This window comes from Arvicola amphibius, chromosome 8 (genome assembly GCF_903992535.2).
Source record: "Arvicola amphibius chromosome 8, mArvAmp1.2, whole genome shotgun sequence".
In the NCBI taxonomy this organism is placed as follows: domain Eukaryota; kingdom Metazoa; phylum Chordata; class Mammalia; order Rodentia; family Cricetidae; genus Arvicola; species Arvicola amphibius.
In genome coordinates this window covers 32,578,429-32,702,043 of record NC_052054.1, presented here as the reverse complement: position 1 = coordinate 32,702,043, position 123,615 = coordinate 32,578,429, and the positions used below count along the sequence as shown (strand labels likewise).

General features: G+C 41.3%; 1 protein-coding gene across 1 annotated transcript; it reads left to right on the top strand.

Annotated features, from left to right (window-relative positions):
* Nucleotides 1-2,342: 2,342 nt before the first annotated feature.
* Enpp3 (ectonucleotide pyrophosphatase/phosphodiesterase 3) lies at nt 2,343-75,931 on the top strand. The gene is made up of 25 exons (XM_038339614.2): nt 2,343-2,548; nt 6,866-6,941; nt 15,386-15,508; nt 16,920-17,045; nt 21,150-21,210; nt 25,813-25,910; nt 33,669-33,748; nt 35,739-35,858; nt 36,353-36,462; nt 38,503-38,568; nt 40,116-40,188; nt 48,162-48,270; nt 49,334-49,462; nt 49,824-49,855; nt 52,577-52,704; nt 55,466-55,532; nt 56,582-56,669; nt 60,769-60,947; nt 62,667-62,718; nt 64,138-64,292; nt 69,591-69,726; nt 70,535-70,612; nt 71,605-71,737; nt 73,892-74,048; nt 75,679-75,931. The coding sequence occupies exons 1-25, from the start codon at nt 2,471-2,473 to the stop codon at nt 75,847-75,849; spliced, it is 2,625 nt and encodes an 874-aa protein (XP_038195542.1). The 5' UTR covers nt 2,343-2,470; the 3' UTR covers nt 75,850-75,931.
* Nucleotides 75,932-123,615: the final 47,684 nt, after the last annotated feature.

Genomic DNA, 123,615 nt, shown 5'->3' with positions numbered 1-123,615 from the left:
ATTCATGGAAGACAGGTTGGGTACAATACAACTTATGGCCCAGAGGTCCCAAATTTACAGTCCCCTCAGGACTGAAGATGCTTATGAGTTAACTGTCAGGAACCCATGATTGCGTTCACTATAGTTACTAGAACAAGGGGGAATGAAGGACCAAAGTTCCTCCATTTTGTCCTTTGCCTCCGTCTTGTGTCTTGTGTAAGCTATTTTCTGTAAAACACTCCAGTCCTCAGAAATGGCTAGGGGCAAAAGTAACAGGGTAGCCATCTAGAAAGTACAGACAACCGTAGAATAGGAAAGTACAGATAACTGTAGAATGTCCCCACCCGAAGGTCAGCCCATAAGAAAACTTGACAAGCAACAGGTGAGGGTGATGTTCAAAAATAAAAAAAAAAAAAATTGTGAAAAGTCCCTAGGCATGAGTCAATCAGGATTGAACCCGTCAGCCCAAACCCTGCTAATGTTACTTTCCTGGTTTTTGCCTTTAAATAATGCTCTCTAGAAGGGTGGGGCATCTCCTCTTGCTGCTGAGCTGACAAGGTCCCTATCGGTTTGCACGATAATAAACCTTGCTTTTGCATTTTGGTGAGTGGGTCTCCCTGGTGGTCTTTTGGGGTCATCACGGACTGGGCACACAGCTTATAGTTTCAGAGATTAGTCCATTATCATCATGGCAGGGAGCATGGTAGCTGGCAGGCAGACAGTACAGGAGAAGTAGCTGAGAATTCTACATTCTGATCCTTAGGCAGAGAAAAAGAAAGAGACTGAAACAGAGACTGGGCCTGGCATGGGCTTTTGAAACCTCAAAACCCAGTGCCAGGGAAACTTCCTTCAACAAGGCTACATCCCCTAATACTGCTAATCCTGTCAAATAGCATCAATCCTTCAATCCATGGTGACTATGATTCAAATATATGAGCCTATGGGAGCCATTCTTATTCAAATCACCACATGTACTATTTTGTGTTTGCTTTAAAATGATTCTTTTTTTTTTCTTTTCTTTTTTCCTTTTTTGGTTTTTCAAGACAGGGTTTCGCTGTAGCTTTGAGGCCTGTCCCGGAACTAACTCTTGTAGACCAGGCTGGCCTCGAACTCACAGAGATCCACCTGCCTCTGCCTCCCAAGTGCTGGGATTAAAGGCGTGGGCCACCACCGCCCAGCCTAAAATAATTCTTAATTGTCGACATTATAAAATGTAAAGCACAATCTTCACAGAATGAACAGACTTTATGGTTGTTTCAGGTTTCCATTATAGCTAAACATGTTTCTATTTTATTTTAGTCAATTTATTTACTTAATTACATATAGGGAGGGTTGTTATGTGTTCATGAGTGCAGGTGCCCTTGGAGGTCAAAGGCTAAGAACCCTCCAGAAGGTGGAGTTATAGACAGTTGTGAGCCTCCTGATGCAGGAATTTCATGCTGGAAGTTCAGATGAGTCCTTTGCCAAAGCAGTATACACTCCTAATTGCTGAATCCTTGCTTTAATCCCTATATTTTTTAAGTAGTTATTTTATTTGTGTGTATGTGTGTGATGGTGTTCTTGGAGCACTGTTGTTTACGTCTGTGCGGATGTGTGTGTGTGCTAATACTCTTGGAGCCAGAGGAGGGCATCATATCCCCTGGAGCTGGAATTACCGGCATTTGGGTGCAGCCGGATATGAGTGCTGGGAACTAAAACTCTTTCTCTGCAGGAGCAGAATGTGCTCATAGTTGCACACCATCTCTTCTGCTCCCCAACGCTTTATTAAATGCACTCATTTTCCACCGTAACTTGAAGTCTATATAAATATTCCAACTTCCTGTCACAAGGCTTCTTGTTTGAGGTTACTTTCAAGGAAAATAAATGATCAGTTTCTCATGTCTCTAATGTCAGCACTGGAGAGACTGAGAGAGGAGAGCTTGGAAAACGTGAGGGCCAGGCTACTGCCTAGGATCCTGCTTCAAAAGAAAAGCTAAATCAAAATGCAGAAAAGCAATGGAGCTGGGAGTGGAGCTCATTTGGTAGAGTGTTTGGTAGCTGGCATGCAATCCCGGGTTCAATTCCCAGCACTTGGCAAATTGAGCGTGGTGGCTTTTGCTGTATAATGCTAGTACTCGGGACGTAGTGGGGGATGTGAGATCCTGTCACACGCAAACAAACAAAACCAAAACAAATATTAGGTTTTAAAAACATTGATCAATGTATTATTCATGCTATCTACATATCCTGTGTGCTGTAGACTATAATATCTCAGGCTAAAGAACAGTTGTCCACAATTGCCCGAGAAACGGACTTTACTCTGTGGGCAACACTCTTCCACCACGGCTTCCCTGTCTCAGATTACCCAATCACTCCAGAGCGCTGCTCTTCTCTGGTATTTAAAAGGCAGTCACAGCGGTGGCACTTAGGACAGTTTCTTTTTTCCCTGACTGGAGAGAGGAAAGAGCATTATTGTCTTCTTGCTAAACAGGTTTGCAGGGCCCTTGGAACAATGGACTCCAGGCTAACCTTAGCCACAGAGGAGCCCGTTAAGAAAGACAGTCTCAGGAAATACAAAATCCTTTGTGTGGTGAGTACAGTTGTTGATTTTAGTCTTACAAGCTTGGTGGCAGATGTGAGGTGCATGCTTCTCCGTTTGTGTTTGCTTGTGTTGCTATTTAGGTTAAAATGTTGAGGGACTGTGTCCAGCTTTGTCCTTTCTGACTGCAAAGCAAGTTAGCGTTATTAATTACATTCTGCCAGAACTTTGAATTATAATCGGTGAGTATTCTGCTAAAAGACAGAAAACTAGAACACTTTGCACTGATTTTTTCCACATGTTTATAGTTAGAGTTCAAGCCATTTTTGAATGGTATGAATATTGCAAGAGCAAACATTTAGTGAATTAAATCATTACCAGATATGTTTTGGGGAACTTGATTTTATCAGTATTTTATTTCTACTTAACTTCCATGTAGAGATAGGGTTTTTTTTTTGTTGTTGTTGTTTCCTTTCTTGCTTTCATCTTTACATTGTCTATCTACTATCTACCCTGTCCCAAAATATAATGTTAAAAAACTCTTTGGTTTTATTAGTCTGCTTTTGCCCTTCATCATAGAACTTTGGGAGAAGTGGGGAACTCTGTCCAGCACCCTAATTTTTCATGGCTCATTCTAGTGTCTGCTCTGTCTCCCCCCACCCCAACTCCGCGCCATCTCCACTTCCAATTTGAATGGCCCTGGCTCTAATAACAATGCATGGATGCATGGATGTTGTTGAAGCTTACATTCTCTCGCCTTGCCTCCTTGACAATATTGAAATGCTCATCTTTAAGACTTGCTTGTTTTTTTGTTTTTTTGTTTTTTTGTTTTTTGGTTTTTTTTTTTTTGGCTGATCTACCTTTATCTTCACTGAATGTTTCCCCTCATCTTATATGATTTTTTTCCTTTTTTCTTCTAGCAATCTCTGTGTTCTCTTTCTGCTGTCAACCCAAGACTTCCTACTAAGCCACAGTCTCTGACTTCTTGCCAGGTCTTGCTCCCTTACCTTGCTCCTGTCCTGCACCATGTCTGTCTTACTGTGGCTTTCCTCTGACTCCTCTAGGCTAGCACAAGCCACCATTCCTTTCTCTAGTGTAAGTGAGAGAAGGCAGGGGCAATGAGCCCAGTGATAATGATAATCTAAACCCTCAATCAATTCTCAGTGTTTATCTTTCCAGGAATTACCAAGCCCTCCTTGCAGCTTGTATGCTATTATCTTTATCTCATTCTTGTCAACTCAAGGAAACAAAATCCCTTGGGAGCAAAACTTGTGTGCTCTGTGGTGGTGCACGCCTTTAATCCCAGCAGAGGCAGGTGGATCTCTTTGAGATCAAAGCCAGCCTGGTCTACAAGAGCTAGTTTACAGGACAGGCTCCAAAGCTACAGAGAAACCCTGTCTTTTCTTGCCGAGGCACCCATGGGCACGCACACAAGCCTGGGTTTCACCTTTTCTTTCTTTTTGAGACAGGGTGTTTCTCTGAGACCTGAGGCTTCCTGATTAGGAGACACTGGGCTGGCCTTGGAGCCACAGGGATGTTCCTGTGTCTTCCCCCCAGCAGAACATGCCACCAGGCCACACTCTTTTGTGATCTGGGTTCTGGATACTGAACAAATACTGTGTATTTGTTTATAAGGTACACTCTGTACTAACTAAATTATCTCTCTAACCTGGAGATTTCTTTTTAAATCTTTCTGGCATATTTTTTTCTTCCCTATATATTAGGAAGTTCATTATGTTAAAATCATACCTTAAAAGAGATTCTAATGGTTCTCTCTCTCTTTCTCTTAAGGTTTCAGTGAGTATGGTGGTACATGCCTGTAATCATAACACTTAGATGGTAGAGGCAGAAGAATTAGGTGTTCAAGGTCTTCCTCAGTTTTATACAAAGTTTGAGGCTGGCTGGTCTGATCTCCATGAGACCCCATCTCAAAAACAAAACAATGAAAGTAAACTAAAAAAAAAAAACACATTTCAAGATTTCTATACATTCTTCTTTTATTCAGCCACGCTGAAGCTGAATGTTGAGTTCTCAGTAAGTTTTGGAATCCAGAATCTTTTTCCTACTTGGTGCTCAGCATAAGGCAGCTTAAGATGCACATGTACTCCAGTGTTCAGAAGATTTAAATAAATTACACATTAAAAGTGAGCGTGAATCTTTGGCTGCCAGGAACTTACAGAATAAGAAAAAGAAAGGAAACCGTAAATACATGGAGTAAATACAAAATCATGAAAAATGTAAATTTTAGCATTACAAAATTTTAAAGCATAGGAGGGATAGCCAGATGCTTTTTTGTTTTGCTTTGCTTTTTTTTTTTTTTTTTTTTTGCAAGTTTAAGTGGAGAAGACACAAGAGAAAAGATGTAGGACAAAGAATATTAATCTGTAAATCTGCAACATGTTAGGTTTACCATGAATAGTTGATCAAAGTTGGCCTAAGGCTTTCTAATAATTCTAGTAGGGGACAACTGTGGTTCCTAGGCACTGTGACTAGGGGTTAACTACTTACTAATTTTTCTTTTTTTCCTTTTTTGGGGTGTGTGTGTGTTTCCAGATAGAGTTTCCAGGTATAGCCCTGGCTATCCTGGAACTCACTTTGTAGACCAGCCTGGTTTTGAAATCAGAGATCTGCCTGTCCCCACATCCTGAGTGCTGGGATCAAGGGCGTGCTCCATTGGCACCCACTAATATTGTTCTTAAGTAGTATTTACATTCACTGCCTCTCATTGAGCAAATGCACATTCAAATCTGATACTCCGGTACAATTAGAGACCTCTGGGAAAATTGTTTTAATATTATATTAATGTGTCTTTTTGGCCGCTGTGTTTACTTTTATGGTAAAAGTTAATGTGTTAACTTTTTAGTTGATTTTCTAAACACAAACTCCTTGAAGTCAACAGTTTGTGTCGTTCTTTATTATATAAACAGTTTTGATACTACATTTGTTCCCTTATTTTTTTTCTTTTGGTTTTTCAAGACAGGGTTTCTCTGTAGCTTTGGAGCCTGTCCTGTAAACTAGCTCTTGTAGACCAGGCTGGCCTTGATCTCAAAGAGATCCACCTGCCTCTGCTGGGCTTAAAGGCGTGCACCACCACCGCCCAGCTACTATATTTGTTCTTTTGCAAGGTCTACTCTTTGCTTTTAAATTAGAATCAAATTATTTTATTTTCAAAAGTAGTTTGAACTTATGTCTGTTACCACTGTTTTAAGTTTTTTTTTTTTTTAAATTACAGTTATTGAGGGGTCACACACATACAATAGCACATAGGCAGAAGTCTAAAAGCAGCACACTTTGGGGGTTTGTTTTCTCCTTCTGCTCTGTGGGATCCAGGGATCAAACTCAGGCCATCACCTTTACCCACTGAGGCATTCACTGGACCCTGTTACTGTTTTTTTTTTTGTGGCCACGTCCAGCACATCCAGCCCTACCAGCCGTTACTCTTATCACCCAAAGTCCTGGTTTAGGTAAAAGTATCTAATCACATCACCATTTAATCTGATGGAAGCAGGGAGTCTCCAATACTGTCTCACTTTGTCGGCAGTGCTTATCACAATGACTTAAATGGTCCCTGGTCAAGAGGCTTGCAAATCACACAAAGCAGGCCCTTCCAGTTAATCACTTGCATACTGATTGTTAACATACATTAATTATTTCCCTGGTCCTCTGATGGACTGCACAAAAACAATAGACGTGGCTAATGAGCAAGAGGCCCTTCAGGATTTCAAAGTTCTACTGGATGCCAGAATCATTTCCTACAACAAGGAAAAGCCTAGTCAAAAACAAAGCGCACAAAAAAATAAAACAACAACAACAACAAAACCTGGGAAAGAGGATAGTAAATACCTCCCGTTTCATTCAATATGGAGTTAAACATACATTTGAATTACTAAAAGTGTTTGAACTTTGGACATGTATAATAAATGGTGTACAAAACATTTTCTCATGGAATTAGGATGTATCTTAGTCACTAGAGTACTGGTTTAGCATCAATCCTGGGATTGATCTCCAGCACTGTGTTAGGCAGGCATGGTGGTGCAAACCTGAAGTCCCACAAGTAGGGTGCAGGGTGGTCAGTTTAAGGTCATCCTTGGCTACACAGTGAGCCTAGGCTACAGAAGAACTTCTTTCAAAAGCAGATACAAACAAAAATAAGCAATTTTTTTCCAGATCTCTTTTTATCAGATACTGAATAAAATAACATGCTTTGGTCATTGTTGCATCTGGTATCTTTTGTAATCAGAGAGCGAATTTTGTCATTTTGTAAGCTGCTTGTACTTAGTATTGACCGATGAAGGAAAAATGCTTCTCTGTCATTTTGTCTATATTTAAAAAAAACATAGAGATGACTTCTCCTTCTTTTTGTAATAGGTTCTTCTTGCTTTGTTGGTGATTGTGTCGCTTGGATTAGGCCTGGGACTTGGGCTCAGGAAACCTGAACAGCAAGGTATATCCCCCAGCATTTTTGCCAAAAATAATCAAAAATCAAAATCAAACAAACAAAATAAACAGTCTCTTCATTCTTCTGGCTTTAATTCATTCAAACTTGTTTTTCGCCAGGTCTGCTTGCCCCACCTCCACCCCACACTATTTGCCTCCTAATCAGCTTTACTCTTTGTTCTTTCTGGACTGTACTCTTTCCCCCTCACGTGCAAAATGCAAAGCAAAGTAAAAAGAACTCTGGTAACTAGCCGGCATTCTGCCTCAGTTCCCACTGTAACTATAACTATCCGATGACTCTGTTCAGCCTCTGGACCTCTGTTGTGGCATCCTCTTAACGTCACTAAGTCCAATCCCTTGACCTCTGCTTTCTCCAGCCTTTAGACTTTCGCTGTATCAGCCTCTTGAGCTCCCAAAGTCTTCGCTGCTCTGCCTACCTCCTCTGTGCCCTGAGAGCGTGTTAATATCGCCGCATCTTTCACATCCCGCTATGGTTAATCTATACCAAATTCTTAAAATGTAGAACATCATAAAAGCTTCATTTTTTCCTTATAAAAAGTAAAGAAAAATAGGAGATACATGCCTCTAACTATAAAAGCATATTCCCTTTGTTTGTATCCTACTTGTGTGAATATCAAGTATACCATTTATAAGTAATAATAGCATTTTCTGTATTATAAAACATTTATTTAGTATCATGCAAATGTGCATGATATTTATGCATGTGGTGTGTGTGTGTGTGTGTGTGTGTGTGTGTGTGTGTATGTGCGCACCACATGTGTAGAGACCAGAAGACAATTATCTGGGAAGTTTGTTCTCTCACTTTTTCTGGGGTTCTCAAGACTGAACTCAGGTTGTCAGGCTTGTACGAGAAGTTCCCTTAACTTTCTGAGCCATCTTATTGGCTGGTCTTCTATAATTCTTAGTAGATTGTGTTGGCGTTTTTACTAAGATAGACTATAAGGCTGTTTTTAACTCATCGGATATCACTTTCTATGTTCATTTGGCTCCATCGAGAACAATCTTAGCATCTCTTTATTAGGGAGGCTCTTGGGAGAAGCTGGCTGACAGTTCTCCAGCCATACTGTCATTTAAGAATTTACACACAGTTCTTCCATGCAACACAGAAACATGGCAAATTTTTTTTTAAGTGAATACTAGCTAGAAAATTCCCGCCATCTTGTGGTCACTGGACTGCTGTGTCTCAGGAGCGTGCTGCTGTACCTGGCTGGAATGATCCTTAGCCAGCTGCTTCAGTGGCATTCTTCATACAAATGGGCATCGTTTCTTGACTGTTTTATCCTCCAAATTGCACAAGTTGACTGCAAAAGGCATATGCTAATCTCTGAACAATATCCCCTATTGTCTCAATTCCTTACTTCCTTATACGTACTGGCTGGCTTCCCAGGTGGTTCTCCTTTCTCCTCTCCTCTTTGTCTCAGGTTCTGAGCCCTTCTGCCAGCGTCTCAGTCTTCTTCCTCTCCCACTCAGGACCCCTTCCACTTGTTCATCCTCTTCAATATTTCTTGGCATTTAGCACAGTCGACTCAATTATTCTTTATTCATCCGTGGGTCTAATCCCTTCAGCCCAAATGTGAAACAATTTTTAACCATTCTCCACTCCATGTATCCCTCATTTGCAAGGTAAATTGTTCCTTGTATGGATTTTAAAAAGTGTGTGTATTCTTACACACTTATTGCCATGCGTGTACATATCTTTTACTTAGTCACTAAAACTTGAACGTTGTTTGTGTTCTATGATTTTCTAATTAGGATATAGTGAAGACAACAGACTAAAGTCCTTTCAAGAATGTACATTTCTAGACTGAAGATGGAGCCCTGTTAATACAGTTGGTTTAGTACTTGCCCAGCACATGTGAAGACCAGGGTTTGGTACTCAGGACTACATAGACTGCATGGGGTGCACACTATGGTCCCAGCACTGGGAGGAAAGTAGGCAGGGAGATCAGAAGTTGAAGGTCATCTTCAGCCGCATAGCTTGGAGGAGGAGTGTGGGTGGGTGTTGGGGTGTGGGTGTTTCCAGGGAATGAGGAGTGAAACCCAAGCCAAGAATATGAAACATTAAGTCAGGCTGGTGTGTGGAAATGGATGTGGATATGAAGGAACTTTTGAATTATGAGCTCATGGAAGTAAAGAAGTGGAGATACTTTCCAAGGAAGAATGTGTGTGGGGGGATCCTCTTTCCCTCTTAGTCTGTCAGCTGTCAGTCCGAGAGGGGAGAAAGGCAGAAGGGCAGACAGAAAGCTTTGTACACGGTTTGTGAGCACAAACAGAGGCCTCTGGAGACAGACATTGGTGAATGAGCTCCATATATATAGGACTCGGGAGTCTGGGAACAAAGCCCAATTTTCAGTAAGTGGCATGCTCTTTTCACAGGCCTTGGTATGTGGCAGTGGAGTCCTATAGCAGCGCCCCTAGCACAACTCTTAGCAGGGATCTGTGCGAAGGGTCAAGCTAAAGATGAATCAGTCATCTGGTTAAGAGACAACTTTTAGATAAGGTCAGTCCTCCAGGCCCAGGAGCATTCTCCAGATAAGGGCAGGTAGAGAGCAGGAAGCCTTGCTGGGGACAGAGGGATTTTCCATATTGCCAAGCTTAGAGAAAGCTATCAGGGTATGGCAGACTGTGACCTCTACCCAGCCAGCAATGTATTCCAACAGAAGAACATTCTAGGTAGCTAGAAACAGCAAATGCAAATGCCTAATCCAGGAGAATTCCTGGCGTATTCCACTGAAGGGATAACTGGGAGATCACAAGCCAGACTTAATTGAACCAGAGGGAGGTAGTCCCACGCGGGGTTCAGCCAGGTAGAGGGGAGAACCCGTAGGGGTTGGTATATCAAAGTTTGGTCTTGGATTATGAATATAATGGAAACTGACTAGAGGGTTTGAGCTGAGGAATGAAGTAATCTGGTTTGTTTCCAACTGTTGCATGAGCTGACTATTACTGTGTTCCTAACACGGAAGAGTGAGAAAAGCAGTAGAGAGGGTAGTTAAGGAGCTAGGACAGTTACCTGCATAAGCAGGCAATACATATTTGGATTCTGGAAACGTTTGTATGGGTTAGAGCCCAAATCCTAACAAACTGGTTATAAAGAGAAAATGAGATGACTCAAGAATGAGCCAATGAGGGTTTTTTGTTTTTTATTTTATTTTATTTTGTTTTTTGTTTTTTGTTTTTTTTTTTTTGCATGAATATCTGAAATGCAAAGCTTCCATACTTGGTATGAGCAGCACTAGTTTAGATAAAAAGACCCAGTTGCTCAATTTTGAACATGTTGAAATTGAAATGTCATTTAGGTGTTCAAGTTGCAAAGTCAAGAAGAAAGCTGATATGTGAGATTAGCTGAGGGGAAAAGTTTTGCCTGGATACACACTGTGGTAATTGGTTATCAAGTATCCTATGGGGGTTTCCAAGTCATGGGACTGAAGTAAATGAACTTTAAACTATTGGGAGATGTAGGAAAATCCAGAAGTCTAGGGAGGAGCAGGCATTATTGTGGGAGAAAATACCTGTGTCCTGGACAACTAGAGCACTGTATGAGTACAGGATGTGTTTGTGTGTGTGTGTGTGTGTGTGTGTGCATGTATGTATATTAATACTGCTTGCTTTCCTGTTTTCCTTCAAACCAAGTTTTTCAGTCTCTCTCTCTGTTTCAGCCTTAGCCTTTGCCTCTCCCGTCCCATGGCACCATGTCTCCCGTGATTGGTGACCATGCGTTCATATTGTAGTTTACCGCTGTTTATTTTCCCGTTAGCTATTTTCTGTGTTGTCCCTCCAGGGATAGTCACTGCTCCTGAGTTCCTTCAGTCTGAGCCCTGGAGTCTGGAGTAGGCGGTAGAGTAGAAAGTCCTTGGTTTTTACCCAATCTCCCATGTTTAGCCTTGTTCCTCCCACCCTACCCTCACTTGGTAATGCTTGGCCGTCCATCGTAGATGCCTCTGTTTTTAGGGTTCCGGGGCAGAACCTTTGTCTTTTCCTAGATGCCCTCCCATTTTGTGCAATTGTAATTCCTTCTTTCTGTTAATTCTTTTTCTAGTTTTTCTATTGTTTCTGTTTTATAACTTTTGGAGTTTGGAAAAAGTGATCCTCATTATTTTTGTAAAATTTGGGGGTTTGAAAAGTTAAGATTGAAATGCAAGTCAAATATAAATGAGAAAACTGTATTATTTATGTTTCTTTTCTTGAATGATAGTGTAAGTATTTCTCAAAGTCGTTAAAGCTATGATTCTCAACCTGTGGGCCTCGACCTCTTTGGAGTTGCATATCAAGTATTTACATTATGATTCAGAACTGTAGCACAATTACAGTTATGAAGTAGCAAAGAAATAATTTTATTGTCTGAGGGGTTCATCACAGCATGAGGAACTGTATTAAACGATTGCAGCATTAGGAAGGTTGAGAACCAGTGCATTAAAGTCATAAATATTAGAATATTAAAAGAACTCTTGGTATCCAGAGTACTTGGGATGTTTTTATAGAGATATATAAAAATCCATAATAACTTGAACCTTCTATTTTTATTGCACCGTGAATTTTTCTTGCTCCCTATTTCATTCTACCCTCTTCAGTGACCTCCATGTTTCCAGTTTACTCAGGAGATCTTATCCTTTCCTCCTTCCTATGTAGGCCCATTGATGTCTCTCTTACTGTCCTCTTTGTTGCCTAGGTTCTCTGTGGTTGTGAACTATAGGCTAGTTTTCATTCTTTATGTCTAAAAGCCACTTATGAGTGAGTATATATTATATTTGTCTTTCTGGGTCTGAGTTACCTCACTCAATGAGATGTTTTCTAGATCCATCCATTTGCCTGCAAATTTCAAGATGTCATTATTTTTTACAGCTGAGTAGTACTCCATTGTGTAAAGGTATCACATTTTCTCTATCCATTCTTTGGTTGAGGTCATCTAGGTTGTTTCCAGGTTTTGGCTATTACAAATAATGTTGCTATGAACATAATTGAGCACATGTCTTTGTGGTATGATTGAGCATCCTTTGAGTATATACCCAAAAGTGGCATTGCTGGATCTTGAGGTAGATTGTTAAAGAAGTTGGTGAGAATGTAAATTTGAACCTTCTAATGTATATTGACATTATTTTACTTTAAGAAGATTTTTGCAGCTGGGCATGGTGGTACACACCTTTACTCTCAGAACTTGGATGGTAGAAGCAGGTGTCTCCATGAATTTGAGGCCATCCTAGCCTAGATAGAGAGTTCCAAGGTAGTCAAAGACACATAGAGAGATCCCATATCAAAAAATAATAATAATAATTCTTGCAATTACAGACAACACCTGGGAGAACTTTTATGAGTCTGTATAGGCATAGTTCTCTGGAATAGAATAAGAAGTGAAATCACTGAGATTAAAGCAAGAAAGCATAAGAATTGATATAAATTTTAAACATATGCAAAAGTATAAATTCAAATTTAAAATATCTATGTAATATCACCCACTAACAATTCATGAGCAATCTCGCTTTAATTTTACATTTATCTATTGTTTTTCCTCAATATTATCTTAAAACAAAAGCCTGACATAATTTTATTTTCAAAATATTTCAAAGTATATTTCTAAAAGATATAAGAAGCTGGGTGGTGGTGGCACACACCTTTAATTTCAGTACTCAGGGAGTCAGAGGCAGGCGGATCTCTCTGAGTTTGAGGTCAGCCTGGTCTACACAGTGAGTTTCAGGACAGTCAGAGATACAGAAATTTTAGATATAAACATTGTAAAACAGAAAACTGTCCCTTTTTATTGGGCTTAAAAGTCATTGCTTTGACTTGACTGGATAATAAAATCCCATAATTTATTCACAATGATTTATTCTGCCATCCTGCACAGTTATAATGTTTCCTCCTCCGAGGTGATTACAGTTATATTCTTGTAGGAATTTTATGTAGATATATTATTTTAATATGTATAAATGATATATATGAAACAATATAATTATGTTAATTATATAATAACATGCTAATGTTATATATTTCTCACACTCAGACACCCTTCTTTCTCTTCCCTTTCTTTTTCTTTCCTTCTCCTGCCTTTTTAAAATCAACGCTTGAGCCCTTTGTCTCACACTCTCATATAACTTTTCCAGCTGTTTTATCTCTTTATACCAACGACAATATAGCCTATGGACTATGCAAACATTCCACCATATTTTTCATTTGTTTACAAATCTTTTGTAATAGTACTTTGAAAATAATCTGAATGCTGTTTCATACATTTTGGGGTTAAATAGAGTAGGCTGAGTTTGAGAGGTTTACCACTTTGAGGAATATTCATTTCCATGCCTTTCCCCACTGTCTTCATCTTGCCTTTTTACTCTCTTTCCTTTTTTTTAACTTTTTTTGGTACATTTTGAAATGAGTGGTCTAGAATACTCTTCTTGACTTCCAAGACACTTATAGTTTGTTTGGCCTCTACAGTTGCCAATCTTTGTAAATGCGGCAAGAATATTAGGAGACTCCACCTTGCCCTTTGCAACTGATCAGTTGTCCTAGTATAATGAAACTCACTATTACCTTGATAACATGATTTGTTTGAAAAGTCTTTTATTAATGCAAAGTCTCTATGTCTATGTCCTTGTTTCCCCAGCCCTTCACTCTGATACTCATCGCATGGTTCGAAATATAACAATGCTAAAACAGCACTTTTGTGTTCTGGCTGCAATATGTAGATTACTTGCCTACCATGCTTAAGGACATAGCGTTCAGTCCTCAGCACCTTGTACTGCGGGTGTGGTGGCATGTGTCTCTTATCCCAGTGGTCAGGAAGATGAGTCAAAAGGACCAGGAGTTCAAAGTTACCTTGGGTTATTTAGAGTTTGTCATCAGTCTGGACCACATGATGCCTTGTCTGAAAAATATAATTTTGAATGGAAAATAAATAAATAAACTTAAAAATATATAGTGGTTTCTAAGGAATGGCGATAATGCTGGCAGAACTAAATTCCCCTAAATATACTACTGTGTAGTCTTTGCCTTCAAGTGACTCTCTAGGAATACAAAGAAGAAAGCAAATATCATAAGGAAATTGTACATAGTATGTTTTTAGTTAGTTCTCATTCGATTCATAGAAAAGATAACTAACATTTAGCAAGGCACATACTTGGCTCATGGAACATCAAGGAAGAGTGACAAAAATGTCCTAAATACCAGAGGTCGGAGAGGACTGTGGTAAAACTGTCTCTGGACATGACAGGACTGACGTGAGCAGGAACCCACAGTGGCTATGGCTGCCTATACAAGATCTAAACAAGATCATGCCTGTCAACAGGCCAGCATGGATGTTGGTAGGGAGATATGATTCCCCACTCCTGGTTGAGAAGTTATTCACAACTGATGGTTGCTAGAAAGAAGAATCAGTTTTCTTTAAGCTTTTGGCCCCTGGAAGAATGACCATGATCCAGTACATGGCGTTGTGTGTGTGTGTGTGTGTGTGTGTGTGTGTGTGTGTATAACATGAATTTGATTCTGTGGACTATAAAATTAATAATAATAAAAAGGACAGAAAGTTGGGGGTAGGGTAGGAGATGAATCTGAATCTGGAGGTAGTCAGGGAAAAGACATGAGGTTAATATGATCAAAATATATCATGTGCACATGTGAAATTCTCAAGTAAACCCTTACAAAATACATTAAACTAACCAACATTCTTCTTGTTTAGCCACGGATATGCTGGTGATTCCAAAACCAACATCATTAGTTTATCTCTCAGACTCCCTAGTTCGTATCTATTTGCTCAAATACACAGAAGCACTGAGCTTATGTTGTTTGAAACTCTCGCCCTGCTTGTCAGGAGTCCTTAACTTATTCCTCGTTTTATTCTGCATATAAAGCTTCTCTCAAATGCACTTTCCTTTTCCTAGATCACCTTTGTGTCTTCTTCTTTGTGTACACTGCTGTTACTTTCCTTTAGAGACTCATCTTTCTGTTTGTTAGTTTGGGTCAAAATCCCCTAGTGGGGTTGAGAGTTTCTATCCTCTCGCTCCCTGTCACTTGCTTTCTAAAATGCAGATCTGAGTTGCTCTTTTTTTGCTCACTCTTTAGCGATTTCCCCTCATCACAGTTTGTCCTCATGCTTCTTAGCCTGGCGTAAGCAGCTTTCTTCTCCCTGCACCAGTCTGTCTATGTGTTTGAACTCTGTTAGCCATTCCAAACTACTCATTGGCCTTCTTGGCTTTGCTAATTTGCAAAAGCCCCCCCCCCAAGCCTGAGTGGAGTCATCCTGCCCCTTGCTAGTTTTGATCCTACCCTCTATGTAATACCATGCATAACTTGTATATACCTTTTTTCTACTGAGCACAGCGTCATCACACTGAACTCTAGTCTCAGTCTGGGCTAAGTACGTCTACGTGTTCTCACCGTCTAGGGATGAAACCCCAGCCGACTTCTAAATGTTGCTGTTCTTTGCCTTTTGTTTGACAGGCAGCTGCAGGAAAAAATGCTTTGACTCTTCGCATAGAGGACTGGAGGGCTGCCGATGTGACTCAGACTGCACAGGCCGAGGGGACTGCTGCTGGGACTTTGAAGACACCTGTGTGAAGTCAAGTGCGGGCTTTAGCAGTCTGTCCACTAACTTATTAGCTGTACTGCCATCGTCCTGGCATCTCCACCCTCCACCATGTGTTTGTTTCCAGGGCTACCATAGCTAAGTACTATAGTCTAGGTAGCTTAAAAAACTGCACTCCTTTCTCTTGAGTCTGGAGGCAAGAAATCCAAGATCTAGATGTGAATAGCGTTGTCTGTGAGGGAGAAGAGTTTTGTGCCTTTTTTCTGGAGTCTGGTTGGTCATTGGCAAGCTTTGACATTCATTGACTGGCAATACCCGAGCTTCAAGCTCTGCTGTCCCTGTCACGTGGTCTATGACTCATCACATAGCCTTCCTCTGTGTGCCCCTGTTTCCCACCCCCCCCCCTTTTTTTTTGGTTTTTCGAGACAGGGTTTCCCTGTAATTTCTAGAGCCTGTCCTGGAACTAGCTCTTGTAGACCAGGCTGGCCTCGAACTCAGAGATCTGCCTGCCTCTGCCTCCCGAGTGCTGGGATTAAAGGCGTGTGCCACCATCGCCCGGCTGCACTTTCCCCTTTTTATAAGTAAACCAAATCAGGGCATAGTGGTCCATACTTGTAATCTCCATACTCAGGAGGCCAAGCAAGAGGGGTTTCTGTGAAGATGAGGCCAAACTGGTATCTATAGTGAAGGTTTATCAAAAGGAAACAGCACCAAATCAGAGAGAGAAGAGGAGAGAAAAGGAAGGAAAAAAAAGGTCAGCCATTGCATTGAGGATTGCCATACCGACTTCGCTTTCCTTGATGCTTTGACAATTATTTTTACGTATTTGCAAGTAGGGTTGTATTCACATATAATGGGGAGTAGGCCTTCATTATCTCTTAAGACTGCACAATTCAACCCACAGCATCTTCTCTGGATGTCGGCACAGGCTAATTATCGTAATTTCCCCCTTCTCAGTACAAAACACAGAAGCCCACACTTTGACTGCAGATGAGATATAACTGCACAGAAAGGGAAATGGGCCATCACGACCTGGGTTTTCATTGAACTCTAGGATGCTCCTATTACTTCTGTCACCAATTTCCTGTCTTTATTGGCTGTCCTTAGACAAGGCTGGGCAAAGCTTCTCTTAGACATATTCATATTGTATCAGTGCTCTTGATGCTTCACCATGTGGAATTCCTACACTTGAGTGGGAATAGGACCAGGGTCCTGAACATCTGCAAACTCAGAGCACAGGTTCAACTTATGAAGCCTCATATCTCTCTGTTACCCAAGCAAGGAAAGTGGAGTCATGGTTCTTCTTTGTTTTGTATGATGTATTATTTATTGAAGCAGCTAAATCAAGAGTTCGACTGTATTGTAATGACAGAGGGGGGAACGCATGGCATTTGCAGTCTTTGTTTTGTTCACGTTAAGTGCTCAGGACTGACCTGCATGCTTTTCCAGCTCAAATATGGACATGCAATTCGTTCCGCTGTGGGGAGAGCAGACTGGAGTCGAGCCTCTGCTCCTGCGCAGATGACTGCTTGGAGAGGAAGGACTGTTGTGCCGACTACAAGACTGTGTGCCTCGGTAAGCAGAGGGTGTTGGCGAGCTGGCCTCTCTCACTGCACGCACATGCGTGCATGAGAGAGAGAGAGAGAGAGAGAGAGAGAGAGAGAGAGAGAGAGAGAGAGAGAGAGAGAGAGAGAGAGAGAGAGAGAGAGAGAGAGAGAAAATTTAGCTATTACTCCATATAGAAGAAAAGATGGAATATGTTAACTCTGAGGTAGAAGTCTATCTCACAGATGGATTAAAGAGCCTGGAGTCTTGTCATCAGGTAGACAGCAAGGTGTCTACAGTCCAGTGACCATACCACGTATACTTGAGGCTTGAGATACTAGATGACAAATTCTAAGAATAAAGTGTGCGGCAATGGTTACATAACATAGCTATCAACCGTATGTTGAACAATCTGTGTCCTGAGTGATCTAAGGACTAAGAGCCCTTAGGGATTTATTGCCAATGCAAGGTCCCAAAGCAAGTATGTGACTCCTGGCCATGCCAGCTTGCTTCTTAGAGATTAGAAATTGTTGGAACCTCATTAATGCTTCAGAACACCTAATGAGCTATGAAAATTATATATTACAATATTACACAGATATTAAACTTCTTCACACTAAAGACCCTGTTCCTGTGACTCTACACTCCATTGAGTTAATGTTTTTAAATAGAGAAATCAAGTTGAATTCTAAGTTTTGAAGCAAGAGGCAGAAATTAGAGTGTAAATGTTGCTAGAGCCGGGACAACTCTTCACCTTAGATAAGGTAGATTCTAGAAATGGTGGAAAGGGACTATGGTGGTTTGAATAAGAAATGTCTCCCACAGTCTCAGGATTATAGACGCTTGGTTCCCCCAGTTGGTGCTGCTATTTGGGGATGTTCAGGAGGACATGTGTCACTGTGGATGACTTTTCAGAGCTAAAGTCCCCTACCACTTTCAGTTGGCTCTCTCTGCTTTGTATCTTGGTTAAGGATGTGAGATCTCAGGTTTTTTCTCTGGCTGCTATGTCACTTGGGTTTATGCTTCCCTGCCACAACAAATTAATATTCCTTTAGAACTTTAAGTTCAAATAAACACTTTCTTCTATAAATTGTCATGGTCATGATGTTTGACCACAGCAACAGACAGAGAAACTAACACACAAGCCCAGACTAAGAGACTTAAGGCAAGGCTTCTTTGCTTTTTAAATTAAGACAATTATTCAACTTAGGTAAAGTACATAGTTCTGACAAATTGCGAGACAGAGGAAGCATGGTTACCGCAGAAGTTCCCATCTATACCTTTTGTGTAGATAAGGAGTTTCAACGGGTAGAATGTCCAGTCCCTACTGGTCCACGGCTGAGCTTATTGGTCAGCATTGACTATTGGGGCAAGGAAAGGTTCAAGAGAAATAGTGTGCTTCTACATGAGGAGGATGCATTTGCAAGTGCTGTGTTTTTAACACAGGAGATGGGGGCATGCTCGGGCCCTTAGTAATTCCTTATTCATGACTTTTCTGTGACAAAACAGGTGTGAGCCTGGGGAACCTCCCTCCCCCAGCACATTATCATTTTATCCTTCATTTGGGTGACTCCTAACTGTCTTAGAAATATAACTTGCTATAGTCAGGAGTAGAAAGGATATTTTGTATTGATGTATGAGCCATCTTATATGAAAAAGAATCAAAAATAATAAAAAGCAGGCTTACTGGAAAATAGCCTAAAATGGTAACAATTTCCAAATGCTTAGTAGTGAATATTGAGTCATACATTTTTTTTCTGAGTATTTGGAAAGGCAAGTATGGTTTCTGGTTGGCTTAGCTTTCTAATTTCACTGACCGTAATTTTTCTTGTCCTTACAATCCTCCCTTCTCTTGTCCTAGTTTTGCAACTTTAAAATATCTGAAGGCTTGTGCTGAGATCATGTACAATTTCTTCTGAATTCCCTGCTTGACTTTTACAGGAGATGAGGTTGTTATAAACAGCGCGGGAGTGGGGCTAATCACCTGTTTATTTTCAAATTAAATTTAGTTCTTTTCTCACTCTAAAGACATATTTACCTCTTTAGATTTAAACGAACAGCTTCAGAGAGTAGTGTGAAGATAATTAGAATCATTTGGGAGCAAGAACTCGCTCAAGGCTTTTATATCTTGGCAAATTTAGAAAACTTTGAACACTGTGATTAATGTTCACATGCAGAGGTTGAGAGAGCCATCTGATGTGTTCCTCATGTCAGTCCACACCTATGTTCGGCCCTTATCATGCCATGGCCAATCCCATCTTATACTGACAAAGCATAATTTTTATAAAGGTGGCGTGACTTTCCGATAAAGGCAAAGTGAGCAAGGCAAAGGTTTCCTGACTCAGCAAGATAAGCAACTGGATGGTAAATCTGCTTCAGAGAGAAGCGTGTGTTAAGGATAGAAAGATCACTGAAATAAAATCACTGAAATTATAGCCTGGGGGTTGAAATTGTTTATCCTTTTACATAGCAATTTGGTATTTATTTACTATTATGCAAGAATTCATCACTGTATATTTTTGCTTGTTCTCTACTAGTTATATGTTACCGTGAGTTGTAAAAGGAATAACCAGATAGACTCACATTTATCTAGGTAAATGAGTGCTATTTAGACTGTGGACTTTTAGGTAATTCCCAGTGTGAGACTAACACGGAGTCTAGGACCGTGATGTGCATATCTCCAAATCTTGTATTTCCTTTTCTTTTGCTTTCTAAAATAGTTTTATGTGTATGAGTGTTTACCTCATGTATGTCTGTATACCATGTCTGTGCCTGTTTTCTGTGGAGTCCAGAAAAAGGTGTCAGATCTTCTGAGACTAAAGTTAAAGATGGTGTGAGCCTCCATGTGGGTCTGGAAATTTAAGTCTGGTCTTCTGCAAGAGCAGCTAGTGCTCTTAACTGCTGAGCCATCTCTCTAGCCTTGTAATTTTCTTTATTTTCTTTTTTTATAACAAAAATATACACATCACTGTCTTCCCTTCTCCTTTCTGTCTCTGCCTCTTTTTTTCTCTCTGCCTTTGTCTCTCTCTGTTTCTGTTTCTCCCTCAAAAGTTCAGATTATTACCAAGATGGCATTAGCATCACTTCTCTGGAATATTTTCAGTATGTCTCTAAGAAAGATAAAAATTTATTAACATTATAATTCTACCTATAAATATAATTACTTCTATTCATCAAATATCTAATCTATACTCAAAATTTGCTCTTTGTTTTATAATAGCTTTTTTAAAAGATGTAAGCAAGAATCAAATAGGTGCTTGCTATTGCAAGGGACTGATATATTTCAAGTTTTGTAAAAACAAACAAAGGAGCCATGCTTCCCCTCTTTGTGCCTCTGACATTTTATATGTCAGAGAAATGAGGTCATTTGTCCTAGAGAGTTTCCTAGTCTAGGTTTTGCTGATTGAATGCCTTGTGATTTAAATAATTTATCATTCCATAAATTCCAGAAATGTAGTAATTAGAGCCAGAGCACCATTGAAACTCTGGTATGTATTGTTTTATTGTAAACTATATTTTGTAAGGAATAGTGTTGCCTCCATCCTGATGCATATTATGTCTGCTGTATCTTCTGTGGGAGGTGTCATGAGAAGTTGCACAGAGACACATGGATCTTCTGTCATTTCTACTTTGTTAGTTAGCTGGAATGCTCTATAAAGAGAAACATTCATACAACAAACTTTTGTTGCTATGATTTCTCAGTATTTTCTATCGGATAGCAACCATCTCAGTTAGCTATTTCTTTCATTCATGGTTTTCTTCTTCTCTTCTTTAGGTTTTGGGTCAGTATTTGTTAAATCTATTCTATTATAGCCATTGTGCAAATATCTTTCATGTGGGGTGTAAGAAAAACAGACCCATTAATGAAGAAATATTCTTTCCACTGAAGGACTCTACTTTGTTTTTGCGGATGGGGTGGCTTCCCTTCCTGGCACTCAGCAGTGTAGATAGCTGGTCTCACGTCTTTAGAGGCCACTCCCCTTGTCACTACATGACATTGAGCATATTGTATTCTGGAAGAAGTTAGTCATCCGAGTGATGGCAGTTAAGCAGTTAGAGAAGATACACCAGCAAATCCCTTCTTTCTGTTTGTGTGTAATGAAGCTGTCCTAAACCATGCAATCTGCTTTGCAGGAGAAGCCTCGTGGGTGGCAGAAGCCTGCACCACATCCCAGGAGCCCCAGTGTCCAGAAGGGTAAGCAGTAATCGCACAGGACTTTAACTTCCTTTAGGCATCTGATGCTTTAGGGAGAGGCCAAGTAGAATTTCCACACTCTCCTCTCCAAATATAAATGTTAGCACAAGTTTGGGCTCCTAGTGGGTTCACACTTAACACACATTTATTTGCTTTGCTGTTGACAAATCACTTTCGTGTTTTATTTCATTATGTTCATGCCCCACAATAACTAAACATATTTGTTGCCATATGCCCACATTCCCAGGGTCCTATGGGTAAGATTGGAATTCAGGCTAAATTTATTCCTGCCGGGAGTAATTTCAGTCAATTAACATCCTCACAATAGAAATATCTTCCAAATGAGGGAAGGAAAGGGATTTATGGATAGAAAGGCTCACGATGACAGGAAGACCTTTGCCAAGTCATGTCCATCCACCATGCCTCTCCTCCCACATATATGACTATTGCCCCTGGGACCTTAGTGATGCCTAGAGCCATGTCCCTTGTCACCTCCCCATCAGGGTGAACTCCCTTTTCCTCCTTTGTCCCCTGCCCTTACTTTTCTAGGCCCAGCAGTTAGGGATGACAGTGGGGTGGCAAACGATGAAAGGAATAGCTGGCTTTATGAAGAATCAGTGTTTTAAAATAGTACCATTTTATTTTATTTTATTTTTTAAAATGTATGTATGGAGCCTGACATGGCGGTATGCCAGCATAAGGAACCCCAGCTACTTGAGAAACTGAGCCATAAGGATCACTTGAGCCAAGGAGTTGGAAACCAGTTGGAGCAACAAAGAGAGGTGATAAGTTTCTTTAAAAAAAAAAAAAAAGAACATATCATCTGGGCAGTGGTGGCGCACGCCTTTAATCCCAGCACTCGGGAGGCAGAGGCAGGCGGATCTCTGTGAGTTTTAGGCCAGCTTGGGTGGAAGAGCTAGTTCCAGGACAGGCTCCATAGCTATAGAGAAACCCTGTCTTAAAAACCAAAAAAAGGTATTGTATTAAATCACAGCTCTCGAAACAGAGATCTTGGAAATAGAGTGTCTGAGTTGATAGATACTAGCCTGAAAAGACCAGGTTCTTGGATAAGAACCCACAACATTTTATTTTATTTTATTTTTAAAGAACAATCTTTTTTATTTTACATACCAATGAATCCCAGTTCCTCCTCCCTTCCACTCCCCATCTTCTCCCCATCTCATCCCCCATTCACTCCTCAGAGAGGGTAAGTCCTCCCATGAGGAGTAAACAAAGTCTGTCATATCACTTTGAGGCAGGACCAAGGCCCTTGTCTAGATTGAGCAAGGTGTCCCTCCATAGGGAATAGGCTCCAAAGAGTCAGTTTATGCACTAGGCAGAAATCCTGATCCCACCGCCAGTGGACCCCCAAATTGCCCAAGCCACATGACTGTCACCTGGATTCAGAAGGCTCAATTTAGTCCTATGCAGATTTCCCAGCTATCAGTCCAGAGTCCACGACCTCCCACTAGCGTGGGTCAGCTGTTTCCGTGAGTTTCCCCATCGTGGTCTTGACCCCTTTGCTCGTATTATTGTTCTTCCCTCTCTTTGACTGGACTCTTGAGAGCTTGGCCCAGTGCTTAGCTGTGGATCTCTGTGTTTGCTTCCATCAGTTACAAGATGAAGGAAAAACCCACAACTTTAAGCACAAAAATTAGGTAGAAGTTTGAAAGGCTTCACTGGCCCAGGGAAGAGAGCAGAGTATTTTAAATTTATTTTATAATTAATATGCACATAAACAACACAGAAATATGGAGCAGTTAAGGATAATATCTGAGTTAAGCTTATAAAATGTTTATTAAGTATATTATCTATAACAATAGTTTCCGCTTTGAAATTTTCATACATGTACATAATATATTTGGGTTGTGTTCTGTTAGGGGCACAAAGGTTGTGCCCACAGATCACTAGTGAACCCAGGAATTTTAAATCCAAAGGGGCTTCTATCTCTTATTAGCTCCCAGTTAATACAGCCCTTAGGAAAGATGTAACATATGTACTTTATGATCTGCTAGACGCTAGGTCTTTTAGCTGTAGAGCCCCCTCATGATGGCAAGTATTTTATGAGAGAGATTGTGAATACTCACACCGTAAGCTTTACTGTGTAGGTGGACCTGGAATGTCTGTTCCCTGGAAACCCTTTCCCAAATTATACTGTGTTTTGAATATGCTGACAATGAGCATCCTGGCGTTAGACTCCCAAAATCTGAGACAGACTGACCAAGTCAATCTGAATGAAGTTTTCATTCTCACCTCCTTGAGGTTTACTTCCCCGCCTGGACATCTGCAGGTCCGTGCACTTTACTGCATGGCCACAAAAGCCCGAGGACGACACTGGATTTCCTGCAGTCATAATTGCTTGTAAATTGACGTGGATGCTGGGGAACTGAATTCAGACCCTCTAAAGAGTAGAATACACTCTGTCTAGCCCCTATTTTTGCTTGTTGGTTTGTTTTTCGAGATAGGGTTTCTCTGTGTAGCCCTGGCTCTCCTGGAGCTAACTCTATAGACCCGACTGGCCTCAAACTCAGAGATCTGCCTACCTGTAAAAAATATGTCAAAAAAAAAAAAAAAACCGGGGGAGGTTTGATGGTTCACATATTTTTTATATATTGTAGTTCAAATGGTCCAGGTTTTTCATTTTTATTCATAAATCAAAATATACTTCCTATATCCTCCTATTTTCAACATATGATACAGTAAAACTTGGCCACAAACCTCAATAACTAGCAGTGAGAACAGATAAGATACAGAATATTTTCACTCAATTAGATGCCTTGTGTCCCTCCCCAGCCTCTGCTCCCTAAAGGTTTCTGAGCTTCTTTCCCACTGAGCCCTGATTCGGACTTTCCCATCAATGGAATCATGCCATATATCCTCTCATGTTTGGCTCCTCTGGCTTAGCACAGTATTTCTGAGACTCAAGCATGCATTGATATCAGCTCTCTCTGGGCATCTGTGCAGGACACTGCCCAACACTGCCCTATTTGGACATTAGTCCCGTAATCTTGTTGTGTGATTGCTATTGATCACTTAGCAGTCACACCTTCTACAAAGCCTGTTCCCACCTCATCGAGACTAAATCTGGCTTCCTTCTGTGCACTTGACACTGTACAGAGATTCAGCTATTGACCTTTGCCAGCTGCCTCTGATTTCATTTCCTGTATCTCCTTTACACCTTTAGACTCAGCGTCTAGCACAATGCCTTACTTGAAACTCTGTTAATTACTCTGCAATAAATAAATCTTCTCTGCAACCACACAAGCTGGTTTTCTGCTTCCCCTTTATGGTTTCTTCTACAACGTGAAAGCAATGGCAGTATTAGTAATTTTTTAAACGTTACTCAGTATAGTGAGGAAGTGGAAGCCATTTTGCCATTTTACCTAGCACCAACATTCAGATTTGCTTTCAGTCATTTTTTTTGGTAGTTTATTATAATTTCAAGGATTAACTCTAACCAAATTTCTTTAAAAATATGTTTTTGTTAAGAAGCCGTGGGATAGATAACTGCTTGAGCACAGAGGTGAAAATTGCTTTGCCATACCCCCCTCCCCCCTCCTCTCTCTTTCTTTTCGGTTTGTTTTTTGAGACAGGGTTTCTCTTCTATAGCCTTGACTGTCCTGGAACTCACTTCGTAGGCTGGCGTCAAACTCAGAGATCCCCCTGCTTCTGTCTCCCAAGTGCTGGGATTAAAGGCATGTACCACCATGCATGGCATCATATCCATTTTTCAGGCACTATAATGAAAAACAAATCTACTGTGTCCATAGTTGCTATTCGTGAGACAGCCACATTGGAAAACACCCAAATGCCTGTCAACAGAGGAAGGAATGGGGGAATGAGTTGTGATTCATTCATGCTTTGGAAACTAAACAAATGTTACAAGTAATGGTTTATAATTTTAAACCTCAAGATAGATTAATTTCAAATATGATAAATGTCAAACAAAAGGTAGTGTAGCCCATATAATATATACTGTGTGATTCAATTTATGTATAAATTCAGTATCAAGGTAAGAGCAATTGTTCCTAAAAGTCGAGCTACTTACTGCTCATCCTGGTTGGAGACGGTGTTTGCCAAGGTGAGTAATAGGGAAAGGAATCTGGGAAACTTCTGGGGGTATTGTTCACGTTCTGTTTCTTGATCTCAGTGATGGCTACATGTCAGAGTTTGGCAAGTCAAAAAATTATGAAGGTATGTGTCGATCACATATGAACGTGTCTATCATTTAAGCAAAAGTCAAAAGGTAAAGATAAACAACAAATTTTAAAAGATACCGCTCATGACTCTAAGTTCAAAACTGCTATTGAACAATTTATATTAAAAACTGGTCGAGAAGAGCTTTAAAGTATGTGGATGTGTGTTAGCACGCCAAGATGTGAGCACAGAGTCAAAGAACGAACGAAGCTTTAGCGTGAGAAACACATCAGGAAACAGTTACCACATTTATGTCCCAGGAACATCCAAAAGGCGGTTGAAATTCAACGACTGTCGTTTGACCCGGAACCGTTTTTCTGAGTGTATCTTCTAAGTGTTTTCTAATGTGGAAAATGATAAGCAGTACCAAGAGTGCAGATGAAGTTTCTGATTTTTCATGTTCAGGTTTGATCTGCCACCGGTTATCTTGTTTTCCATGGATGGCTTCCGAGCTGAGTATTTGCAGACCTGGAGCACTCTGGTGCCGAACATCAACAAACTGAGTAAGTCCTGACAGGTGACAGAGCGGCCACCATGAAGACACCCACTCCTCTTGTCTCTTCCCCTTCGGCAGCGTCTGTGCTTTGTCTTAGCCGGGGGGCCTCTCCAGATCTCAATGATTGACCCCGGTGCTCTATATATTTTCACTAGGGAAAGGTTTTCCTACATTTGGTTCCCCTTGCCTTTTTCTTAAGTAGCATGCTCATCGTTTTGTTTATTTTGCTATGTCCCATGTTTGAAGGTAGCTTCTGAACTATGGAACTCCATTATGTATACCAAGTCAAATGTGGCATTTGTCGGAACTGGGTTCCGAAACTCAGCAAGGTGGCTGTGACTCGGGGAGACAAGGGCTTGAAGGAGCTTGGGTTGTCGGGTCAACCTGGCATTACCAACAGTCCACTAAAGCCTCCGATGTTCAAGATCCATCTCCACTCCCGGTATCAGATTGCATAGAAAGCAGGTCGGTCCACCACTCACAGCTGGGAGATGTCTGTCAGGCAGTTTCTCCTCTGTCAGGCAGTTTCTCCTCTCCCTCGCAGCGCTAGCTTGTCTCGAAGATGGTCATTTCCTAGCAGGCAGGACTGCCGTCAGCTGACTGCAGGGCTTTAAGTTATGATCCATACGGTCCTTATTGTCACACTGCTATGCTTCTGAGCTAGGGCACTTAGCCCTCATGAAAATCAACACAATAGTAAATAAAAGTTGAGTGCCCGAGGTCTCGGTCTGAGTTTAAACCCCTGGGCTCATAGCATCCACTGCCCTACAATTCCTGTCTTTCATTTCTTTTCCCCCAGACTTTCTTTTATCTCCCGAATTCTCAAATACAGTCACAATTTTATTGATTTCTTATTTTGATTTTACCCCAGACTATTGCAAAGTGACTTTGTAAGTCTGAGTAAGATTGAATTTTCTGAGTCTCAGTTTTCTTACTGGTAAAAAGAAACGGCCAGAACTGATTTCCATGCCAAGATGACACAGAGAGGCAGCCTGTTTCTCTCTGCAGCACAGCTGCCCCCTCATTCAGACAGATCTTTGGCAAAGGGACTGAGAATTTTCCAAGTGCAAAGCTTGCCACTCTCTGCTGAACTACTTGGGTCAGGAAAGTTAACCAAACCTCTCATTATATAAATTTATTTGGTAACGTGGATCTGAAATCCTGTTGTCAAAAAGGAATTTGATGGAAGGTTGAACTGAACCTGTTTTCAAGTGGAGTTAGTTGATTTTCTCATCCCACTGATAATTGGAAATGACATTAACAAATATTTCAACCAGAACTTTCTGGTTTTTGCTTTAAATACATTTAGTCATGTATTTAGTTCATCTTGTTAGCCAATGTGTCAAGACCTCCAATGCAACTACTTCCTTGTCAGTTTCTAGGGAACTGGAGTATTATTGTTTGGATCTGAAATGCCCCTCCCCCACAGGCTGTGCTTTGAATACTTAGGTCTCAGCAGTTGGCTTTATTGCAAGATGTTTGGAAATTTTTGCAGAAAGTTTAGAGCCTAACTGGAAGAAGTCAGTCAGCAGGTCCTTGGAGTATTGTTTCTGGCTTCTTCTTGCCTCTCCTTTGCCACTTCCTGCCTAACAGGAGAAAGAGAATTTCCTCAATATACATTCTTGTGTGTTCTGCTCAACTCACAAAACCCAGGAGCCAAGGACTGAATGCTGAATCCTCCGAAAACATAAGCCAGACTGAATCCTGCTTTTCTAGTTGTTCATCCAGGTTTTGGTCACATGGACAGAGAGTTAACTAATCTATGCATTAAGAGCAGGTATTAGGAAATAGAGTTAACATCATGGTAGCCTTGCGGTGAAATAGGCATCGCTCTTAAGGAAGTCCAAGTGCCTCGCTTCAGCATCCCATCGAGATGCTGAACTACTATGCTTGTAGAAACTTAGCATGGACTCAGACCACACAGCAGTGAGTCATATCAGCAACTTCTTTTTTTTTCTCATTTTTTTTATTAAAAATTTCCATCTCCTCCCCTCCTCCTCCCCCTTCCCTCCCTTCCCTTCCACCCATACCCCCACTCCGCCCTTTTCCAAGCCAAAGAGCCATCAGGGTTCCCTTCACTATGTTAAGTCCAAGGTCCTCCAAGCTCCCCCTAAGTCCAGGAAGGTGAGCAACCCAACTGACAAGGCTCACGGTGAGCCCATCCGTGCTGTAGAGTTCATGCTCATCGCCGTTGTTCTTGGTGGAGGAGGACTGAGAAATCAGCAACTTCTAAGTGGATGAGGATACGGCTCCCAGACTCATACTGTAATGGGCTTATGACATTATTGCATATTAGTGTGAAAGACTGTAGACAGAGGGTGGCTAGAGGCAAGATCCGGAACCTTTCCAGTAATATGGGATGGATCTGACTTGGGTTGGAAGCTGCCTTCCCGCTGAGGCTAAAGTAAGACTGCAAGTATCTAGTGGAGAGTGGAAGATTCATCAGGTTTCTTTTGTTGGAGTTCTTGGAGATTCAAGTTGGCAAGGCTGGCATTTACAGACAGTAGGCCTCTACAGTCTCTGTACCAGGCCATTGCTTCCTGCCTTCTACTGTATTTTAATAGGAACGCTTGACTCAAAATCTACTACGGTAAGTGTATGGGACAGTGTTGTCTGTAAGCACAGTGGTTACAGAGGGCCTCTAAAATGCCATCGTTGTACACAACAGATTTATATATACTGGGTCACAGTTTGGTAGCTTTTCCCATACTCTCTGTGCTTTTGAATCAAACTGAGTTTCATAGTTAACATACACTTTAAAAAATTATATAGTTAGCCACTCCCCATCTTTTATGGGTGCATGCATTTTACATAATTACTGATATGGACAGATTCCTTGTTTCCATTTTACACAAGATTTTCTGCCTGACATTAGTTCTTCTGTTCCTTTCCCCCCTTTTTGTTGTCTTTTCTGCCTAATTTTTAAAATATGCTTTGATTTTTTTATTTTGTTTTGTATAATTTCTGTAGATATTTTCTTTGTATAAATTACCATGGCAATTTATACATTTTCATCATATTATAAGACCTACTTTACAGTAGGAAATTTGTGCACACAATGCCACACTTTTCCCTCAACATACAATTTCAGCTACAATTTATGCCTATGTATATTATATATTCATCAGCTTATCATTTAGCTACAGTTATTTCAATATTTTATTTTTTATCTTTTAGATTGGCATTAGATGTGATTTACCTTCTTCTTATGCAGAATTAAGAATTTCTGTATTTGTCCGTATGTTTGCTTCTGCCCATGCTTTCTTGTCTTCTCATGTGATTTCATCTCAGCATTCTTTTCAAGGCAAGACGAGGGCTAACGAACTCAGTTTTGTCTGGAAACCTGTTTCTCTCTCTCTCTCTCTCTCTCTCTCTCTCTCTCTCTCTCTCTCTCTCTCTCTCTCTCTTCCTCTCTCTCTCTCTCTCTCTCTCTCTCTTTCTTTCTTTTCTTCTTTCTCCCACTTCCTCCTTTCTTTATCTTTTCATGGAGATCTTGGATAAAGTGTTCTTCTTTATAGGTTTTTACTTTTTCTAGTTTAGCATTTTGACTTCATTATTCCTCTCACTTCTGATTTTCTTCTGAAAAAATATTTACTTATACATTTACAGAGGCTCCCCGGGAGTGCTAAGTCACTTTTCCTCTGATGATTTCAATGTGTTTATCTTTTGATAATTTTATTGTGATGTCTTTTAGGCTCCTGTCTTCTGGGTTTCTGTAGGTGTTCTGGGGTTATATATATATATCCTCTTTCCCAGATCTGGGTGTGCCAGCCTTTATTTCCTTTGAATAGACTTTTCAGCTCTTTCTCTTTCTCCTTCTCTTCTGAAAATCCCAAGGTGTTTATATTGGTCCCCTTGAGGCTGTATTGGAAGACATTTCCCTTTTTCTTTTTGTCATTATTTTTAAATTTTGTTCTTCTGTAGGAGAAATTATTTCCAGTGAACGAATTTTTCTGGCCTTTCTTCTTGGTCTAGTCTGAATTTGTAGTTCTCTAGTGAAATTCTCAGTGAAGTGATTACATTCTTGGGTTCTACGATTTCTGTTTGGTAAATCTGAATATCTGTCTATGTCTTTTATGAAATTCTCTTCTTGAACATGAATCAATAATGAACATCTTTGCACCATATGTTTATAACTATCTGCTAGCTAAATCGTGCTTTGTTGCTTCATTAAGATCAACTTCTGGATATTTGTTTTCCTTGTGATAATGGAGAGGCTGTTAGCTAATTAGTGTTCTAGGTACAGTCATTATCTTTGATCTCACTGGCTTCCAGAAAACTAGACTGGTTCCTGTTAGTGCCCCAAGGAAGGTTTGATGATTAATGTCAGTTGTCATCTTGATGAGACTCAGAGCCATCTGGGAGATGGGTCTTTGAGCGTACTTGTGGGGATTTTCTTGATCAGGTTAACTGAGGTGGGAAGACCTACACAAAGGGGTTGTACCATTCTCTGAGGTTGAATCCTGGACTACAGCATGAAGAGACAAAACAAACAAACAAACAAAAAACCATGCCAAACACAAGTAGTCACTGTTCTCTTTCCTAACTTTCAATACAATGAGACCAACTACCTCAAGCTCTCTGCTCTGAATTCCCCTAAAACAAAGGACTGTGAGTAAGAGCAAACCCCCTTTCCCTTAAGCTGTTCTTGTCGGTTATTCTATTTCAGTGCCAGGAGAAGCAAACAAGACACTGGGCAAAGCAGAAGCCATTCCTTTGAGGAAGCCCTGAAAGAGATATACAATTAGACATAACCCAGGGGGAAGCTCTGAACTAGGGTGCACACCTTACTCACTCTGGGCTAAGGCAGAGTGAGGAACTGAGGTGAATGAGCCCATGTGGGCTCAATCCTTCTTGTTCTATTCAGTCCCTGAAGAATTAGTATGGGCTGGGTCATCCCGGTTCTTTAAGGCGGGTGAGATAGAAACTTACACTTGGGTTTTAACTAGGAGGTTTGTCCATTATGTGTAGTCTAATTTTCTTCCTCCCTGGAGGGAAGTTGGGACCTCCCTGGAGGGAAGAGGTCCCTAGCGGCTCCTACGGTACATGATACTGTGCTGAGTGACAGAAAGTTACAGAAGTTGCCAAGTGGCTGTGCTCACCATTGTCCTCCTGCCCTTCAAGAGCCTCTGAAGAGGGTTCTGGAGTTCTCACACAGGGGATTGATTCAGTTGCTGCTGAATGACTGTGCCTGTGGTGTGACGAAGAGGAACAGGGCTTCCTACCCTTTCAAAAAGTTTCCAACATTGCTCCCTCTTTAATCTTTCCTTCTCCCTGTGCTGTGGGCTTAGACACATACTTGCAAACAATGGGAGACCAGCACCCTACAGAACTTACAGAGTCCACTGGGTTCTGAATGGGACCTAGGTTAGTCCATTTGACTAGTCTAGGGGTACAAGATATATGAAAAATGGAAGACACATGTATCGAGTCTGTGAATATTGCTGAGCTGTTTGTATGTCATCAGTTTGTGTGTGTGTGTGTGTGTGTGTGTGTGTGTGCATGTGTGTGCATGTGTGTGTATGGCACAAAAATAATTCACATTTTATCAAGATTGCTTTAAAGCTCCAATCTGCATGTTCCTCAACTTGGTCTGATCCTCACTGAGTTTTCTGTTTTCCTTGCAGTCTTAAAGACTGTAAACCTGGTTATAGGGAATGATCCTGTTCACATTTTTGGGTTGTTTTTTATTTAGAGTTTTCTTTCTTCTCTTGTGTGTGGTGTATGCGCTTGTGTGTTTGTATATTCCCATGCATAATGTGTGCTTGTGTATGTAGAAGCCAGAAGTTGATATCAGGTGTCTTCCTCAAACAAATTCTGTCTTTATTTCTGAGAGAGGGTCTCTAGTTGAACTTGGAGCATGTCAGTTTGCCAAGGCTAGGTGACCTGCGACTTCCAGGATCTACCCGTCTCTGCCTTCCCAGACTTGGGGTTAATGGTGCCCATGGCCATACCTGGCTTTTTATGTGGGTGGTGGAGGTCCAGACTCAGTTCCTCGTGTTCCTGCAGCTAACTGAACCATCTCCCTGTCCCTAAAATTTTGTTTCTCTAAAAGTGTTTTTTATAAATAAATTATGTGAACAATTAATATTTTTAAGTAATATTGAAAAGTACATAGTCAAAGCAGAGCCTTTCTCTGAGGACCTTTCTTTCCCCCATGGAAGCAACACATCACACCCTTTTCAAAGCATTCTATTGGATCATAATTGAGATTCAGGATACACTCTGCTGGGAGGCTGTGCTTCCTACCCTGTCCTCTAGCATCCTGGTTCTAAATCATGGCATAAAACAGTAGCCTGAGTCTGAAGGTAGTCACAGATGTGTCCTGTTTGCCACAGTATAACCAGGGTGGTGGCTATTTAATTACGGTTCATTTATAGCCAGTATCTATAAGTCTTTAGAAACTTGAGTTGCTCCACCCATGTTCCAAGGAAATCAAAACAGGAACTGATTCTACATATCTGGTCATTGTATAATTTTTTTCTCTCATGTCATTATTTTAATGATGAAAGTAAATTAGATTTCATTTTGTCATAGAACTTCATGAGCATCCAACATATAACGACCTAAGGAGGCGACCCCTCCACCTCTCATCTTCCCATTAGGGGTCCTACACTGTGGGTTCAATATGGGTGGGTTCCCAGGAGATTCTGAATGGGGAAACTTCTGGATCCTATTTTAAAAAACCACCAAACAAAGGCTAGGAAGTAGACCAAGCTCACGTCTGTTTGGATGGACATTGTTTCTCAGCTGCAGAGCATGTGACATTTTGGCCATCAACCAAGTTCACTTTGTGTTTTAGCTTAAATAGGATCTATTAAGGGAAAGCTGGCTTTTCGAAGGAGAGGTCACGGCACTGGGGATGGAAACACTGCATGGGTTTCACGGCTGCCAAGGAAATAGCAATGTGCTCTAGTGGGGCTGACCTCCTTCCATGGGGCTGCTGCTCACACTGGAAATGGAAGAACAATGGGAGCACAATTAATGCCATATTCTGTGAAAAACAGCTTGCAGGAAACGTCATAGATCAGTGGAAACCGAACCCAAAATAACAAGCTGTAGAGTGAACTCATTTTGCAGATGTTGCTTGGTGGCCGGGGCTCGTGCAACTGTATACTGCAAATGCCTTTTCGGGTGGGTAGGCAGGTCTGAAGAGCTTTGTTATTCTGCGTATGTAAAATCTAGAAACTGCCAGCTGAGAGATAAATGCTGTGCAGAAGTTGTTACAGTAATGACCAGATGCATAAAGAGAGGAATCCAATGAAAAGGATGGCGGCAGTGTGTAGTTCAGGGTACTTTTAGCTGAAGGGGCAGCAGGCTCCAGCTTTGTTTCATCTGATCTAACACATGCTAAGAATGGAGAGCTTTAATTTTTAAATGATTCAAAAGAGAAGAAGAAAATATTGCAGCATATAAAATTATATGAGATTCAAATTTAATGTCCACTTATAACATTTACTGTACCTCGGCCGCACTCACTTGTGTATGGATTACCTGTGGTGTCAAAAACAGTTGAGCTGCTGCAGCAGAAAACACATGGCCTTGAAAAACCTCTTGGCTCTTCCCAGAAAATAACCCACTTGTCTCTTAAAAATAAACATTTTTTAAAAGTAATGGACAAAGTATAGAGGTCAGAATTCCAACCTCTTTCCATCTTAACCCACCTTTCAGTTTTCTGGCTTTATAGGAAGCATGCTGATATTTGCTTATCCAAGATATTGCTGAGAAAGAAATGACTCTAGTCTCTTACTATATTTTCTTGCAGAAACATGTGGAATTCACTCAAAATACATGAGAGCAATGTATCCTACCAAAACCTTCCCAAATCACTATACTATTGTTACGGTAAGTGTTTGACCCTGATGAAAAGCTGATTCCATAGACAGGAAACTGACTATATTACATAGAAATATCGAGCAAGAACTGGCAAGCTTGTGCCACATACTTCCTAAGTACATGTGTAATGGTACTTCGGTTGGAAAGGCACGGCTCATTGTGAGGCCAATAGAGTGCCACGAGACATTCATTAGCCACAAACGCCCCTAGCATTAGGCTAACTCACCACTATGAGGCCATGGCCACCTCCATCATGTGAGAAATAACATTCTCCTGGACTTTTTGATTGCCCTTTACTTAACTAATGGTCAGCTGGGTAGGCAGTGTATAAGGACAGACACTTCTATGTGGAAAATTTTAGTCTCTTCTAGTTTTTTAATGATTTTTACTTGACGGAATTTTGTTTCATAAAAGGACTCATTCTGGTGACATTTTAAAAAGATTAGACAACTAAAGCTAATGAATTCGTCTCAGTAAATGAAAAAAATATATATAGGTAACAAAGAGTGCCTAAGCACACAGAGTTGGCTTAGCTACTCTGTTCATTGCTATGCGAAAACACCCGAGGCAATTGAAGCAAGCAAGAAAAGGCTTATTCTGAAGCACAGTTTGAGGGGCTACATTCCGTCATAGTAGAAGGCATGGTGGCAGGAGCCGGAGGCTAGTTGGTCATGGTCATGACTAGTTGGGAAGTGGAGAAAGAGGGTGGGGGAGAGCAGGAAGTAGGGCAGGGCTACAAGGCCTGGTGAGATGGCTCTGAGGGTAAAGGTGCTTGTCACCAAGCCTGACAGCTTGAGCTCTGTGCTCAGGGTCCACCCAGTGAAAGGAGAGAACTTGACTCTTGAAAATTGCTCTCTCACCTCTTCATGCTTGCTGTAGCATGCTTATACCGCCCACAATGCACACACATCCATGCACAGATAATAAATATATAAACACACACCTGTACCCAGTGAGCCACTTCCCACTCCTTCCATCAAGACTTTACCTTTTAAAGGTTCCACAGCTTTCCAGAATAGCACTATCAAACAGGAACCAAGTGTTAAAACAACCGAGCCCCTGTGGGACATTTAACAGTGAAAGCTCCATGGACATCAATGTAAACCATTTGCCTGATGCCATTCATTTGCTGCGGAAGCCAAGAAATGGGCGTGTAGGGTAGAGAGCTGCACATCTTCCTGATACTTAGGTCTGTGGCTAGACTTTCACAGTGAGAGATATGGGGTTGGAGATGTAGCTCAGTGGGAGAGCGTTTGCCGACCATGTGTGAGGTTCAATCCCTAATATGTCATAAATATATGACAAATCAGACTTTGGCAGGGTGGGGGTGGTGCATGTCTTTAGTCTCAACATTTAAAAGTCAGAGGCAGGCAGATCTCCGTGAGTTCTAGGCCAACCTGAAAGTGAGTTCCAGGAAATCAGGACTGTTACACAGAGAAATTCTGTTGCAGCACGAATAATAAAAACCCAGTGACAGAAAAATTGGGGTTCAACGCGAAAATCAGAAAAGCAAAGCAGCCAAGCCACTAGAGAAGTCTTAATCTCTACCAAGGCTGGGCTAACACAGACTAAGCAGACTAAGCTTCTCTGTCCTCCTATTTTATATTCCCTCTGGTTCTGGGATTAAATCCTGTGACTCCCTAGGACTGGGATTAAAGGTGTGAGTCACCACCACTTGGATTTGTTTCTGCATTGATCTTGATCAAACCCAGGGTGGCCTTGAACTCTCAGAGATCCACCTGCCTCTGTCTCCCAAATCCTGGGATTAAAGGTGTGTGTCACCATTGCCTGACCTTTAGTGGCTTTAGCTTTGCCTTTGGCCTTCAGGCAAGATTTGTTTTCAAAGCACAAATAATATACCACTATACCCTGTCTCGAAAACAAACAAAAGGATGACGTCCTTCCTAGGTATGAGTACGGATCTGTTGCTATTGCGACATGCCTGCATTTTACTAAAGTATTCTTCTTTATGAACTTATTTTTGTAACAAAAATTATAGGGCTTGTATCCAGAATCTCATGGCATCGTTGACAATAACATGTATGATGTGCACTTCAACAAGAATTTTTCCCTTTCTTCAGTGGAGAAAAATAATCCTGCCTGGTGGGGTGGGCAGCCGGTATGTACCATTCTGCTCCTAGCCTTCAAGCCTCTCTTTCAGTGTGCCAATGGCTCAGGCTTCTCATTTTACCCCGAGTTCCTCATCACCCATGTAGTTTCTAATGGCTGAAGATGGGAAGGTTTTACTACTATTTATTATTATCATTTGAATTAAAAAACAGTTATTATTATTTATGTTGAAATTTGGGTATTGTATCATCAATGTACCAACCCTCAGCTTTCTCAGAAAGATAACTATTTTCCCCCCACACTGTTTTGCAATTTCTTCAAAGGTGAAGAACTATGCAATGTTATCAGTGTGAAAGAAATAATGAACCGCTCCTACGTTACTACATGTTTCATTTTTGAGGCAGATTGACTGACTATAAATTTTAAGTTACTGTAAAAACAACCGTGAATGATCGTGAGCAAACTGTCAGTCAAAAGAGTTGTTAGCAATAAGCCACAGTGTTTGTACCTAACAGTTATCCTATTGACTTTCACTCTCTATAGATTTGGCTAACGGCAATATATCAAGGTTTAAAAGCTGCTGCCTACTACTGGCCAGGATCAGACGTGGCTGTCAACGGCTCCTTCCCTACCATATACAAGAATTACAGCAAGTACTGAGATAAGACTCTCTCTAGGCGGAGATCTATAGGATTGATTTTCTTGTTTATTTATTTGCCTTAAAGACTTTTTCCATTTGTTTGTTTGGTGTGTGTGTGTGTGTGTGTGTGTGTGTGTGTGTGTGTGTGTGTGTGTGTGTGTGTACTGCACTCAAATGTGCCATGGAGTATATGTACAAGTCAGAGGCCTCATTTCGAGAGTCAGTTCTCTTCTTTTCTCATAGGGGTTTGAGACTGAACCCAGGTTACCTAGCTCAGCGGCAGGCACCTTATCTGTTGTAGCTTCTTTTTGTTGCTCTTTTGTTGCTTACCCTGACACAGAGCAACTTATGGGAGGAAGGGATTTATTTAAGCTCACATTGTCAGGTTAGAATCTGTCACTGAGGGATGCCAAAGAGGCTGGAGCACGGGACAACTGGTAACATCATATCCATAGTCAAGACTTGGGAGGGAATGGGTGCACGCATGCTCACCTGCCTGCTTGTGCTGAGCTTTGTTTTTCTCCATCCTTACAGAGTTCGGAAGCCCCTGCCTAGGGACTGGTGCTAACCACATTGGACTGGGTTTCCCCATCAATTAATTTAATTAAGACATACCCTGAGGCCAACCCAATGCAGTCAATCCTTCATTAATATTCTCTTTCCTGGTGGCTCTAGGTTGAAAATTAAAAGTAATGATCATAGCCTCTGGGCCACCACACTGCCATCTTTCTTTTTCTTTTCATTGTTAATAGCTGAACCCTGGGTCACATGCTTGGTAGCCTACACCTCACCACCGCGCTCCACTCGAGCCCCATTTTGTCTAATTTTGATCACAATTCTATCTTTCAGTTGTTGAGGCCCAAGATCTTAGAGTTGTTGCTTCTGTTCTCATATCCCTTGTCCAGTCTGTCAGTCCATGCTTTGGACTCCACAGATGATGCAATCCAAGAATCTTCTGTTACCTCTGTGTTATACTTCCACCCCCTTGCCTGTAACCCGGGAGGCCCTCTGTTGAAACCCCTCTGCTTCTTATCCCGTCTGATCTATTCTCGTTCATCAGTCAAAAGGGTTTCTTTTAAGTACAAGTCCGATGACGGCACTGGTTTGCACCCAAGATTTTAATGGCTTTCAATATCCAACTCTGTAAATGTGTGTAGTTCTAAGGGAACATACAAGGGCAGCTCTGAAAGGGTTGTAGCCAGAAAGCCAGTAATGTGACATTCGTAGAAAGAACATTTGGATCTTTTGACTAGTCAGACCCTTCTTTCTAAGCACACTTTGTTTATTGTTTCTAGTGTGCTACTCTGTTCTAGGAAATCTGGTAAGAGCAGTATCTAAAAGACGTAACTGCAGACACTGTTTTAAGTCAGTTTCGATGGATTCCTATGTGTTCTAGTTTCTTTTCTGCTACTGTGACCAACACTATGACCAAAGACAGCCTACAGGATGGAAAGATGTATTTTGTTTACATTTCTAGGTCATAGTCCACCATTGAAGTCAGGGCAGGCACTCAAATAAGATCTTTGAAGCAGAAACAATGGCCGGATGCTGTTTGCTGTGTATTCACAGGCTCTTGCTTAGCTCACTTTCTTATTCATCTGCCTCGGGATTGTACCACCTACAGCATCTGGGCCCTCAATTCATAATCAAAACAATGTCCTACAGATATAACTACAGGCCAACTTGATATAGACAATTCCCTCACTGAGATCCTATTCAAGTGATTCTAAGTGGCAAGCTGACATAGAAAACCAACCATCACACTATGCCAGCCAGAGAGAAAGTCTTTGAGTCCCCTCACTCACTGATTTAATTCTTTTTCAAATACATAAATACTGTCTGCCAATAGCGTGAATGTATAAATGAATAAAAGGGAATAGAATGAATCATTGATAATGGATGGTTTTCATTTTAGCTGTGGAAAATTAAAGGAGAAATGAGTAAGAAGGAAAGAAAGAAAGGTCTTGATTAGAAAGTTTGTTAAGTCTTTTTGAAGTGCTGACAACGGGAGAGTATGCCGCATCCCTTTTAATTTCAAAACTTTTCATTCCAGTTCTGTCCCATATGAAACCAGGATCTCTACTCTGTTAAAATGGCTGGATCTGCCCAAAGCTGAAAGGTAACCCGTCTGTTGACGAGTGCTCCATTGCGGTGTACATATGGGTGAAACTGGAATGCTCTGTACCATTGCTGGTGGTTTTTCAAAACCTTGGAATTAATTCCCTATTTGTCCTTCTGTCCTTCTGTCCTTCCTTCCTTCCTTCCTTCCTTCCCTTTCCTTTCCTTTCCTTTCTTTGTTTTTTCCCCATTCTTCCTTCTTTCTTTGCCTGTCTGTCTTTTTCCCTCTTCCTCCTCCTGCCTCCTCCTCCTCACAACCCTTTCTGGTATTTTGAGAGGTTTAGTCATATGCTAGCCTGAAACTCACTGTATAGACCAGGCTGCCTTGAACTTCTTGCCATACTCCTGCCTCTCCCTGCTGAGTGCTGAGATCACACCCTTTCCAAATGAAACCTTTTCCAAGCTGGTTAACTGATTAGCACTTCAATGGTTATGAAGGTTTGGAACTGTCTAGAACCACATTATAGTTTATTTTAAGCCATACGTAGCCTTACAAATAGCCACTCCTTGCCCATCTCTATGCCAGACCTAACATCCTGTGACTAACATGTAAAAAACACCTTTTGGAATAGACGGACTTAACAAGACCCTAATTTCCACCAGTGAAGGGCTAAGTATGTGATCAGTAGCTTCTAGGGCTAACAGCAGAGTTGTCTCTATTTTTGCTGCAGTGCTCCTCTCTAACACCCTCACCAATGCATTTGAAAGTGTCTTAATCTATGGTTTTCTCTACTTTGTTATACAAATTTCATGAAACTCCTTCTGTGTTGGACTATATAATTTGGGGTAAACTAAGTCTGTGCTGGGGTCATGGTCACTCATATTTGGCTCCTTAATAAACACTCTTGTCCTCTTTGAGGTGAGAGATGTGTTTTGAGTTGACACAGGCCTGTGTCACTTACACTAGCTATTAGCATTGCTTTTTAATGAGCTCTTTTCAAGAAGTATTCCTGCGGAAAGGTGCTTTGGTGAGGGGGTTTGTTGACATTAACAACTGAGGTAGCATCAGTCCCCAAGAGGGGAGGCAGATAGCACAAAAATATAGAACTGAGGCAGACATGGCAGAGGCTCTTGCACTTGTTTCCTTGGCTAGACTCCAGGAGCTGGAAGGGCTGTTGCAAAGCCAGAACCACAGACCAGAATCAGAGGCTATTGAAAGAAAACACCAGGTAAACAGAAACCAGCACATCAGAAACCAGCTGCTGGCAAAGGAACTAGGCAGAGAGCACAGAGTCAGCCAAAGGCCAGACAGCAGGAAGTAGAAAGGGCTGGGCGCATTTGAGAGAGGTCTTACCGCAAGAGCAAAAGGGATGCTTTCACAAATGAGCCACAATAGTGTCCGTTCTGGGAAAGTATTATTTACTTCCCATTAGGAGACTCAACTCCACTCAAGCCAAGAGCATCCACTGGCCTGGGTGGGGGCCTTAAAGAGAGAAAGAGGCAGGAACAGCAGAATATGCTCAAGACTCTTAAGACCCTCAAATCTATCTGTGTGGTTGTCCCAAATTGTTAATATCATGTCTTCTTTTGTTTCAATTTTGTGCCTAGACCCAGTTTTTATACCTTATATGTAGAAGAACCCGATTCCGCAGGGCATAGCAATGGACCAGTCAGTGCTGGGGTAAGTTCCTTTTGTTGTTTGCATGTTTGTTTCCAAAAAAATGGAGAATCTTCCAGCCCTAACCTACAAAATAAGGTCAGAATCTTAAAATTTCCACCGAATACTCACACTTAAGACATACTTGAGATCAAGCAACCAAAAGTCTAAAATCAACATTTTAGTTTAATAGTTTAACTGGGAAATTGTTAAAAGTTCTGGGAAGGATAACTGCCTAATTAACTATAAATCTTTTCTATTGTTTTTATTGCGCTCTGCATTTTTCTTTGCTCCCCTCCCTTCCTCCCATTTCCCCTTCTTTTCTCTCCCTTGACCCCTACCCTCCCAATTTGCTCAGGAGATATTGTCTTTTTCTCCATCCTATTGAGATCTATGTATGTCTCTCCTAGGGTCCTCTTTGTTGTACATATTTTATTTGCCTTTCTGGGTCTGGGTTACCCCACTCAATATGACATTTTCTCGATCTATCCATTTGCCCACAAATTTCAAGGTGTCATTTTTCACTGCTGAATAGTACTCCATTGTGTAAATGTACCACATTTTCTTTATCTATTCTTCAGTTGAGGGTCATCTAGCTTGTTTTCAGGTTCTGGCTATAATGAATAATGCTGCTATGAACATAATTGAGCACATGCCCTTACGGTATGAATGAGATTCCTTTGGGTATATACCCAAAAGGGTTATTGCTGGATCTTGAGGTAGATTGTTTCCTAATTTTCTGAGAATTCACCATACTGATATCCAAAGCGGCTGTACAAGTTTGCACTCCCACCGGCAATGAAGGAGTGCTCCCCTTAGCCCACATTCTCTCCAGCATAAGCTGTCATCAGTGTGTTTGATCTTGGCCATTCTGACAGGTGTAAGACAGAGTCTCAGAATTGATTTGATTTGCATTTTTTTCTGATGGCTAAGGATGTTGAGCATTTCCTTAGGTGTCTTTCAGTCATTTGAGATTCGTCTGTTGAGAGGTCTCTATTTAGGTCTGTACTCCATTTTTTAAACTGGGTTATTTTTTTTTGTTTGTTTTTTGTTTTGTGTTTTTTTTCGAGACAGGGTTTCTCTGCAGCTTTAGAGCCTGTCCTGGAGCTAGCTCTTGTAGACCAGGCTGGTCTCGAACTCACAGAGACCCGCCTACCTCTGCCTCCCGAGTGCTGGGATTAAAGGTGTGCGCCACCACCGCCCGGCCTAAACTGGGTTATTTTTTAACCATAAATTTTAGTTCTTTTGATTGGCAATCTGATGAAGACTTTGATGTGGACCTCTTAATTCACATACTGAGAACTCAGGCCAGATACCGCATGAGCACTCAACAGTGTAGTGTGGACATTTCAAGTGAAGTAACTGCCCGACTCTTGCCGAGTTCTCCACTGTCTACCCTACCCACTGTCCCTCAGAGCTCATCACAAGCACCCCAGGGACTGATTTCTCTCTTTATCACTGGAGTGGCTGCTAAAACCAATTGCTTCATCAGCTAGACCATTCTCAAACAACTTTTTCACGTGGCTATTGTACTTAAATACTATATCCGGCAAACAAAGCCATTCCTTTTTCTAAGCCCCACCGAACCTCCATTGTTTTGTTCAAAATGTGAAGCTTTAAAAGCTCCCAGGGGTAAGATGTCCTATGGAAACTCATTTAACAATTGTGTCCACTGGAAAGTAAACATCTTTGTTTGGGCCGTCTTCCTTTACTAGTTAGCAGTAAAGTCTTTTTTCTTTCTTCCTGCTAAGCAAAAATGGTTCCTAATGCAAGGCCCTGCTCAGTTCTCACCACCCGTGGGCCTCTTCAGTCTTCCGGTACCATTCCGAACCTAATGCAGCATCTCACACTTATTCCAGTGTGTCTGAGAGTGAACCTAATGCAGCATCTCACACTTATTCCAGTGTGTCTGAGAGTGAACTTAATGCAGCATCTCACACTTATTCCCGTGTATCTCAGAGGGAATAAATCACTAACCCCTAAACCCTTCTTCTGCTTATTCTGTTTAGCTGTTATCTATGTGTGTGGCTCCATGTTTGATAAGATTAATCATTTGAGGAGAAGCACCGTCCTGTATTTATCCACCTCTGCATCTAACTGAGATTAGGTGCCATTAAGTTTTTCTTCTCTTTCCTGTGCTCTAGTTTTAAAATAATCTATTCACGTTTTAAGAATAATTATGAAAAGTGCTGCAAATGAAGAAAACTTGAGTGCTCAGAGGTGTCTAGGAAGAGGCCCTGTTCTAGAAGTTGCGGGTGGGATTGTGGGTTGCTGGTAGAGTGCATTAGTCAGGGTTTTCTAGAGAAACAGAACCAAGGTGATAGATGGGGACACACACACACACACACACACACACACACACACACACACGTCCAAAAATAACTTATTAAGTGAGTTTTAAAATGGTAATGACAGCCAGATCACACCAGAGACACCGAGAACTCAGGAATCATTCTGTCCTTGAAGCTGGTGCCTCACTAATTGGAATAGTCCCAGAATGTCTGTCTCTTGGTGGGGAGTCACAACAGTCAGCTACTCAGTCCATCAGGTGAGATGCCTCAGTGTTCTTCGTTTGGCATCGAGAGCCCAGAAAGTCAGAAGCAACAACAGGGCAAATCAGCTTGTAAGAGGGAGAACCAACTGAGCAAACGGTGAGATGATCCTCCTTCCGAAATGCCCTTCCTTTTTTTTTTTTTTCTAAATCTGAATTGCTACCAGAATGTGCTGCCCATTGTCAAGAAAGACCTTTCCACATCAGTCGGACAATTCCTCAGGCGACGCTTCCTATTCAACAGTTCTAATTTGGACCAAGTTGATGTTAAAATCAACCATATTAGTGAGTCTCCCCCTGAGGAACAAAAAGGAAACGGAATTTGCAAATGGCCTGGTAGAAGGTGCTGAGTATGTACTAGAGGACCACACAGAAGGGCCACAGGCAGACCACTGGCCCCTTCCACAAATAGACAGCACCATATGGTGAAGACTCGTGGTAGTAGGTACCGCTATGATGCTTTTCTGCAGTCAGTCCTGTTTGAAGTGAAGCAAGACTAGGACCTCGCATCCCTGACTAGGACACCGGGAATCAGAGGAGGCTATGGAGAAGCCTAGAGGAGGAGGCAAACACCCAGTCATGCAGGACAGAGAACTGTTCAATGAGAAACATTGTGTTATTAGGAGGGGAACGGCCAGTTCCATATGTATTTAGAGATCATTTTTATTGGGCAAGAGCGATGCAAGAGAAGGAGGGAGAAACATGTTAGTCTCTGCAAAGGTCAGGAACAAAGAGGGATTGGACCAGGGAGGAGGCCAACATCAAGGCTGGAAGAAGGCATGGTTGAGATTCAGTTAGAGGATAGATGGAGACACTTGGTGGGAGATGGGTGAGAAATGATGTGTTTCTGCTTTCTGTCATATGCAAACAGGTGAGTGATGGGGGCTCCATTGGCGTTCATAAGCCTACCACAGGGAGATGTTGCGGGGAGATGTTTGCTTATCTAATTGAAGTGACTATGATGTCCAAATGAATGTAAGTTTCCAAGTGGCAATTGAATATGTATTGAAAGCTGAAAGCGGATAAGGAGCTGGGAACTGGTAGTTTATAGCTACGCACAGAAGTGGAAATGTCATAAGGAGGGAGAGACGAGTGGCAACCAAAATGCAGATGAAGACAAAATCTATGTAAGATCACAACAAATGGGGGAAACAGATGGAGGAAGTTTGATAGCTTTGCCATTTTAGTATTACCATCATTATTGCTATCTGTAATCACATTTTAAAGTTCCTAAATCCCGTGAATTAAAAGTGTTCTGCCCCAATCAGCAAGGGCCCCCAAAAGCCAACAAGGAGACCGAGTCCCGTATGTAAAAGCAAAGAGCCTTTATTTTATGCAAGTTTGCAAACTCGGTCTCTCCATGTGTCCAACGTACTGGCATAATCAGAGAGCCCCAAGCTCAGTTAGAGTTGGGTTTTTATAGTAGTAAAGGTGGGGGTGAGGGGTTTCTGAGGTTCAGGACCCCTGATTGGCTGACATTTGTCTAGGGGTGTCCTGGTGAGTGTGTTGGCAGGTGATCCTATCTACAGCTGTTGGAACATTAGGCATTTCCTTTGGATGGTCTGTTCTTGGGTGGTGCTCCGGTAATCTCAGTTTGTGGTTCTTCCTGCAGCCAGGTATTGCTTAAGGGTAAACTACTGAGACTCAGGCCTCCACTTAAATTTATCAATGGCTGAGTCCTACTCTGGCAGGTGATAATGGTTGGAAGTAAAGAACTTCTTTTGGGTGATCTGTTCATATTTAGCTTATCATGGCTGGCTCCTACAAAAAGCACAAAGTTGTTCTATTGTTGTTGTTGTGTTTTTGTTTTTGTTTTTGTTTTTAAGTGTGCTTCAGCCCATGCACTAAGTTGTAAGCTCATTTAAGGATAAGGTAATGCCCTAGTTTACAAAGCCACCTCGAAAGGATAAAGAAAGTAACAAGTTAATACCATGTATTTTTTTTGCTGTTAAAGAAAGCCTTTATCTTTGCTGTTAAAGATATTTTAAATTACTAAAAACTTGATAGCTTAAATGATATGTAATGGGAAGGTCACGCTTGAGAGGGCTTAATGAAATGGTGATTTAGAGGGGGCTGGGATTTTGGTATTGAGGAAGCCATAGGAGTCCAGAAACTTCTTTTCTCTTTCTTCCCTCTTCACCCCTTTCTTCTTTTCCTTCCCTGATCCTGCTCTCCCCTCTGCTCATTCCCTTCCAGCCTTCTATTCTCTTTCCTTTTCTCTTGCTCCCTCCACTCTCCTCCCTCACTCTTCCCTTCTCTTCCTTTTTTCCTCTTCCTCTTCTTCTTTCATCTCCTCCTCTTCTTCCTTTTCCTTCTCATCCCTCTTTCTCTTCCCCTTCCCCTTCCTCCTGCTCCCTCCTCCACCTCTCCCTCTCCCTCTCCCTCTCTCTCTCTCTCTCTCTCTCTGTCTCTCTCTGTGTGTCTCTGTCTGTCTCTGTCTCTGTCTCTGTCTCTCTCTCTCTGTCTGTCTCTGTCTCTCTCTCTGTCTCTCTCTGTCTCTCTCTGTGTGTCTCTGTCTCTGTCTCTGTCTCTGTCTCTGTCTCTCTCTCTGTCTGTCTCTGTCTCTGTCTCTCTCTCTCTCTCTCTCTCTCCTTCCTTCCTTCTTCCCTCTTCCATAGAGTCCTATGTTGTAACTCAGGCTGTCATTGAACTCTCAGTCCTCTTGCCTCAGCCTCCTCAGTGCTGTGCCATTGTCATGGTTGCTTTGTATGGAAGCTGAAACTCAGACTGGTTTTCATGAGTCAGAAAAAGTCACCTGTTACTCATTATTCAGTAAAGAGTCTTTACATCTTTAGTAGGATGAAAAGTTGAGAGGAACGAGTTGTTCCGAAGAGAAAATTAGAGACAGATTAACTTCAATGTTGATAATGTTCACACACAAGGCAGGATTTTAGAGTGCTGGCAAGTGCCCCTGTAGAGGAACATACGGAGAGAGGTTACATCTTTGGAGGATGGTGGGCCTTTGGGAAGGCATGGCTGTGTAGGACTTCCAGCCAGCTGGATCCTCTGCAGCTTTGAATTCAGTTTCACAGAGAAGAAACCGCAGACCGAGAGCACAATTACTCATTCTGGTCTTACCAGTTAACCTGTTATACAAGGGCTTCATGTTCCTTTCCTATGAGTTAACAGACGTGTGATGAGTTAGGGTATATGGATCATGCCTTGCAAGAGCTCATTTTGCCCTTGGGGTGGGTACACACACTAGTGATTTCAAGACTGGGAAGTGCAGTGGCAGCAGTGGCAGCAGTGTGTCAAGAGCTGGGAGAGGACAGAGGGTGAGAACTGGCTCCCGGTGTGCTTGGGAGGTGTGGGTAGAATGATGATGTGGAAAGGGACATTGGCAACTGGGGCAGTGACAGAAAAATTAGACTGAAATATCCTGACACTAAGAGTCAGATGAGCATCTTGGGTTTGGTGATAGTCTAGGGTTGGTTCCAGTCTTTTGTCTCTTAGTAACCGTTGGCAGTGAATATGTTAAGCCTTTACAACAGGACATTCCATATCCATGAGTGCTTTCTGGGAGTATTTTGTGTGAGAATTAGCTAATGTCTTTAGTTTTGTCTGATTTGTAAGATACTGTTTCTAAAGAAGAAACAAAGACAATAGTTGTAATAATAAGAGAGACAAGACCTATTTCCCTGATCCATTACTATGCTACTTCCTTTTCACTAATGAGGGCTGGAATAGGACAGCTTTGACAATTCATTAAACTTTAAGTCAGTTCAATGCACTTTATTCATAAAGAAAAATTGTAAAACACAAAGACTATAAACAGTTAAATGAAAATAAACCCTAAAATTCACTAGAGACAAGCATTGTTTATGTGACTTGGTATATTTCTGTTAGTTTCCTGTCCATATGTTTTTGCATAGAAAGGGTGAAATACTTACATTCAAAACCAGGGTTATGTAACATGAATGGTGGAGTTTATAATCTGATTTCCTTTTGTTAATGTTTAATATAGGGTTGTGAACCTTTTCCTATGCCTTTATTTTCATTAAAAATCTTTCATGGACAGGGAGAATAGTTCAGCTTGCTTCGCATGTTTGTGGCTGTGAACCTGAGCTCCAGCAAAACACACACACACACACACACACACATACACACACATACGTGCACACACACGTGTGTGTGCACACACATGCGTGTACACATACATGTGCTCTCTCACACACACACACGCGCACGCACACACACATGATTTGTAAAGACTATAGCCTATGCATCTTAAAATCTGGGTGTAATTTATTTTTCCTAGAATTAAAATTACAAGTCAATGGCATGGTAGGTGGACTTTTCTGTCTAAACCACTAATCAGTTCTGTCCCACCATTCGCTCCCCCAATAACCACATAGAGACTTAATATTAATTACAATTGCTTGACTGATAGCGTAGGCTTGTTTTCAGCCAGATCTTATAACTTAAACTAACTCATTTCTAATCATCTATATGCTGCCCCAAGACTCGTTCACTTCATGTAGGCAGGTACCTCCCATTCTGCTCACTCTGTAGCTCCTGGTGACTCCTCTCACTCTGCTTTCTTTTTCCCAGTATCCTCTCCATTTGGCTCTCCCGCCTAACCTTATCATGCCTAGCTATAGGCCAGTCAGCTCTTTTATTAAATCAATCACAGTGTAAAGGAATATTCCACATAATATGACAGGTTTCTTTGCATGTAATACATGCCTAGAAATCAAATTATTTGGTTGAAGAAAATATTACTTTTTAGTAGTCTGGTGCCCCATTGTCACATGACCTTTTCAGAATGTATTCAACCCTTTGGCTCTTTTAGAAGGGACCCAGATTCATACCTCTACCATCAAAAATTCTTTTTAAGGTTTTTTTTTTTTTGGTTCTTCGAGACAGGGTTTCTCTGTGACACATTCCTAGATGTCCTGGAACTAGCTCTTGTAGACCAGACTGACCTCAAACTCATAGAGATCCACTTGCCTCTGCCTCCTGAGTGCTGGGTTTAAAGGCGTACACCATCATCGCTCAGCTCCATCAAGCATTCTTTTTTTTTTTTTTTTTGGTTTTTCGAGACAGGGTTTCCCTGTAGTTTCTAGAGCCTGTCCTGGAGCTAGCTCTTGTAGACCAGGCTGGCTTCGAACTCAGAGATCCGCCTGCCTCTGCCTCCCGAGTGCTGGGATTAAAGGCGTGCGCCACCACCGCCCGGCCATCAAGCATTCTTATGAAAATATCTGTAGCCGAATGGTGGTTATTGATATTCAATATTCCTTCATATAGTATAAGCCTTTAGTCAGACTTTATAGAAAATGTGCTTCAACTTTCTTGTTATTTATAGAGAGTGAGAGAATTTATATTTGGTAACTGTGGTGATACAGGTGCTATCTCTGATGCCACATTGAAAATTGCAACAGTTCTAGAGAAGAAAAAAATATGTTTAATCTTAAAAGAGCAACTTGAACTTTGAATTATTTTTCAGGTAATTAAAGCCTTGCAGTTAGTGGATAATGCTTTCGGAATGTTGATGGAAGGTTTGAAACAGAGGAATTTGCACAACTGTGTCAATATAATCCTGCTGGCTGATCACGGTATGGTGTTTTTTTTTAAATCCTATTTTATCATTGACTATATTTTATCCTTCTAAAGATAATAAAAAATAATGGTGATATTTTAAGTCTAAATTTCCAGATGTAGATGCTATTGAAAAAGTAAAGAATGGATTTTGTGATAGACCATGGAGAGATTTCTACCTTAATTATTTAATAGTTCTGCATATTTTCTAACTATAAGCTTTATTTTCTGAGAAGTAGAGTCAAGTAGAGTTACTGGTGTTTACCAGGGATGTTTGCAGTTGTTAAGCAGTCTTCGCAGTCTACGAAGAGCTTCAGGCTGCCTCTTAGCCCTGGTTTCTTTGCAGCAGTTAGCTATACTTTAAAGACTGCTGCACTTCACCGAAGTCTTACCCAGCTTTTGCGTTTCTTAAATTATACGGCAGGTGTGTACTTAAGCATCTTTCTTGTCTACAAAATCCCTGTCTCCTTTTGTTTCTCAGCTCAAGGTTAACTCTGGAGTTTGTTTGTGCTCAGTAGGAAAGGAAGCAGCTCCCCTTTCCTGCACACCAATGCCTGCATTGTTAAGCCTTCTCCCTGCCCCCCAGACTCCCACTGTGATGCACATTTAAAGCTTCTAAAATAGTTTCCTATATCCTTGTGCTATTTTGAAAGTATTGGAAGAACTTTACATGAACATTTTACTAAAGAAAAATGTTGAAATTAAAATTTTAAATTGCAGTCTTAAGAATCTGCCCATTAAAAATAAGTAAACCAATAACAACTGGTTCTGGAGAACATGATGTTTAAATGACTTCAAATGTACCTTCAAAAGCAAATCCTTCGGAATCCTTCAGTTTATCTTTATTAGATTTATAAAATGATTGACTTATTCTTTTCCTACTGAGTCTCACTTTATGGAGATGAGTCTCCTCATCCACTGCCACAGTTTTCAAGTACTGCCATTTACAGAATAATAATTGAATCGATTTTACAAATTCTCACTTCACTTGTGTGTGAAACGTATATTTGACATTACCAAAAACAGACAATTTTTTTTTACCATTTATATACATCCAATGAGTTTTTTATTTTGTTTTAGGAATGGACCAGACCTACTGTGACAAGGTGGAATACATGACAGATTATTTTTCTCAAATAAACTTCTATATTTATCAAGGCCCTGCCCCTCGCATCAGGTCCCGCAATATCCCTCAGGACTTTTTTACCTGTAAGTATGAAGGAAAGGAAGGGAAGCATTGAAAGAGTAACTATAGTTACCAAATTCTGAGAGCCTGTGGCAACCATAAGCTCCTTCAAAGCTTTTGGGAAAACCCCACAGAAGCACGAGGCACCCCCAAGTGTAGTTAGTCTACACAATCCGTGGTACTCCCTCACACTGTTGGGTCAAGACGAATTGTACTCCAGTCTTTAATTCTAAAGTAGTTCTTTGATTTAAGAAATTTTCACAGTTTTTATTTTTTGCTGTCACAGTTATTGATAAATAAATATATATGCCAAATTTGCTGCAGTTGTGTGTATTTTGGCAGTGATTTACATGTAACGTGACTTATCTTTTTGTTTTGAAACAGTTAATTCTGAAGAAATTGTCAGGAACCTCAGTGTAAGTTTCTTTTAGAAATTTTATTATATATTTTTATGCTTAGAATATATTAATGTGTATTATTATTGTTATCATTGTTGTAGTTGTTGCTGTTAAAATACAGCCAACAGATATATTCTTATTGTATGGGTTTTATTAATTTACTACTGTTGTGAATGACAGAAAATTGTTTAAGTATGCATGGCAAGCAGTCAGAACAAAAACAGGAGGATGGAATATGAGCTACTGAGGATAAACACTGAATACACAGTGGTTAACATCACCTGGAACCTCTTGCAAATTCCAAGCCATGCTAGCACAGAAATTCTTCAGAACTGGGATACATGCTGTGCGCATACTGGATGGTCTTAGGCCTCAAAGTTTCTTCTTGCCTCTCTAAATACACTTGCTTTCTTTGCATTTCATCATTTAATGATCTGCATGCTGCAGAAGTTCTGTTGGGGAAAAGGAGCACATCTCTAATGCGTGAGAAGCACCAAGGGTTGAGGAAGGCAGGCTTTGAGGTCCTTTCCCATGGCATCACGCATGCACACTGAGTGTGGAGCTGCACGGGCGGGAAGAACTGGGCTGTGCTTCTCCAAGTGGTTTCTTACTCCTGGGAAAACCTAGTAGGGTGGTCTCAAGTAGACCTGAACTGCAACCTCCACTCTGTGCTAAGGATGATGAGAGACATGCTTTAACCTTAAATCCGATGCCTATGCACCCAGTTCTCAAACACAAAGACTAACCAGGTGCTTCCTCAGAAGCTGGAGTACCAACCTGTCTTCTCTAGACTCACCTCAACTGCACATCCAGAGAAAACCTGTGGCCAGTCCAATTACCTGCTGATCTCAGAGGCGTTCTCTGTTCTCTTGTGGGGAGCTTTACTTAGCATTGCCAGAAAGTGACAAAAAATACAAAAATACTGAGGTAGAAGAAGTCTAGAAAAGATTCTGGAATAGGCAAACAAACAACAGAACAACAACAAACTGGCAGAAGTGTGCAATGAGTACTTCCTTTCTATAAGGCAGCCTCGGAGTTGGTACAGAACACACCCAGACACCAAATTCTTGGCTCCAAGGAGATGTATTGCCCTGGAGGGGCAAGCGGGGGCTGGGGGTGCATCTGCATTGGACAAAGACATCAGGTGTTTCTTAGGGAGTAAAGGAAAAGTCTGCGCTAGGGTAAGATGTTAAGTCTTGATTGGACGGGTCAGCCAGTGTAGCCAAATAGTGGATTTTGGCCACTGGACCTTGGTGTTCAGTCTCAGGTTGAATGGGTGGCAAAAAATGAGAGAATAACCTTTGGGAGCTGGCTTTAGGAATAGGGATGTAATCTAATAGTTTAGCAAGGGAGAGGGCAAAGCCTACCGGTGCCGTGTTTGCCACGCTTGGACCTGTTAAAAAGCCCATCACTTTCCTCTCTCATTTGGTAATTTTCTCTAACTCTCCCACTGCCTGTATCTCTTTTACATTTTGCTTTTATGTCATATCTCCTAGTTCCTCATTTTCTTCTGTAAATTGCCTAAGAGATAGCAGGGACTCAAGCTTGATAACTAAGATGAGATACCATGGTTTAAAATACACAAGAGTAAAGAAGGAAATTTCATTTCCTCATATTCTTACTTGTATGATGATTTTGTCCCATTTTCTTTCTCATGGAGGGTATGAAAGTTTCTTTGTAATTCTATTTCTCATTTCTCCATTTTTACTTTGCATGGATAGACACTAATGTGATTTTCATTTTTAAAGTTTTAAAATAATAATCATCGAACAAGTTTTCAAATAAAATTTTACTAATTTGAAATGAACCAATGAGCTTTTCACAAATATAGTATCTTTCGTTTCAAAAGCTATTTAAAGTGATTTGAAAGCTAAGGAAATAGTTATTTATAAGGTCAGACGAGTCAATTTTGATGGGACTTTTTGTTACAATTAAACTGACTTGTATATTTGTGTCCATATCTGCTAACATATATAATTTAAACTCAAAAGTTGAAGTTGTTATATAAATCTACTTAATTTTCTGTCAAAAAAGGGAAATTTGTGGCAGATTAGATAATACCCAAGCATACAAATTTAAGAAAGACATCAAACATTCAATCAAAATTTAAGTTACAACATAAAGATTGCAGTAATGATAAATATAATATGATTATAAATAATATGACAATAATTATGATTATAATTTTATAATTATAATTTAAATTGGTAATTATGATTATAAAATAAATATAATATTTGGCATTGTGGATAACAGGGTTAATATTCCTAGCTTATTAGCTAATTTTGAAACCACTTACTTAGAAAAGATTTTTTAAAAAAATAATTTATGTCTATGTCTGCCTGAATGGCTTTATGTGCCCATGTGCTTGTAAGATCCTGAGGAAGTCAGAAGGTATGGGGGTTGCTGGAACTGGAGTTATAGGTGATTGGGAGCCACCATGTGGGAGCTGGGAATCTCACATAAACAGGTCTTTGGCAGGCACAGCAAGTGCCCTCACTGATGAGCCATTCCTTCAGCACTAAATCTACTTCTAAAAACTGTTAAAATCTCTTGGTTTAAGGCATTTTCTTTTGTTTGTTGTTTGTTTTGGATAGGGTTTCTCGGTGTAACAGCCCTGCAGACCAGGCTGTCCTCAACTCACAGAGATCTGCCTGCCTCTGCCTCCCAAGTGCTGAGATTAAAGACATGAGCGCCACCGCCGAGTTTTAAAAGTTTAAGCTTATCCTTTCTTTCCAGTGCCGGAAACCCGATCAACATTTCAAACCCTACTTGACTCCCGACTTGCCGAAACGGCTGCACTATGCCAATCATGTCAGAATCGACAAAGTGCATCTCATGGTGGATCGGCAGTGGCTGGCTGCCAGGTTTGTGTCTACTCGGAGCCAGACGTCTTTGTCTGTGTACCCATTTAGCTCTCCCCTCCTACCGTTAGGAGCAAAAGTCTCTGACCACCCACAACGCCTTGGCCTTTTCATACTACCTTGCACTTCCTCTTTGCCGATACTTTTGTTCCATGGTTGCTGTTCGCGTCTTAATTTTCATAATAGATCAAAAGATGGAGGGAGGTTGAAACCGCTTCCAGGTGCTCTGGAGATGTGGGTGACAGCGTATGTCTATCCTGACAGAGTAAAGGATTTGTCATCATCCAGGCTGAGTGACATCGGAATGGTTAGCTAGCTCTTTAAGACTATAATCTCCCTGGCTTCCATAAAATAGTCTTTTAATGGCCAGGGTCACTAATTAGTGGTGACACTTATTTCTGAGTAAAGAAGCCAGAGAACAAATACAGATCTACCTTCTTTTCATAAAGTGATTCTGATATTTTTTCTTTGTTTTATTTTTTGAGACAGATTTTCCCTATGTAGTTCTGGCTGGCCCGAAACTCATATTGAGGCCGCCTGCCTCTGCCTCCTGAGTGCTGGGATTAAAAGTGTGTGCCACCACACTCAACCTGATTCTGAGTTTTAAAATAGCAATTTAGCATTTTTTTTTCTATATGCATGAGTGAATATAAACAGGATCAGCGTCTTTCTGTATTTTCTGGCCTCATGGGAATCAGTGCAGCATAACACTGGTGGGGAAGGGGCTGAAGGGAGGACAGGGCAGAGGATAAAATACATGTTAGACAAAGAAAGACAAGTTGAAAGAGGACAGGGTCATCCGTCTCAATATGTGTGTGAAGGAAGAGAAATTGGGGACTTGGCTGAATTTATTCTATAAAAATACCCCGGAAATGCAGTTTGACCAGAATGCGGTTCCTCATTTTGTCACTAGAGGGCAATATAAAAACCCTTGAGAATGGGTTTCTTGACCCTTTGTGTTGAAGACCACATTTTCAAAAAGTGTCCTTAAAACATGTGAGCCAAACTAAACTACTATTAAATATAAGATGTTAATAATTTAATACAGCTAAATGGACATGCAGTCACCAAATATTTACTGTTTGCGGTATGAAATCAAAGAAGTTAGGAGGCCATTGGTACATCATGACCTAGAAGGTGGGTCAGGCCACCATGATGCCTGTAGACACAATGTGCCAAAGCCCAGTTCCACATGATGAGCTCTGTATCCATTTCAAAAACTAGCAGTGAGGTCTGACCTACGGTATCATCCTGTGCGTTCAAGGCTTGGCTGCCCATGTAGCTACTTAATGGGACTTGAAAAAACTAATCTTTTGCCCACCAAGTGTTTTTTTTGTGGAATAAATTTTATTGGCAACTGTGTGTGTATATGTGTATGTGTATGTATATACATGTGTGTATGTGTATGTGTGTGTATATGTTTGTGTGTAAATACATGTGTGTATATGTGTATGTGTATATATACATGTGTGTATATGTGTATGTACATGTGTGTATGTGTGTGTGTATGGGTGTATGTGTGTGTATGTATGAGTGTGCGTGTGGTGTAGTGCATTTGTGTGCATGTGGGTGCTCAGGTTCCGGTAAAGGCCGGAGGATAGCTTCTACTGTTCTAACATGGTTTGAAGCAGAGGCTCTCACTGACCTGGAGTTCTCCAGTTGACTAAACTGGCTGGTCAGGAAGCTCTGGAGATCTGCATGTCTTCCCCAACGCAGCACTGAGATACAGGTTACATACGTGTAAAATCATGCCAGGCTTTTATGTGGGCGCTGGAGATTTGACCTCAGTTCCTCATGTTTGTATGGCAAGCCCTTTATCAAATAAGATATTTCCCCATCCTGGAAAAATTTGTATTTTAAGAATTCACTTTCTTAAGATCTTGGAGAAAGTAGAAAGTCCTTGGTAAGTACCAGGAGGCTTGAGGTGACTTTAACACTAATTCCAAATGTTAAAATGTGAAAAAGTTGACAAATTAATTAAATTTGAAAAGTTATTTAGCAAATGAAGTAACAGCTTATGGAAGAAATTCCAGGAGGTTAAAAATAAACATTAAAGTTGCAGAATTTATAGATTTCTCGCGCTGTTATTAGCAATCCCTCCAAAGTATTTCTTATTCATGACTTCATATTATTCCTAGACATTGCCCCCTTAAAACAGGAATCAGCATTTCCCCAAGTTTCAAAACTCTATTCCTAAATCACTGACTTCCTAGTCACACTGAACTTGATGTACAAAAGTGAGTCTGACCATAAAATCTTATAAAATTTTGTTTTGCATTCCTTATTTTGTTTGTGTATGTACGTGAGCAAGCATGTGTATTTGTGTGTGGGTACATGTGTCACGGTGTGTGTGCAGGGATAGAAGACCATTTTCAGGAGTTGGTAGTCACTTCCCACCATGTTAGTCCTGGAGACTGATCAGATTTTAGTCAGGTTGATGGTACGTGTCTTTATCTGTTGATCCATCTCCACCCCCTTGAAGGTAAAGTCTTTGAATCCATGCCTATTAGTATCTCTCCTTGTCAATGTCCAAGAGCTAGCAAACTTTTGGTTTTCCTTTGTAAAAGCCAGAAGTCTCGTTCTTTCTGTTTTACTCTTTGGTTTATCGAAAGCTGTGAATTTGACCATGAAAACATACGTGTTTTGTCGGCAAAAAAAGTGATTTTGAAAACAGAAGCTAAATAAATAGCCATTAAAGTTTGACTTAGAAGAGCATCTTCTATCAGTACCCTGACCAGTGGATAATAATGTCACGTCTTCACAGGGGCCCATCGAGCTCAAGCTGTGGAGGAGGTAATCACGGCTACAACAACGAATTCAAGAGCATGGAGGTAAGCCTGCAGCTTTTCAATAGAAACAAGGCACCCGTGAGATAAGAAATAACTAACGCAGAGGGAATATGTGGTTTGGCATAGACGGTGAAGGGCTGTGGTACAGAGAAATCGTAGAGCAGGGGCAGGCTTGGGGAAGCTGTCTCTGAGGATGATATGCAACTTTAACTAGTGGGAAAGAGTTGATGATCCCTGGGTGACATTTGAGCAGAGACTCCATGATAAAACATCTTTTCCAAAATTAAGGGGAACACTGAGTGTCCCATGCAAAAGAAATAACCAACGCAGAGGCCCTAGTTTGGGGCACTCTTCATTTGTTGGGGACAGGGAGCCTTGGCAAACTCCTGGAAGCTGTTGACACTGGCTGCTGCTGGTTGGGAAGGAGGAAGCAAGAGAATAGCTGGGCGTGCAGGTCTGAAGGGCATAGGCATTGTGCAATGAGAGATGTTGAATAGCAGTCAAGAATCATGCTGGAGATACGGCTTCCCTCATAGCTGAGAGGGATTGGTGCGTATAACAGGTGGAAACTGCCTTAAAATCATTTCTCCTCCTTAAAAGAGATTCTTACAGAGGCCTGAGGAGCAAAGAGGGGTTGTCCCAGAAGGAAATGTGTAATGAGTCTTTCTCTGTTCCACCAGCCAGCTCCCAAATAATGAAATGAAGGCATGTCATTAATTATGGAAGCTTGGCCTTTAGCTGAGGCTTATTTCAAACTAGCTCTTATAACTTTAATTAACCCACATTTTTATTAAACTATGTTCTACCATGTGACTTTATCTCTATCTTATTCTGTGTGTTAGACTCATTCGGCATCTGGCTTGTCTCTTCTTTCTCCTTCCCAGAGTCCTCTCTGTCCCCAGAAGTCCTGCCCAGATTCTTCCTGCCTAGCTATTGGTCATCTAGCTCTTTACTAAACCAATCCGAAGGTGCCTTGGCAAAGACATATCTTCACAGTGTAAATGAATATTCTGCAACAGAAATTCTGCTTCTTTCTGCACTTTGTGAATTCGATGTCATCTAGTAATAACGTGATAACTCTTACCATGTAGGCAATCTTTTTGGCACATGGACCCAGCTTTAAAGACAGCATTGAAATTGAACCATTTGAAAATATTGAAGTCTATAATCTACTGTGTGGTGAGTATTGTTTAAGTTGGCTGATGAAAAGGACATGGAGTTTGTAATACATTTCTAACTTGAAATTAGGGATAAATTGAAGGCTGCCTGCCCTGCATTAAGAAGACGAGAAGCAGAAAGATAATTTTTCTGCTTACATGAATTTTTCAGAATTTTTCAGTTACATGAGTGACTCCTTTTGCTTTACTAATAATGAGAAATTTGTATCCTAGGAAGCCAAAATTTTGAAAAATAGTTTAGTGATTAAATGATAATTCGAAAAAAATTAGAAAAATAAAATAACAATTCTAATTTTTGAAAAGATAAACGTATCTCAGTCCTAGGAGATAGGTCAGTCAGGAAAGTGCTTGCTGCACAAGTGTGGGGACCGGAGGTCAGACCCTCAGCACACCTGTGGTCATTGATGGAACAGACTCAGGCAGATCCCTGGGGCTCACTGCCCAGCCAGTCTAAACAGCTGGTTCAGCTTCACTGAGAGACCAGGTCTCAAAGAAGGAAGCTGAGAGAGGTTGAAGAAGAAACCTGATATCATTTCTGGTCTCTATATGCACAGACATACACATGCACTTGCACCCATACACATACACACATGCATGCATGTATGTATGTACATGTATACAAACTCAACTAAAACGTGCCTTCCTATTATTACAAGGAGAAGTCTTCTGAAACTAAACGGGGTAATAAAGTCTCATTTTGCTTGACACTTGTTATTACACTGTGTTAAAAATTGTGAAGAAAAAGTGGTCCAGGAACCAAACCTCCTTCTACACTCTTGCCTTAGTCTATGACACCAGCAGATCATTCACTTAGACTGCCCGAGCAGGGAGGAGCTGCAATTTCACTGTCGGTTAAACACGGACAGATTCACGATTGTTTTTCTTAATTTTGCTCTTAGCTCATCATAACTGAATGTGACTTAGAGGGACAAAATGTCTCTAATTTGAACCCAGGGTGGGGGTTGGTGAGGTGGCTCAGTAGGTAGAGGCGCTTTCTGAGTCCAGTTCTGGAATACACGTGGGAGAAGAAGCGAATAGATTCCCACCAGTTGTCCTCGGATCCCTGCGTGTATGTTGTGACACACGTGCCCTTCCCCATCACAGTAAATACGTTAAATAGACAGCATACAAATACATGCATAAAGGTAATAAGACTTTAATAACTATTTATCACAGTCTTAGCAACTTAAGTTCTTGGTTCCCGTAGCTGGGCTTGGATCAGGGTTGCTGGCTTTATTGGGGTGATCAGAAGGAATTGGATAGGGCTCCGGGAGGTCTTCGGTGGTAGGCTGTCTCGGGAATCAAAGATCCATAGCACTGAATGTGCTGCAGAAAAAGCAAGTTGAAGAAGTTACGGCAAGGGAGCGTGTTCATTTAAACTGGCCCTGAAAAGGACAGAGGGAACTCCCTCTCATATTTCTACATGTATCTCAGGGACTTTAGGGTACAAAGAGCTTTTAGGAAGGGAGAGAGGCAAGCCCGAGAGACGATGGTCAGAAATCTGTGTGCATGGTGTGATCTTACTCCTTCTGGGAAACATGTGCTTTTTGTTCTAATGAGAGCCCCATAGCGGGCTTTGTTTTTGCTGTTACCCTGAGTCAGTTGTCTGAGGGTCCTTTGCTCTGCCCAGATAGGAGTCGTGGGTAGGCAGGGAGGAGCTCTGCAGGCGCTAGCTTCTGGCAGCTTCTATTTTTGTCTAGTTCTACCAGAGTTTGTTGAGCAGCAGCAGCAGCAACAGCTGTAGTCAAAGCAGCAGCAGGTAGCGCCCTCTAGTGTTCATCCCTTATGCAGGCTGTATGTGTATCAGGCTCTTGGCAACAGGAGAATTACACTCCTCAGGCAGGACTTGGAGACCCTAGGCTGTGAAACTTGACAGCCCTCTGCAGCTCACTTGGTGGCCAAGATCCGCATGTTCTCTTCTCTGGCTCCCTATTGCTGTTTATCCTTTGTCAGTGTTGACTGTCCACTCTCTCACCACGTGCATCTTTTTCTCTACCCTTATTTGTGCCCAGGCTGCTTTCTCAGCTTGGCTGGTGCCAGACTACTCAGTGTGGCTGCCTCTGCCATGTTTGGGTCACCTAAACAGGTCACTCCGGAGGTTGGGGTACCACTGTTACCGCCTTCTTCAGCTGCCAATCAATCCCCTGCCTTGTGGCGTTCACAGCCTGGTTTGCAGCCTGCTCGGCACTGGCTGCCACTGCTATTCTATTGCGGCTAGTATTCGGCTGTCTTCCCATGGACTCTGTGGCTGCTTTTTTTGTGCTACAAACCCAGTCTGTAATACTGGCAATAGACCAGAAGGACCACTCATGAAAGACAAGCCTTATTTGGGGTAGAGATGGGGTGCTGATACTGTAGTATCATGGGAGGAGGCAGTGCCGGAGACCAGCTTCCAGCCCACTCACTGAGTGACCTGCAGCGTGTTTGGACCAATCACAGTCATTCGTTTGGGCCAATCACACCTTCGCCTCCCAGCACCAATTACCTTGTTCGAGACTTGTGCTTCTTACCAATTGTAGTCACGGTTAGATGGAGGGGAAGTGGCTCCTCTCTGACGCAGGTGGGAATGACTGCAGGATCAACTACAGTTCGTAGTGGGTTCCAACAATACAGCGTTCTTTAGGAAGTATTTGAAACTTGGCTCTGCCTTCAGGAGCCGAGCACGTCATCTGCAGTCTTGGGCAGGAAGACACCTGTGGAGTGTTTGAGATAGCTGGTGTTAGCATAAAAACATTGATGTTGGCTGTTAGACAGTGTCCTTTCCCTCGAGGCAGCAAGGACAGCAAGAGACAATCAACAGCTGCTCACTGGGGAGCTGTATTTCCCCTCCCCCAATGTCTTTGCTCATTTAGAGAGAAAGGAAGAATTTATTATCAACACTAATAGTGATTTTTAGTAGATTTTAACAGCTTTGAGAGTTTTAATGCTTGGGAAAAGTGGCTTGCTTTTTATCTGTCTCACCAAAGCTAGCTAACTAGACTTGAAGAAGGCCCTCTCCAGCACAAAGGGTTAGTTAGGTCGAGTTTCAAATGACCCCTTTATCATCCAGAGCTTCTAAAATGATGATGCCTGTAAAATATTTGATATGATTTGTTTTAATAGGAAAAATAGAAAAAGTTCTCTGAATAAAGAACAAAATTTGTTGTTTTTTTTTTTTTTAAAAAATTATGCTAAGTGTGTGTTTGCATGGGGACAACTTTCCGGAATCACGTGGGTCCTGGGGATCAAACTCAAGTCATAAGGGTTGTCAGCAAGTGCATTTATCTACTGAGCCATCTACTGGCCTCTAATTTAAGTTAAAAAAATATTTATCCTTAAAGAATTTTTGTAATTACATAAATAGACTGTAAGATTTTAAATTAATTTTCCAGAAATGTATTTTTACTAGTAGTAAAGCTTTTTAAAGAAGTTTATTAATTTTCATTATGTGTATGTATGTGTGCCTTCGTGAAATTTTTGTGCACCATGAATGTACAGATACCTGCAGAGGCCAGAGAGTGTTGGGTCACCTGGAAGTGAAGTCACAGCTACCATACAGATGCTGGAAATTAGAGTCCTCTGTGACATCAGCCGGTGCTTCTAACCACTGAGCCATCTCTCCAGCCCCAGAACATTGTTGTGGCACACACTTCTAATCACAAGCCTAGGGAGGCCGAGGCAGGTGGATTTCTGGAGTTTCAGACCAGCCAGGTCTATACAGCCAGTTCCAAGTCAGCCAGGCCTACACAATAGGATCCTGTCTCAACAACAACAACACTAACAAACAAACAAACGACAAAGACTGTAGCTTTTAATACTTAACACTCACAGTGTGCTTAAGGGGCAAAGTGATCGTTTAAGTAGCGCAGTTCGTTTCTAGAGAAATAAGTTCATGGAGGTTACACCATGGTCCATCATGCAGAGCGCCCAGTGTAGACAGACAAGAGGCTGGAGACTTCCGGGGATGGAGGTCAGTAAACTAAGTCCTAATGTTGCAGCAGACTTTATAACAGACATTAAACTCCGGGTCGCTTTCCCTGGCCCCCATATCCCACAAAAGAGTTGTTCCCTTCCCTGTCCACGTTAATTTGAACTTGTTACTGTTACTTTAAAAAAAACAGATCTCCTACACATTCAGCCAGCACCAAACAACGGCACACATGGGAGCCTAAACCATCTTCTGAAGGCACCGTTTTATGAGCCGTCTCATGCGGGAGAACTGTCAACACCTTCTGTCTGTGGTTTTTCTACTCCACTGCCTACAGACACACTGAACTGCTCATGCTCTGAGCTGCAGACTGTAAGTAACAGCTTCATGTCCTTACAAGAATGTAAAGGGGCCATGGAGTTTGCATTCTGGCTGGGATGCTTCCTGAGTAACTGTCTGTTGTTCCTCTGACCCTCAAGAAGTGAGAGAGTACAGTACAGGGGCTCTATGGTTAGGTATGTGAGTGTACTCAGGGAACGGGACATTATGAGAAGGGTTTGTTTTCCTGTGTGTTAACTCACCTTAGACATTCAAAATAGTAATCTTGACATTCTCTTTGAGTTCCCATTCAAATCATTTTCTTTTTAAAAAATATTGATTTCATATACAAGTGCTCTACCGACATATATGCTTTTATGCCAGAAGAGGGCATCAAATCCCTCTGAGATGGTTGCTGGGAATCAAACTCTGGAAAGGCAGTTAGTGCTTTTAACCACTGAGCCATCTCTCCGGCCATTTATTTACAGTTGAAGAATCAGGTGCTCTCTTCAGATACTTAGAACAGAGGGAGTAGGGGTAGACACACTCAGCAGTGTGTGTGCTGGGTGGCATTGTTTGAATAGTAGTGCAGAATCTACCAGGACACAAACACTGGAAAACTGGCAGTACATACTGCGAGGGTCTTTTTTTTTTTTTTTTTTTTTTTTTTTTTTTTTTTTTTTTTTTTTTTTTTTTTTGAATATAGTAAGCTCTGCGCTAGGTCCAGAAGTAAGGCTTCAGATACCAGGACATTGTTGATAAGGGAAAGTTTCACTGCTAGAATGAAGACTCAGAAGAATAACTTAAAATGTAAATGACAAAGGTAGAAATTGTTCCTCATTGTTGTGGGTGAAGACTTTAAAGGATCAAAGTCCAATAAAATTTTTCAAAAGATGGTAATTCCATTGGAAAAGGTCCTAGTATGGGCGTGGAGTTCTTTTCTGTGTGTATATCTTCAGATGGCGATTTCCTACTTCCTACTCAAGATACCTTCAATGGCTGCCAAAAAAATCATTAATAGCATAAAATGGGCAATGTGTTTCATATTTTAGAGATAAAGGGGGCCCAAAAGAAGTGAGACATACTACTATTCAAGATCTAGCAAGCCTATCTGACTGTAACCCCAGAGTCCCTTTCTGTAAAGAATGCCTCTTGCTGTTTAAAATGTGGCCCCAGAACTGGCCTATATGTCTCTTCTAAGTTGGAAAGACATGCAGGATCTCAGGCCATCCTCCAGGCTTGCTGAATCAGAATTTGTTTTTTGTTGTTGTTGTTGTTGTTTTGAGACAAGTTTTCTCTGTGTATCTCTGGGGCCTGTCCTGGAACTTGCTCTTGTAGATCAGGCTGGCCTCGAACTCACAGAGATCTATCTACATCTGCCTTCCGAGTGCTAGGATTAAAGGCATGCGCCACCACCGCCTAGTCCCAGAATCTGAACTTTAGCAAGTCCTTCAGGTATCTGTATTCACAGGAAAGTTTGAGAAGCATCAGAATGCAGCCATTCCGACTTAATCCCAGCTGTTGTCACAATGCTTTCCCCAATTAACAATATCTTTGCAAACACACACACACACACACACACACACACACACACACACACTGTCACAGAAATACCTCTGTGTTTCTGAAAGATGACATAATTGGAATTTACTGACAAATTAGTCTTGCTTCTTTGTTCAGTGGTAAAGCACTTTGTGCCATTGCTGCAGAAATATTCTTGGTCATTCTTTAAAACACTGACTTATATCTTCCCTTCTCTCTCCCACCTTGCAGAATGATCGAGTAGAGCAAGTTAATCAAATGCTAAATCTCACCGACGGAGACAGTAAGTCAGCAAAAACTGTGATACTTAGAGCTAACAATACACAACATTGCCCTTTGAAGGGTTTTCAAACCAAACTCAAAAACTTTTGAATGTAGATTTTAAGGATGCTACACAAGAGGAACGGGCAAACCCGTATAGGATTCTAATAACAGGGTGCTAGCTTGTAGCTACAGTGTTCCCCGGAACATCCTTGAAATGGTTGTGCCTCATGCATGTCTTCTATTTCCTTTTGAAGATATGAACAGATCACAATGCTGAGTTTGAACCTGATCTCTGTAGCTTTCCTACTGTCTCACCTCGGGGACATCTAATTTTGTACCTACCTCATGTAGTTGTAAAGGTTTTTAAAAGTCTGTGGAGAGAATTTAGAAGCATCTCTTACTTCACTGTCACCGTTATGTATTATTTTCTAAGTATTAAAGTCAGGGTTCCTCAGCTGCATCATTGATAAACTAGGGATACAGTCATTTCTAATATCTATAGACATTGTTCTTGGACCCCTTGCGGATGCCCTGAGTCCGAGGATGCTGAAGCTCTTATGGAAAATGGTGTAGTATGTGCATGTGACTTCTGCATAGCTATCGCTGCAGAAACTTTACACCGTTTTTTGAATTACCTACAGTAACCAATAGCAATATAAATGCTATGAGAATAGCTATTGGTATATTATCTGGTGGTGAATGATAAGAAAAAACTTGCCCATGTGCAGTTGAAATGTAATTTTCTAGATATTGTTCAGATGTTTTGGATGAGTTATATAACAGCATACAAGCACAAACACAGAAACAAACAAACTCTCTTCAGCTCTCCAGGATGTTAAAACACTGTGAACAAGGTGATTTTGACAACAGAAATTTGCTTCACTAAGGTTCTGCAAATGAAGTTCAAAGTCAAGGTGCCAGCAGATTCCAGCAGGAGGTTCCTGCTTCCTCATCAGAACCTCCCATAGCAGAAATGACTAGTGACTCTCTCCAGGGTCTCAGCTCTGAGGGTCAAATCCCACTTACGAGGGTTATATGTCACAGCCTGTATCAGCTAAAAGTTTCGCCTCCAAACACCATCCCCTGGGGCACAGGATGTCAGTGTGACTATGACAGTTATTGAGGTGAATCATCTGCCCATCAAAATATGCATGTTTGGCTTTGAGCCTCCTTTACCCTTAAGCTGTATTTTGTGAGCTCTTCAACAACAAAGAGCTAAAGAAGGCAGGCTTCAGGTCCCTGCTTAGACCCTGGGTTGGCCCAGTTACTTGTTCGAACTTCCCCTTTGCAATGGGCACAACAAGATGATAACCTATCTCATAGGGTTGCTGCAAACTATTAATCCATCTCTCTGATATATAACCCCTATTGGGAGAGTGAAAGTCACTGTGTACCATTTTGCTGATGTCACAAATGTTTTATGTCCTTTTTGTTTTAGTCACAGCAACAACAAAAGCAAATTTGCCATTTGGGAGGCCCAAGATGATACAGGAGAACAAAGAGCACTGTCTCCTTTACCATAGGGAATACATCAGTGGATTTGGCAAAGATATGAAGATGGCCATGTGGAGCTCATACACGGTTGCCAACCCGGTAAGCTTGGAGCCCGGTGACCAGTGGGCAGCAGAAAGATTTGAACTCTAAACCCTGTAAGGGTTGGGTCCTGGTTTGCTGAAGAGTTCACAAAGTGAGCACAGACTCCCTGTCACTTACAAGGAAATGCTACAGTTCTGATAGAAAGGCCCTCATAAGTGGCATATGGGTACAGAGAAGGAAGACATTGTGTTGTACCTGGAGAAATTAGAAATAACAATTTAGGCCAGTTTGCTGAGTGATATGGAGGGAGGAAAGGACAGACCAAACAGAGGCAAAGGAGGATCATGCTATCTTCCTGCTCTCCCTGGAGTAGGTGGTCAGCACACCTTGGAGGTGATGGTGACTTATGTAAAAGCTTCTTGTCCCTCTTATTATCTAATAAGCATTTTCCTGTGTGCTGTGAGCTGTGAGAAGCACAGAGTCAATGCTACCTAGCCCTCCCTGGAAGGACCTAGCGCTACAGAACATTGTATGTACATGTGTTCTGTGTCCCAGGTCTCTTTAACCTGAAGTTGAGAACTTGCTTAGGTAAATCTCCTTCCCTATTTACTCTTTGGCAAGCTCCTAGTCCTCTAACTGGCGTCGAGATAGTTGGGTACCCAACCATCTGAAGAAAATATCTCATGCTATATACAGAGTTAGCTTGCTGACTGACCTATAGGCCTAAATACGATGGGCAAATCCATATTTTTTCATTTATAATTTTTATGACCTTGGGGCTTTGGGGGAATAATACTAACAAAATTACAAGGGAATTTAGTTAGACTATATTCATGCTATTATGTGTGGAGATGAAAATCGTAAATGGGACAGTGAATTTGTATTGGATATAGAAACGAGGGACGAATAGCATGACTAGCAATTAGGGTCTAAGACAGATAGCCAACCCCTGAACAGAAACGAGAGGATGGGAGGCAGCTTAGAAAATGCGCAGGAAAAGTGATTCAAGTCATTCAGTCTCATTAGCTACCAGGGAACTGTGGATGCAAACCATCCTTGAACTCCTTGAGTGGAGGGAAGGGTTTCTCTCAAGTCTACAGGACAGGAACTGCTCACTGAACGGTGTGGGTTTGGTGAATTAGTCTCAACACTGTGAGGACAAAGCTGTACCACCAAGCAAAAGAGTGAAGAAATAACCAGGAAGTTGTGTGTGTGTGTGTGTGTGTGTGTGTGTGTGTTGCACATGTATTTGTGTGTGTGTAGAAAAACTGTGGTATTTAACAGCCAAACCCTCATGACAAACTCTGTTTGTTCCTGCTCTTGCTAAGGACACCACTTCATTTAAAGAAAGGAAGTAACAGGCTACATTTAGTTTATCTACTCTTACTCGTTTTAGTCCAATTAAGGAAATTTGCAGAAAAATGAGCATATTTTTCTACCACCCATTAAAGCTGTCTGGGTCCTGAAAACCAGCATCACAGCCAACAATGATTCAGTTGTAACCATTCCTAACAGGGTGCCAATATTTGTTTCCCAATATGCGTAAATATTATACAGTTACCTGAGTTCCTACGTAGGCTGGTAGCACCGTTACTCTCTTAATGGGCACACTATTCAGGTGTTTGTGCTGTTTTTTCAGCTTTCCTTAAAATAATCTCCGGTTTGTGTTTGCTTTTGAGAGGGCCAGCAAGTTCAAGGTCAGTCTCCTTATCCAGTCCCTGATCATGAAAAGTCCAGGGGGCAGGGCTTGCTTGGAGTTAAAGGGGATGCTTGTTTTGGATGCTTCCCCTTGCCGCCTGGCATTCTTGAATTTACTAGGGCAGTGGAGGATGCCAAAGGCAGAGACTGTACTTGGGTTCAGACTAGGTGATCAGTAAAGGCCTTCGTTGTATTGTAAAACCACCATCTGTGTTACCAAAAGACCCTGTCCATTCTCTGATCCCACAGAGGTGTTTGTGTATTGTTTCCCTCCATGTGACAGGATGGAATTCTAGCAATTTTCTGCTTTCTAATTCAAAAATTACTCTCTCTGTGTGTTGTGGTTGAAGAAAATTACATAGGAGGATGTTTGGAGCTTCACATAAAATGTCATAGATCAGCTCTGCGTCTGAGAAATCAAGCTTTAAATAAGCACTTTTGGAGCAGGGGCGCAATTGGTTTGTCTTTAAGTTTTATGGCGTCTGTGTTTTTCTGTGGTTTGGGTGGGTGTTGTCATTTTGGTTGTTATCACAGAAGAGTTCTGGGGGAGGAATTGTGACTTGAAATCATGGTCCTCCCACAACAACTTCTGGAAACATTAAATCTGGTCAGGGTTTGTTTTGGTGTTGCTTCTGGGCCTACTCAGTAGGAGGATCTGAGTTACTTGTCTAACTAGATAAAACGAAATAATGAAAATAAAGCAAGAATTATGGTGGTTATTTAAAGGAGATACTTCATTAATGTAGTATGAAATTGAAACTTTTTTATTAAGAAGTTAATATTGAAAAATACCTATTATTTTATAATATAATATACACATATTCATATATATATTTATATATATATGCACTACACACACACCACACACACACATACACAACATAATGTATGTACACATCTCCCACATCATTGGGAACTGTGTGTGTGTGTGTGTGTGTGTGTGTATGTTTGTGGGCACACATGTGTGCCAGGTCAGAGGACAACCTTAAGTACTGGTTCTTATCTTTTATCTTGTTTGAGACAGAGCCATTGTTGTCCATGGCTGAGTAGCAAAGATTGCTGGACCTCAAGCTTTCAGAGTCTCTCCTGCCTTCACTGCATCATGTTGAAGGAGCCTCAGGATTGCAGACCTGCGCTACAGGGCAGGGCTGGGGATCAGAACTCAGGGCTTCACACTTACTGCAAGTCCCTGCTACTGAACCAAGTGGGAAATATTACAAAGCCCTCTTGGGTTCTGAAAATTATGAACTAGTCATGTTTGTAAGTTTTTAAATAGTTAGGGACAATACATGTCCCAGACATTTTTTTGAACTACAAGTCATTTTAAATTGTACCACCAGGTACAATTGTGTCTAGTTGTTGACACTATAGTGTAGTTGGTTGTTTGTATTATTCTTTGGCTCTTTGAAGCCCCACCTCCAAGTTTCCAAATAATCACACACAGATGTCTGGTCTTAGCTTGGCTTATTTCTGGCCATTTTTTTCTTAAATTATCCTATCTACCTTTTGCCTCTGGGCTATTATCTTTTTCTATTTCTCATTTGTTTTTTCGAGACAGGGTTTCTCTGTAGATTTGGAGTCTATCCTGGAACTAGCTCTGTAGACCAGGCTGGCCTTGAACTCACAGAGATCCACCTGCCTCTGCCTCCCAAGTGCTGGGATTAAAGACATGTGCCACCACCGCCCAGTTTAGAAAGGACATTTCTAATCCAGCCCATCAGCATAGAACTGCTGCCCTAGATAGCCTGACTTCTACTTTCATGTCATATATACATACATGATTTTATGTATCTATATAAATAACACAACCACGCATAATAGAAAACATATAATTGTTTTTCAGAGACTGCCTGAATTTGCTTAATATAATTATCTCTTGTTGCATCTGCTTTTCTTGCAACAACGTAACTTTATTCTTCTTTATGACAGAATAAATTCCATAGTACCTATGTAGTATGTTTTCTTTCTCTCTGCCTCTGCATAGCTGTACTGAATCATCCTGCTGTAAACAAGATATTAACTATCTCAGTGGCGTATTGGCTAGGAGCCCTTTAACAAACACCTAGGAACATAGCAGAGTCATATACGTGGTAGTTCTCGGTTTCATGTGTTTCTCTTTTAAAGGAAGTTCCATACTGTTTTCAAACTAACTTCTGAGTACTTCTTGTAATTTCTTCTGTGTCTTCATTATTAATATTTCTTCAAGAGCTTTAGAAGAAGGAAAAGACAAAAGTATGGATTTAGTCAAGATGAGAACTGTACTGAGCTCCTGGGAAGTGTTTTCCTACTGAAGCCTTGCAGTGTTCCCGCATTTCCAGTCCCCGCCTGGCTACCCCAGTTCCCTTGTCACATGGTTATTGCCAACTGTCACATGGATTAGATAGACACCGTAGCTAACATTTGCTGTAAGCACAGCACAGTGCATAAGAAACAGAACAAGCTTAGCATAGTTTTCTTTTTAAATGTATTATTTCAAGATTATTTTTTCAGGAAAATATCCATCAAGTATAAAATAAAAATATCAAAGCCCCTGAAAAATGGAACCAAGTAGTATTTTTTTTTTTTACTTATTTATGAGTATGTGTTCTCAAATGTGGTGGCCACAGAATGCATTGTCATCATGCATGTGGAGCCCAGGCAACAATCACATCTGCAGAATAATTCTATAAATGAGCTTCAGTATTAGTCTTTAAATGTGATTAAAAATAAAATTGTATCCTTTAAATCTATTTTATGATTTATCTTACAAACGTATTCTACTTCAAAAATAACGATGTTTGACAACTGGGGATGTAGTTGAGTTGGTAGATTGCTTGGCCAGCAGGCGCTAAACTCTGGGTTTATTCTCCACCACCACATAAATAAGACTTAGTGGAACATGCCTGTAATCCTTTGGAAACTGGAGGTATGGAGGATCAAGAATTAAAAGTGTCCTTGGCTCTATAGTAAGTTCAAGGCCAACCTGTTATGCCTGAGACTCTTTGTCATATTTGTATATGTTATATATTTTATAATGCATCTATTATATGCAATGTATAAAATATCTTTATATATTATATGTTCAGATAACGACAGCTCTTTGTATGCTTATTAGAATTTCTTGCCCAGTTTAGAAACAATGTAGCTAATTCTTACCTACACACACACACATATATACAGGGCCAGAAGAGGGTGTTGGATTCCCTGGAAATGAAGTTGCAGACAGTTGTGAGCTGCCGTGTGGATGCTGGGAACTGAACCAAGGGGCAGCCAGTGTTGCTAACCACTGAACCACCCTTCCTGCCCAGCACTTCCCACCTACAATCTTATTTGCATGCACAAACATAGCCTTACAGAGAAGTTCAATCCTGAAATATATTTTGGTTTTCGGCAACAGTTCCCATTCTTTCTTTACTCTCAGTTAAGGTTTTATTCTGCAAATGTTCTCTTCCAATGTATATTTGATTTGTCCTCCCAACATCTCCTAACCAGAAGGGAACCACACAAGAAAACATAACTGAACACATCCATCCCTGTTGCTAGCGTAGATCTGATTCACTAAGAAAATAGGAAGAGGGTAAATGAAAACCAGTCTAGGGAAGTCACAAACCAAATAAGGCAGTGGGCGAGCCACAACTGTGGGTGTAATTTTTTTTCCCCTTCTCTCTCTTCCAACAGGGAGACACATCACCTCTTCCTCCCACTGTCCCAGACTGTCTGCGGGCTGATGTCAGGGTTGTTCCTTCTGAAAGCCAAAAATGTTCCTTCTATTTAGCGGACAAGAATATCACCCATGGCTTCCTCTATCCTCCTGGTTAGTGAAACAAACACTTTTTTAGAGCAACAGCTAGAAAGCCCTCAATCAGCTGGATGTGGCGTGCGCGTTAAACATATACTCCCTGGCCAAATGACCTGCTTGGGCTGCCTAAGAGGCTTCGATGGTCACGGGCTGGCCAGAGGTGGTATAACGGTTTCCTAAAAGATTAATAAATTTTTCTGTGCGAACCACACGCTAGCTGTAATGAGGCCCAGATGTTTAGAGAGTTCAGTAGGTTTAAGTTTAATTTTACAACTGAAGGATATTGGGAAAGTGACGCAAGCATCTAAGACAACATTATCTCTGGCATACCGCCTGAGCTCAGGTCCTTGCAGAGAATGCAGCTGCGTCTCGGTCTCGGTGCGGAGAAACGCAGCTTCATCTTGGTGCAGAGAACAGGGCCTGGAGCCTGGTCTGTCAGCTTGGCTCTGTATCTGAGCTTTGAACCACAGATTAAGGAGCAAAATGAATTTCAAACTGTTTTGATTTTTTTTAAAGAAATGATCTCTCTTGAGTTCACAAGAAAACCAGTGGCATTTTTTTTTTTTAAACTCAAACCTTTTTTTTTTTCCTGTTTGTCAGGGAATGTCGTTTTCATATTTTCATGAGAATTTCAACAATTTCAGTTTCTGGGAATGAGTTTACTCCTGGTATGTGATTCTGGTTTTTAAGTCCTGAACAAAAATAGTTGACTAATAAATTCATACTTTAGAGATTTGGAGTTACAGATACAAAGAGGCTTACGAAAGCAAAGAACTAGTCAACTGAAATCTTATATTAAAGTACATGAACTTTTGTTTTACAGCAATCAGTAGAACTTCCAACAGTCAGTATGATGCTTTAATTACCAGCAATTTGGTTCCAATGTACGAAGAATTCAAAAGTAAGTGCCTAGCCTCCCCGTTCCCACACTGGCCATTCGACTTATGCTGGACCGGCACTCTGTTATGTCTCTGCCCTGGCCTTTGTACCCTAACCTCTATGTTCAACCTGTTATTATCTTTACTATGAAACAGGGTCTGGATAAATTGACCAGACTGACCTTGAACTCACACCGTAGTCCAGGCAGGCCTTGAACTTGTTATCTTTGTTTCTAATCCAGCAGAGTAGATGGGATTACAGACCTGGTGGTATATACATATTAATCTTAAACTAATAAATTTACTCCTTGAACTGCCAAGCTAAACCTATATATTGTGGCTTTAATTTGTTATTGATATTAGATCCTTTTGTTCTGTTAGTTTAAATATAGGTGCAAAACTCTTGATGCAGTTTCTTTGTTAGGTTTTTTTTTTCATTTCTTTTCAAAACATGGTTTCTTTGTGTAGCTTTGGTGCCTGTCTTGGAACTAGCTCTTGTAGACCAGGCTGGCTTTGAATTCACAGAGATCCACCTGCCTCTGCCTCCCGAGTGCTGGGATTAAAGGCGTGCCACCACACCCTAGATCTTGATGCAGTTTCTTTTCCACTAATTACAGTTTTGACTTGCTGTTAGAATTTGATAGCTTTTAAAATTTTGTTTTTATTTCTTAACTGTTAAGAGCTATTCACAAAGCTAAATTTGACTAGCATTCACATAAGTAGTGTAACTATATCCCAGAATGGATAACGAGACAGCATGTGTGTTCCGACTATTGTCTCATAGTTGAAGAAATTTGGAGACACATTTGGCTCTAATTTTGAGTCTGAAACTAAAGCAATAAAGAGTTATCATCCACATGGCTGCTTATTTTCGCCGCATGAACTATCTTCCGGTCACCACTGACAGCTACCGAGGTGGAATGTGATTCTATTTAAATGCACCACCATAGGAAAACACTTCCAGCTGCTCAGAAGAAGCAGTTGCTTTAAAATGCCCCATTCTTTCACATTTTAGAAATGTGGGACTACTTCCATGAGGTTCTCCTTATAAAACACGCTGTGGAGAGAAACGGGGTGAATGTGGTCAGCGGACCAATATTCGACTATAACTATGACGGCCATTTTGATTCTCCAGATGAAATTACACAGTAAGTAATTTGACTTTTTGATTTAGCAATAGAGTATTGAAAGGGAAACTCCCAATACTTTTATTATGTAATTGTGTAATCTCTATATTGTTTAGTAGTAGTATACTTAATAGCTGCCAATTTTCAATTTAAAATTGATATAGCTGAACTTTAAACTATTGGATGCTGCAAGTTCCCAAGTAAAGTTTTATAAAAAAATTATTGAAAAAGTTATAAACTGTGGGCCAAGACAAGATGAGATTTTCTGAAAGAAATGTAGAAAATCAATGTAATAGCAATAAATTCCAACTATAATTGAAAAAAAAATGAAGTAAAGACTAAGTTTACCTTAGTGTGTTTCACAGATGCAGTGGGCAATCCTTAGAAGTATTTTTCAATAGAGGATGTAAATAGATTTCAGTAGAATACCAGCTGAACCAAACTACTCACCTTAATACTAAACCTGACTATAGTAGACTTTTAGGAACGACTGCTATACTCGGTGTGTTTTAGCGCTTGGCCATTGCAGGATGAAGCCTTACCCATTCCTTCTTTTATTACCAAAATGTCAGAAGGAGAAAACTGGACCCCTGCAGCACCCAGCCCAGATATGCAACGCTCGGCTTCTGCTTATGCCTTCTGACAACGTGAAGCCCAGAATGAGCATGGCGCCAGCCCCTACGCTGCTTGCTGATCTTTCATTTCACTGGTTTTCATTTGTGTGGTTTGGAGGCCAGGTTAGAGCCTGGCCTTGAACACACCTAGTCACCGAGGATGCCATTGAGCTCCTGATCCTCTTATTTCTGTGTCCAAGTGCTAAGGCCATAGGTATTTGCCACCATACCTGACTTGCATTTCATGGTTTAGCTGATTCCGTTTCTCATCATTTGTTAACATCAAATATTCTCATCGAAATAGGCCAACAAATATTTTGAGAGCTCTTTATTACATATGAGGTACTTTTCTAAGCATTTGCACAAGTGTTGCTTCATCTACAAAACAACTTGAGGGTAGGTTCCTGATGGAGGAGTGTCTTTGTGTTAATTTCATTGGTTAATAAACTGCCTCGGCCCTTTAATAGGACAGAAAATTAGGTAGGCAGAGAAAACAGAACAGAATGCTGGGTAGGAGACAGTGAGGCAGACGCTTCAGGCAGTCGCCATAGGAGTCGCCATGCTTCTCCTCTCCAAGACAGACGCAGGTTAAGATCTCTCCTGGTAAGCGACCACCTCGTGGTGCTACACAGATTACTAAATATGGGTTAAAGGAAGATGTGAGAGTCAGCCAGTAAGAGGCTGAAGCTAATGGGCCAAGCAGTGTCTAAAAGAATACAGTTTCCGTGTAATTATTTCGGGTGTAAAGCTAGCCGGGTGGCGGGACACAGCCCTGCCGCTCCTTCTACAGATGGTTCCCTCAGCCCCTAGTCAGAAATGAGAAACCAAGGTTTAGAGATTAAGTAACTTGTCTAATAGATTCTCATCCAACAATCTGGAAAAGCCAGAGTGGGAATCTAGACAGCCCGACTCTGAGTCAGGAATATGTTGCTGTCCCTAGAAGTTCACACATTTCCTCTGAGTCAGGAATATGTTGCTGTCCCTAGAAGTTCACACATTTCCTCTGAGTCAGGAATATGTTGCTGTCCCTAGAAGTTCACACATTTCCTCTGGTGCACCCTTACTTTTCGCTCCAACTTTAAAACGTGCATTCATATCTGTTACTGGAAAGGCAACTACACCGTCAGTTACCTGGCTTTACCCTGCAGGTGAGCCCCCATGTTAAAGCTGATTAACTGAGTCTCAGAGGAGCAGATGGCTCCACACGTGCAGGGGAGGGGCACAGCCGCAGGGGTGGGGATCCTTTGCTCTTGGCACCTGCTCCATTAGAAGATACCCCTATGAAGAGTGAGGCCAACAGACTTGGGAAACACGGAAGGCAGAATTCCTCGTATTCTAATATTTTATTATAATGATAAAAGGACCACTCTAAGAATTCGGCTAGAAATTTCTGGCTCACCGAAGTAGGAGACATCGATGCTAAAACTATGTTTCCCATACAATCCATCCTCTCCACTTATTCCTTTTGGCAGGTCGTTCAGCTTGGCATTTTCTCAACGCTGTATATATAACTTATACTGCCATTTATGCTGATGTCAATTCATTTCAATGATGTTTTCAGGTACGTCGCCGACACTGACGTTCCTATCCCAACACACTACTTCGTGGTGCTGACAAGTTGTAAAGACAAAGCCTACACACCCAACAACTGCTCTGGGTCGCTGGACGTCCTGCCTTTCATCATTCCGCACCGCCCCACCAACGTGGAGAGCTGTCCTGTGAGTGTGTCTGGGAGAACGGGGGGGGGGGGGGGAACCCGGGAAATTATTCTCACGTCCATCTCATCTGGGCTGCCACAAAAGCAGCTCTATCTAACACGCGTTTTAGTGCTTTGTGGCTGGAGTTTGGCTTGTCCAAACTCTATAGATGTGCGATCTATAGAATTATTATCAAGCCTGAATCTGACATGTGAACAAGTGTTTATAGCTGAAGGTCTTTGTATGAATGTGTGTGTGTGTGTGTGTGTGTGTGTGTGTAATACTAACTCTGGTAATAGAACTAGTTTTTTTGCTCCACAAACATTGAAATTTTACACTAAGGTTTACATTAAATTAATGTTTCCATGAATGACTATAGAAATAAAAATTACAGCACCTTGAAACATGATATATTAACACATACACACACACACAAACACAGGGGGTGGGAAGGAGAGGGAATTAGAATTTGGAATATAGCAATATGGGTGATATGTTTATAATGATAATTATGAGATACTAATGTGGTGGGTGAAAAAATACTTGAACAAGTTAGCTGCTATTTCTTGCTCACAACTGGACAAAGATAAGATGACATGGGAATCATATTCCATTGCCTACAAGAGTATAAATTGGCATAAACATTTTAAGGGATGTTTTTCTTAATATTTTGTAGAGTTATAATTACATATCTTCAATAATCTAACAATTTCATTTATATACCCTCAAGATATCTTCTTAAATGCAAGAAGAACATTCCAAGTTATTCATCATAATATTATTTGCAAACTGAAAAAACCCATTCCTATCAGCCCGGTAAATTTGAAAAGCTGCATTAAATTATGATGGAGAAATATCAGACATTTAGGCAAAAACAAATAACCCTTTTAAAACTGGATTCATCATTGTAGAAAGATTATAAACTTTGATGTGATTGAAAAATTACTCAAAGATAGCACTTACGGTGCCCTCGGTGTTAGTTTGAAAACACAAACCAATGCTATGTACTATATACTGATATGTAGTAACAGTTTAAAAACAGGTCAGAGTAACAAAGACTCATGTAAGTTAGCAGTGTTAGCTCTGAACCTAGGAACAAAACAGCAGCACCTAAAATATATTTCTTTAAAGATATTTGTATCTAGGGGCTAGGGAAAGAGCTCAATTAGTTGATAAAGTACTTTCCAGGCAAGCTTGGGGACCTGGGTTCAGATCCTCATTACTTGCATAAAAAACTGGAGCATGTGCTGCACACACGCAATCCCAGCACTGAGAAGGTGGAGGCAAGAAGATCCCTAGAGTTTGCTGGCAGGCCGGAATAACCAAATCAGTGAGTTCCAGGTTCAATGAGTGACCTGAAAAATAACGGGGAGAACAGCTGATGAAGAATCACAGTATCAATGTCTGCTCTCCACATGCATGTGTCCACACGCACACACATGAACATATATGCACACACACACTTGTGACTGCAAGTACACTGTGGGTCTGAGTTATGGTGGCTAATAATTCTTGTAGTAATTTTGGTTAAACAAAATTTAGTCGTATCAATGAAGAGCCATGGCGATACAAATAAAATAGAGTAATAAAATACCTTTATGCTAATGAAAGGTATGTTGTGTGGAAAACAGTTCTGTGTTTCATTTTTCAGGAAGAAAAAACAGAAGACCTTTGGGTGGAAGAGAGGTTTAACGCACACATTGCTCGGGTCCGTGATGTGGAACTTCTTACTGGCCTTGACTTTTATCAGGAAAAAGCACAGCCTGTCTCTGAAATTTTGCAACTGAAGACATATTTACCCACATTTGAAACTATTATTTGAATGAACTTATAAAGCAATTTGACAAATTGAAGAAATTTTCTGCCAAAAACATCATAAAATAAAATTTTTTATTTTTTCTTAATCCTTAAAGTCTTATTGCATATTTTCATTATAATCTATCCTTTTAATTTCTATAAACAGTTGTTAGAAAATCTTTTTGAAAATAATTTTATTTATCCCCACCACACCCCTGAGCTGTGCACATGCATGTGTGCTGATACCCAAGGAGGCCAGAAGAGGGCGTTGGATCTCCTAGAGCTGAAGTTACAGGTGGTTGTGAGCTCCTGGTGTGGTTGCTGAGAAAAGGGTCCTGGGTCCTTTTCAAGAGCAGTGAGTGCTCTTAACACTAAGCCGTCTTCCCAGCCCTTCTGTAAATTACAGAGAGACAAGACTCAAGCTGGAAACGCCTCCATATGTCCAGCAGCATGATGGTATTCTGTGCATAGATAGAATCCCTTCCATGTTCCTCGGTTCCAACACGGCTTCAGTATAGATGGTAAATTATGGGCTTTAGTTCCCTCTCTATTTGTAGATGCTGGATGATTACAACCCTGAACCCTGGAAACCCAGTTTGCCTACAAGAGTCTCTGGTAATGGCTACACTGTTGAGTGCTTGACCTAGAAATAAAAGGGACAGTTTCTGTTTCTCCTAGAGATTATGTAAAGCTGTATCTCCCTTCTGTACCTCATTATTCATAATAAAGAAATACGTAGGCCAGCATGGTGATAAATACCTTTAATTTGCCCTTGGGATGCAGTGGCATGAGAATCACTGTGACTTTGTGGCCGTCCTGGTCTGTGTTCTGAGTTCCAGGCTAGCCAAGATTACATAGCGAGACTGTCTCATGAGTGAACAGAGCAAAAAACCTAAGAAATATGTAAAGCTGGGCTGTAGCTCCATGATGGGAGCATACTTTCCTAGCTATGCAAGGCTCTGGGTTCAGTCTCCAACACTGCCAGAAAGAGGAAAAAGAGGCGAGGAAACCAGAAAAAAGAAATGTGTGAGAAACACTGTTCTGGAAGAATGGGTACTGAGACTTAAAGGACCATGGACTTAATGGGAACCACAAGTCCAACTGTAATTTTCAGTGGTGTGGGACAAATGTCTCTATTCTGTCAATTATATATTAAATAAATGCTGATTGGCCAGTAGCCAGGCAGGAAGTATAGACAGGACAAGCTGGCAGGAAGTAGAGGTGGGTCAAGGAGAACAGAATTCTGGGAAGAGGAAAGCCCATTTTCTCTGCAGTCCTGACCAGACAACAGATGAAACAAGATGTGACTGCCCTGCTGAATAAGGTACTGAGTCACATGGCTAACACAGATAAGAATAATGGGCTATATAAGTTATTATAGTTAATAAGAAGCCTGAGCTAATGGGCCAATCAGTTTATAACTAATGTAGACCTCTGTGTGATTTCTTTGGGACATAACAATTGTGGAAACTGGACAGGACAGAAAACATCGCACAACATTTCAGTATTCTGTCTTTATTCTAAATAGGATTTTACCATTTAAATCTAAAAATAGAAACACTAAAGTTAGCTTCAATAAAACCATTAGTTAGAGAGACTAACAAATACATGGAAAGTTGCAAAAATAGCATATAGAACATTTGTATAACCCTCTTTGACTTTTGCCAATTGTGAACATTTACACTATAGATGTGTGTATATCTTACATATATGTATACATATTATATGCTACATAATATTTTAAAAGAGCTTTGTGAAAGTACATTGCAGTCATATGACCCTTTTATTCCCAATACTTCAGTGTATATTTCCTAAGATCAAGGGCACCAACACAATCCACCAGGAAATTTAATGTCAATACTGTACTGACATATACATTATACTTTACTGACCTAAGAAATTTCACATTTGAATAATAGTCCTTATAATATTTTCTTTTCTGGTCCAGGATCTGAAGCAGATTCATTAACTGCCCTATGCATTCTCTTCTGTTTGAGGTTACCTGTTTTGGAAAAAAAAAAACAAAACAGGATGTGCATTCATGTCTCAGATTTTAATGAACAGCATAGATATTTTTAAAGAACCCTGGCCTTCTGTTCATGAGGATTTGTGTGACATTTCCTCATGACTAGTCTCCTGCTCTCTACTTTGGGCAGCAGCATTACACAGGTAGCATTTGCCCTCAGTACTTTATATTTACATGGGGTTGATTTGTGTGGTTGTTACTGAGACCACACTGCTCATTTGGTTGGGCTGGTGTTTACAGACCTGTAAACAGAGATATGTATACACGGTATTTATAATATATGCCGTTATGTGTAGAAACTATTGAGATCCTGTACATATTATGTTAGGTTGTTCCCACATAATTACTAAGATACAGCAATGGATAACATTGCAAATATAAAGCTTTATGCTTTGGGAAGTGTATTTTCTATGTGAGTTCCATAAAATGGGTAATATGTAGATCTACTTTTTAAAGAAAAGTAGAGAATATTGGTACAGATCTTACTAGCAGGTCTTTTCTTAGTTCTGAGTTCGATGAAACCTGGTTTCCAACCCAACCCAAAACGGAAATTTTCATCTTAAAAGTAGTATCTATTTACAGTAAGACTACCAGTATAATATATACATGTCCATTATGTATTAAATAACACATTCATTATACATTTACATGTATAAATATTAAACTCATATGCAATCTTCATATCAGTGTTACAGTGTTTAAAGTCTATTGATCCATGACCCTTGGCACGACTCTCCTTTAAGACACAGTTTTTAAATATGGAATTTGGGGAATAGTCCTTTTATGTTACAATGGCTCTCAGATGCAAATGTTTTCTTCCCAGGTAATTTCTAATTTTTAGGAAAATGTGTTTTCAAGACTTAGGAATCCTGTTCTTAAAAAAAAAAAAAAGAAAGACGTGAAAGTAGAAAAGACATGATCGGGAGGAGGAAGAGAGCAGTCAGAGGAGTGGGAATGAGAGAAGGTAATGGAGCAAATATGCTCAAAATACATTGGAGACAGGCACAAAATTTCATAATGAAGAATGTTGTATAATTAATGTATGCTCATTTAAAACATGGAGAAATAAAAGGAAGCCCATTATATCAGAAAATAGAAATTACTGAAGCAAGCAAGGCAACTGCTGTGTAACATTTCAGTAAATGACATGTGCTTTGCAGTCTGGCACCGAAGACCTGTGTGGTGGAGAGTTCATGGTCAATGGCAAGGGAGTGGTGAGAAAGAATAATTTGAGTATCCGTGGTGATCATCCATCGGTCTTTATAATTTGCTATTTTACTTTTATATAATAAAATTCTGCCATCTCAGACAATGTAACTTTCCCTATTTTTCTCTCTTGCCAGTAAAATATGTAATCAAACAAATTTCAAAAGTCTTATAATTTTTTATTTGGATAGATTTTTGCCTGGATGTGCCTGCATCAGAGCACCACGTGCATGCCTGGCACCTGTGGTGCTCAGAGAAGGCATCAGGTCACTTGGAACTGGAGTTAAAGATGGTTGGGTGTCTTGTTATACAGGTGGGCATTTAATGCAGCTGAGATGCCTGCAATGGGGTGGGCAGATCGTGTGTGGTTGGTAGTTTGAATCATATGTAGTTTGATTCATGGGCATATGAAAGAGGGCTGTTTCTGTGAACTCCTCCTTTACTGGATCAAGAATTACAATGAATTGTCATTGTAGAGAGGGCACTTCCTAGCACAAAGAGGCTGGCTAAGGTCTTGGGAACAGGGCTGGGAAGAAAGAGAAACTCTTAAAAAGTTGGTTTATTTTCTAATCTTAGTCCAAGTTTTGAAAATGTATTTTCTTAGTGCAATTGTATCCTAAAAAAAAAAAAATCAAAAACCAAAAGACAAAACAAAAAACCTTCCAGGAAGAGTTTCCAGCATCCTAGTTCGAGAAAAAAGAGAGTCTCTTCTTCCACAAAGAATCAGAACAAACCATCATTTTCTGGCCCAGTAGTGACCACCTTCCCTGCCGTGTTGGTTGAGTAGACAGACAAGGACAGGCGGGCTAAAGAGGTGCACCTGTTCACAGGATGAAGTTCATCTTCAGCCACTAATGTTGCAGGAATCTAACACAAGAGTACCCATTAGTGCCTGACCATTTTGTACCAGCAAATGGAGTTTCTGGAGGTTCTGCTTATGCTTAGAAACTGGGTTGATCTGCGTGTCAACTCCATCTGGTTTGGGCACTTGAGTTTTTTCCAAATTAAATTTTGGTTCGCTAAAAATTTCTCTTGCTCCGTGGAAATCGTCCTTCCTCCTCTCCTATCCACACCCCCACATCGCCATGACTTGTTGTCTGTTTACTTTTGGAGGGCAGGGTATGGGAATGGAAATGGGTTATAAACTGAAACAGTTGTCAAAAACACAAGCAAGGGTCTTGGAGGAAATGACTTCCTTTTTGCACTGTGTCCCTGGTGGACCACAATCACTCCCTTAATCAGGGGACTAGGATTTGGGTAAACATCCAGACAGCAGCAAACCTCAGCTCTTCAATGACAGAGAATCGGGGCAATTTAGACTCATCCCAAACCCACAGGATGAATGTAGCTGGAACAACAACTAGGAAAGTATGCCCACGGGATGTGGCGTTAAAGGAACTCCTTTATCCTGGCATTTTTTTTTTTATTTCTTAATGTGCAAATTAAGGTTTGTAGGTTTGGAAGTCTGGGGAGGCCAGTGAGTGCATCGCTGAACTGTCAATAACAGCTATTTGTAGAGGCAAGGAAGGACTATGGAGCAATTACTTTATTTGTCTTAAAGCTAAGAAAATTTGCCTATGACTATTGCAATGACTCCTTCTGTTCTGTCTCTTTAACATGGTGCCTGCTCTATTCGTTGCTGATAGTCTCCTAAAGACTTATCTCTACAGCATCTTCACTTGGGTATTGCAAGGCAGCATTGCCTAGAGCAGTGGTTCTCAACCTTCCTAATGCTGCGGCCCTATAACATAGTTCCTCATGTTGTGGTGACCCCCCCCCCCCAACCATAAAATTGTTTTCATTGCTATTTAATAACAATAGTTTTGCTACTGTTATGAATCGTAATATAAATCTCTGTGTTTTTGTTGGTTTTAGATGATCCCTGTGAAAGGGTCTTAACATGATTTAACCCACAAGTTAAGAACTGCTGATCTAGAGGCCATGATTTCATCCTTAAGTTGTAGAGAGTAGGACGAAGTTAAATTCTGTCTCCCTGCTGGTTTGAGCTCCTTATAGTTTACAACTGAGGTTTTCCTTTTCCACAAAAGGTGGTTGCTTAGTGCCTACTTCACAGGGAATAAGTTACTAGATACAGGCTGGGTACCACAAGGTACCATATGTACTCTTGGAAGCATATGAAGCTCCCAGAAGAAACCAGGAAATTCTGCTTGAGTTAGGCACAATGTCCACAGATCTGTGGACCATGCCTGTTTCTTGTTGCCTCTGATATGGAAGTTTGACTCCCTTATTTCCTGCAGGATGACTCAGTCACATTAAAAGTATCCTCCATCCTGTTTGTGGTTGCCTTGAGTTTTAACTTTGGCCAATGTCAATGACAAGCCCTCTTCACTGGTATACCCTTAAATTCTAAGGATAACTTAATCTACCACATTCAGAGATAGAAAATATCATGGTGCAACTAATCCTGTTACTTGAACATATTAAAAACAAAACCAAAAATTTCCACTGGACTGGGCACAGTGGCTCAGACAAACTGGATGCAGCAGTCAATTCAGGTAAATGCTTCAGGTGATCTGGGTCACCGCTCAGAAAACAAGCTTGTTCTGCAAGGATTCCATCAGTTGCCCCCTTGGGTTCTCTCTTCAGTCTTTCACAGCTTTTAAGGCGAACTTTCATAACACAAGAGCAGCAATGTAGACTCAAATCTACATGTGAGGAAATCCATCCAAAGACTCTACGCTGTCTTTCTCACTGCCCCTTCCTGAAGGGGTCACCTTCCTCATTGCCCTTCTGGCCTTGTCTAGCCTATTCAAGATTTCATTGCATTTATTGCTTCTTTTAGTGTTTATTTAATCTTTTGCATTCTGGCCCCTAGGGAATCTAAACAGCCAGAGTGAAAAAGTACGAGAATCTGGGAGGTGTTGGGGGAGGGATAACCGTATCAGAGTACACATATGAAAACATTTATTTATATATGACAGGCATAGTACTTAGGGACATAGAAATATACTAGAAATGAGGCAAATTAAATTTTAGTATTATTCCTTTAGTGTGATGTACACTTCTGGGAAGATTGTTAAATGTCTTTTAGAACTTTGAAAATGTATTATTAAAATTGTTGTAGGTTGACAAGTAGTTTGAAGAGCGCAGGTGGTCCTTTGCCTAGTTTTCCCAATGTTCATATTGTATGTACCTACAGAAAAGTATGAAGCCCAGGAAATGACACAGTGCTGTTAACTTCCATGACTCTTGTTCAGATGCCGTTGGCTGTTATATGCATGTTCAAGGCTTTAGTGTTGAGCATTTGCATAGTCTAGTTTTTCTACACAACCCTGAGAGGTCAATACAGTTGACCTAAGTGATGCTTAGAAAACAGCGGACCATGGCCCAGTGTGCAGCCCTTCTGCTGAGTATGAGGATGTCTAAATGAGCAGCTTAATTCCACGGGCCTGAAAGCTTTCTCCTCTGGATTTTTAACTGTTCCCATTGAAGGTTTGCTACATTAATTTTAGTTCTTTGTGGCTTTTAAAAAATGCATATATCCTTAAGAAACGATTTTCTTCAGTTCTTATTCCCATACCCCAGGTCAGAATGGATGATAGCTGCCTGAGAGTCACAGAGAAGTCTGTGAGGATGAGATGTTACCCTTGGGGGAGGAACAGGAAAGGGTTATTTAGGGCACATGGCAGGGTGGCTGTATTTATCAAGAATGGAGCAGCCAAGCAGGCAACTCACACCACAAAGCTGAATGTGGTTTTGAGAAGCAATGGCTAATAATAAGATTAAGTATCAAAATCTAAAGTATGTCTTTATTTTAAAATAAGGACAACAGAGATGGTCATCTGTAACCATATACCTTGAAACTCCAAAACAGCAAGGGCAAAGGTAGAAGAATAAAGCTGTCTTGTGTTTAAAGGACCATCTAGGGGGAGGCAGCACAGAGCACCCGAAGACTGGAAGCAGTTGTCAGTGCCGGTGGCAGCGCCAAGGTGAGAAAGAAAGTTTCCATATAACTTCAATAACCAAGCGGAGTCAGAGTGACTCACTCCTCGTCTGCAGTTCAGACACATTGGATGGAAACTTTGCAGGCTGGGTTTTCCTCCTCTGCCACCCTGACTTTACAAGCCACGGCCCCCATGCCTGGAAACAGTAACTGGGCGATTACTAAACGGTTGCTGAGTGATGGCGTAAATAGCTGGGAAAAAAAAAGCTCGGATTTGGATTCATGAGAGCCATCAAGGTAAATCTTTTTATCCTTTTTTTCTGCATAGTTTTAGATGCTGCTGAGGCCTTGAATGGTCACAGATGAGAGGAAGCTGTCTCTGTCTTTTGAGCCAAAATTCATCTGGATCAGCTAAATGAGTTTACAGCAGTACAGAAATTATTTTTAGGTTTTCTTTAAAAAAATAATTGTTTTGTAAGGTTCTAAGAAACACGATTGCAATGTACTTTTAAAAATACTATACTGTATTGTGTATCTTTAAGTTCTGTGGCATATTTTGATGTACATATACACATCAAATATATATATACATATATATATTTTACATATATATATGTATATATATATATATATATATATATATATATATATTCCAGAAAGCACTGTCACCATCTCTCATGGCAGAAGCATCTAAAATCTCCCCTCTTTACAAAACTCTTGAATGTTGAGAGGTCGTACAGCAGAATATTCCCACCTAGAGGCCCTGGTCTCATCACCTGGAGCTCCAGAATTGCCAGCTCCAAAGTTCAGGTTCAGGGTAGCCTAAGGTCAGGTTGAAAGAGTGCTTGTCTTCTTTCTCCTAGGCTTTTCTCCACATGTCTTTATGGGCATATGAGCATCTGTATCCAGCTGATGAAAATAATTTTCTCTTAACTTAAGAATTTCATCATCACCACCATTACACCACACACACACACACACACACACACACACACACACACCACACACAGACAGGCAGACACATTCACATCACATACATATACATACTATATACATATACACAAAAAACACACATGTACTCTCCTTTACAAACACATGTATTTTTCTAGCAAACATTTTTTACTTCATCTTGTTGCCTTCCCTATTCATTTTTGCATAGACTCCAGGGTCAGACTTGATTGAAAAAAATGATGGTCATTAATCAGTTTGCTGCCTGTTTCAGGCGCAGTTTTGATGGGACTTCTTTGTTAAGGATACTATTGGCTCTGTTTGGCTTTCTTTCTGGTAGCCATGAAGCTCAAGTTATTGGAGTTGGACTTGAGCTAGTCAATGTGATAGATCTAATTCTTTCACGGCAGGAAAGACTTTCTTTGTTGATGGGCAGAAGAGAGAAAAGGGTTCAGGTGTGACCAGGCAGCTTAACTTTTCTTAAATTCCCCTGGGTAGTGTGACTTGTCTGCCTCTCCTCACTCTCCTAGAACTCTAGGAGTTTTTGGTGTTAGGTACAGAATCTTGCACAGAATGGCAGAGTTGTTCTAAAGATGTAACCAGATGCTGAGTTTGACTTTAGGATGGGCACATGGTGAGAAGAGACATGACCAAGGAAATTCAAGCACATCTGAGTTTCTTAGATGTTAACACAGCATTCTTATTAATTAAAAAAATGACCTTATTATTATCTGGCTATCTGACAGTCATATTTTATCTCTGTATTTTTAGGAGTAAAACTAAGGGGAGGTGATTACTTTCCTATTTTCTTTCTCGCACATGCTCTTTTTAAAATCCATATCATTAACAGAAATTCAAACGTGTCTAATATCTTATGAGGGAATGATACACATTACAAATGAGGGTGTTGGATAATGCAACTAACGGGGGAAAATCAGAATTAAAAGGACATGAATTTAGACACCCAGATTGTATTTAAAATATCATCTTAAAATCTAGAACTAGCATTGCTTGTTTTAATTATTATTATAAAGGAAACAAGCACTCGGAATATCACAAAAGCACAGCAGGTCACTGCCAAGAGCAAGAGCACATCTTCCTGCTTTGTCACTAGAACACCCAAGAGCACTGCAGCACTGGGAGATGTAAATCTCACAGCTTCAACAAGCTGTGGTGCTGCATCATTTTAAAATGAACTGACTTAATCTACATCTTAGCAGGTACCCAGCATATTCAGGAAGTCTGATGAGAGTTTTTGCCAAGTAAATCATTACTGGCAACAGTCTGTGAAGTGTGAGTCACCTTTGAAGTCTTTCCTCTTACCCTCCCCCTAAGCCACCTCCATCCCCTTCCCCTGGTGTCCTTAAACAGGGTGATTCACTCTTCCTGGAGAGACAAGTGGATACCCTGGAAGATAGGAGGCAAAGAGAATGAGAGAAGAACAGAAATTGAATGGAGAAGAATTCCTGCTATTTTATTCATTTTTCGAACTTCCCAGTGTATCATCCTCATTTTCTGCTGGGAGGGGAGGTAGCTCACGCTGCAATACAGGTCGTCAGAACCAGTGGAAGCTGAGCCTTCTTAAGTAGCTAAAGTTTATCATGTGCCTAGAGGCTTCACTTCTAAGAAGCAATCTTGAAAACCATGTGGCCACAATTGAAGGACTGCTTTATAAAATGTATTATAGCCTTTCCTGCTCCTTTAAATTGGCTGTTCTAAATATACCCAAGCATTTACCAAAGCCCCTGTTCATTAACATGTGTTTGTTCTGCTCTTTGTTTAGTCTCCTTCTTCTACTTTGTTGTTCTTTCCCTCCCCTGTGCATTTTCTTTTTAATTTCACTCCTGCACTTTTTTTTTTTTATTTCACGCTTTCAAGAATGCTCTGTCCTTGACTTCTGGTTTTTGCATGTTTCTTCTTTCCTCGCTTTTGTACGACTGCTTTTATCCCTTGTCTTTCGCTTGTCTCATTTCCACAAGAAACAGTGTGCTATAGGCTGAATACTATCTCCATCTGATTTCCTATGGTAAAGTCTTAGTTCCCATGACGCCAGGCTGTGGCTGTATTTAGATACAAGATCTTTACAGGAGTAATAAGTGATCATGAGCTATTATGATGGTCCCAAGTCAGTACAACTACTGTCTTATAGGGAGAAGTTGGGCATAGATGCCAATTGGGGTGGGAAACGATGGACAACAAAGCATCAGATGGCCATGTATAATCTGAGGAGACAGACCTGACAGTTGCCTGTTTTATAGCCTTCAGGAAACACCAATGCTATTAATAGCTTACCTAAAAGTGCCTCCTAGAATTGTGAGACAATAAAATTCTACTATATAGGTAACTCAGTCCATGATGATTTAATATCATAGCTCTAAATAAGCAATATAAATTGTCTAAGAAATCATATGGTAACTTAATGCATGATAGTGAGCTATAAACAGATTTTACGAGACAGTTCAAGAATGAATCTCCTCTTGTATGCTTTACAATATGAATATTAGCTGCCCAGGCCATATTTTAGTGTCTTCTTAGGTGCTAGAATTCATTCAAGGATTTTTTAAATTTAATCAACGTATAGTTATCAAATCCTTTCTGTCTGCAAGTCATGGTACTAGATGTAACACCACAAAGTGACGTCACAGTCCTCAGGGACTACATGGTGTTGATTGTGGATGCAGTCATGTAGGAAGATTGCTGTGAGAGATTATAAGCACACAGACTGTACTTATAAGCAAGGACCAAAGGAAGAAGTGAGTACTTTATCAGAAACTACTTACACAATCGACCACTCTTGAGCCCACAGAGGGACTAGAGATAACTGAATTGTAGCTTTCCAATTTATATTAAAGCCCCAACCCTCAGGTGACGGTATTTGTAGATAGTCTCTTCAAAGGTAGCTAGGATTAGATGAAGTTCTGAGAGTCGAGCCTTTGGCACAGCAATCAAGAGCTTTATACAAATCCATAAATTCCTGGCATTGAGAACAAAGAATCCTCATCAGAAAGTGATTATCCTGGCATCTTGAAATAGGAATTTAAATCTCCAGAATTTTGGGGCTTAATAAATTTCTGCTGCTTACACTTCCCGGTCTGTGTTATTTTGTGGTGGTAGCCAAGTTAAGAAGGTGCAGAAGCAAAAGCTCTAATTCATGCCTACTGGTTTAACTGCTCATTGCGTTGCTTATTCAATTGCTCCAGCATTTGTTCATTTCTTTTCTTTTGTTCTAATATTTTAAAACAACCAACTACTAACAGGAACTGTTAAGGCAGTAAGTGGATAAACAGGCCTTGCTCTCATACAATATACATTTCAATGGAAAGTTAGATAACAAACTGGCATGCAAATAAGCAAAGTGCATTGCAATAATTACACAAGTGATATGAAGAACAGAAACAGGGACGAGGTGAAGATTCTGGGGTCCTATAGAGAGAACACACAGGGTAGGTCTACCAGAGGAAGACAGTCAGTTAATCCTGAAAAATGAAGAGATGGATGCCCAGCCATACATGCATTCAGGAGAGTGGTCAGATTTGATGGGAACAGCAAGGTCCAAGGCAGAATGAGCTCCAAGCTCTCCAGGACCAAGGGTAGTTGTGCAGCTAGAATCGAGCAGACAGTGAAAGACTGCAAAGGTGAGACAAACCAGGTCCAGAGGGCTTTGTATGCCATCTCAAAGAACTTAAATTTGACCTTGTGTCAATGGGGAAACTTCTAGTATACTGAGAAGGGGAAGCTGTTTTGTTTGCTCGATGATAATACCAAAGATGCATTTGTAGGCCAGGCATGGTGGCACTCATTTTTAATTCCAGTGTTTAGGAGACAGAGGCAGGCAGATCTTCGAGTTAGGTCAAGGCCTGCCTGGTCCACACAGTGAGTTTTGAGAGGCTTCTGTGATGCTTCAGGCAGGAAAGCTGAAGGCCTACAAAGAAATAGAGTCAGAGACAGAGATTAAATAGAATAGAGAGAATTAGGGCACCTGCATGAACAAAATGTGACATGAACATGTCCATGAACCTGTAGGGACATCCTACTTCATTGGGGCCATATGAACTTATCTGTCTCATAAAATTAAATCTCAGAAGTAATATTGAAAGTTTTAACAATGATGCTATTGAAATAAAGGTTTAAGAGTATGGAAGATAAAATAATATTAATATGTATATAATTAATAAAAGGTATAAGTTATGTGTGATGTAAATATCAGTTCTGGTGGGGGAGAGAAAGAAAAGGGGTCAAGAGGTGGATATGAAAGTTCCTGTGATATTTATATATACCTTGATGAAGAGGTAAGTGCTAAGATTTATTAGAGCTGTGTTAGTATAGGAGGCTCTGGGGTATGCATGAAGAATATACTTTTTGAACAAAATACAAGACTGGGAACAGACACAGAACAGATTCCTGGGGATGGAAAGTCCATGATCAAGGAGCTCCGTGACATCTGATGCCTGTGAGGGCCACACCCTCTCAGACAGCCTTCTCATTCTTCATGCACATGTGACACGGTGCGAGGACCTACGAGTGGTCTACAAAAAGGACTAACCACGCATGTGTGAGACCTCCACCTCCTGACCTAATCATGTTAAAGGCCCCACCTGTGACTATCACCTCAGAAATTAGGATTTTTAACAACTGAATTTGGGAGGATTCAACATTCAGATCCTTAAAACACAGTCACATGATGAGTTTAAAGAATTAAAAAGGAATAGCAATATCGTGTCATCTGGAGTCCAGAGGAATTTAGGATTGCAGGTGGTAGCTATGTACGTAGGTGCACAGGTGTGTGCAGGAGGTCGGAGTGTGTGTGTGTGTGTGTGTGCGCGCGCATGTACACGTGTGTGTTTTTAAGCTGAGAGAACCCAAGGCTGTTTTGATAAGCAGAGTAGGAGAAACCTGTATAGGCTCACTTATATCACCTATGGGAGTGGGCGTATAAATGAATAACATACCAATGGGCTTAATTTCTCTTATCAGCTGTAGAGAGACAAAAAGCCAGATAGCTTGGGTTATGGTGAAATTGAAGAATACATTCTATTGCTCATGGGATAAGAAGCTGACTAAAGTGAAGAAAAAATACAGGGTCTTTGAGGAACCTGTCTAATTCCACTTTGAAGGCAGGAGCTATTATGCTGTATTTTTAAAAGTAAGTTTCTATTTACCATGAGTGTTGACTGAGGTTTCTGTCCTGCCTGGTTCCCGCAGTCATTAAGACCCACTGAAATCACACAGAGGTCTACGTAAATTATCAACTGATTGACTTAGTATCTCAGGCTTCTTATTAACTCTCTCTCTCTTTTTTTTTTTTTTTTTTTTTTTTTTTTTTTTTGAGACAGGGTTACTCTGTAGCTTTGGAGCCTGTCCTGGAACTAGCTCTTACAGACCAGGCTGGTCTTAAACTTACAGAGATCAGCCTGCCTCAGCCTCCCCAGTGCTGGGATTAAAGGTGTGACCCACCACTGCCTAGCTTAACTCTTACAATTTTGATTAGCCCATAATTCTTGTCTATATAAGCCACGTGGCTTGGTACGTTTTTTGGCGAGGCAGTCACATCTTGCTTGCTCTGTGCCCTGGCTTCCTCTGTGTTTGGGTGACAACTGAAGACTGAATCTTTCCTCTTCCAAGGATCCTCCTGTTCTCCCTGTCCTGCCTCTACTTCCTGCCTGGTCGCCCTGCCTAGACATCTTGCCTGACTACTGGCCAGTCAGTGTTTTATTAAAATACAATTGACAGTGTACAGACCATTGTCCCACAGCACTCCCCCCCCCTTTTCTTTTAAACAAGATCTCTGAATCAAATCGCATTTGGTTAGCTTTTCTCCTGACCATTATCCATAACAATTTGTACTATTCTAAATAAAGGCAAACATCCATAATCCATTTGGGGGGAATGTGGGTGTAGTTTTCCATGCTACTTCCTGCTAATTGGAACTGCTGCTAATCTTATGGGAACCTAAAGAAAATTTTGAATTATAGTCAAGTCCTGAAAGGAATATTATGTGAGGCTTGATCATTTCAGCTAGCAGTCTTGAAACTGTTCTGGATACAGAACTCAGAGGAGATTCCAACAGAGGTCCTCTGAAATATTGGATCACCTGGACCATCTGCTCCTATTATTGGATATTCTTCATGGATTCTTCCTTGGTCAAACCTGGTTTTTCTTAGCCCAGAATAAGTCCACAGCTTCTCATTCCTGTGGAAACAAAAGCAAAACCTCTTCCCCAAAGTAACATACCTTTTGACTTAAATTTTGAAGTCAAGGCGTTTTCGAAATATATATGTTGGATTAATCCAGCTGCACTTATAATCAAATATCTTTTAGCAGTCATTGCTCCTTCCTCAGCCATCAAACAATTTAAAGACAACACAATAACATACAGTATCTGGGCTCTCTGTGCATTTTTCATCTTTACGTGACATTATTTTAAGCTCTATTTCTTTTATTTTTATTTTTAATTTTTGGATTTTTGAGACAGGGTTTCTCTGTGTATCTTTGGCTTTCTTAGAACTCATTCTGTAGACCACACTGTCCTTGAACTCACAGAGGTCTGCCTACCTTTGCCTCCCACATACTGAGATTAAAGGTGTGTGCCACCACACCCAATTAATCTCTTTTTTGTTTTAAGGACTTTAGCCTTTTTCTTTTCTCTCCCAAGCCTACATTTATTTTTAAATGCACTGTAAACCATTTAGAGGTTTCTTTTATCTGAATCTGTCTTTACTGTATATCTCTTTTTCTGACCACAGGAGTCTTTAATTTGCTAAGTGATATAGCTAGGATTAAAGCCTTGGCTTTGACAACTGGATTCAGCCCATTCCCTAGGTTTTTGAGAGTCTAGCATCATGGCAGAGGTACCGGCCTGAATCATGTTTATTGCCACAACTCTATGGAGTTTCAAGGTCCATGCTGCCACCAAGAAGCATGCTGTAGGTTATTCATAAACACCATTTAAGTGTTTTGTGGCAGAGCCTCTTAAAAAGTCTGCCAAGTTTTTGCAGCTAAAGCTGAGTCAGGAAGCTTCTCTTAAATGAGATGCAATTGTCTCTAGCAAACAGAGCCCACATGAGAAAATGCTACCAAGAAGCCATGTTTAATTAACACTGTTATTTTGTGTCTAGAATTACTTCCCAAGCTCTCTCAGGTTTTCTGTGGATGCAGTTGTACACATGTTGGGCATCATTCTGTTGATTGAGCTTTCTGTCCTGCCTGGTTCCCACACATGAGAGCTGAGTACCTTTCTACTTCTTGGAACCTTACCTTTCCTAACCCATGACCTTGATTTGTTTTTAAGAATATTCTTACACTCCTTGACCTTCCCTGACCCCTCCTAATCACATGGTGACCACAAGATGTTTTTTAAAGACCTTTTTTTAAAATTTCCTTATTGTCCCATTGTCTCTCTTCTGTAAAACTACTCATGACTTTACTCCTTAAAAGGGGCCCAAAAGATGGATTTGGGGCTCTCCTTAACCTGACTGAGGAGGCAGTCACTGGCCAGCTCTTGGGTGCACCCCAATTAAAAAGTTCAAACTTGCTTCAAATTTGGCTCAGATTTGTGATAGTGGTCTTATTTTCATCTTTGGGATTATTTTCTAGGGAGTCCCAGAGATATTCTGACCACGCACCCAAATTCTAAACCCAGACCTTTCCAGAACTCCAGGGGGGGGTGTGGGGGAGCTTCCTTAGGAGGCATGTGCCTTGAGACATTCCAAGGCTCTGAGACTGCCTTCAGTTCCTGGACTATGGGGTGAACTTTCATGCTGAGAAAAGCAGCAAGCATCTAGGGAAGCCTCCTTCTGAGTTATAGTCTTGTTCTGTTTTGTGGGATCCCTATCTGGGACATGGAGGGGATTCTATTGGACATTTTGGGCAAAAAATGAAATCTCACACCACTCACCTGAAGGTCTTGGTTGATTTTACATCTCATTTGTCTTGCCTTTGTATGTCTCATCTTGTCTTTGTCTTTGTTTTTACTGTCCTCTTTCTGCCTTTTAATTTCTGTGTTGGACTTGGGGCAACTGAATTGGCAGACAGTATGAGTAATAAGACTAGCAAGCCTAACAGTCCTCTAACCTGTGTTCTAAAAAAAATTGACTAACTTTACCCCCCCCCCCCTATAGATAAGGATTATGATTATCTTATCACCAAGAGTCACCACCAAACATTCTGTGACACTGAATGGCCCACATTCAGGGTTGACTGGCCCTCCCAGGGTACTTCTCTGCAGTGGTGAATGTCAGATAGTCTAGGCAGTAGTGAATGTCCTACAGACTCAGAGGACCTGGAAAATCTCAAGGCAATTAACTTGGCCTTTGTTACTCAGTCAGTCCCTGACATTCATAGAAAGATGCAAAAGATGGATGTATTTTCAGGAAAGAACAGGTCAGAGATATTAGAGATAGCCCAGAAAGTAGCAGCAGAGACTGCAAAGATTTTCTGATAAAGAAGACAGGGTGTGCTTCCTAGCTCTACTGAAAGCCACTCTCAACTCTGCCCATGCATACCATGATACAAAAAGGAGACCTTTACAAGAGGACAAATGTGTCCATTGCAAAGAAATTGGTTATTGAAAAATATTAATGTCCATGCATGGAACAGGTAGGTCTGCTCAAACCCAAGCCAATCCTCGCTAAAGAGGATTAGCAAGTCCAAGGCTCCTTCCCAGGAGCCTATAATAATCTTCACCATAGTGGACCAACCTGTAAAATTTCTTGGGGACACAGGGACTACTCATTCAGATTTATAGGAGTCCCTGGAACCCCTTACCGACCAAACAATATAGGTTCAGAGGGCAGCAGGGGATGTCAAAGAATACAAATGGACCACTGACCGGACTGCTAACTCAGGACAAGGAACTGCAACTCATTCTTTATTGTTATTCCTGAATGTCCCTACTGTTTACTGAGATGAAATCTCTTGAACAAGTTCCAGGCACAATATTTCTCTCAAGAGACTCTTCTAGGCTGCAACTGGGAGGCCCTACTAAGGTTTTAAGAGTAACCTGCCCAATAAGAGGAATACCTGCTGCTTCAAAATCCAACCTATTCCCTGGAAGATGATGGAAAAAGTTGCTTATCCAGGAAATTCCTACGGTTTAGGCAGAGGACAGTCCTCCTGGCTTGGTGAAACATGTGCTGCCCATCATGGTGCAACTAACATCTGGGGCAATGCCCATCGAGTCAAGCAGTACCCCCATCAGTTCAGAAGCCAGGGACGGGACTAAGATTCACATCAGGCACCTTCTTGAAGCAGACATACTTATTCCTTGCCAGTCAGTCTGGAGTACCTCCTTGCTGGTGTCCAAAAGCCTGGAACTTAGGACTGTAGACCAGTACAAGACTTGATAGAAGTGAACAAGAGGGTAGAATCCATTTACTCAATTGCTTCAAATCCCTATACTTTACTTAGTTTATTACCACCAGAGCACAAAGTATTAGACTTAAAAGATGCATTCTTTTCCAACCCTCTGTCAAATTAAGTCATCTTTTCATTTAAATGAACTGACCCCGAACTTGGGATATCAGGACAACTAACCTGGACCAAACTGCCTCAAGGGTTCAAAAACTCTCCCCTCATCTTGAATGAAACCCTCAGCCAGGGTTCAAGTCTCTTCTGTATCAAGTATCCCAAGGTAATCTTGCTTTAATATGTAGATGATTTATTATTGGCTGCTAAGGATGAGGAAGGTTGTTTGAGAACCACCAAAGCCTGTTGGAAACTCTAGCCCAGTTAGGCTATAGGGTTTCTAAAAAGAAAGCCCAAATTTGCTCACCCCAGGTTACTTACTTGGGATATGACCTGAGAGAAGGGAAAAGACTGTTGTCTGCAAATCCCAACTTCAACCATCAAGAAACAAGTTAGAGAATTTCTGGGAGCTGCTGGATTTTGCCATCTTTGGATACCTGGGTTTGCTGAAATTGCCAAACTTTTATACTCTGCTACAATCGGGGGCAACATCCCTTTGGAATGGACTCAGGAACGCAAACAGGCCTTTAGGAACTTAAAAGAGGCTCCCAGTACAAGTTCCTACATTAACTCTCCCTGATATCTCCAAGCCCTTTCATCTTTAGGTCTACGAAAGATATATAAACAGAGGGACTTACTCACCTCAGAGGTAAAGACTAATAAAAATAAATATGAAATTGCCCAGTTGCTAGAGGCCATCTGGCTACCAACTGAACAGGATACCAAAAAGACAAAAGCCCCCATACTTGTTGGGTGGTGGTGGTGCATGCTTTTAATACCAGCACTTGAGAGGCAGAGACAGGTAGATCTCTCTCTGAGTTTGAGGCCATCCTGGTCTACAGAGCTAGTGGCAGGACAAGTTCCAAAGTTACACAGAGAAACCCTGTCTCAAAAAAAAGGAAGGGAAAAGAGAGAGAGAGAAAGAAAGAGAAAGAGAGAGAGAGAGAGAGAGAGAGAGTAAAGCCCCAAAACTCAAGTCAAAGAGACTGGAACTATCTGCTGTTCCTAAACCCCCACTCTGCCTTGATAAAGATGTTCCTGAGTGTGAGCCAAAAAAGATCAAGTCCTATTCTGACTTTGGGGCTCAGGAAAGTTGCAATGGATGGTGAATCTTGCCTGACGGAAGAATCTGTGTGCCAAAGGTACTGGGCCCAAACTGGCTAACTCCTTTGCATCATGCCTGTCATATACTTGTTACCTAAGAAGATCTCAGAACTCATCTCCTCTCATGTCGGGCATGAGAGCATTTCAGACCATTGCCAGACCTGTGCCCAGGTAAATGCAAAGAAGGCCAAATTCTCCCCATCCCCCAGGACAATGGAGCCAAGGTACAGTACCTGGAGAATTTTGGAACATGGACTTCACTAAAATGGAGCCAGGACTGTATGTCTACAAATACCTTCTGGTCTTTGTCAATACTGTCACATGCTGGGTAGAGGCCTTTTCTTCCTAAACAGAAACAGTCCAGATAGTAGCTATGAAATTAATAATGAAAATTATTCTCAGATTTGTCCGTCCCATATCTCTGGTGTCTGAAAATGGCCTGATCTTCACAGCCAAGTTACCTCAATTGTTCTCTAAGTTTCATAACATAAATTGGAAACTTCATTGTATGTATCATCCTCAGAGTTCAAGAAAGTTGAGAGAGTGAACAGAACTTTAAAGGGGATTTTAACTAAATGTCTTCTTGAAACTGGTGGCAACTGTGTTGACCTCTTGTCTTATGCCTTTCTCAGAGTCCAATGTACTCAGCAAAGTTCATGTGGAATAGTCTATAGATGACCACCTCCCATGATCCCTTGGGTACACGATGGACTGTTATCAGATTGTCCCTCTCTAATCTCTGAGTCCTTAAAAGGATTCCAATTAACTTTGGATAAGATTCTCTCTCAGGTCTAGGGTGCTGAACCTGTTGGGTACTGCCCACCTGACCACCTGCTCCAGCCTGTTATTAGACGCTGTTTTAGTTTGCCACTTCAAAACCCATCAACCTGAACCCAGATGGAAAGGGCTTTACGTTCTGATACTCTGGACTCCAACTGCTGTTAAAGTCACAGCAGTTAAAGATAAATTCTGCCTGAATTCATCACTCACATCTCAAGAAGCATTTGAGGAACCGAGGGAAGAGGGGCCTATACTCCCACAGTGGAAAGAAAAGGTCCATTGAAAATCAAACTTTTTAAGGTTTGACTGTCTAACATAACTTGTGTTCTTGCTGTTGAAATCTGCATCATGATAGCCCTAGGGTTACCTGCTTTGCTATTTTATTTTCAACCTATGCAAACAGAACCTAAATGCATTTTCACAGGGGAAATAAAAGGCTCCCCTATCATGAGAAACACCCTGATATTGTCTTGCCATGCAAAAGATTGTCTTTATCCACCAGGGCCCATAGTTTGGACAAAAGAAGGGGAACAAACAGTCTTTAGCCATATGGATGTAGGATACACGGGATGGACTAATCTAACTGACCAATCCCAATGTAGTAACACAGACTTCAACACAATCAAATATTCTTTAAAGGTTTCTGATATTATAGGTGTGCTAAAATAAAAAGGGCAAGGGAAAATTCATTAATCACTTCATTTGAACTTAACATGCCCAGAGTAACCCTATGTGTAACTAATAATGTGGAATATAATCTCTGGGTCCATCTAGCACTAAAAACCCAATGAGAAAATGCCTTCTGTGTTATATGAGATCCTTCTATTGCCAGGCTCTTAAAATAAGTTTGTATTAAATAGGGGTTTCTTATGAAAATGATAAAAGGAAAATGGGAACAAAATGAAACATACCCCTAATAATGTTTTAAAGGTTGTGACTGATGTTCCCAATTGATAATATATTCTTCCTCCACTGATTGCACAAATGTCCCTTTTTATGGTAATTCCACTTCTTATCACATCCTTACCTTTGGTAAACAATTGCTCTTAGCATGGACTTTTTTTTCAGTGAAAATAATACTTATTCTGCCCTCCTAGCAGGGTATAAGTGTTTGTGTGGGATAGGGCATGTTACACCTATTTTAATCAGCAAGTATCTACAATATGTTAATAGAATTATACGAGTCCTTCCTGAAAATTGTGATGATTTTCTCCATCTGTTAGATCTCACTACAGTTACTCCTACAGGCACCTTTGGTTACCTGTCTTAGGACTCGCTGGACTACAAAGAAAGGTCCCTCAAATAGCCTGCCTAATTTCAAAAGCTACAAATCTCACAGCAAAAATTTTAGTAGAAATTAATCAGGAAATGGGTGAACTGAAAACAACTGTTCTTCAAAATAGAACTGCTACTGATTTCCTGTTACTTTAACATAATATTGGTTGTCAGCAATATACTGAAATATGCTGTTTTAATATATCTGATTTCTCTCATACTATTGGCAACCAAACTGATCACCTATGTAAAGAAATAGACAAAATCTCAAACGAATTCAGACAGGCCAATGCAGCTAACGTGGTTCTGCCCCTTTACGGGCTCTCTAGTGTCATTCCTACTCATTATCATAATCGGGCCCTGTGTCCTCCAGTGTGTCACCAACTTGGTCACTTGTCAGAGAAACAATTATAGAAGCATTGCTACTCGAAGATATTATTAAGACATTCCCCTATCTAAGATTTGACAAGGAAACATAAGTCAAGGGGAGAATGAGGAACATACCTGACTCCATTTTGAAGGCAGGAGCTGTTATATTGCATTTAAAAAAATAAGTTTCTATTTGCTGAGAGAGTGGAGTTGCCCTGTTTCCTGGAACCTGACCTTACCCAACCCATGATCATGGTTTTTCTTTTCTTTTCTTTCTTTCCTTTTATTTTTTTAGAATACCCTTATTCTCCCCGGCCCTATTTAATCTTCCCTGACCCCTCCCTAATTATATGTGAGTCTATTTTCTATCAAATCCATCCAATCAGTCTCCCTACATACTTATGTGTTTGACATGTCTGTATGTGCCTGTCAACTTCTGCATGATTTCCATGCCCGCTGCAAGTATTATAAAGTAAATAAGGATGGAGTTGAAAGTAGAAAGGAAATGACATATAAGGGATTTGCACTCAGGTCCTGGATCCTATTTATTGAGCCCCAGGACTTCAAACTGGTTGTTTTGCAAACTAACAAGCATGACGTACATCAAAGTGCCTTGGACACTGCAAGATTTCTAAATTGCCCGATTCTATTTATTGAAGGAAAAATGCATCTTTGCAGGAAATGGAATAACTAAAGTTGGTGAATGGCAAATGAAACCAGGAGTGATCTGGATACAGGGGACACATTGTTATCTAAAGTTATTTTAGTTATTTTGGGTATGAATTGACTTTCTGTGGCCAACATTCTGTTTTCTTCATGTTTTCTGTGGCCCTCCCAGTGGGATGGTGCTTCCTGTTCACTGGAGAATGGAATATTCAGTATCCCTGGATGTGGACATTGGGCAGGATAATTTTAGTGTGATCGGGGACATCTAGTGGGCAAAGCTGCTTGGTGGTTAAACATACTGAGTCTCGCTAGGTCTAGCAAAGCCTTTTCTGGAAAAAGGAAGATCAGAACAGTATCTTCCTTATCATGGGATTATTATGAGCATGAAGAATGTTTGAGATCTAGAAAGCAATCGGAGGGGGCTGGCTTTTGAGATGACTTATGAGTATTAGATGCTTATATAAGACTGGGCCTCAAATGTGTCAGCTTTGACAGCACATGCTGGCTTTTCCTGTGCTTTCTGCTTATGGTCCACACGGCAGCAGTTGTTCAGACCAGCCCTGAGCTCACCACCGCTCCGGGATAATAACGGTCTTCACCACTGTCTCATCGCATAACCTGGAGACCAAGACAACAGAGGGGTATTGTTTACATCATCTGATGGGCATTATTAAGCATTCCAGTGTCTGTACATTGGGGTCAGGTTTTGGTGAGACAGGGAAAGCCCGGGTCACTGGCTCTCTTAGAAGTTAATGAGGACTCTTCAGTCTGTTCTGTTCTTTTGGGAGGTCTTCATGGCACTTAGAGCATTGCCAGTGAAACCATTGATGAATGCCATCTTTCTCGGGAAAGGTATCCCCAAAACCTTAATTTGTGTTTATTTTGAGTTTTGGCAATTTATCTTGAGGAAACAGTTGGCAGATGCTCAATGCTGTGTGCATGGCAGTTGTTAGGATGCGCCTAAAGTAACAAGAAAGCTGATGGTACAGGATGGTGCTCAGGTTCTGCAGTCCATAGGGTGACAGGTGAAGAAAATGTGTAGCTTTTTCTATGGGAACTCCCTCACAGTGTGTGTGTGTGTGTGTGTTTAAGTAAAAGCCATATATAGAATTTGATGCAATTTTTTTTACAAAAAGATGTATTTAAATATTTATGTTTTAATAGTAGATGAAGAGCTCCAGGTATTGAACAACTGCCGAGAGAAGGGGAATTAGTCTTCCCCAGGAATGAAGCCATGATTGGTTATCCAGTACCAGTTGAATATCTAATACCAAGTTGTCAGTCCTGGAAACATACAGGGATGAGCAATTGTATATATGCAGGTTGGATTTATTTATTTATATGTATATATGCATATATATGTATATGTGTGTGAATGTGTGCATATATATAAAATTAAATAAAAAGTGGTTATAAATTTGAGAGGGAGTGGGAAGAGGTTTGGAAATGATTGGTGGCAGGAGAGACATGTAGTATACTACATATATATGAAAGTAAAATGGTAATTTTAACAAAATAAAACCTAAAAGCTTTAGTGATAAAATTACTAATGGCAATTGTTTCTAATTTTAAATTTCCTATTTTTGATGATAGGTATTTTCTATATCTTCTGTAATAATTATCCATGGATACAAAAGAACAAGCCAGGAGAAGTTACTTTGGCTGGGAATGTTGTTGGTTGCTAGCTTTGGTCCTCAGACTCTTTGAGGGACAGAGTTTCCACTGTTTAGGAGGGCCTTGATCATCACAGTGTCCTCAGCTCTGGCGGCAAGGACAGAAGTCGTGGCTTGTGTGAAGGTGAGGGGTAAAAACACTTGCTGAAAAGTGGAACAATGGGCACTCACATCTTCCTCCCTCCCTCCTTCCTTCCTCCCCCTATCATTCCCACTGGGAAAGAGGATATCAGTGGCACAAGGTCAAAAGTACTCCACTATCTGAGGCCTCTGGGGGGGGGGGGGGAAGAAGGAGCGAACAACACTTATCGCAACCTAGTAATCAATTGCGAGCTCTAACCCACAACAGCCTCTTTGTGCTAAGCCAATTATCTCCGTGGAAAGACTACCTCTGAGTAGGGCACAACAGATGAGTCTCAGTGATTCCCACCAGAGTTCGGAGCTTTTGGCTAAGGGTGCTGCCAATACGCCTCCTAAGGCTAGTCTCAGGCATTTCTGACAGATTTCCAACGCCCCGAGAAAGTGAACGGAAAGATACTGTCCTCTTTTTAGCATATTGATGCAGCCTGAGTTCTTCCGGGCTGAGCTTCCAGCCGTGGCTGCCGATGAATCATGCAGGAGACCTGATGTCACATCTGTGGCTTATAATGTATGATTCCCAACATTTCCAGCGGCTAGACATCCCAGGTCCCAGTCACACATTTCCCACCTGGGGTTTTCTCTTTCCTCAACATTCCACAGACTGACTTCCAGCCCATGGATCCAGCTTAGGCAGAGGAACCTCAGCTGGGAGAAGCATGTGGGTGCGTGAGCTGAAGTTTCCAGGATAAAACAAACAAACAAACGAACCCCCAAAACTTTCTGCAGGTCTGATAAAAAACAGTAATGGTGGAGAGCTGTTGCCGGCTTAAAATCAAATTATCTTGATCTTAAATTTTTTTTAGCAATTTCATATATACATGTAAAACATATTTGAGTGTGCCCCCATTATCTTCCCTTCATCCCTTCCCTCCTACCACTGACCCACTTCCTTTTTGTGTCTTGGTATCTTTTGGTTGCTGTTATTATAGCTGTCATGTAAAGGGTTGCCCGCATAGGCATGAGTGGGAGGTTATTTACTTGAGCAAGTGACCACATCAATGAGGACTCAACTCCCACTTTTTGGTCAATCATTTACGGTCCATGGCTCCCTAGGGAAGGGAGGGGCGTTGTAAGATCCTCCACCATTCATCCTGAGATATTGCTGGGCCTAGTTTTCTGCAGATTCTATGTGGGTAGCCATTGATGCTGAGCTTATGTGTAGAATAGAGGTCATGCCGGGAAAACAGTGTTTTACAGCACCCTTTCTTGCTGTCTAGGTCTTACTTTTTTTTCTGCACCCTCTTCTATGATATTCTATCTTAGGCTAGTTTTAGACCCTTATGTATTTATTGCCCACCACCTACGGTGCTGGTGTGGTATCATCTAAGATCCTGGTACCTCTTAGGGAAATTCTAAAGTAATATGTAATCAGATCCCTTAGCTTCTCCCAACTCAAAGGCTAAGAATGTCCTCAGGGTAGCATCTGGAACTCAACAGTAGAGACTTCCTGGCTTGCTTGTAATCCACCTACCCAGTTGTTCTAGTTACTTTTTTATTGCTGTGACAAAACCCCATGACTAAGGCAGCTTTCAAATGAAAGCATTTGATTGAGTTTACTGTTTCAGAGGCTGAGAGTCCATGACGGCAGAGAAAGGCATGGTGGCAGGAACAGCTGAGAGCTCACATCTTGATCTGCAAACAGGAGGATGAGAGAGGATGCTGGGACTGTGGGAATGTTGTAAGCTTTTGAATCCCCAAAGCCCACCCCTACTGTCACACCTCATACAACACAGTCAAACCTCCTATTCCTTCCCAAATAGCTGCACAAACCGGGGACCAAACATACGAGCCTATGAGGGCCACACTGACTTTCCACCAATGTATTTTTTAAATGCCTTAATTTATAGCTTTTATTATTCTGCTAGTATAAAAATTCATGAAACTGTTACTGTGTTGAAATATGACATTTGGGAAAATCTGAGTCTGGGTTCTGGGCATAGTCATTTGTATTTGGTTCCAAAATGAATGATCTCTTATTCCCTTTGAAATGAGAGCTGTATATTTGCTTGGATAGGTATAACAGTGCCAGCCTCTCAGTTTGCATCATCACTGGCCAATCACTGGGTAAGCAAAACTCTCAGTCTCTGCCCTTGTAGAAATGAGGGGAAAATGGTACCCTTTTCAGGAGGTTGCTGTGAGTGCTGGATTTGCTTGTGAACTTAAGGTACTTTGCATAATGTCTATTTATCAGGAGTCCACATCAGCACCGAGCAACTTTAGAGAACTGAGGAACTGACAGGAGTCTGGTGAGAAACCTTGCAAAAGGATGAGTCAGATGGTCTATGCCTAGAATCCACCGTGTTGGTGTCGGGCCTCAGGCAGCCCAAATATCCAGAACAAGCTCACACTGAACTCTGGAAGGATTTCTGGCAGTTAGACAAAATCCAGCATTCCTCAGGAACTTGTGAAACCAGTTCCCACCTGCCAATAGGAGTCATTTCTTTTATCCTTGGCATAAATGACATACAGTTCCGTCAACGTATTGCTGAGGTTGTATACCAAAGCCCATTCCAGCCACCAGGCTCCCTCAGTCCCTACTCACAAATAGTTGCTACGCATTTTAAAAATCCTGCTCTGTCTCTTGGCCCTTCTCACCTCCATATACTTCGTCCTCCCAGATACCCATTTGCTCTCTTTATAGGGCAAGGCTTTCCTCCTCTGCCCCTGTTACTTCCCCTTCTCACAGATAGCCCCGGCCATATCAGTCAGCTTTCTTTCTCTCTGCTCTGAACACTTCCAGGAGCCTCTGAATGTTTCTTTCTCTTTTACCTATACTATAAATCTTCCCTTTAACTATACCATGGAGCCATCATGATGGCATTTTCTTTACTGTGCCTTTTCGCACACTTCTGGGGCTGAGATTCTCACAGACAGTTGGAAGATGCGATTCCTTTCCTCCACCTCGTTCTAAACAAAGTCATCCAGGCAGTTATTTCTTTAGCAAACAGGAGGCCTTCTCATTCCCTGCCCACACGGCTCAGTGGTTGAACAGCACTGCCGTTTAACAAAGGTGATGGTTTAGATGTCTGTTTTCTTAAATGCGTGCCTACGGGTTGGTTCTCTTTAGCCACAGCCTCTGAGACATGTGGAATCTGCTTGAAAACTGGCCAGAGAAAAAGAGCACTGCTTCTTACGCTATTAGTTTCCTTGTAAAGGGAACACCAGGAAGATTAGGATATTTGGTTTATTTGATAATACTAGGAAAAAGTGAACTATTAAAAAACTAAAAATAAAGCTAAGCCATCCTATTCATTCAGACTGATCACTGCGGCCAGCAACAGCTCATTGGAAGGCAGTTTCCAATGCTGTAGCTTTCAAAGAATCTTTTCATATATTTCGCAAGGTCTGTATGAAAGGGTTCCTTTCTTCCTGAGCGCTCCTTCCGAGGTCTCTATAAACCAAAATGGATCTGAAGGGAAGCATGCTTTCTAAAGGGACAGGGGCCCAATTCAAACACGTTTATCCAACTGAAGTAATCGAATTGACTCTCTCATCCAATTATAGCAGATTTCTCATTTCCAAAATGCAATAGGCATGGGAATGTTCTGGTATCCCATTTACAAAACAAGTCAGCAAACAGCTCTCACATTGTGTGCGAAGTTCGAGTTGCACCATTTTATAGATTTATGAGGCCAGGCCACCACAGGTCCACAAGTGACATTTATAGGCTTCACTCTGTGCCCATTCTTTTTCCCTTTTCTGCTCCTGGGTACCTCCTTTTCCCCTGCCTTCTTTCCCTTGCCTTCCCTTATTCTCTTGTTCACCTGCTAGGGATTGAACCCTGGGCAGGGTAGGTGCTCTACTGCTGAGCTCCCAACCCTGATGTCCTCCAGTTTACAAAGAAACTCGTGATCACAGGAAGTGCATTCTGCATCTCTGCCCATTGGATAAATCACTTTCCTCTGGGGACAGTTTCTTTCTTTCTCTTCTCTCTTCTGAGACAGGGTCTCACATGCATTGAAGACTGGCTCAAACTTCCTCCTCCATAGCAAAGGTTGACCTTGAACTCCTGATCTTCCTGCCTCCACCTCCCCAGTGCTGGAACAAAAGATTTGCACCTCCAGGCCCTGTTCTATGCCATACTAGGGATCTATGCTAAAGCTTCATGAAAGCTAGGCAGGTACTCTATCCACACAGCCTCATCCCCCATCCAACCCAGGGACTAAAGGGCTCTCAACTTCCACAAACAGCGAGAATCAACCGAGAGCAAAGCAGTTGTCCAGAGCTCAGGGAGATGAGTCTGGCTACATAAGAGAGATGGCTTTCACAGGACACAGGGATACTTTAAGCCCATTGCTGTGACCCATTAATACAGTTCCTCAAGATGTGGTGACTCCTAATCATAAAATAGTTTGTCGCTACTTCATAATTGTCCTTTTTCTGTTGGTATGGAGCATAGTATACATATGTGATATGCAGGATACCTGACTTGGAGCCATAGGTTGAGAACCACTGCTTGAAGGGGAGAGCTGGTGTCTTCTTGAAGCAGATGTGATGGGTTTTGTGCAGACTGTGTGTACTTAGAAGCCGATGTGAGCATTAAAGAAGATAATGCAGCCAAGGAGTCCCTGACTCAGATCTCTGTAAACATTCAGCCTTTTCCACTCCTCTCAGAAGCACTGGTGTGTGTGTGTGTGTGTGTGTGTGTGTGTGTGTGTGTGTGTGTGTGTGTGCGTGTGTGTGTCCTGGAGACATAAGGTTCCTGCATCTGCATCTCCTATTCTCACAGGACAAACACCAGGGCTGGGTTTTTTTTTTTTCAGCTGCTCTCCCTGGGACAGATTCTCCGTACTCACTCGACATCTTTATGCTCCACATCCATTGGACAATACCACTCTCATTTCAATCGGCCCTTTGCTCTAACCTCAGTTCTCCAGCGAGAACTGCTGTGGTGGCCTTGGAACCCTCCCTGAACACCAGCTTCTCACATACAGACCAAAGTCAGCTTCGTGGCGCACTCACTGCACTCCGGATCTACAAGGAGTCAGCCAAGTCTTCTCTGTGTTTCACCAGGCACGAGCCAAGGATCTGTTACTTGGCAGGGTCAGGGGAGAAGATACTGGGTTTTCTAGCGGCTCACAGAAGTCTGTGTCAAATGGATTTTTCTGTAGATCCAATATGACAACAGCAATGATTTTACTTAGTGACTGCCACAAAACATGGAGTGATTTATTGAGAGGAATCAGAGTAGAGATGTAAAAAATACATTTAATAATTTGCCAACTTGATGAAAGGAAATTGGCTTCTGTTTATTTGGCCATATTTAAATTTTTATTTTTTATAATTTCACACATGTATATAATGTACCTGATCGAATTAAATTCTTAAGTTTCCTCTACTCTTCGGGACCCCCTTCGTCCTCCCAACATATCCTCTTCTAGTTCATGTCTTTGTGTGTAAGTTTAATTAGGTTTCTTTGCACATACATGGGTGTGGGTTTGGAGATGTTTACTGGAATATAGACAACTTACCAGTGGCTACAACACTAAAGAAAAATTATTCTATTTTCTCAGAAGCCATTAACTGTTGATAGCTCCTAGAGGAGCTCCCCGAGCCTCCAGTGGACCCAGCTTTTGAGCTGGTCTTATGTAGGTAACCACAGCTAGCTACCATGGGCTCATGAGCGCAACAGCTATGCCATGTGGCACTTACATTCTTTGTGCCCCAGCTTCTGTGATGTTCCCAGAGCCTTTTGGAAGGGGTCAATATAAATGCACTATTTACAGCTGAGAACTCAACAGTCACGTGTTCTCAGCACTTTGGTTAATTAAGTTTCTGTATTAATTTCTGTTCATTGCAAAACAAAGGATCTCTGTCCAGCACTAATCTACGGGTATGAATGCAAATATTTAGAAGGCGACCTAAGCGACTTCACTACTCCCATGGGCTTCTGTTATGCCCTCTAATCGTCTTAACGTGTGATTTAGAGCTGAGCTCACCTGACTTGCAATTTAGGACGCTGCTGCTATAGCTTTAGCAGTTCCGCTGTCATCTTCTACTGCTTGCTTAATACATCCCAGTGCAGTTATAAAATAGCAAGCAACTAGGCCTGAGAGATGGTCCAGTAGCTAAGAGGACTGGGTGATTCCCAGCACCCATATGTTAGCTCACATCAGCCTATAACTGCAGTTTGGGGAGATCTGACATCCACTTCTGGCCTCACCAGTAAATATTGTAGAGTTAGCACAATACATACATATGAGCAAAATGCTCAGACACATGGCATAAAAAGAAAAAATCTTTTTCAAAGAAACATTAAAATAATGAGCGATGGGTCTGAAATCTAAGGAGCACAGTCCCTGGGCACTATTCACTTTGACCTTACTCTTCCTAAACTACTACTAAAGTTTGTCCTAGCTGTCTTGTGAAAAGCACAGTTGAACAAACTTCCCCCCTCCCCGCTTTCTCTGTTATCTGTCAACATCCCACAACTTGCTTCCCAGAAATGGCCCTCTTTCCTCTGTGACTCAGACTCCAAGCACTGTCAATGACACCAGTTTGCTGCTGCAGGTGTTCATGACTTGAGTAACCCGACTATCAGAATGTTGTGTCTTTAGGCTGTTGTCACTTTCTAGTAGTTGCCTATGCCACCCAGGCTCTCTGGGAAATCTGAAAGGCTCCGGAAGCCTCTGTACTGTTCCTGGGTTTTCCTGGTCTGAACAGCAGCTGAATGTGCCAGAGTGTCAGTCACTTTGCTTACTCAAACTGCATTGCCTTGTGGAAACTTGTTGGATAAAGGAGTATGGCAGTGTATGCTTTCCGAAACCGTCTCACATAAAAATATTTTATTGCAAGTAGGCATGTAACACACTTGCATTCTCAACATTCAGAGGGCTGAGGCAGGGGGATTGTCATTTTTGTTTAGCAGCATTTAGGATTCATAATAAGATCTTGTTTTGAAAATATATATATTACAGGTATAATATCTGCACCTACAAAACTTGTATCGCACTGGGTGCTTCACATGTGGTTCTCAAAGTAGCACCATTGTTCATCTCTTCACAGATGGGGAAATCGGGACCTCAGAATAAGTAGTAACGTACCCAGCTTATCCAATTGGAAAGCGCAGAGCCAGTAGTTGGACCCAGGTTTGCTAACTCATAGTCTATGTTTTCTACTATACTACTCGGTCCAAAGAAGTTTATATTCTATTTGAAAATCAATACTTACTTGATTGCATAGTATATACCTGGCACTGTTCTATGTAGCCACTGATGACCTTAAACTTCTGATCCTCCTGCCTCCATATTGCAGGTACTGGGTTTACGGGCAGGCACCAATCTGTGCGCACTTTATGTAGTAGCAGAGACAGAATCCATGGCTTTTTATGTGATAGGCAAGCACTCTAACCACTTAGCTACAGGCATAGCACAAAACGTAATCTTATTCAAGATTATATGCATTGATGGGTACCAAGTCCCACAAGGGCAGATGGGAACATGACAGAAACCAGGGACTGAGCAGTGAGCGTGGAAACAGATGGCAGCATTAGAAGAGGGAGGGACTTAATCTAAATAAGGACTTCACTGTTTTGAGTGAAGACTTGAGGAACAACGGGAAGGAAGAGTGAAGCTGATTTCTGGCCATTGCAGGCAGAGGAGATGGCCAGAGCAAAGACTGAAGCCAGTATGTCCCTGGCCATTTCCCAGGTAAGCAGAGAAAGCAGAGTGAATGGTGTAGGAGGTTCTTATGTCTATGTGTTGCTTTCATTGGTTGAATAAAGAAACTGCCTTGGCCTTTTGATAAGGCAGCACTTAGGTAGGCAGAGTAGACTGAACTGAATGCTGGGAAGAAGGGCAATGTGGCAGATGCCATGGTTCTCCTGCCCAAGACAGATGCTGGTTAAATTCATGATGGTAAGCCACAGTCAAGTGGCGATACACATTAATGGAGATGGGTTAAACTGATATGTGAGAGTTAGCCAACAAGAGGCTAGAGATAATGGGCCAGGCAGCAATTTAATTAATACAGTTTCTGTGTGGTTATTTTGGGTGTAAGCTAGCAGGGCAGCTGGGACAACAAGCAGCCTGCTCCTCCTGTTACAAGTAAAGAGTAGAAAAACAGGAGCGGAGGAGCAGGAGGTAAGCTCAGAGGAAAAGTGAGACTCTCATCTTGCAATACAGGCTACTGTACTTCCAATTAAATCTGGGGACAGGGGTGGAACTTTTGAGAGAAGAGGGGGTGCTCTGATTTAACTTACAGCAGGTTCAGTCCATCAGTTGTGTTGACAATAAACTGCCATCACTGGAAACGTTAAAGGCAGGTGACATAAGGGGCAAAGCCACTCAGATTTAACACCAGAGCTCAGTGGACTCCAGAGAAGAAAGGCACATTCTGCATGTTTCACCAAGAAAACACCTGGAATTCACTGAGAAATTCGTGAGAGGAATGAAGGACCAAGAAAAGTCAAGACAACACCAAGGTTTTTGTCCCGGACAACTGCCGGAGTAATGTCGGTACCAACTAAAGACAGAAAATTATTGTTAACTTTGGATATCATTTCTTTTAAAAAGTGTGCATGTATGCATGTGTGCACATGCGTGGGCACGATGTGTGTGAGCATAGGGAGGTCAGAGGACAGCTTTGTGAAGCTGGTTCTCTTCTTCTATCTTTATGTGGGTCCTGGGAATCCACCTAGTTGTCAGGCTTGCCTGGCAAGGGTCTGTGCCAGGTGAGCCATCTCAGCCATCCTGCTATCATTTGTCAAATAGCCTTTATTAGCTTATATGTGCTAATGTGATCGCTTAATGGCTGGGAGAGTCTATACTGTTGATGAGTTTTACTGATCTGAATGGCAGCTGAATGTGGCGAAGTAACAATATCGGACCTCCATGAGGTAAGGGAACCACTTCGCTGTATTTCTAGTACACAGCATCATACCCAGAAAGAGGCAGGCACTCAAAGAGCATGCCCACTGCCCAATGACTCTTTGTTAAAGGCATACATATTTATTATAGGAATAGAATTTCTTTTTTTCTCATTTTTTATTAAAAATTTCCATCTCCTCCCCTCTTCCCCTTTCCCTCCCCTCCCCTCCACCCATACCCCCACTCCCTCCCTCTCCAGGCCAAAGAGCCATCAGGGTTGCCTACACTATGTTAAGTCCAAGGTCCTCCAAACTCCCTCCAGGTCCAGGAAGGTGAGCATCCAAACTGACAAGGCTCACACAGAGCCTGTCCATGCCGTAGAATCAAAGCCCATCACCATTGTCCTTGGCTTCTCAGTCAGCCTCCACCATCAGCCACATTCAGAGAGTCCGGTTTGATTGCATGTTCCATCAGTCCCATTCCAACTGGTGTTGGTGATCTCCCATTAGTTCTGTCCCACCGTCTCAGTGGGTGAAAGCACCCCTCACCGTTCTGACTTTCTTGCTCATGTTCTCCCTCCTTCTGCTCCTCATTAGGACCTTGGGAGCTCAGTCCGGTGCTCCAATGTGGGGCTCTGTCTCTATCTCCATCCATTGCCAGATGAAGGTTCTATAGAAATATGCAAGATATTCATCAGTATGGCTATAGGATCTGGCCTTTTCCAGCTCCCTCTCCTTAGCTGCGCAAGGAAGTAGCTGGGGACATCTCCCTGGATACCTGGGAACCCCTCTAGAGTCAAGTCTCTTGACAACTCTAAAATGGCTCCCTTAATTAAGATATATGCTTTCCTGCTCCCATATCCACCCTTCCTATATCCCAACCATCCCATTCCCCCAAGCTCTCCCTATCCTCCCCTTCACACTTTTCTCTCCCCATTTCCCCTTGCCCCCATCCCACCCTGCCCCCAAGTTCCCAATTTCTTGCTTGGCAATCTTGTCTACTTCCAATATCCAGGAGGATAACTATATGTTTTTCTTTGGGTTCACCTTCTTATTATCTTCTCTAGGATCACGAATTATAGACTCGATGTTCTTTATTTATGGCTAGAAACCAATTATAAGTGAGTACATCCCATGTTCATCTTTTTGGGTCTGGGTTACCTCACTCAGAATAGTGTTTTCTATTTCCATCCATTTGCATGCAAAATTCAAGATGTCATTGTTTTTTACCGCTAAGTAGTATTCTAACATGTATATATTCCACAGTTTCTTCATCCATTCTTCCACTGAAGGGCATCTAGGTTGTTTCCAGGTTCTGGCTATTAAAAATAATGCTGCTATGAACATAGTTGAATAAATGCTTTTGTAGTATGATTAGGCATCTCTTGGGTAAATTCCCAAGAGTGGAATTGCTGGGTCCTGGGGTTGGTTGATCCCGAATTTCCTGAGAAACTGCCACACTGCTTTCCAAAGTGGTTGCACAAGTTTGCATTCCCACCAGCAATGGATGAGTGTACCCCTTACCCCACAACCTCTCCAGCAAAGGCTATCATTGGTGTTTTTGATTTTAGCCAATCTGACAGGTGTAAGATGGTATCTCAAAGTTGTTTTGATTTGCATTTCCCTGATCGCTAAGGAGGTTGAGCATGACCTTAAGTGTCTTTTGGCCATTTGAACTTCTTCTGTTGAGAATTCTCTGTTCAGTTCAGAACCCCATTTTTTAAATGGGTGAATTAACATTTTAAAGTCTAGTCTCTTGAGTTCCTTATATATTTTGGAGATCAGACCTTTGTCAGTTGCAGGGTTGGTGAAGATCTTTTCCCAGTCAGTAGGCTGTTTTTGTGTCTTAGTGACAATGTCCTTTGCTTTACAAAAGCTGCTTAGCTTCAGGAGGTCCCATTTATTCAATGTTGCCCTTAATGTCTGTGCTGCTGGGGTTATACGTAGGAAACGGTCTCCTGTGCCCATATGTTGTAGAGTACTTCCCACTTTCTCCTCTATCAGGCTCAGTGTGTTCAGATTAACATTGAGGTCTTTAATCCATTTGGACTTGAGTTTGGTCCATGGCGATAGATATGGATCTACTTTCATTCTTCTACAGGTTGACATCCAGTTATGCCAGCACCACTTGTTGAAGATGCCCTCTTTCTTCCATTGTATACTTATGGCTCCTTTATCAAAAATCAGGTGTTCACAGGTTTGTGGGTTAAGATCCAGGTCTTCTATTCAATTCCATTGGTCGACTTCTCCGTTTTTATGCCAATACCAAGCTGTTTTCAATACTGTAGCTCTGTGATAGAGTTTGAAGTCAGGGATGGTAATGCCTCCAGAAGTTCCTTTATTGTATAAGATTGTTTTGGCTATCCTGGGTTTCTTGTTTTTCCATATAAAGTTGATTATTGTCCTCTCAAGATCTGTGAAGAATTTTGATGGGACCTTGATGGGGATTGCATTGAATCTATAGATTGCCTTTGGTAGAATTGCCATTTTTACTATGTTGATCCTCCCAATCCAGGAGCAAGGGAGATCCTTCCATTTTCTGGTATCCTCTTTAATTTATTTTTTCAATGACTTAAGGTTCTTGTCAAATAGATCTTTCACTTCCTTGGTTAGAGTTACCCCTAGATATTTTATGCTATTTGTGGCTATCGTGAAAGGTGATACTTCTCTGATTTCCCTCTCTGCTTCCTTATCCTTTGTGTATAGGAGGGCAACTGATTTTTTGGAGTTGATCTTGTATCCTGCCACTTTACTAAAGGAGTTTATCAGCTGTAGGAGTTCTTTGGTGGAGTTTTTGGGGGTCGCTTATGTACACTATCATATCATCTGCAAATAACGAAAGTTTAACTTTTTTTCTGGATGCAAAGAAGAGAGAGGCAATAGCCAGGGAGAGTAGCCCCAGCTGGAAGACCAGGAAGGGTAGGGTGTTGAGGAGAAGCTGTGCTCAGTCTCTCAGGGCTGCTGCCGTGGGGTCAAGAACTCACTCACTTCCTGGATGTATCTTCTGGTGCTGAGATCAGGTGTCCTTGCTTGCCAAGGGGCTCACAGACAAAGGGCCTACCTTGCTGCAGGCAGGCTATTGAAACAAGGAAACTCCTGCCCAGCGCCCCATCAGGCTGAGCTGGAGATGTTATAAACCCGAAGAGGAGAGGAAGAAGGGAGGGTTTTTCTGGATGCAAGCTGGGTGGGGTAGGAAGAGAGATGCAATAGCCAGGGAGAGTAGCCCCAGCCGGAAGACCAGGAAGGGTAGGGTGTTGAGTAGAAGCTGTGCTCCGTCTCCGGGCTGCTGCCGCGGGGTCAGGAACTCACTCACCTGCCGGATGTATCTTCTGGTGCTGAGATCAGGTGTCCTTGCTTGCCAAGGAGCTCACAGACCAGGATAGAATTTCTTAATTAACAGAGGGACAATAACTTATTACTAAGTTATCTTAGCGGAAGTGTCCATCAAATTTAATTCAGAATCAGAAAATTATTTTTATCAGAAATTATACTCTTCTTAAACACCAGCTACAAAGACATAAAGTTACACACGGGAGAGCTCATGAACATCCAGCTGTCCCTGAGTCGCTCTAGGCAGTGCTCCAGGAAGGACAGTCATTCCTCAGTGCTGAGCCCAAAGGTACATTGCTTCTGGGTAAGTAAACAACAGCCCGCCCTTGTTCACACAGGCAATCCTCATTAAATACACCAGGACACACATAGACACATCTGTAACAATAATGATCAGAGGAAAAAGACAATCAACTGGAGAATGTGGCAGAGGCAGGTGGGGATTGGAGAGGAGTAAAGAGAGGAAATGGAGGGGGTTGTCTTATACAATTCTATTTCAATTAAAAACATGTTTATTTTGCTTTTTAGAGACAAGGCTTCTCTATGTAACAGTCCTGGCTACCCTGGAACTCACTCAGTAAACCAGGCTGGCCTAAAACTCAGAGATTTTGCCTCCTTAGTGTTGGGATTAATGCTGTGCACCACCATGCCTGGTTTAAAAGCATATTTTTTTTTTAAAAAAGAAAGGACATTAAAAGAAACATGAAATATCCAAAAAATTAAAAGAACAAAACTTGTTAGACTATGTGTATACTACAGGCATATACACATATACAAATATACATTATATATAAGGTGTCCTCAATATAGGAGTTTCTGAAATAGCAATGCATACCATTGGAAAAACATTTATTCAGTTTATAAAAATCACAAATAAGTAATACAGGATGTTCTCGAAAGCTACAAAGCCATGTATGGAAAATTCAGTTTTCTGTAAATATAATGATTTTAAGTAGATTTTAGTAAACAAAAGAGCAAGAAAATCTTCAGAGAAAGAGGGTGGATGATCTTCTGGCAAAACCTGCAGTAGTTTGGATTCTAAGATGTTCAAAGCCCTTACGGAAAAGGAGGTCATATTTGCAAACAAACGGTAAACATCCTTCAGGTGCAATACCATCTCTAGGTCACTTGCAATTCCTTCCGGATGCAAAGCTAACTATGGTTTGGGAAATAATGCAAAGATAAATGGCTGCACTTACTCAGCAATTTTTTTTTTATTCTGAGTAAATTTAACCCACGGTTGGTGGAGTCTGTAATTGGAGAAGCTGCAGACATGGTGGTCCCTCTGGACAGCCCGGCCTGACACCTCTGAGTAAGCAGGCCACAGACGGAAAGTGGCTCCCACACCAAGGGCTTCGGCAATCTCACCATCGCATCTCCTACGTCTACTGTAGTTGAGGAAAGAATGGCCGAGAACCCTTCTCATCGGAAGTGTGGGAGAAAGCCGAACCGTGGAGGAGTCTCACTGCACACTCCTGATGGGCTTTTGGGAGTATCTCAGTCCATTTAGTTTATTTCCATGATTTCTTTCGTAGGCACACAGTTCTGAGCTTCTTGGTTGATACTGGATTCAGCCACGGAAAAACTGAAATAATATGTCTGTGACTAATTTTACATGGCTTTCAAGCCAAGTGGCAGCCTATAAACAAGCCAGGGTTTCCTACAGCTTTGCAGTTATGGCCGGTTCTCTGAGGAGAGCATATCCCTTACCCAGCAGAGAAATCCATAATGACCTAACAATAGTTTAAATGACATTCATATGTTTGTTGCATTATAGTGCTTGGCTGTGTTTACTTAGTGCTCTCCAAGACCCTGCTTACAAAATAGGTGAAAATGTGTGCTGTAAACTGTATGCAAAGACATGGTACAGTGCCTAGGAGCCCTGGGGACACTCCCTAAGCATCCAGACACCACTGTTTTCATCTGGAAAGTGTCATAATGGTACCTCAGAGGGTGTTTAAATAAGTTAGTACATATGAAAAGTCAATGCATGCTTCACACAGTATCTGGAGCAGAAGAAAGTGCTCTACACACTAACTCTTGGTGTGGGCAAATTTTATGAACTTCTTGTGATTATAAAGACAGTAAAGAAAGTTTATAAATTATTACTGCCTGTCTCCTAGGTTCAATGTGTGACCCATAGTATTCTACGGTTCCTTCTTGCAAGCATATGCACCCTACAGCTGAGAATGAGTGTGACTTAATACAGAGTCTAACTGTAGTTAAAATATAGTGAGGTTTGGTTTTGAATGTGTAGCGACTTGGTTGTTAAGACAGGAAGTCCTAGTGGCCTCTTAGACCAGAGTCCTGAAAAAGTATTTTTGAGATTCAGGAGGAGAAAGGGGCTGATTAGGTTGTTACTCTTGTCATTCAGAACTCCAAGGCCACCCTCTATATCTCTTTGATCTTATTATCTATCTCCTGTCATTTCAACCCACACTCCTTATTAACTATCCAGATGTACCAGTCACTTGTGTAGCCCTTGAAAAGATCAGGCTGGCTCCCACCTTAGAGTTGTGTGTCCCCTGGGTGTCTTTCTGTAACCTTTCCCCACTGGTCCTCCCTTACCTTCTCAGTCTCCTCTGACTATCATGACTAACACTGCAACCATCTCCAGAAGCCTCTTCTTCCCCAGGCCTGTTCTCTCATGCCGATACTCTTAATGACGTGACAGAAAATGCTTATCTCTAGTTGTAAAATCTCCCATGCCCTTCTGCCCTTGAATTAACCGGCTGAAAAATCAACGGCAAATACTTTTTCATAAGCTTATTTTATCTCCATAGCAGCTGAGAACAAATAATAAAATACTCGTAAAAACTTGACATCACCACTAAAGAGGGAGCCAAGAAATAAGTTGCCTTAAATGGGAAGAGGGTCTAGATAGGGGAGATCATCTTTATGTGTACAGCAAATCCTCTGGCTATTTGCAAAATAATTTCCCACTTGTTACTTGATGTGTTTTGGTTTTTTTATTTTCCACATTTCCTCTTCTCTCTCCATGGTGCAGGGACTTCGTTCTATTTGAGCCACTGCAACGCAACATTCCCAAATCAGATAATGTGAGGCTTCCATTATCTCTCTGTCTGGTGTATAATTGGAAAGAAGCATAAAGACCATGCTGGTGATAGAGGCCACAGTGTGGGAGGATTGAAAGATTGAGAATATCTGATAGGCTAGGTGAGGTGAAACTCATAGCCAGCCTGCTAGTTCTAAACTGGAAAGACGTGCACTTTAAATTGTGAGTAGGTCACACACTGGAGAGCTCACTGCATCACCAGGTCACGGATGCTAAGAAAGAGCTTAGTTTTCTGACAACAATTTAAAAGTCCCCTGGGGCAGACATCCTGGGAGCACAAGCTGTTAGCACAGGCTGATAGAACGAGGGTGATACAGTCTTAGGAGGATACGGAAGAAACCAGGGCACCTCACCAGTTCAGGAACTTGCTACACCATTTCATAGAAATCTGCGTGTTCTAAAGCCACTCTTGATGTGCCTCCTGGGACAGCTTTCTGCTGCCCACCCTCTGACAGCTTCCGTGAAACTCCTTTCCCCAAAGGGTGTTCTATCTTGTGGTGTTTGCTTCACTGTGCCATAAGAAGCCTAGACTATCTTCTTTACTAGTTCTGGCTTTCATTTTCCTCGATTACTATTACCTTGAAAGGGGGCATGCTGTCAGCTGAGATCCGAAACAAAGTTGGGAAACATATTTGCAGACTGACTTCAGAGTCCATGGTGGCCTCATCTGTGACAGCTAAAGCCTAACGCTCCCTTCTTCTGTCCTTTCCTTACTAGATCTCAGGTTGTCATAATCCTTTCTCTATTCATATAGAAGTACTAGAAAAAAATATCTGGTATCCCACTGAAGGTTTTTTGCCATTTGTTGGTAAAGTGTCAAGACCAATCAGTGGCATTTCTAATGCAGTTATGTGTTTCCACATCCAGAGGTTACTGATGGGATACTGGAGTATGACAACTTTGGCTGTTAAATCAGTCTAGGCCAGGATGAACGTAGATGAGATGCAGCTGGGGAAATTAGATCTGTCCCTTTTGAGGCTGGAGGTCTCTGCAGTAGAAATACAGTTTGTGATTACGGAATGCAAAGACCAAAGAGTCGCCTCTCATCCTGAAGGCATTCCAGTGTTCAGTAAATCTTAGCTACAGAAAGATTTAGAAAGCCATAGGAAAAAAAATCATAGCTATGTATGATTAGTTACTCATCTCTTTTGTGATTCTAATGGACAGTTCTGTCAGACAGTGAAGATGCCCATCGTGGGTCCCTGCAATGAATGATCAGACTGTAGAATACAGAGATATAGAATGCCCGGCCAGTCATTCCTAGGTTTCCCAGCAGATGTGATTTCAACTTTCCTATGGTTCTCTGAGACATTAGTACATTCTCATTCATGGGGCTTGCTTCCAGGATGTGGAGACTCAAGTGTGATTAATCCCACACAAAGGTTTCTGAGCGCAGTAACGCGATCTGTTTTTGATGTGTTTCTTTGTAGTTAGCAAATGACTTATGAGCTGGACAAGAGGGAGTCAAGTTTTCCTCCCCTTTTTCCCTTCCTTCCCGAGCCTTCCCTTTTTCCTTTGGGAGAATGCTGTGTCTGGGATGGACACCCTCCTAGTATCTGGAGTTGCCTCCATTTACTCTACAGGTACATTGCCCTAACATCGTGCTATGTGGGTTCTGGCCCCTCTGAGAAGCAGTGTGGAGGATGTTCAGGGCACACATTGTCAATACAGATTTGGGCTCTGAGATGCAAATCAAGCAATTCTCACAATGAACCAAAAGGAGGGGAAAATGTAAATACTATTTCAGTGTTCTAAAATCTGTGGAGTACAAAGTCATTGACATTTCAAAGTAAACATTTTTATTTGGTTTCTCAAAGGTAAAACTGCATTACCTTGGATTATTTTTCTACAAATATATGGTCCTGCCACACTCTTCCCTGTAAGTCTAAGATTCAGTACTCTACATGAGATTGTTGGTTAAAGATGCTTGATCTCAAAGTGGGCTTTAGCTGGCCCTGGGATCTTGGCAGTGGGAGTAGATGAGGATAGCTTGCCAGCTCGCTGCTTTGCTGCATTTCGGCTCACCTTTATTAACACTCTTGGCATTTGGGCTCTATTGTGAGTGTGTGGGATGCCAGCCAAGAAGACGGATTCGGCAGTCACACGAATAACTGGATTAAGGAGAACAACCAACTGGATAATTCAATTTGATAGACATTTTTCTTTTCTTCCTTTCCCATTGCCAGATGTTTGCTGAGTAAAATAGATGATTCTCGGGTCTGAAACATAATGGTGTGGGAAAACTTAGATGAAAGAGGATGCTTTGCAAACCGAGATTATTTTTATGTTTAATTATTTATAAATTTATATAATTTAAAATAATGTTTAAGCTGTTTATATAGCCTCTGTTCTTGTGTGTGTGTGTGTGTGTGTGTGTGTGTGTGTGTGTGTCAAATGTACACATGTGTAGCGGAGGCCCCAGGAGGATGTCGAAGAGCCTGCTCTGCACTCTCCACTAGGGGTCTCTCACTGAACCCGGACCTAGGCTGGCAGCCAGCACACAAGTGTCCCCATGTTTTCACAGCAGGTACTCTGACCCAGGGCGCCATCTCTCTAACCTCATATTTTAGCTCCCGATACAAGCAGGAGCATCATCTCAAAGCACCAGTTCTTTAGCGAGATGATAACTTTCAGGGACTTCTTTCCACTCCAAGCCAAAGAATTGTTGGGGATTATCAAAATCTTTAGCTATCCACTGTAACAATAGCAATAATAAATTCTTCTGTTATTATGCCTTCATAAATGCTGCATGATAAGATACCTTGGGTAGGCAAAGAGCAGCAAGGACTGTGAGAAGTTTCTTTAGGATAGGATGTTTTAACGTTGCTTGTTATCTGAAAGTCCTATGTGTTGTAGACATGGTAGTATGTGTCTGTAATACCACGCTAAAGTCTAAGGCAGAAGGATTGAGAATTTGAGGCCGGGCTGAGCTACCAACAAGCCTGTCTCGAAAACATACAACAGTGATGACAACAACAAACCAAACAACACACCAACATGAAGGCAAGACAAAACAATACAACACTACAGGCCACCTTGGAACAACAGACCCGAAGGAAGCAAGAATGGGACAGGTTAGGGACACAACCAGACAGGCAAGCAGTAAATAATCCTTGTGCTTTCTTTAGGAGTGAAGATAATTATAGTGTGTGTGTGTGTGTGTGTGTGTGTGTGTGTGTGTGTGTGAGTGTTGGGGGGTGGGGGGAAGGGATGTAGCTCTTTATTGCAGGGCAGATCTTAGAAGAAAGTATACTTTTTAAAAATTCAAACTTTACATCGAAATAAAGGATCATTTTCTTGCCCAGCAATCTGTGTAATTATAAATTTACTTTGAATCCTCAGAAATGTTCAATTTACATGACTGTCCCCTCGGGGACATGAATTGCAGAACAGCACAGTTTAGAAAAACCAGTTTGCCTCCTTTGTGTAAACCAGGTGTGGCAACACAGGGCCAGAATCCTCCTGCTTGGAGGGTGGAGACAAAAGGATCAGAAGTTGAAGGTCACACTCCACTATGACAGCATCTCCTTTTTTTTTTTTAAACTTTTCCTAATATGAAAATAGAAATTAGTACCAATTTAAATGATGTAATGATTACATAATCCATTGGCCAACATTTATGTAGTTTGAAACATGACAAAAAAGAAAATTCCAGGAACTTCAGAGGCAATCAATGCCACTCCAGCACCCTGTGCTGCTTTTAGCAATACTTTGCCTTTAATGTGAACTACTCAGCAGTCATCACAGCAGGAACTCTGGGGCTTGTCAAATTGATTCTTAAATTCACCAAATGATGGGAAAGGGGATAGCTTAGTAAAATACTCGCTACGCAAGCATGAGGAACTGTACTCCTATGAAAAAGCTGGGCTTGGTGAGTCCCACGTCTCAGTGAGAGATCTGTCTCGAGAAATGAGGTGATGGTTCCCCAGGAACGACACCTAACGTTGACCTTGGACCTCCACATGTACCACCCCCAATCACACACACCCAATTTGCAAAGTGCATTCACATACCCAGACATTTTTTTCTTGCAGTGCTGGGGATCTTGCAGTTCCTTGCACATGCTAGGTAAATGCTTTACTACTTCGTTACATCTCCAGAATCTTAATTACTCTGTTTTTAAATGTGAGACCAAGTGAAGAATAAGTCAAATGTCTTAGTTATGGTCCAGCAACTGTCCTAGAGTATTCAGGACTTAACCCTATTCTGATTGCAGCTCTTACCACATCATTTTAACTTTGTTTACTTAAAAAAAAAAAAAGATCAAGGAAGTCTTCAACACAGTTGTTTAGTGCATGGAACTCAAGGACACTGGGCACAACCTCACAACACTTCCCTCCCTTCCAGTACCTACCTCCTCTCTTCTCTCAATCCTCAAACAAAATCTCCTAATAAAACACTTACAACCAGGGCCAGGGAAATGACTCAGTGCACGGATACTTGTTGACTTGATCTGGGCACAATCCCAGGAAAGGTTGGAAGGAAAGAAATGACTGTCACGGGTAGTTCTCTGACTTGCACATATGGGCCCTTACATATGTACACACTCACACACACACACACACACACACACACACACACACACACACACACACAATGTACAACCAAGTGTACAAAATCTGTTGGAGATTGCAATGAAGCAAGTGCAGCTGTTATAATGAGCAGTCTGTAGGAGTGGCAGCCACAGAGCTCATGCCACCAAGACCTTTGAAGACAGTCAGTGGAGCGTGTGTTCCTGGAGCTAGGAAACAGCAAAGGCAATCTGAATCTAAACTACTAAAGAAAGCAAGGATGAGCAAATACCAGGATGAGTGTAGACACGCCGGAGCATGTTACAATCTGGTGTAGTTTCTAAATCCAAATTAACCTTTAGAACCACATTCATAGACTCAAGGTTAGGCTTGGTCTTTCTTTAAAAAAATTTTTTTTGAGAATTTCCTACATGTATACAATGTATTTTGATCAAAACAGACATGTACTCCCACTTAATTCCTTCCAGACCACCCTACCATGCCATGTTTTTTTTGTTTTTTTTTTTTTTTAACATACTGAATTCACTCGGGATATTCATATATGCATGGATACAAAGTCATCTACTAGAGAAACCTACTTGGGGCCATTTCTCTGAAGAAAACTGATTCTACCTACCCCAGCAACCTTCAAGTGTCAAAGTACCTCCTCCGCCCATATTGGCATTTTGACTGGCTTGACCTTGAGCAAGCAACTAGAGCTACTGAGTTCATAAGTGCACTGGCCCCATTGTCTCTACACAATGCTTGTCTTGAAGGAATACTCCCAAATTTCTGGTTCTCAAGTTCCTTTGCCCTCTTCCACAATGTTTCCCGAGATGGGAGGAAGTGTGACAGAAAGGTCCACTTTAAGGTGGCACTCCACAGTTACTTGCTCTCTGTATTGTGACCTACTGGGAGTTTCTACATTCATCACTATGCACTGATAAAAGTCTATGGGTCTAGAGATAATGCTTTTTGTTCCTATGTCCATTTAGCAAAATAATTGCAGTAGATTTTTTTCTAGCATCTATGACTTTCAAGCCATGAGTTTTTGGTTGGGTTTATAGTACTAGACATGAATTCCATCCTGTGGGTCCCTTAACCCAAATCAGAAAGTAGTCAGTTACTCTCCATAACATTTATGGCACTGTTTCATCTTGTCACATTGGCAACTCTTGTAGCTCAAAGAGTTCACAACTGGCTAAGACTGCTGATGACAATCTTCCTTAATAGCCTGCATGGCTGCTCCTCACACTAGTAGGTAAGAAGCTTTCTGGTCAGCACCAGCTTGCCTCTGCCTGTGACCTAAGGATATTGTGTATTCAGCAATAGATTCAGTGTCTCTGTCTGTATCTCTCTGCGTAATCATTTTTAGTTTTGAGTCAGAGTCTCTCAATGGCTTGGAACTCACTAAGTAGACTAGGGTGGCTGCCCATAAAGCTCCAGAGATCTCCTTCTCTCCATCTCCACACCACTGGGTTTATAAGCAGACAAAGCCAAACCCATTTGTAAAATAAATGGGTTATAGTCAAATTCAGTTCCTGATGCTTGCAAGGCAAGCACTGTAGGCAGATTTTCTGTCTTTCCTGTCAGCTCCCAAATCATGATGCAGAGACTTATTAATTTTGAAAGGTCAGCCAATTACTTGGGGTTGTTATTAATTAGCTCTCACAACTTAAATTAACCCACTTTTATCAATGTACTTTTTGTCTTGTGGCTTTATTTCCTTTACTCTATACTGCCCATGTAGCTTCCTCTCTGTCTGGCTGGTGACTTTCTGTGTCTCCATCCATCCTCTTTCCAGGGTCCTCTCTGCCCCCCAAATCCTGTCAAGCTATTTTCCATTCAGCTTCTTTATTAAATCATCCACAGTGACATATCTTTACATAGTGTAATCAAATATTGCTCAACAAAGAACTTTACCAACTAAACCATGTCATGGACCATGTCTTCTGAATAAATCTACAGCCACTTACTCTGAGGAAATAGAAACATGCAGGCATTCCAAGAACAGTCAGATCAAAGTCTTCCTTGATCCTGCTATCCCAGGATCCATCTCTCATTAAGTCTCATCAAGTTTCAATCAAGGCATTGTCAATGAGTAGAGCTCAGGGTGCCAAGCAGTAAGTGGGGTCTTGGCTCAAGTCTAGCTTAAGAGGCCAATGAATTAACAGAGTCCATGTTTCCAAGTGTCTTAAGCTTTAATTGGAAAGAACAGATGTGATTGTTCCACAGTGTTCATCAGAGTGCAACGTTCAAAGAGGAGAACCCTGAAGCTACCTGTCTACACCAATATAATAAACCCCAAACAATTTAGAATCCCAAGAAACATGGCAGAAAATTAGTTGCCACTCTATCAGATCCAAAGGACATCTGGGTGGTGGTCTCTTGGTGGCCCCGACTATTGTGTGAAACACATGGTCCCATGTAATCTAGATTAAACATATATACGAAATATTCCCAACTACACTTGCTGCTTTAATTGGACAGGCACCTAGTGCTAGCTTTTTTAGGTGTCTTACAGGGAGGAGAGAGTAGTTGAAAGGACAGCAATATTCAAACATAGGACACTGAAAATATCACATGCAAATACCATGTCAAAAGTGACAGATAAGCCAAAGTGTAAAATGTAGAAACATTTTAAAGTAACTAGAAAAACATTGGGTAATTACAAAAAATAATGCAGAGGTGTTTTTTTTTTTAAAATAAAGTATAGTATAAAAACCCAAAGTCATAAAACTCAATATTAAAAAGTATGACCATCAATACTACGATTACTACTAAATATATTACTTAGTGAAAAGACTAAAGAAAAAAAAATGTGAACAAAGTTCATAAGACAAGTCTAAAGAATCATATAAAGAAGACTGGCAACCCACTAGAAAAATGGATGAAGAAGGCAACAGCCCAAGTCAAAGAAAAAGAAGTAGAAACTCTTGCGTGAAGGTCTGTCTTTATACAATGGAAGCAAATGCACGCTCTATGGGGCATCCTTTGCACTCACCAGTTTGGCAGTGGAAATACCTGAACAGGATAATAGATTTCAAAGCTCCCAACCTGGAGTTTGAAGCCTGCTGGACCAACTCATTGCATCACCCAAGACAAATTTGTTTTCTAAAATTTTGTTATGATTACCATGTGTGTTTGTATGCTTTGTGGTACACGTGTGGAGGTCAGAGGACAGCTCTGAGGTCGGTTCTGTCCTTCCACCTTTGCGTAGGTTCAGGGAATCCTATTGATTTCAGGAACAAGGTCAGGAGCATGTGTCTTAAGCCATCTCTAGCACCAGAGACAATTTTTAATTTATTTGCCTCGGTTTCCTCATCCATACAATAATGATGAAAGCAAGTTAACATCGTGACCATTCCTCAGATTTCTTGATGGGGGTGGGGCGATAAATTAATTTAACACGTATAGACCACTTAGAATAATTTCTATGACATGGAAAGCACTAACATTGCTCTTTTACTATATTTCAAAATTGGGGGCTGCCACTGACACCCTCATGCATTGCTTATAAAAATGTCACTTCATTCACTGTATGCAGAGGACCATTTTCTTTAGAAATTAAAATTGTGAAGAATAACGTGTCTACTCGTAAATGTGGCTGCAACCAACGAAGTCACACAGGCAGGAAATACAGTGTGCCGAGGGGGCGTCTCAAGCACTGCACTCCCCCAAACAGAAACAACCTAACACCCAGGGTCCATTGGTATGATATGACACCACTCTGGACATTTTAGTCTCTGTATAAGACGAGGAACTGTGCTTTGTATATTGGACTGACAGCTGCTGTCGCTGTCACAGACGGAAACACTAAGTATTCCCAGGCAGAGTCTCCTCCCACAACTTAGTCCTAGTGCATTGGAGGTGCCTGAGGAAGTGGCAGCTGGCATCATTTTACTCGTTATCATTGTTTATTTCTTATTATCTAGAGGCTCTTGGCGGCATTCATGACTGTTGGCATCTGTGCCTATTGCAGACATCCTCGCTTGATGACTTTGTTCTGAAACAGCAGCTCCATATCTTACAGCTGCTGGTCAGACCGGCTTCCCTTCAGTGGCTGCTTCCAGCCGTTTCCAGTCGCAGCTTACTGCTGGAAAGAATGCTTGAGCAAATCCTGAGGGTCTTTTCTATCTCTCCGCATTACTTCTTCCTTCATTATATTTCCAAGAGGCAACTGCTGGAGAGTTGCTGCCACTCATCTCCTGAAGTGGCCTGTCTCTAAACTGGGAGGCAATTGCTGCTGTGTAGACAGAGAGAAAACGGCCTGATACTATGACCTATGTTCTTCACATGCTGAGTTTTGAAAAGCAGGTAGAAATTTTATTTTATTTTATTTTTTTTGGTTTTTCGAGACAGGGTTTCTCAGTGGCTTTTGGAGCCTGTCCTGGAACTAGCTCTTGTAGACCAGGCTGGTCTCGAACTCACAGAGATCCGCCTGCCTCTGCCTCCCGAGTGCTGGGATTAAAGGCGTGCGCCACCACCGCCCGGCTAGAAATTTTATTGTAGAA

Bases quoted from the DNA above. Each gene is read 5' to 3' on its own strand.
- Enpp3 (XM_038339614.2), top strand. From the start codon at position 2,471: ATGGACTCCAGGCTAACCTTAGCCACAGAGGAGCCCGTTAAGAAAGAC. The intron at 17,046-21,149 runs GTAAGCAGAGGG...TCTGCTTTGCAG, and splicing joins CTACAAGACTGTGTGCCTCG to GAGAAGCCTCGTGGGTGGCA. The intron at 74,049-75,678 runs GTGAGTGTGTCT...TTCATTTTTCAG, and splicing joins CCAACGTGGAGAGCTGTCCT to GAAGAAAAAACAGAAGACCT.